Genomic DNA, 127,463 nt, shown 5'->3' with positions numbered 1-127,463 from the left:
ATCAGTGCTGCACGGTTGAAGTGGACAAAAACATTTCTTGGAAGAAAGGACGGGAGCGTTTCCAAAAAAGTGGAAAGGCGCATTGAGGACTCCAAACAAGGGACAAGCATAGACCACAATACCATGCCGAACGGTATAAAGTTTATCCGCTTTTTTATTTTTGACCTAATAATTATACCCTTTAGGGCAGTGCGTGGCGCCGACCTCGATGAAACAAAGAAATGCTTGTTCTTTTGGGGCTGCATCTGATAATTCGGGGTGGCTTTCACCAGCAGTTACTTAAAATAATATCTTTAAATCATCTGTGTTTTTAGCATAATATTATATGCATTGTTTTCAGTTGGAAAATTTTAACTGCTATTTATTGTTTCTCTGCATTTGTAACCATTTTTCTTAATTTTGAGTATAGTGTGGGAGGTAAAGACAGTTTTTGGAGCCAGACTGTCTGGGTCAGTTCCCATTTCTTCTACTTGCTAGATTTATGATCATGGGGTAAGTTGCTTAACTCTCTGTGCTCCAGTTTCCCCACTGTAAATTGAGGGTACTATTCAGTTGTATTAGACGAACTCATATACATGAAGCAGTTAGAATAGCGTCTCTAAGTGCAATACAAATAACTTGCTCTTATTCATTGATCAGCTAAGCATTAAAAAATCATCTCTTACATTAATAAGTTTTTAGCTTTCTAATTTATTAACCTAGACTTTTTTAAAAATTATTTTCTTCTTCTTCATTTCCAGAAGTTGATCTCATTTTTCTCATTTGAACTTCCTGGGACAAATACCTAGTTTTTTTTATTTGCCTTCACTCTGTTTGATCATGGAAAAAATTAATGCTATTATTTTACCTCTGAAATAGTGTTGCTGTTCATTCACTTTCCTCAATTATTTTATAACCAAAGATTTGCGTCTCTGGCTCGAGTCCTTCAGCAAAATACACTTTGTTTTCATTTTAATTTCTAAATGCTTGGTTTTTTTCTTGTTGCTAATTTATATCTTCTGAGATTAGTTTCTAGTTGTATTGCATGTGGTCCAAGAGTGTTGTCTTTATATTTTCTGCTTTGGGGAATGCATTAAATTTTCCTTGTGATCCAGAATATGGGTTATTTCTGTTAAAAATTCTTTGAGCATAAGGAAAAGAAGTTATACCCTATATAAATATAGATTTTTATACACATTAAGTTTGTTACTTATGTTATTTAAAACTTCTGTATCCTCACTGATTTTTTTTTTTTTAACTTGCTTGATCTGTCAAGAAATTAGAGAGGGGTGTTGTTATTTTCCATTACTTTTGTGATATTTCTCCTTGCTTTAAAGCTATGTTATTTGGCACATAGTTTCATGATGTCACATCTTCCTGTGAATTCTGCTTTAATGAATGTAAAACAATCCATTTGTCTCATTTAGTGTATTGTGATTTGAATTCCTCTGTTTAAAATACAGTTTTTAAACAGACACTTTCTTCTATGGTTTCCATTTGCTCTCCCCTTTTAAAATTACATTTTATTTCTTGACTAAATCATTTTAAGTAACCTTTTTCATGTGGAAATTTAACTCCTTATAATTAACTCTAACAATGACATATATCGTCCTATACTTGTCATGATTTTTATGATTTATTGTGATTTCCTTCATTGTTTTCTACATAAACTTTTTACTCTCCTTGGCCCTGGCCAGTTGGCTCAGTGGTAGAGCGTCTGCTTGGCATGCCGAAGTCCCGGGTTCCATTCCCAGCCAGGTCACACAGGAGAAGTGACCATCTATTTCTTCACCCCTCTCCCTTTTCTCTCTCTCTCTCTCTTCCCCTCACATAGCCATGGCTTGAAAGGTTGGAGCAAGTTGGCCCCAGGCACTGAGGATAGCTCCATGACATCACCTCAGGAGGTAAAATAGCTCAGTTGCGAAGCAACAGAGCAGTGGCCCCAGATGGGCAAAGCATTACCCTGTAGGGGGCTTACAGGGTGGATCCTGGTCGGGGCACATGCGAGAGTCTATCTTTCTGCCTCCTGCCTCTCGCTTAATAAAAAAAAACCAAAAAACTTTTTCCTCTCCACTTCTTTGGATCGAACATGTATGTTCTAAAATTACATCTTTGGTGATTTTTTTAATATGCCAGAAACATATTTGGGTTGATGTTCATCTCTCACACTTGACAATAAAACAAATTCTTTTGGCCTCCTCCCATGGAAAACAAGATAATTAGCATATGTGTGTGTGTCTCCTTTTCCTGCTTCTCATTTTTCCCACACTCATCAGATGCTAACCCTAAGTCTATATCTCCACTGATGCATATTTTCCCATCTACTCCCCCATCCTGAGCCATTCTTGTCAGAATCAGAAGTGGGAGAAAAGTGAATACAATCTGAGTCCTTTTCCGAAGGGCTCGAGTGATACTTTCTGTGAAAATAATTATTTTATATATACATTCGTTTCAAGGAATCTGTGATGCTTCTCTGACCGGTTTCATTACATCCTACCATTAAGTGTTTTGTGTTGTTTCCATGTATAGATATATCCCCAGCGAAAGAGATAATAAAAGCACTTTCAGTGTCTCATTATAAATCTTGTTGTCAGTTTAAGACTGTTATTCCAAATTTAATGGTGCGATAGAAATATGGGCTTTTCAGAAATCTGTTCTAAGACTCTCCCAGAGGCTGGCATGAAAGGGAGCTCTGCTCATCCTCTTGCTAGGAGCTCTATATTTAAATTTCAAATAACAGCAGTCAGAAAGCTATGGAGAACATGATATTCTCTTTCCTCTTAAAAGGAAAGAGAATTGCCTACTTTTGATTTAAAGGGAAAAAAGGACAATGAAGAGGCAGAAAGGCCAGTTCAAATTTCTCCTCTGACTGGTTAGAAATAGTTGAAGAAAGAGACTCTCAAAATTAAGGAGGCAAGCCCTGCGGGTGAAACTGACTTGAGCTTAATACAAGCAGGATGACTTACAAAGAACCCTTCCAATGAAAGCCTGGGGAGCCACTTAGAAAGAAATAATTTGATAAGAATAAAGGCTTTCTGCGAATGTTTTTGAATTTTGCCTAGAAATTTGTCTTTGAAAGGCATTTCCAGAGACTCTTTTCCTGGTCAACGATCCATTCATCTGTCTCTTCTAACAAAAGACTGTCCAGTCTATGTTGTAAAATAAGTCACACTGCGTGCAAAGTTTGGGCTGCAGAATGGGTTCCCCAAAAGCCAACTCTGAGAGCTTGGAATGTAGGGTGATTATTAGGTAGTGCTCTCATGATAAAGATGAGAAGGCAAGACAGCAGATTTGGTCCGACCGAGAGCTCAAACTATAATATTGTCTCAACAAAGCCCTCAGGCAGTCTCACAAATACCTGTGCAGCTAGCTAGGATAGCCTTTTTTAGTTTTCCTTAGTTGAGATGTAGTTGGGTGCCCTTCCGCAACAGGTTAAGGCCTTGGGCAAGGTGGCTCTCTTCAGCTGAGGGCAACTCCTGGACAGTGCTAATAGCTAAGACTGTTGGCCAACAGCTAAGGGACAAAGACTTTCAGTCCTGAAGGACCATCTACCTGGGCAGCACAGTTCCCATCATGGGCTCTGTCCTAGGCTGTATTTATACCATACTCGACAATCACACTCTGTGACTGTAAATACCATTCATATGCTGATAACTCCAAAAATCTTATCTTCAGCAGAGAGATTTCTTCTGGACTCAGATGCCAAAATTCAACTTTTCCCTTGACATCTTCTTTTGGATGGTTCAGAGACACTTACTTGAATCTTAACATGTCCCAAACTGCATGCACTCCTGGTCTGTCCCCTGAACCTGCCCCTCCTTCTGTGTGGCCGCCTCGGTGAACTGCGCCATCATCCATCCATTGCTGCAGCCAGATGACTGAGAACTATTGACAAGCTTCCTCACTCCTACCTCCAATCACCACAGCCTGATCATTCTCCCTCCCAAATCTCTCTCCAATCAGTCCAGCCCTGTCTCCATACCTCCCCCTTAGTCACCTCTCTCTAGATAGCATATTTCCTAACAACTGCGTTTTCCTTTCCATCAATCTATTTTTTTAGACCACCATCCAAGAAATCTCTGTACAATGAAATGCTGGTAATGTTACCTCCTTATCTAGAACTCTTCAGAGGCTTTTCTTTTTATTATTTTTTAAGATAAAGACCAAAATCTTAAACTTAACCTAGAAGAATCTTTATGACTTTGTCTCCCATCTACCCAATAAGCATCCCCTCCTACCCCTCTCCCCCTTCCCCGACCTCACACACACTGCTCCCCCAAACAGAGACTTTGCACACAAGGTTTCCTCTGAAGCTCCTGCTTCAGGGAGTGTTCTGTCCACTCCTTAATTTCTTAGGATCCTTCAGAGCCACTTAGATATGACTTCCTCAGAAGTCGCCCCAAAGACCCCAGACCACATTCAACTCCTCTTGTACATGTCCCTTCACTCTATTCTTCTATGTTGAAATACCTATCATTTTTAAAAATTACATGATTGTGGTTGAGTAAGAATTGGGACTAAGTTCTTGCAACTTAAATATTACCAACCAGAGGGTGGATGGGTAAATTCTGGTTTATCCGATACAATGAAATATTGCATTCAGTCATTAAACATGATGTCATAGACTATTGCACTTATATGGGAAATGTTCAAAATGTTGAGTAAAAAGAGGAATCAAATCATATATATATCCTATGTTAAAATATAAAGACAAAGATACTAAAATGTTTATAGGGGGTTTTTTTGGGCTCATTTTATGAGTGGTTTTCATCTTTTCTTAAAATTTGTTTTTAAATTAATAGGGAAAAACATTAATAATTTTCTACTAGAGAAAAAAATCTATTGAGTTCTAGAAAATAATGTTGTTATTTAAACAGTGGGTTTGTAAGAAACTAGTAAGCCACATGGTGAAAAGAGTTGAATGTAGTCAGTAAGGTCACTGAGCATTCATTCCACAATGCCCAGTGACCTTGCGGTAAATTCCTGTTATGGCCCTGAGGCCCTCTGATCCACCAGAGGATGAACAGACTGTAAAGATCTATTATTATTTTTCTTCCAGCTTTACTGAAGTATAATTAACAAATAAACGTTGTATATATTTAAGGTGTCAAATGTAATATTTTGATATATGTATGCAATGTGAAATGATCCCACAATTTAACCTATCCATCACTTCAGTTACCATGTGTGTATGTGGTAAAGTCATTTAAGATCTACTCTCTTAGCAAATCGCAAGCACAGATATGTTCCCAGACCAGTGGATGCCTGAAACTGCGGATAGTACTGAACCGTACATATACTATGTTTTTTCTTATACATACATACATACATATACATACCTTTTCACTTAAAGTACTTTACAGCATCTCGTTGGCATATTTGAACTGCTAGGATCACCATTCCTGAGCTTTGGGTCCATTATTAAGTAAAATAAGGGTTATATGAACACAAGCACTGTCATACGGTGACAGGTGATCTGATAACCAAGATGGAGGATTCATGTCCCGGGCAGGACGGAGCAGGGCAGCACGAGATTTCATCACACTACTCAAAATGGCACAGTGTTTAAAACTTATGAACTGTTTGTTTTTACAATTTTTTATTTCATATTTTTGGACCATGGTGGACTCTGGGTAACTGAAACCACAGGAAGAAAAGCCATGCATGAGGGGGACTAGTATACACACTACAGCGTTGTTCACTGTACTCACCATGGCGTATACCAGATCTCCGAAAGCAGTCATCCTGCAGAACTGACACTTTCTGCCCTTTGACCAGCATCTCCCCAATTTCCCTGCCCCAGGCCCTGGCAGCCACAATGCTACTCTCTGCTTCTGGGAGTTCAACATTTTTTGGACTCCACATATAAGTGAACGTATGCAGTACGTGTCTTTCTGTGCCTGGCTTATTCCACTTCACATAATGTCTGTCCTCCAGGTCCAACCACGTTGACACAAATGACAAAAATCTCCTACTTTTTAAGACTGAATAATATTCCTGAGTGTGCGCGCGCGTGTGTGTGTACGTGTGTGTTATATCTTCTTTATCCATTTATCCACCGACGGCCACTTTCGTTGATTCCACACTGTGGCTATTGTGAATCATGCTGCAGCAAACATGAGGCTCAGACATCTCTTTAAGACATGTCTTCATTTCCAGAAGCGGAAGAGCTGGGTTGTACGGCAGTTCCATTCTCAGTATTTTGAGGAACCTCTGCCTTATTTCCTCCAGTGGTGGTGTCCCTTCACATTCCCAACAGTACACAAGGGTCCTGTCCCTCCGCGTACACAAGGGTCCTGTCCCTCCGCATCCCCACCAGCGTCTCTCTTCTTCGTCTTCTGAGGACAGCCATGCTAACAGATGTGAGGTGAGAGCTCATTGTGGTTTTGATTTTCATTTTCCTGATGATTAGTTTCATATAATATTTTTCACATACCTGTTGTTCAAAATGCAACAAGGATGGAAGTGTCCCTCCCAGAAGGTGGACTGTGCGTCTTTGCCAAGGAAAGAGAACTTTAGTATTTGCAAATTCCCTGAGAAGTCCCTTTTTGTAGAGAAGTTTGACTTGCTAGAGTTTTTATACTTATATTAAAAGCTGGAGAAAAATCACCCCTCCCTGACTCATATAAGGTAAGAAGGCCCTTGCCTCCTTCCATTCATTCTCAAAATAGTTGCCCAAGTAGTTCTGTTAAATGCTCATCAGCTCATGTCAACCCTCTGCTCCAAACCCTCGGACAGCTGAAAACCATCAAACACTGAAGAAATCTGCGCCTGTTCCTCCCTCCCCTCCTGTCCACCGAGTCTCTGTCACTGCACGGGTCCTGTTCCTCCCCTCTGCCCCAGGGCCCTGGCCCCTATTCACCCGTTCCTGGGCCCTTTCTTCCTTCATACGTCCGCACGCCTGGCCTCCTCACTGCAGCTTCCATCTCAGGGTCACGCTCCCCGTGGACCCTGCCCATCACCTGCCCAATAACACTGCGGCCCTCAACACACCCTCCATTGCCTTGCTCTTTCTCCATAGTGCTTGTTTTCTAAACATACTGAATACTTTAGTTATTTTGTTTATTATCTGTCTTCCCCTGAAAACAGACATTTAATATGTTTTGTTCACTTCTGTCCTGTCAGTGCCTAAAATAGATAGAACCTGAACATAACACGTACTCAGTAAAGATGACAGGAGTGAATAAATGAGTGAATTAACGTCCTTCCCACTTGAACCTGATTCACACTATGCAGGAGACTGTGGCTGGACGACACCGCTCCACCATCTCTGCCTGGGGTCGTTAACTAACGGGTGGCTCCGCCTCCAGGACGGGTGTGCAGGCCGTGTTTAGTAACTTCACTACTTGGCATTACCTTTTGCTGGGATGGTTTCAGCTTTCAGTTGATCTTGGTCTCTTGATGTCCAGAAGAACTTCATGGTGATTTTAAAAAAATAAAAGGTTCGGCTTCTGGCATAGACTCAATTACACAACACAGACACCAAAATGACATGCTGAAACCCTGGGACTATGGACGCACCCACAGTCGGCTAGGTTATTTCCAGTTGTTTAAAAATTTTTCTAAACTTCACCAGATGACATAAATAGAGTCTGGTGAGCACACGTTAGGATCACAGAAAGACCGTCTTGACAACTGACAAGTAGATAGAGCCCTCTGAGCTCATACTGGGAACGCTTGCAGAAATATGGAGTCTCCCTCGTACTCAGAATCTTAGAAAGAACAGAACAGGTCAGATGGGGGAAAGCCAGGGGGCAGTGGGACAGGCCCTTCACTTAGGGGTCTGCAGACTAAGTGATGTCCTACTATAACTTGTCTAGGAGTATAAATGTTTCTATACGCACATTCAGATTTCTGAAAGCACAGAGATCAGGGGATGCATTTATTTATTAGCAAGAAAATTAAACAGATTAAGCAACTGGTTAATACACTTGTCATGAGGAAAAGTAGTATAATCTGGGCTCAAACTGCTTTATTCTCAGGAGTGTGAGTATTTCCTGACCTTTCACTTGACTGTTAGAAAGTGCAGAGTGACACAAAGGAGCCACATGGCAGTTAACACTATGCAGGAATTTCAGCAATGTCATATTACTGATAGAAGTCCAAACAGAGTGTATGCAACGTGATGTCCTCATTAGAAAACTAAACACCTAGATGAAAGTTTTAGGAAGACATATAATTGCAATAAAACTATATAAAAAGTAAAGAAATCACATGCACAGATTCAGTGTGACGGTTGTCGTGAGTAGGGAAGGCAGAGAGGGTTGGGTTGGAAGGTGTTAGACAATATGATTAGATGTAAGTTACTTTCAAGATATTGTCAGCAAAGAAAAGTTGCATTTGTTTATTATATTCTATTTAATAAAGCAGAGATTTAATACATTTTCACCAGAATTTTTTTTATTCATTTTAGAAAGGAGAGAGAGAGAGAAGGGGGGAGGAGCAGGAAGCATCAACTCCCATATGTGCCTTGACCAGGCAAGCCCAGGGTTTCGAACCGGTGACCTCAGCATTTCCAGGTTGACGCTTTATCCACTGCGCTACTACAGGTCAGGCTTCACCAGAAATTTTAAAATAAAAATTTAAAGCACCTATCTAGAACATTTATTTCTGTAGGACTCTTATTACTCCATGGTTCTAGAACAGTGAAATAGATTAAATTTGTATCCAGCATTAGACTCCTATTTTAAATCTAATAAAAATTGATGCATTTGATAAAACAGACTACTTTACCATGTCGAGTAGCAGTGTAGGTCACATAAATATAAACCTACACTGAAATGAGCATAAATCCTCATTCACTTTCACCACAACACTTTATGCAACATAAATTACAGGGTAAACAAATGTCTCATTTTCCAATGACATTTTATAAGCTAAAACTTGAAGCTTTCCCCAAGAATGCACACAGCACACCCCTGAGTTGCATGACCCTTCTGGTTAGGGCCCCGGACACTGCACGGCGGGCCAGGCATCGTGTCCTTCAACTGGAACCAGGAAGAGCTACTGCACAGTCACCGGAGAGCGCACTGCCACAAATCCTACACCGTTCTAGTCTCACAGCAATTAATGATAACTAGAGGAAGAAACAAAGCTGCGAACTATTTTACAGTCCCTACTGCTTGCTCTGTTTTCTGAGAATTCTGTATTATTGCCCCTCTGGACTGCCCCTGTGAGAGCGGTGAAGCAGCCCACCATCTCAAGGCCTCCCCGAAGGATGGCTGTCGACACTGTCACCACCCTGGAGAGACAGAGGGCCTTTCACCCCAAGGGGAAGAAGCAAAAAGTGCACGTGGGGCACGCTCACAGGCAACCCTCTTTTCGTCTTGCCCTCCGAGTGTCTCAGTTCCACCTAGGACTCTGGCACATGTCAGGGAGAGAGCCTGCGTCGCCAAGAAGCAGGAAAGCTGGTGCAGGTAACAGGTGGCTATTACTTAGTGCTGAGTAGAAAATAAAAGGACTTCACTAAAAAACACTTTGAATTATTTTCAGAGTTCTAAACCTCTCATTTCATTGTCTTTACAGTAAAGTATCTATTAATTAGAGCAGTGGTCCCCAACCATTTTTGGGCCAAAGACCGGTTTAATGTTAGAGAATATTTTCACGGACCAGCTTTTAGGGTGGGACGGATAAACGCACGAAATAAAATTATGCAACCGGTGTAAAAACTGTGGTATGTTTAAATATAATTGTCGAACTTATGAGACAAGCGTCAAGAGTGAGTCTTAGACGGATGTAACAGAGGGAATCTGGTCATTTTTAAAAAATAAAATATCGTTCAAATTTAAATATAAATAAATAAAATGGAAATAATGTAAGTTATTTATTCTTTCTCTGCGGACCGGTACCAAATGGCCCACGGACCGGTACCGGTCCACGGCCCGGGGGTTGGGGACCATTGGATTAGAGGCCTGGAAAGGAAAAGAATCTTTAATCTTTGCACAGAAAATTTCCTAAAATATTCCATATTATAATATAGAATTTGCATAAATTTACTACCTTTCCTTAGGATGAAAAGATGGCTTAAGTAACCATTTGTTTGAACACCCAAAATAAACTTTGCTGTGTAAATTGTAGGGTTTTATCATAAAATAATTGAGAAATTCAGAAAATGTGAGGAAGTCAAATATAATTTAATACAAGTTTCATTTAAAAATTACATCCAAATGAAGGAATGAATAAAACCACAGTTGCAGCCTCATTAATAAAAGGTAAAGTTGGCAATTTTAAATGTAAGCAAGTGTATTAATATGCTAATTTAAATTTCATGTATAAGTTTAACTTAAAAGAATGTGGATAAGTATTCATTCTGAGAATAATACTTGTGTGTGTATGATAGCAACATTCAATGAATAATGTTAACTTGCGAAGAAATACTATTATTAAAAAGGTAGTTTTCTATTCAATATGTAAGTCCCCAATCCAATGAAAAAAAACCCACCAAAATTAACAAATAATTATGATTCAATTTAAAGTTCTATCTTTCAACTCTTCATAATCTTCTTGGTAAACAGATCCTAAATAAAAAATAACAAAATTAAATCTTGTTAATACAAAACGTCATAATTAGTCACTGAAAAATCTGTAACATTTGCAAGACTGTAGAGAAACAGATACTTCCTCTATTTCCTGTTCTGATCATTTTTACGTTCTCTAGTTGACCATAAAAAGCTTCCGATGGACTTGGTGTTAATTCACATCTTTCTTCCCCACCCCAACGCCCACCAGTAACACTGGTGACTTCAACAGCCCCATTTGCAGGAAAGGGCACAAAACCACTGTAGCTCAGGCATTTATCCCCAAGCCACTTCGGTCACTCACAAGGTCACTGCTTGGTCAGTCATCGCTTGGGAACTCTGCTTTACTTCTAGGTGCTGAAACTCTTAAAATGTCCCTAGCTGCCATATTTCTATACTCCTATTTTCCATACCCTACACCCTCACTGAACGAGGTAACTGCCCTCCTCTGAACTGCCCATTCCTCGATCTCCTTCACGCTCATTTGAATCCCCCCCAGCCCCACAACCCCCCATCCCTCCTGACCTAGCCCCTCGACGCCCTCTTGGAGACTGAGAATCCCTCCTTTGCCCGGCGTTCTGTTCTCGGCCCTCCCCTCCCCTCCATCCGCACACTGAGGTTTGCACCTCCTGCTAGGCCTACATAGGCCCTGCGTGGAGTGTCGCTATCACACGATGTCCAACACGACACTCCAAGTGCTTGCTGGGAATTTCACTGGAGCACCTCACCATCGCCTACAATTCAGCACGCCCAATAGAACTCAGCAGCTTCACAAACCAGTGCTCTCTCTTGACTTTCCTATTTTTTATCTACTCATTCTCAAGACCAGTAGTATCCTTCTCACCCTCCCTCTTGACCATCCATCTCCTCTCCACCCCGTAGGCACTCTTATTTCAGTACTGTACAGTTAAGGGCGCTTCACTTTGTATGTGGACCACGATCACAGTGCCAGGTGTCTTTCACTTCCTGTCTTGAGGCTATTCCAGACATTTCCACAAAATGACATCAGATTATTTCTAACATGCAATGGATCTGATCAATCTACTGCTTTGAAATGTACCACCCGATGACGTACAAGATATGTGCACAGTCTCTATCTTTCCATAAAACACTTTCTAATCACAGAAAGAAAAATAGTAACCATATGTAGTGGGGAAATGGACAGCAACTTAACCAGTAGATGAAAGTTATCCTCATCAATAAGGAATAAATGAAGATCACGCAACTCCAAATGTGATACTCTAAGAAGGAAGCTTACATGATGTTTTCAGCCAAAATTACAAAATATGAATCAAATTATAAGAAGGTATTAGCAAGTACAGAGGGAAAAGTCTAAAAAATAATTGGTCCGTACTCTTCAAAAGTGTATCATAAAAGACAAAGAAAGGCTGTCACAGATTAAAGAAAACTGGAAGACAGGACACTAAACACAGTACATGATTCTGGACGATGCCTGGTACCAAAAAAAAATGGGGGGGGGGTAGAAACCATTAAAGATATTTTGGGGACAAGTGAAAAAAAACTAGAATGTAGACAACAGATTATACAAGAGTTTTAGATGAGTGGTAACTTTCCTGAACTTGATAGCGATAGTGTGGTTATATAAAGATGCCCTTGTTCTTAGGATATACGCGCTGAAGTATTAAGGGGCAATGCTTTATCCACATACGCAGACAGGGGAAGAAAGTGTGAAAATAATAAAGAAAATGTGGCAAGATGTTAAAAATAGGTCAAGCAATGTAAAGGTTATTCTGGAGTTCTTTGTATTATATTAGCAACTTTTCCGTACACTTGAAATCATCTAGAATAAAGGTTAGGACAACGCGTACCCTTCCTCACTGTGGCCGCATTCAACAGCTTTAATCCAGCCGCCCTCCTGAGCATGGAGGACATGCTCTCACTTGCTTCTGTCCATGTCTAAAATCCACTCCTCTCCCCCACATCCCACTTATAAAAGTCTATTTTCTCTTTTCCAGGGCCCATCTTACTTACCTTTTCTATTACTTTCCAAACCCCACCAAACTGGCTGTAATCCCTCCCTAAGAATTTAATGAGCCCAGATGATTAGTAAACCAGGGCACAGTTCAAAAGAAACAAAGAGTGACAATATGCTTAGTTTTAAACAGATGAAATTTAAAAGTAACTGTAGAATAGCCTCTCGAAATTCAGAAGTACATGACCAGAGGTCGGGGAGAATAGAGATTTAAGGGTCATACGCCCAGAAAGAGAAATAGAAGCTGTAATGATAGGTGAGTTATCTCAGGATAAATATGTAAAGAGGGAAGGAGTCCAACAATCACTCTGAGGACAGCATTTGTTATTAGACGGCAGCAAAAGGGACAGAAAGACAGAAGGAGAGACAGAAAGAGAACCACAACACAGCCTCCAGAGTATGGAGAGAGAAGAAAAGTTTGAAGGAGGGCTAGTAAGACACTATTAAATGTGACAGCGTGTTCATAGAGAAAAGAAAACTAAGCAGATACATGATCAGGAAAAAAAAAACCACGGGTCATTGAGAGTAGTTTCAATATCATTGCAAAGATGGGGCCCAATCAAGTTTATTCAACTTCAACAATCTGTAATGAGTGCCCACCATGTGCCAAACACCGGGTTTAAGAAAGAACACTGGCTAGAATTAGCAATGTATATACACGAAAGGTGGGGAAAAGTAGAATATAAAGGGAACATTTTTAAAAAGTCTATACTTTATAATTGTTATCAAAACAGATTCTTACCAAAGATGATAAAAAGATTCATCTTGTATAATCTGAACCTAGAAATAATATAATATATAAGGAAGATTAAAGTTGGCCTCTCAGAATGGTTTTTCCATTAATAAAAACATATAAGGGAATAAATAATACATTTAAAAAGCATGATCATTAGCTTTTGTGATCTGATTTAAAATTGTAATAAAAATAAGGAATTACAAGGATAACTTTTGTTTATAAGAGGTTATTTCTGAAAAACACAGCATATTAAGTTGTGAAACACCCTTACAAGTTTGTTCGATGGTTAATAGAAAGCCGCTTGCTGGGACACAAGAGAGCCCGACAAGCCCAAGGTTGTGGCCAGAGTGATGAGACATAGTCCAGTGCGTGTATTTAAGGAACTGGATCTGGAGGGACACTCAGAACGAGGTCAAGACTTTCTGCACACTGTTCTGCTTGTTCAAACATCCTTTGCACATGACAAACCACTGGCTACTTTTTCTTCCTAATCACCTTTCCTCCTCCTTAACTGGATAAGAAAAGTAAAATAGAGTGTCACTAATCTGAATGTTGGCTTATATGCTATTATTGCAAACAGTTTCTATTACTGATGTGATATTACATGAACAGTAATGAATTTCCAGTGTTACATTGATTACAAAACAGCATTTTGTTCTAATTATTGCTTAAAAATATTCTTCACAAAATAATTTCTCCAGGTTTCCTGTCAAAGTAGAAGTTGCCATCAAGTGACTGTACTAAGAACCGACAGAAGTACTCAGCATGATAACACGTGTATTAGGACATGCAGGTGAAAGAAAGAAAACAACAATTACGATTTACCAATTCATGTGGCATTACTGGTTACAGAGATTTGCTTGAGCATCCAGATCCTCCAATTACTTTAATAAATATACCAGATCACATCTCCTGCTGCTCTGGCCACAATGTAAACTCAATATTGATGCAGTCAGGAACATGGTTTAATTTGTGAGATGTTTTCCAGGAATGAAGTAAGGACATCAAGGCCACAACGCAAGGGCAGACTTTGTTAAATGCATTAAATTAGATAGCAGCATCGGCGTGACTACCTAAAGTGATATGTAATTTTATATTCCCGTTAAAATGTTTTTCTTCATCAATATGAATGAGCTTGGTCATCTGTATTAAAAGGCTGGCATTACAGTCCAGATTTAACAGATAAGCGTGTTCCCGTCGCTCAGGGAGCCCCAGTGAACGTGCTCCCTCTGCGGTCCTCGGCCGACGCAGACCCCTGCTGCCTACCCTCCCTCGCTGCTGCAGCCCACGCTCTACTCTTAGTTATGATGCTCAGCGGCTCTGTGGCGCCCTCGTTTCTATAGTTCTGCACATTGCATGTGACACTTGGGAACACTGCTGTTCTAATGTCATCCAAGAGTAGCTAAACAGTTATAGAAGCCAGTCCTTAAGTGCAATAAAAATTATAACTTACTTTCACTGGATAATTGTTGGCATTTCAGTCTGAGTCTGTATTTTTCATTTTCTTCGAGCATTCTAGAAATGACTTTGTGTACTTTTTTCCACGCTGAAACCTTAAAAAGATAAGCACAGTTAGGAAATAATGAGCAGAAAAGCAAGAATCCCTTTCGATTGGAAGCACATGGGAGCCGCTCACCTGTGTGGCCATCAATTGATATCATTGTTATAAAGCAGTCTGAGCATTTCAGAGGCCTAAAACTTACATGGTTTTCCCCTGATCACTGAATTCTGACTTCTTTTTCCAACCTCCCAGCATTTCTTCTCTGCAGTGTTTAAATTAACTGTCTGGGATGAGCTGCCCTTTTCAAGGCCATGTCTATAAAACGCTAGTACCTAAATGGTTCCAACACAGTTGGTTTTGTTTTGAAAAATAATAAAAACAATGAATTTCTACTCTTATGCCTAAGCCACTGGGCAATAATTTTATTTTTCATGTATTTTAGTCTAGATAAGAATTACACATTTCTGCTAGGACATACCAAAGCAAATTAACCCGAGAGCATGAGTGCACTAGAATAGAAAAAATGAGGACACGGGAGGCAAACACACAGACCTTGGCTCAAATTCTGGCTTCACCACTCGCCGGTGGCTTGACATTGGGCACATGTTTTAATCCCCGCTAGGAATAACTTCATACACCGCATTAGTAGAATGAATGAAAAATATTTGTAAAGCACTTCCCCATGTCTGGTATGCAAGAGTTAAAAGTTAATATTGGCTACTGCTCTTTGCACCTCACACAAGAGGGATGGGTTCTTCTTGGGAGAAATAATTCTTAGCGGGACGATTAGGTGCTCACTCAAAATATATTCGCTGTGAGGGCTAGTCACCTTGAATGCTAGTTTGTACTATATGTGAATTATAACTCAAACGGTAAGCTCAGAAAAATATAATTTTGTGTGTCATTATCAACTAACGATTTCTTTAAACTGAAGTGTAAAATATATGGTGGAAATCAAAGATTAGTAGAGCAACTAGTGTTGGACCAGAAGTAAAAGAGGTTCAGCGATCAAGGTTTGTCCTTGTCAGTTTTCCTGCTCGAGACTCAATGTACACCCCATGGTTTTAAAAGAGCAGTATGATACCAATACATAGATCATTCTTTTCTGGGAAATTCATGATTTTCTTCTTCCGTGACATTATCTATCAGAGTTTGTTATAGTCTATGGAACATACATTTTCATGCTGTGGAAAATCTCCCAGTGGGTTACATTTTGATTAAAATGTGTTTGATAACTTCAAACACTGCAAGGACTATTTTATGGTTAATACACATTTCCAAACCAAGCTCCATTTCTGCTAAGTTAATTTTTCTCACTTCAGTAAATTAAACTTTTCAAAAGATGAAACTAGTTTTACTGACCTGAGTATCTTCATACATTTTTTCCTCCTTTTCCAAGTGAGAGGAGGGGAGATAGAGAAACAGATTCCCACATGTGCCCTGACTGGGACCCACCTGGCAACCCCTTTCTGGGGTCAATGCTCTGCCCATGTTGGGCCATGCTCACAACTGAACTATTTTTAGTGCCTGAGGTGCTGGAGCATCAGCTCCCTGCCCAATTCACTAGAACCAATCGAGCCATGGCTACAGGGTAGAGGGCGAGGAGAAGAAAGAGAGGGAAGGGGGAGGGGGAGAAGTAGAGAAGCAAATGGCTACTTCTCCTGTGTGCTCTGCCTGGGAATTAGACCCGGGACATCCATGTGCCAGGCCGACGCTCTACCACTGAGCCAACCGGCGAGGGCCCACACATTTGTATTTAGTGACGTTAATCTAAAATTCAAATACAGTTCATTCTCCTTTTCTATAATATACCTTTTTCTTTTTCTTCATTATTTTGGAAGCTTCATTGAAAGGTATTGGAAAATCAAACGTTTTGGCTAAAGTCTTCTGGGTTAAACCTAATTTTTTTAAAAAAGAAAGGTGAAATATCAAGGTCAGCACATATTTTAAAGGAGTCACTATTCTGAGAACAGAGACAATGATAAAGGTTTCTTGAGCTCTCTTTGGTGTTTTTTTTTTTTACAATTATTGGTATATTTCTGATCACTAGGTAATACCTGTTTACCAATTAGCTAATATAATGGTGGGGGTGGGTGGGAGAAGAAAACTAGAGATAACTTTAGAAGTGCGTAGGAAATGTCTGATTTGAAAGGTGAGCCCTAAAAGGTCAGCAACATAACAAACACCAGAACCCACCCTGCCCCGTGTGCTTCTACGAGCACTTTTCTTTTACAACTTCAGGTGCTATGCTTCCGACTACACGAAACACCTGCGGTCCCTCAGCATGTCTTCTTCTTACCCCTCTCAGCCTTGTTGCGCTTGCTGTTCTATCTGGCTAGAACACTGCGTATGCATGCATGTGCGTGCACACGCACACGCACACGCACACACACGCACACCAGGCAAATTTCTATCTGCTCTTTAAGACTTGGCTCACATGTCACCTCCTCTTGAAAGCCTTCCTTCAAACACGCACAGTCCCGCACACAGCACTGGTTCCGGGAACACTTTATTCAGAGCACGCAGCAGGCTTTTACACCGTGTGTTTACACTGTGACTCCTCAGCTTGGCTGTGACCTAGAGGACAGTGGCCTTGTCTGCCTGACTCATCCTTCTGTCCACACTACCAGACACACAGGAGAGCCTAATAAAAGCTCATCAGAGTGAATAAACTTCCTGACTCAACTCACTGCACCATGCTGCCTTCCCAAATATTAACTGCTGGAGGAAAACCTAAGGGCTGTGTGTCCAAAGACAAAATCATAACCTTCCGCTGACAACCTACCGGGCTATAACTTAATATTGTTCTGCCTTTATTAGATTGTTTTTAATTAACTTCTATTTATGGCAAATGGTACATATTTTCCACAAGGTAATGATATAAAGTGTTCTAAAAAGAAATTTAGTCGAGAAGGAGAAATGCACTTATTCAAAATAAATATAAAAAGTAAGTGACAATATGGATGAGATGAGTATATGGTTTAAGGAAATAACTCAAGTCGGGAAGCTCTGCTCTTCATAGACACATATTTATCCTTCTAACCAAATGCCTGTGAAGCTTGGAATATTATATTTGCATCATTCCCAAATGTTTTCTGTTTGTAAGTCCTACCTAACCTGGACATATACTCCTCGAGCTCAGGATTGGAGTTATCGAGTCTATCTGTAATTAGATGAGGATCCAAAATATGTCAAGGAGTAATACAGAGAATGTGAAAAAGAAGAGAATACAAAATTATTTCTTCCACTTACTTTGTGTACCTGAGGCTGCTCCTGTATAAAGACTCTGATCAGATATGTTTCAAATCTGTTTCTAGCTCTCACTTTCTACACACTCAGACCCAGTGAAAATGTACCTCTAGTTCTTCCTAATCATTGGCTATCCCTGTTCTACACTCAGGGCTTTGTTCACACATTTCCCCCACCTCTGATTCCCTCCTGTCTCAGCAGCATGTGTAAATCTCATGGAGCATCCACCACCACGAAGCCCTCCCTGATTTCCTCTTTCCCAAATTATTCGCCACTTCCAAAGCATTTACTTGTACCTCCATAACATCACTCATCATCCTCTATTACATATAAATTATGAGTGTATCTCCCAAGTTCTGCAAGAAGAGGAGCCAGCCTGATTTATTAGCCTTGTTAGAGATGTTAGAAGAGTTGCCTGATTTGCCTGTCCCTGCACTTCTAAATTCCACTATATCTTACAAACAACTTACGAGTTTACCTTCCAGAAGTGTACCTCTCTCTGACAGTTTCACTTGACCATTCAAAAATATTTAGTGACTATAAAGTGACAGTCTCCGAGGCAGGGAAGAGAAAGGAGGGACACTAGAAAGATGACTGCAGGAGCATTGAAGCGACCAAAAGAATGACTAAATCCACACTAAATTTGAAGATACTAAAACATAACTGGGCACATCAGAGCGCAGACGACAGAGAAGGGATTGAAAGGGTTAGACATCACATAAAGTACCAAGTATGCAATTTAATGGGACCAAGTCAGTTTAAAGGACCAAACATGATTTAAAGAAATAGTCTTTCAATTGCATGGCTTCTGAGGGAGAAAAAGCAAAAAAAGACGGATCGTAAATTAGGTCCCAAAGGAAATATCCATAACATGCATAAAGTCAAAATGTTACAAACAACACTCTGATAACAATGCAATAAAACAAGAGTTTGCCAACAAAAACAAAAACAGAAAAGTCCTGGAAATTTAAAGAAAAAGTAAATCTATTAAGCAACTCCAGAGTCAGAGTAATACAAACTGAAATTACAGAATTTTTAAAAAGTGACAATAAAAACACTACATATTAGAATCTAATACATTTAAGGTAGTGATTAGAAGAAACATCATTGCATTAAAATCTTTTACCAATAAAAAGGAAGAATAAAAATAAATGAATGTTCTGTTCAAAAAAGTAAAAAGTAAACTAAAAGTGAGAACATTTAAGGAAGTAATAATTTTAGCTTTATTGTTTATCTTTGTTAATGAGAAAGAAATGTCTCAATATTTCAAAATCTTAGTTTATTAAAACAAAAACATAGACAAAATTGATCAAGAAAAAGGTAGAAAGCACACTTTAAAAAAATGACAAAGGGGAAATAATCCAGAAAATACAAAAAACTTTCAATGATCTTAAGACACTACTTTGCAGACTTTTATGCAAATAAAGTTGGAAACCTAGATGAAACAGATCACTTCCTAGGAAAACACAGATTACCAGACTTGACCCATGAGAGTTAGAAAATTTAAAAAGAGGCCAATTTTCATAGGAGATGCAAAGTGACGGCACAATGATCCTACAAAAATACTAGACCCAGACGGTTTCCCAGAAGAATTCTACCAAACCTTCAAACTCCAGATAGTCCCCATGTTCTATAAGGTAGTCCGGAGGAATGAAAAGTTTCTAACACATTTTATGAAGTATAACTCTGATGCCTAAGCCAGATAAAGAAATACAAAGAAAGAAAAACTACAACTCACTGTCTCTCACAAATATCAATGCAAAAATTCTAATCAAATTGTTGGCAGAGCCTGGCTTGTGGTGGTGCAGTGGGTGAATCCTCGGCCTGGAACGTTGAGGTTGCCAGTTCAAAGCCCTGGGCTTGTCCAATCAAGGTACATACGACAAGCAATCAATGAACAGCTCAAGTGAAGCAACTATGAATTGATACTTCTAGTGCTCCCCCACCCTCTGTCAAATCAATAAATACAATTTTTAAAAAAAATTGTTAGCAGAGCCCAACATTGCTTCATGAAAGAATACATCATAACCAAGTAGGATTCATTTTATAAATGCAAGGTTGGTTCAATATTAGGAAACCCACTTATGTCATATGCCTTGTTAATAAATCTAAAGAAAAAATGTTTCTCTCCATAGATCTGACAAAACCTCTGACTAAATTCAGCACTCACTCATGATAAAAAAACTCTGAAGAAAATAAAAATTTGGGAATGCTTTGTAATATATTAAATATAGATGCCTTAGTCTGAAAGCCAGGACCTTATTTAATGGCTAATACTGGAGGCATTACCCCTAAGATACAAAACGAGGCAAGGAAGCCTACAATCTCCACCTCTGTTCATCAGTCTTGTACTCGAGGCATTAGTCTACGCAAAACAGGTCTATTGCAGGCATAACCACACGTAAAAAAAAAAAAAAAAAAAAAAAATATATATATATATATATATATCTGTTTATAAATAATAGTATACCTGCAAACTCCTAAGTATCAACAATAAAACTAACTCTAATAATAAGAGAATTTGGTGAAGTACTAGAAACTAAAGTTAACATAAAGAGTCACTAGGCTAAGTGAAAGAAGCCAATCGAGAAAAGTCACATCTTATGTGAGTTGATTTATACAAAATGTCCAGAACAGGTAAATCTATGGAGACAGAAAGTAGTGTGGTGCTGGCTGGGGGCTCAGGAATGGGGGAGGGGAGGGCAGTGAGCCGGAACAGTGAGAGCTGAAGGGCCCAGGGCTTTCTCTGAGTGACAATGACAACGTCCCAAAATTGACTATGGTGATGGTTGCACAATTCTGTAAAAATCCAACGCAGTGCGCACTGGAAACGGGTAAGTTGAAATGGCTTGTGAATTATATCTCAACAAAGCTATTAAAAAAGAAAAGAAAAGCACAGGTGGAGGGGTGAGCCCTCCAAAGAGACGCAGGACTTTTTCTCCCTGTATTTTGCATGTTACTAGGATGTGTGTCACTTTGTCAAACCTCCTCAAAATGTATGCACGTCAATCCTAAATGAAGTTGATTCTTTTCTAAAGATCAAGAGGCGTCATAAGCACAAACGATAAACATTTAGGGGACGTCATGGAGGAGGAGCCCCCATTTACAACAGCAGAAAAGCTCAACTACTCAGGAGGAAATGGGACGAGACCCAGGCAGAGCCTACAGGAGGGAATTCCTTGAACAGGAAGCATTCCTGGAAGAAGACACAGAAGCAGCTGGAACCGATGAAAAGGCGGCCGGTTAGAAAGGAAGTGACTCCACACCTCAGACACGTCGGTTCTCCCTAAGGGAGTCTGTCAAGTCAGGGACTCCCACTAGGAGCCCAAGAAGCAAGCCCCTCGCTCTGGGGGGCTCGGGCCAGGGACCTGTCCTCCCGGATTTTGATCTCCCGCTCGTCTTAAATGACTTGCACGTGCACCTCAGCGCCCTTTGCGAGGCCCGCCTACAGCGAAGGACAGAACACTGGCAGGGGGGCAGGGCCTGCGCCACCGGCCCGAGTGGCCTACAAGCCGGGGACAGGCCGGGCTGAGCGAGGCTGCGGGGCTCACGGCGGCTGACCGCCCTGGGTCCGGCCGACGAGGGTGAAAGGGGCCTGACCCCGTCCCCGCCCGCCGGTCCCCTTCGCGCCACCTGCACCCGACGCCGACTGCCCGCCGCTCCGCGCGCTCGAGGCTCGCGCCGCTGAGGGGGCCGCAGGGACCTCGGGCTCGAACCCGGGGGGCAGCTCCCCACTGCCCGCTGCCCCCGCTGCCGCTCCCCGCGGCTCCTCCTGGCTGCCGCCGGCCTGGCCCTCCGCCCGGCGGCCGCTCAGCAGCAACACGCCGCCACGCTGGCGCGAACCAAAGCGGGGCACGTAGACCAAGCGCGCTCGTGCCCGCTCCCGCTTCCCTCCGACCGCCGCCATCGCAGCGTTCGGTCCGCGAACAGCACCGAGAGCCCAAGAGGGGGGCGTGGCACTGGGCGGGGAGGAGCGGACTGGGCGGGGCCACTGTGTATGTGGGGGGGCAGGGGGGAAATAACTGAGAGGAGGACCAATGTGAGGGGAGGAGCAAATGGGCTGGACCACTATGTGTGTGTATGGGGGGAGTAGCTGAGGGGAGGACCACTGTGAGAGGAGGAGCAGATGGGCTGGACCACTATGTGTGTGTGGGGGGAGTAGGTGAGGGGAGGACCACTGTGAGAGGAGGAGCAGATGGGCTGGACCACTATGTGTGTGGCGGGGGGGGGGGAATAACTGAGAGGAGGACCAATGTGAGGGGAGGAGCAGATGGGTTGGACCACTATATGTGTGTATGGGGGGAGTAGCTGAGGGGAGGACTACGGTGAGGGGAGGAGCAGACTGGGCGGGGCCACTATGTGTGTGGGGGGTGTAGCTGAGGGGAGGACCACTGTACCTGGAGGACAGAGTAAACTGGGGCTGGACCACTCTGTGGAGGGGTGGACGGGGTAGCTGAGAGGAAAGATTGGTGGAGGGTGGCCCTGGCCGGTTGGCTCAGTGGTAGAGCCTCGGTCTGGCATGCGGGGGACCCGGGTTCAATTTCTGGCCAGGGCACATAGGAGAAGCGCCCATTTGCTTCTCCACCCCCCCCCCCTTCTTCTCTGTCTCTCTCTTCCCCTCCCGCAGCCAAGGCTCCATTGGAGCAAAGATGGCCCGGGCGCTGGGGATGGTTCCTTGGCCTCTGCCCCAGGCGCTAGAGTGGCTCTGGTCGCGGCAGAGCGATGCCCCGGAGGGGCAGAGCATTGCCCCCTGGTGGGCAGAGCGTCGCCCCTGGTGGGCGTGCCGGGTGGATCCAGGTCGGGCGCATGCGGGAGTCTGTCTGACTGTCTCTCCCCGTTTCCAGCTTCAGAAAAATACAAAAAAAAAAAAAAAAAGGTTGGTGGAGGGAGACAGGGAGGAAATGAAGAACAGATCAGAGAGAGAGAGAGAGAGTGAGTGTGTGTGTGTGTGTGTGTGTGTGTGTATGTGTGTTGCTGTGGACTGTGGGGGTCGGGGTGGGGTTAGGGTTAGGGGAGCAGTGGAGGGCTGTCACTAGGGGGAGGAATGAGGGATGGGGAAGCTGTAGGGCAGTGAGAGAGGTTAGGGAGCCAGGTCACGCTGTGGGCAAAGGAAGAGGGACACCTGGGCATCTGGGAGGGCCAATCTGCAGGGAGAGGGGCAGCCCCAGGAGGCTGAAGGAAGGAGGAGCAGGAAGGCCACTTGGTTGGGGGGCTGGTGGATCACACATCTGGACAGTAGTGTTAAAAGTTTGGTGACCAGCTCGCTTGGAGTGGGCGGACCAGAGGGGCAGAGCCCTCTGAGGAAATGAGCTGAGTGAAGAGGAGGGTGGAAAAAGGGGACCCTGGCACTGGGGCACCCCTCCTGTGGCGGGAGTGGGGACGATTTAAGAGTGAGAAACTAACTCTGGACTTGACCAACCTGACGTGTCACCCAGATGAGTTGGGGCCCTGGGGTGGGGGAAAGGGACAGTGCCTTTGCCGCGGAGGGCTCCAGTGGGACCTTTAGCATATGTTGTTGGTGCTGGACCATGGTCCAGAAGATACCCTCCCTAGAGGAACATGGGCCCGGGGCCCATCCTGGTTGTCGCTGACCAGCTGGGTTATTTGGGCAAGCCGCTTTCCCTCTCTGAGTCTCCAATTTCCTCAGTGCAAATTCAGGATAATTGAGTTCTTAACTCAAAATAAGGCGTATCAAACATCGGGCACATAATAAGAGGTAGTTCCCTTAGACAATTTTAATTTCACAATTATTGAGTACATACCTTGTGAACTACACATGGTGATATTTTTATATTTATACTTTACACATAGGTTTCCCATAGACGATATTTTAAAATCTATGCATCTCTGACAGCAGAGAACTAGGGCTCCAAAATGTGGAGTGATTTCCCCCAAAGAAACAGGCAGTGACATACTTTCTTAAAATAAACATTAAGTTGAATTTTAAATATGTGCAGAAAAGCAAAGCAATCATCAGAGCACAGATGGATGAATTTCCACACAGGGAACATAGCCGTGTAACACCCGCTCGGGTGAAGAAATGGCGCACTGCTGAAGCACCTCGTGTCCTTAGCCAGAACCAATCCCTTTCTTCTTTCCTGGTTTCAACCCTCCGTTATGTTTGCCCAGTGGGTTTGACTTCTTTCACTCAAGTTATGTGTGTGAGCTCCATGCTATTGCCTGAGTTGTACACCGTGAAACAGACTTCCGTTTATTCATCCACTCCACTGTTGATGGATATTTGGTAGTTTCCACTTTGGGGTCATTGTTAATAGTGCTGCTAGGGCCCTGGTGGGGTGGCTTAGTGGGTAAAAGCGTTAACCCAGTACAGCAGAGAACAAGGGTTTGACTGCAGTCAGGGCACATATAAGAAGCAGTAAGTACACAATGAAGTGAAACAATGAGTTGATGCTTCTCTTCCCCCCCCCCCCCCTTTCTCAAACCAATGGGAAAAAAACAGCGCTTCTATAGATACCAGTTGGTGAACATAGGTTAGAAGGCATGCACCTCAGTGTGGAATCGCTTAGGCTGTTCACATGTTCAGCTTCAGTTTCTTCCGACAAACGGGGGCTGAAGTGGTTGTACCCCTTTACACTCCTACCAACAAAGGGTGAGAATCCCAGTTGTTGTTCACGTTCAAAACCATTTGGCTTCTCAGTCTTTCTCCTTTTAGCCATATTTGTCCCCCACCCCTGCCCCCCCCCCTGAGATTTTAAGGAACTGGCTCAAGCAATTGTGGAGGCTTGGCAAGTCCAAAATCTTCAGGATAGGCAAGCGCATTGGAGACCCTGGAAAGAGTTGATGCTGAAGTCCAAGTTGAAAGGCCATCTATTCCGCAGAATTCCCCTTTCTTCGAGGGAGGTCATTCTTTTTCCTATTAAAGGCTTGCAACGGATTGGATGAAGCCCACCCACATTCTGAAGAGTAATCTGCTTTACTCAGAGTCTCCTGATTTAAATATTAATATCATCTAAAATTAAAAAAAACACCTTCACAGAAATGTCTGAATAAGGTTTGACCAAACAGCTGGGTACTGTGGCCAAGCCAGTATGACATGTAAAATTAACCATGTGGTATTTCTTTCTTGTAATTTGCATTTCCCTAATGACACATGAAGTTGAGCTCATTGGCCATTTGAGTATCATCTTTGATGTTTTAACTTCTTCTCTATTTATATATGGGTTTCTCATTCATTAAGAGGCATTATTTATATATACTGTGCATTAGCTTAGTTGTATGTATTCCAAATTTTTCTTCTCATCTGTGGCTTACCTTATTTGAGCTAAACATTTATATGGAGTATGCACCCTAATTCTCAGGATCACCCTATTACCAACCAGATTTTACAGATAAGAAGTGAAGGAAGACACAGGAGAGGTTTAGTTGATCAGCCAAAGTCACAGCATGGAGAAGTCACAGGCTGTGGGGCTTCTGCATCCACGCCCTTAGCCCCTAATTCAAGACTGTCCCCGTCACATCTATCACACTGTGCAGTGATCGTCTCTCCCCTCCCCTTCACTGAGCCTTTCCTGCCAGGAACTACGGAACGGAAGAGTGAATAAATGAATAAATGAATAAATGCCCGATGCTGTAGGCGAGGCGCCATTTTACTTGCTCAGCTAATATCACCCACCAGGTGGCAGTCACAGCTGCCAGATAAAAATCGTCTCTCTTCTTCTACCCACCCCCCCACCTTAAAGAAAGAACTCGATTCTTATTAGCAAAGAGCAGCCTGAATTCCAACCACGATTCTTTAAGGTACTTGGAGAAAATGCATTTCTGAAACACATGCACCTGGGCTACGTGGCCCTGACTGCTGGTCCAGGGCACCTGAGAGGTACAGGGCACGCTTGGCTGGTGCATGGCGTCGGAAGACCAAGAACAACTGTGTAAGATGCCATTTCAGCCCACTAAAGACCTGATTTCCTCCTCCCTCCCCCACCCCTCATTAAGCAGCTGCAGGGACTGAGAGGAAAAACGAAGGATGCATATTCCTAGTCATGAATTCCATTGGGCCAGCCCCAGGCATGGACAGGGACATAGGGTTCTCAGAAGAGATAGCCATACATGACTGTCAGGAAATGGCCTTCCTACTTCACCTTCACTCTCCACTGGTTTGGCCACATGCTTCTGGCAGCTTCCACCACGTTCCTGAGGGTGGAAAGGGAGCCGGTTCCAAGGGGGCAGGGGCTGGAAAAGTCCTAGCTACTGAGCCGGCCTCAACTTTCCAGACACCGACTCCAGGACTTGTCCCACAAGGGAAAGGGCCCAGACTGATTCCATGATTGGGGAGGCAAGTAACAGAAGTCTATTTGTTTTAAATGAGGAAGTTGTGATGGATTTTAAACGCAGTTCTCTTTTGCAGATGGCCACCTGTGGCCGAGACAGTTCAGAATGAGAGGTTCTGTGAGTAATCATGCCTTATCTTTGTAAGGTATGATCTCTGAGCTCCTCCCAACAACTCCCTCTGTCGGGGGCGGGCATTACATTTCACTAGGGCTCAGAGAGCTGCATAACTCACCCAAATCACATTCGTGGGTGCACACACACTCACATACACACAATCTGAGGGCTCAGATCAGGGGTCGGGAAACTTTTTGGCTGAGAGAGCTATGAACGCCACATATTTTAAAATGTAATTCTGTGAGAGCCATACAACGACCTGTGTACCTTATGCATTATCCAATAAAAATTTGGTGTTGTCCTGGAGGACAGCTGTGATTGGCTCCAGCCACCCGCAACCATGAACATAAGCAGTAGGAAATGAATAGATTGTAATACATGAGAATGTTTTATATTTTTAATGTTATTATTTTTTTTATTAAAGATTTGTCTGCGAGCCAGATGTAGCCATCAAAAGAGCCACATCTGGCTCATGAGCCATAGGTTCCCGATCCCTGGCTCAGGATCCAAGTCCTCCTCCAGAATGTAAATGCCAAGAGGACAGAGTCTCTCTCTCTCTCTCTCTCTCTCTGTCTCTCTCTCTCTCTCTCTCATCCCCACAGTATCCTCAGGGCCTAATCTGTGCAAATATTTGAAGAAATGAATGACTAAGTGAATGAGCAAACTCTGAAGAGAATTCTCTCTCTGGGACTAAAGGAAAATTCTACAACAGTCGATTCCAGCCTCTTGCTCTGTCTGGTCTGCCGGGGTTTCAGAAAGACTCAGCTCTTTGCTCCTCACCTCCATGCTCCTGCGTCCTGGGTCCCAGCAGCTTCCAGTTTGGGAGGCAATGCCCACAACCCAGCCAGGCTCTGCTCTCAGGGTACCCACACTCACCCTGACCTTGACCCCAAGATTCAAAGATCAAGGCTTTCACAGGGACTCAGTTCTTGCTTCTCCCGTGTGGTCTGAGTGTTTTGCATTCCCCCAGGAGTCTGTTACAAATGCAGAGTCTCAGGTTCCCAACAGTGCTGAGTCACAACCCGCATCTGAACCATCTCCCCAGGTGAACTTGGTGCACTCGCGCCTCTGCGGGCTCCAGCGACTTTTATCAGGCATTCCGGTCTCTGTTTCTCCTGTGAAATACCTGCCCCCTGGGCCCTCCTCCTGGTGCACAGCCATGCCCTCAGTGGCAGTTCTGAGAGCAGGGCTGGGAAAGAGAACTAACCCCCAGATCCTGTGACTCACTCATTTAGCAAACATGTATTAAGCACTTACAATGTGCAAGGCACATGACAGGTCCTGAGGACGCAAGTATGAGTAAGACAATATTTGTGTCCGCCACCCTCCTACCCCCTCAAAAAAAAAACAGCTAAAGAAATTACATATAGTGATAATTGCATTGTAGCAAGTGCCACCCTGAAGGAGTGCTTCTGATAGCAAATCAATCAATTGTGATGATGGTCTGATGGCATGTCAGGGGGGCTTTGGAAAGGGTGATTCAGGAAGTCTTCCTGGAGGAGGTGATGTCTGAGCTAAGTGTCAAAGGCAGAGTGAGGAGCCAGCTCTGTTCTGGGTTGAGTTGGCGATGGGGGAGCAAGGGGGGTGAAGGGAGCAGGGCAGCAGGTCATTTTTCACCAAGGAAATAACAGGCAAGAAGACCCTGTCCCAGGAAGGAAGGCTCGCATTAGAGGAAAGGCGAGAGGTTCACCCTGGGTGGCGGGAGTGCAAGCTGCAGAGGGAGAGGAACAGGAGACAAGGTGGGGTGGGCCCAGGCCAGATCACGCAGGGCCAGCGGGCTTGGGACAACATGGGCAGTGGATGGAAGGTGTTAGCCAGGCAACAGCACAGCCAGGTTTCTGTTCCCCGTGAGCTGCAGCGGGGAGAGAAACTGCAGCGAGGTGCCGGCCAGGGGCTCTGCTCCCACCCTGCAGGGGAAGAGGCAGTCGCCTAACTTGATCCTGACCAGTGCTGGAAGCTGAGGACCATTGTCCCCTCCATAAGGAGATGGCGGGGTAAGGGTTGGGTGGTGTATGTAATAGCTCAAAGAGGGAAGAGACTCTCCCAGGGTCGTTGCGGCCAGTAATGGCCAGATCTGGGACAATAATGGCACTGATAATGGAAGTCTCTAATGTTTGTTTAAGTGCTTTTCACATGATTGCTTCATTCAATCCTTACCTCAGCCGGATGATGGAGAGATTATTATTTGCCCCTTCTGACCCATGAGACAACTGATACTCAGAGGTTACCTAATATGGTCAAAGTCACTCGGCCAGGAGTAGCAAAGGGACTGAAATCCCAGGCGTCTTACCCTAGAGCCATGTCCCTAAACCCAGAAATACTTGTGTTTGGGGTCGGAGCCCAACTTGGCCTGACCTGAAAACCCAGGTTGCCTGTACTTTGCAGGCACACCGCGCCTGGGCCCAGCTCTGCCTACATTTGCTGTTTAGAAGGGCCAAGGGGAAATAGTTGAGGAACTAAACATCCATTTATATTTCCTAAAAGGCATCATAATTGAGCTGTCAGCTGAGGGACTCAAGGCCTTATTTTCAGCTCCCATCCCATTCCTCTTTGCTCGCTTCTTTCCCCGCAGAGAAGGAGTCCTGGCTCCTCTCAGAGTCGCCTGAAAAGCTGTCCCAGGACAGTCCCCTGGGGAGGTTGGTCGCATGGGCAGCACGCCGCTGAGGATCCTCCAAAGTGTTGTGCCTGCTCTTCAAGTGGGAAGAGAGAAAGAAACCCGCAGGCACTGGGCTTTCTCCGTCACCATGGCAACTGGCGCAGGCCGAATGCGGCAGGAATCTCCACGAGAGAATCCGAATCCGTAGGAGCAAAATGCCATGTGGGAAAGCAGCACAGAGGGCTCCCTCTCCCTCTCCCCGCCCCCGCAGCACAGGGACCCTGCCGCCCACTCCTGCCCCCAACCCACCTCAGGAACTGGCACTCTGTAAGAAGAGCGATAGTAATTACAGTTCCCGCACAATGGTGCTGCTGCTGCTGCTACTGCTGCTGCTAACAGTTAATAGGCATGGAGGACTTCGGGCTAGACATGGCGCTCGCTGCTTCAGAAATAAAGTAAGGCTGGAGCAGACCACAACTTACGAAACTGAGGGGGCTCTACCCTCCATAGGTAGTTCAGAGGAAACACTGTTACAATATAGAGTAAGTGTAAGGAAAGCCACGAGTCCAGTTTTCCTCCCTCACGCTGACTACTGTGTCACTGTCTCACTCTGGGAGAGATGAGACCAAGACGTGTGTGTAAGGCTGTACCCTGGTTATAGTGTGTGTGTGTACGCGCGCACGCGTGTGAGAGAGAGAGAGAGAGAGAGATGTGAGGTGCTAGTGGCTTCTGGACACAGAATTGCATTTGATAATTGAATTCTCCTTCCCTTCTCTCCCCCCTAACCCACGCTCCCTCCCCACTCCAGCCCCCACCCCTGGAGGGGGTGCTGACCCTAACTTAAGTAGAACACCTTAGGGGACCAAGTCTGAGGCCCTATTTGCATCTCTTCCAATCTTAGAATTTCACATTTGGTCCTGGTTACTAGATTCTTTGGATGGCAAAGAGAAAGCTAGCTGCCGATGGCTCTTCTTTGGCTGTGGCCTTCATATCTCCCCCAGGAGGACGCTGCACTGCAAATCCTGGGTCAAACGTTCCAAGCTGGTTCTTCCCGGCTCCACGGCATCACATCTGCTCGGGAACAGCTGTTCTGCTACGGCAGAGATCAAAGCAGCGCATGCCAGGGCTCCGGTGCTCTAAAAATGGCAACGCTTCTTCTCTTTCTTTTTTTAAATATACATAAATAGTCAGGCGTATACATTCTCTGCAGATATCTATTTTAATGACTCTGACATCTCAGGCTGGAAGCTAAATATTCCAGCGTTGTCTTACAGTTCCCCAGGACACACAGGAAGACTGCCTCCCCACCCACCCAAAAAGGGCCTCCCCCTCCCTGGTTTTTCAGGACTATTTTTCTGAGATTACAGAGAGCAAGCTTGCAGGGATTTGAAGGCCGAGATGCGTGAGAGGATGCTTGATTTCTGCACAGGCTATGTTGCTCAATTCTAGTTCTATAGGAAGAAGTAAAACCTTTTCTTCTCAGTGGGGTTTTCCTTGAATATATATATTTTTTAAAAACCTGATGTATTTATGTATAGATGTATCTAAATCTATCTGCCTGCCTACTCATCCATACATCCATCCACCCATCCATCCGACTAGATACTTGTTCTTGGCACCCATGTGATTGCGGTTCTTAATCCTCTGACAATTTAGTGGATGACATGGGATATGTTAAATATTGTCAAAGACATCCCAGCCAAACAAAATCCTGTGGAGAGATGATGTCCCAGTGGGTTTGTGAAATGGTATGTATCCTTTCAGTATTACTTCTCCGTGCCTGTGTTTGAATCCTGGAGTTGCAGATGGGTTCGCCGCTCTGAATGTCGGTCACCGTGAAATGGGCACCTGACAGTACTCGTCTCCCAGGGATGTGGGAGGTTGGAAAGGAGAAGTGATGGCAGGGTGCCCTGGGCTCGGTAAGCACTCCCATGTGAGGGGTGGTGATGGTCCTTATTATCATCCTCCCTTCAAGAACTAATGGTTTCTGGAATTTGGGGGGTTCATCGTACTTGTTTTCTGCCCCAAACTGATGTCTTTCCCTGGTGGTGAAGTTGGAGAATGGATATGCACTTAGAAGTCTGTGGTTCCTCGCAGTGCACAGAAATGACATTTAAACTCCCTTGCACCTACTCCTAGAAATGTACCCTCAAGTCTGGTCACTGAACCACAGACACACATTTAAGGGACGCCAGTGATAAAGACAGGAACTGCAGAGCTGAACCGGAGCCCCCTAGGCCTGATAGGCCAAGGAGCCTCCATCTGGCCCCCTTCCTGGGCCTCCACTACCCAACTCCAGGACCTGGAGCACATCTGGAACCAAAAGTCAGTGCTGAGTCTCCTCATGCAAGGAATCGCAACCCACACTCACGTTCTTTAGCAAACAGTCTCATCATCCTAGCTCTAAAACTTCAAATATGGTATCTTGCCCCCAGGTTAGATTTAGAAATGAAACTCTGGTTTTAAAACAAGCCCGACTTAAAGAACAATAACCCGTCCGTTGCTAGTCCAGGGGCAGTGAGGTGGACAGGGGGAGACTCTGGGATTCGGGAGGTGGGGGCTGGAATCCAGGCTGCACTGCATAGCACGTGCGTACCTCCCAAGTCCCCCAGCTGCTCCTCAAATACTGTTTCTCCCACGCTGTTTCGTTACCATGTGGATGAGCTGCTGTAAGAATTCAGCTCTTATTTATATCAATGAGCCTATGGTAAAACTGGTTTCCTTATACATTGTTTTGCTTAAAATCACAGAACCTACAGGACATTTGCTTAATGTCCACAGAGGACATCGAGGACTCACTGTACCTTATGTACACAAGGGCCTGAGACACCAGCGATCAGCTATCAGAACCACAGCATCCCATCACTGCAGAGGCGGGAGAGCTGAGACCCCTGACAGGAGGCCACCACACCTCGCCGCGCAGGCCAAGCCCTCCACCAGCAGGTGAACACACGGGGGCTGCTCTGTTTCCCCTCCAATCAGAGCGGCGAAGTCCTCTGCAGTTCCTTCCAAAAAGGAGCCTCGGGTCTCTTGTGATCCTGCCTGAAACCCTTTGTCTGGTTTCCCAGACTTCTAGGGCCGCCAGCTCTCTTCTTGGGAAACTTGTTTCAGAACGAGTTTTCAACACCCTCTTGTCTTTAGTGGGTTCGAGGGGGTCTTTCTTGGGTATGTTTTTTTTCTTCTCTCTTTTGGTGTTGGGGAGGGGGTGGCAGAAGAGCTGAAAATAATCTCTGTAAAATGGTGACATTTGCTTGATCACAGTGACATTTCTCGGGTATCAGAAGCCTGCTTACCGAAATAGAATGCCAATGGGAAGGAGCACGAAGGCTCGGGCAGAGCTCCCGGCTCTCGCTCGCTCTGATTCACCCCCCCACCCCCACCCACAGGCAGTATGCTCTGACATTTAATCAGGTTATCAAAAGAGAAACCAGGAGCGCTCCGCACTCACTGCATTGGGACGCCGCTGTTTGTTCACTTTAAACTTCCTAGAGACAAAGTGTACTTTTCCAACTCTGATCACCCCACTGAATCACAATGAGACACTTTTTTTTTTCTCCTCCCCAGGCAGCGAACAATGGCACACACCCAATCTGACTAGAAAAAGATTCGAACTTAGAAAATATCCCGATGCAATGCAGGTGAGCTGAAACAAAATGCTCCCTAATAAGAAACCGGTTTGGGGCAGCTGGGTAGAGTTCGTGGTAGGGCACAGATGTTCCTTTTCTGAATTCTCAGAGGTTATTAGAAGCCTGTGGTCCCTAGTCTCAGAGCAGGGAGTCGGGGTGCTGGGGGGGCATTTGCAAAGAAAAATTTTGAAGGAGGGGAATGGTATGGATCATGAGAGAGAAAGCACATCGTGGAAGGGCAGAGTCCAAGCATAGGTTGTTTGTCTCAAAGTGCGTTTGCTTTGCTATTTCCAGGTAAATTCTGGCTATTGCCAACCAAAGCTTTTGTGACCTGGTCCTTCTGGGGACCCTAATCGCTGCTGGTTCAACCCTCAGGAACCCGCACAGCCGGAAGCGCTGCATATGGGGAATGACAGGACCAGAAGACCTCAAAGTCTCTGTCTCAGGACAGCTACTGTTCCTGCTATTCTAGTCTTAAGAACGCTATATTCAAGGTTAAAAAAAAAAGGCAGTATCAAATTTGAAAAAATGTGATCTCAGTGTGATATTTTGTTACAATAAATCTTCAAGTTAAAAGTTTGAAAACGCAGTTTGAAATATAAATATTAACACATTACAGTACACTCGGCCATCCGCAATTAATGAACCCAAACAAAGGTAAGATATGAACTCACATGCTCTAGAGAGGGTCATCCCCGAGGCCATGTCCTACGCGACCTTAGGATCTACGAAGGAACCGCAAGTCAAAGGAGACTTGTTAACCAAGAGCCTCTTGCCGGGTGGCCAGAAATCCGGCTCTTCACTGGCAAAGACCCAAAAGTAAACCTCCCAGGCACGAACCCTCTCTGTTAAATAACAACACCTGTTCCCTCATCTTTATGGATAGTTGGCCGTAAGCAGATGACCCGAGTCCCGGGCTAGGCCCGGAAAACATACTCCAGACCAAGGATGAGAAGACCTGGCTGCGTGGGCGGGGCCACGCACCGCTGACGTTTACGGGCTCCCACGAGCTAGGCACCCTCACAGTTTGCTCTCGTGTCACTGAACCTCCTGCGGCTTGTTCTGTCTTGGCCCAGGAATATAGTCTTAATATTATTTTCCCAAACCACAGAAGCGTAACCTACTTATGTTGAAAAGAAATAAGTATATTAAAAGAAAGCTGAGTTAAAAGTTTTATTCATTCAACATCTCACATTACAAATATTTAAAAATTATATGCATACTGGTATAAATAGTCATTTGCAAACTATTTAATAACATTAATTTTCCACTAGCACTTCAACAAATGAACTCTTTTAAAAAAGGAACTGTGTTATATAACTTAAGAGTAGAACATACAAAAATAGGAACTTAACGTGAAAATGACTTTAATAAAAAATGAATTACCCTTATTTAAAATGCTATAATAAATACTACAACCTCCCCATACACAGTAAAAACTATATGGAAATTCAGCCAAGTAGTACAATTAACTGACATACTTAAATAACTTTTCCTTCTGATATATGAGCAATACACTGGAAAAAAAAAACATTAGGGATTAGTAAAAACTAGACACCCACTTGCTAAAAGTTTCACTTCCAAAAAATATAACAAAAATCTGATGAAAATTATAAAAACTAATTATACTTTAAATTTTAAAAATATAAAAAATAAAACAGTTGAATACAATATTGTCCCAATTCTTACAATGCTATCAATCACAGTAGCTTTAAAATAAGATAATAAAATAAAGCAAATGACCAAAACCTCTTTTATTCCATTTTTAAAAATAATCTCAAATTTACATTAGTAGAAAGATTGATTTCTGATTCTTTTCTTTAGAAACACCAGCAAGAAAGAGGATTACTCTTAACAGTAGAAAATGACATTTTTAAATGTCCGCAATTAAAAACAAAGAACTACACTGCAAAGATCTTTCAAAAGTTTGAAATAAGTATTGCACATAACTTGAAGTTAACTTGCCACAATTCATCACATTCAAGTTTTAAATCACCTTTGAACAGAAGATTCAACTCTTCAAAACAAAAGGGGTGAAGTATCAAGTCTTTCCAACAGCACTCTCATAAAATGCTAGAGTCATTCACCGCAAGTTTTATTTTGCATTCTGCAGAGGTCTGTGTATGGAGAAGTATATATATTTTACCAAAGCGTGGGGACCAGAGGGGCAGGGCGAGGGTTCCTTTACATAGAAAATAATCAGAAACACTTTATTGTACATTGCAAAAATAACCATGTAATTACTCTGTAACTACATTGTAAGTACATGGCTGGTGCCATGCTAGTGCGCTAGAACTACATGCTTGGTACATTGAAGTGATACCCTAAAATCTGTAAACTAATTACATGTTAATTATGTTTTGAGTTACATGGTAACTCCCAACTACAATCCCATGTTATCTGAAGGACATGTAATCGATAAAGTTCAGAGTAATAGATAATAATTGTTTATGCCCTGTCAATTGAAGTGTAACCAAATAATCTGTAAACACACTTGTCACACAATCACAAGTAAATATTAGTAGAATAGCGATTTCTTACATTAGTCATGCATACTAACATTACACACCTGTCCCACGGCAGGCTGGTTTTTTTCCTTTATGTATAATTTAAAAGAGCAGACATCTCTGAATCAAACACTTAACATCAATTTATTAATATTACAAATGGCTAAACATTCACCAAAATGTCTGCGTTATGAATAATTTTAAAAACTTAGTAAGAAGCTGTAGACAATTTTGTTATTTTAAATTTCTACCCTATGCTTATGCATTTAATTTTTTTTTTTTAGGAACTACAGTGTTATCTGTCATTTTCATGCGAATTGTTTTCATTAATTTGTGACTTTACATAGACTATTTCTTTAATTCTAGGTACACCAATAGCTGGTGCTGGGGAAGGATGTTTAAGCAACATGCTTTCTCTTCTCTGCAGACTCTAAAATAGCATTACCAGTGCACAACATTCATAATTTAAAATGTATGCAGAGCACTGAAATGTATAAAAAGCAGAATATAAGAAAATAAAATTTATTAAAATTATTTATATTAAAAAATGAAGTATATGAAGATCTCTCAGTAATAAAAGTACAAAAAGCTACTCTTTGCAATATGAAAAATTGAGGTATTGCATAAAGAGATATCCCGTCAGTGAAAAATGTGCCTAAAAATGTTCACTGTTGGAAAAACAAGATATACAAAAGTAGTGCGTAACAAATATACATCATGTGCATGACAAAATAAGTTAGCTACAAAACACTGTACCGGAGTTCAGCAGGTCATGTACAAAGGGAAAATTATTATTCAAAGCTAGTTCTCAAACAGTGTTATTTCTTGTTAACTCATCACACCTGTTTACTGAGTAGGAACAGCACAATAGCACACCCCAAGCCACCTACAAGCGTTTAAAAGAAGAAAAAGAGGCAAATGAACATTCCACTTCGAATTATGGAGTTCAGGAGAAAAGAAAAAAAGTCCCTGACCAGCTACACAAGAGCACCCTCCATCCGCATGACTGCTTTCAGTATCTGCAGGGAATTCTTGAAAAGCAGCTCCGGTTCTAGGTTGGACTAGTAGGCAGCAAACGCCTCCATTTTGACCTTTGGAACTTAACAGGTATGTAGTATGTAGTTCATTAAAGCCCATCTTTAAAAATAAAGGACTGCTTTTCCTAAAGATAATCAGTAGGGGGCGTCAGCCAGGTGGTTCCACCGTAGTGCTGGGGCAAGTCTTTGGTTTTGAAGGATCCAAGATGGTACTGTTAGGTAGCACAACTAGCAAGATTGCCATTAGATCTTTTAAAATGTTTTGCACACTGATAATAATCCTTTTAATGGTGGATAGGGCATTTAATAAGATAAAGTCAATTAAAATAAAAGTTACTTCCATGACTTCTACTTCAAGAGACTATTTTAAGTTTACCCCTGAAGCATACTGTTCAACACATAATAACGCCTTTCAAAGCTAGAATTTTATTTATAATAAAGCATGCATTACTTGATGAAGTTGGCACTTCAAACACTGACTATGTCCCATGCTAAGTTCTGAAACTGTAATGTTATTTTATTTTATAGGAAGAGTAAGATAAACATACGTCTCTTTGCACAGATTTACACAGTTACTTAGTTCAACAGTGCAAAACACTTTGCAACTACTTAACATTTTTTAAACTGGTTTTTTTTTCTTTCATTTTCTATGTTACAACTAAATTACAGGATACCCAAAGTAACTTTAAATCTAAAAGTAAGCCAATCAGCAGCCAATTTGTGTACTGATTTTGTCTTCCAGATTTGGCTACGCTTGTACTACAACACCAAATCAGAAATGATCTTCTTGAGGTATCTCTAGATCTGGTTTGTTTTTAGCGTCAAAATGGAGAGCAAAGGCTGCCACCTGATGAGTGTTAGGAAGTTAGGATATAGAGTTTCTAGAAAACATCAAAAACAAAACGTATCCGTTTGTTCTTCAGGAGAGGGAATGCTAGTCTTCCCACCAGTTGTCGTTCATTCTAGCTTTGGTAGGTTTCCTGGGGCTGTGGCCAGATAGGTACGTTTAAAAATAAATAAGTGCACTCCCCTCAGTAGTAAATTCCCCCAGTTTTTACATTCTAAATTTTTTTAATTGGTTAAAAGAAAGCAACCCTAGCTCTGCCTGCTTGACTCTTTTGTTTCTGGTGCGGAATGGCTGAGACAGGATGAGATTCCGACTCAGCCTCTAAACCCTTAAAATGAGTGGTCGTGCTGCTTGGATCTTGCTCATGCATTCGCGTTTGCTTTAACATGCTCTTTCCTGTTAATAATTGTTAACTTCCTCCACTGCTGTTAAAAGAATAAAAAGGGGGCTGGAACAGAGAGAGGCAACAACGATGGAAGGAAAGAAAGAAGGCAGAAGCACTTCCCTGGGGGACAGACTGTGTCAGGATAGACTGATAGGGTTATTGTCGCATGGTTATTTTAATAAAAGTATTCTTATATGTTATATCATTAACAATAATTTAATTAAAAACCCAAAATACTCTATTGTTTCATTTCTCTCTTAATATTTCTCTCTCTCCTCTAAGAAAACGTTGCAAGAAGTTCGAACCCTCTCGCTCTCCAGCAAACAAGAGAAGGAAACTCCCAGCAATATGACGGCAATCTGAAAAAGGAGTTCAGACACACTGTTTTCAGTGACCCAAGAATCTACAAAACACCTATATCATAGGTCATCCTTTTCATTATGCTATTGTTAAGTTACAGACTGCTACAAAGGGCATGCCGCGTGAGAGGGCGAGGAAGGGCAGAAAGAACGGAGAGTGCACTTAGCGCGGGCTGCAAGTGAGCACTGCAGTTCTCCTTCAGTTCCAGCGGAATGAAATGTGCCGGGGACGGTCGCCGCCCTCCTTCACCAGGGGCTTGTGGAACTCCCTGCCGGCCCGGGAATGAATAGCAGCCCAGCAGTATTCACAGTAATACTGCAGACAGGTCACGTTAGCGCAGAAAAACGGAGCGAACTTTCCCCCGCAGCGGGCCCCCTGACACTCATCACACAGCTGGTCATCCAAGACATATGGCTTCACTTCCACCTGCAATCACAAACAGAAGACAGGGTTCCCGTTCCTCAGTGGCTGCACCAGGCTGCTCTTCCCTGCGTGCGTGGACACTCCCGCCGCTCTGAATGAGTCTGTCCCAACGGGCCCCTGAAGAAGGGTCAGGAAGTCTCCTACTGAAACTAAGAGTCCATCCTTTAGGAACCCAGTCAGGTTTCTACACCTGTCATTTTACACTGCTCTCTTATTAAATAAACACTTTTCAAAGGAAAAAAGGATTCCACCAGAAATCCAGTGGAGGCAAGCAAACATTATGGAATAAACCCACAGGAGAGCTTTCACAGACACAAACCAGCGTTTTGATGAGTAGACCTGGATGTTCATTATATGTGCAGTAGTAATTGAAACAAAACCAACCAACGGCTTCCCAGTTCTACAAAACAGCACTTGAGTGGTTCAATCAGAGGGAAGGTGCCTAACTGCGCCAAGAGCCTCTGCGAGGTAACAAAGCCAGGCCTGGTCTCTGCTTCCAGTGTGCCTGTCCTGGGTCACAATCACAAAGTGGGACCTCGGGGAGACAGACGCAGCTCTAGCACTCACCCTCAGAAACCCTGTGTTCTTTGTCAGTGAGCAGGGTGTACTGGAGTCTAAAAGTCAAAGGTACATTTATAAACCCAGGCCTGGTCCAGTGTTCAATAGGCCAACCTGTCATTTGAGCCTCTCAAGTATTAAAAATAACCTGGCGATGAATTCGCCAGTGAGAACAGAATTGGTTGTTTTGGTCGGGGAGAGACGCTTGGCTGAAACTCCCTTACACCAGACCATCAGCACCGCTGGGGCCATCGGTTCTGACAAGGAATCCTGACAAGGTGAGCTGGGACTGAAAGGAGAAGCGTGACGTGGGAGACAGAGGGGGGACATAACCAGAGCACTATTAGGCATTTGGCCCCGAGGCCATCCAGAATATCTACAGAGCGGCAAGCACAATGGTGGGAGAATCTCATCGGAGAGTAAAATCAAGGCTGAATGTCTAACGACTAACCTTACAGCTCTGAGACCTGTGTTGGAACAAAGCAGGGAAGCCAGAGAGACTGTACTCAGACGTGCATATTTTTTAGTGTAAATAAAACACAAATAGGCAGGTTACCATCCACGATGGCTAACACTGCTGCCTTCTTCCATGTTTACAACAGAACCTACACCTTTCTCTTTAACCTGTTCACAGTACAGCGTGATAACCACTATGTCCTTCAACTCTGTACTGCCACTGCCACGGAATATATAATACATGAAATAAAACACAGCGTTACATGTACACCGCTACTGACGCAATGGTTTCTATACAGTGACCAAGAACGTCCCAGTACGATCCATCCATCCTTTCTGAGCACGATGCTTCCAAATGCTGGATTTCTAAGTCAGTCCTAACGAAGTGCTCGTCTACCATGAAACAAGGAGCCGACACCAGAATGCACATCAACACGTTGTTTCCTTCATATCAAGGTCTTTCTATAAAAAAATAAAAGCCAGCTGAACTGAACATTGCTTCCGTTTGCAGCTGATTCCCAGGCTGGTGTAAATGCCTATCTCACCACAAATAGGAACGAACCGTTTGCTAGTGGCAGCCGGTTCCCAGACCACGCTCTAGCTACCAGACCATAAACTCATGAGGTCAGGGACTTCACGTCCTAGGCACGAAATCATCTGCTGAATTGATGGAATACAAAGATAAGAGATAAATCTGTGACTGCAAAGAAATAAGATGCATCCAATTCATTACAAACCAAGGAGAGGGTGCTCCTCGACACTTCCTCCAGCCCTTTACTTCAGAAGATCAAGCCCACAGGAGGAATCTTAGTGCTGGAAACAGCGCTGACCCATTCCTACCTGACTTCAGGTGGCAGGTTAGGCTACAAATGTAAAGATTCTGACTTCTACGTCCTCTGTTATAATGAAATGTTTCTAAGACATGCAGTCCTAGAGGTAAATTTATTCAACCATTTTTTACCCATTGGGATATAGGGCTTGTTGAGGTTTCAGAATGTCCCGGGACGGGGGAAAAAGGTCAGGAGACCTCAAGGGCATTCATGTTTGTAGTCCTTGATATAAAAGAGCAGAAAGAATCTGCTAAATACTGACAGACTGACTGACTAATAATGAATGTAGGTGACAGCTTAGGAAAAATTAAACTGACTCAAGTAAATGGATACAGTGTTCTGGCCAGGCTACTAAAAAACTAGGAGGTAGAAGAAATTATAGAAATTCCTGGATGTGATATAGAACATACATCTAATTGGTCCTATAGGCATAACTGTCAGCTGTCAGTTTACTGTCATATGAAATTCCCCCATTCCAACGTTGGTAATGACACACGCAGAGGGCCATCTCTAGAACTTTCCCAAATGCAGTGTGGGCCTTACCCGTTTATCTATCTCTCCGTGCTGCAGCTGAACAAAGCGGGCGCTGATAGCAGCTATGTAACTCTGCTGATTAGAGAATGCGACGCGCCCGGCTCCCTTCGGGTACTTCAGCTCAGGGTCCGTGTCGATCCCAGCGTAGCACACGCCTCCGTACAGCCGGTCCATGATCATGGCAAGCTCCACTACATCAGAAAGACGCAGAGGGTGTCTGACACCAGGAATACTCATTGGGCTCACCCAAGGTTTCAAGGAAGGCAGTTCATCTATACTCTGAGCTCACATCATTATAATAACTATTAAAATCAAACGTTATTACAACCAGTTGTCCAATTATCTTTTAACTAAGGGCAGGGCTCTACTGGGTATTTACTCATGTTCTCTTAGTTTTCACAGCAACCCTATGAAATAGGCAGTAATTTCTTGGGGAGACTGAGGCACAGAGAGGCTAGTCAACTTGTCACAGATGGCTGAGGGCAGTGCTGGATGGCATCATCACCCAGCAGATGATGCTGGCACCATCTGCTCTATGCTATGTCGCAGTCAGATATTTACCAGTTAACAAGGTATGGCTTAATATAAACAATCATTTGAACACTAGAAAACTGATTGGTAGGTTTTTTGTTTGGAGGTCCTTCTGGCTTATTTCCATCGAAATCTTGTTACCTTGTCTGACTGGTAGTGACAACTGGATAGAGCTCAACCTGGGACTCTGAGGTTCCAGGTTCAAAACCCCGAGACCACCGGCTTGAGCTCAGGCTCACCAGCTTGGGCACGGGGTCGCCAGCTTGAGCATGGGATCACTGACATGACCCCATGGTCGCTGGCTTGAGCCCAAAGGTCACTGGCTTGAGCAAGGGGTCACTGGCTCAAGTGGAGCCCCTCAGTCAAGGCATGTATGAGAAGCAAGCAATGAACAACTAAAGTGCTGCAACTATGAATTGATGCTTCTTTCCTCTGTCCCTTCCTGTCTCCCTGTCTCTCTCACAAAAAAAAGAGAATCTCCACAGTCTATAGCTATTTGCTGATTTTTCATATAAAAACTTGAATAAATGTGTCATCTCTATTATGTGTGATATACAATTCTGAAACTGCTGTCTTGTTCATTTTATGTTCTGTACCTTAGTTATTAAACCTCAAATTAGTAGACTGGGGATAAAATTTCTTCTGTAAATACTACACTAAAAACACAGTAACTGCTGAGAACCCTTTTATATTTCAGAGCTCAGCACACAGTTGATAAGCAAATGACGACGTGGAAAGGAAACATTAAACATCTCAATCCACAATGTGTCCCGATGATGATGATGAGTGGCGATCACAAGCACTAAGCACTTGGCATTAGTTATCTCATTAGCCCTCAAAACAACTCTGTACAGTACATACACTTATTATCCCATTAGACAGGTGAGGAGCTTGAGAATTAGAGAAATTAAGTTATTTATCCAACGTTACTCAATTATTAACTGAAAGCAAAGGCCATGAATTCAAACCAAGACACCTTGAGTCTCTCTCTTAGACATGAAGTCAAGTGTTTACGGAGAATGTGGCCTGAAAAACCTTTATATCTCTTATGCTAAAGCATAAAAAAGGTTTTTGTTTAATCATACCAGCTCGTAATGGTCGAGGAACTCCACCAACAAATATAGTTTTTCGTGGGTCAAGAGGCTGTGAACCATCCATCACGAAGTCACTGTCGCTGAGGTTCCAAGGCCGAATCTGCACCTAGGGAGTGTGCAAACCCAAATGTCTCATTCACGGTACAGGCAACTTATGGGGAAAGAAGTTGAAAATATTGCAGTCTTTTATATTCCTAAAAGCAATAATTCACACCATTACAAAGCAATAAAGCTAGAAAACTAGAAAAGATTTTAAAATAGTGTTGCCCCACCCTTCATTTCATTTCTAAGAGTAAACTGAACAAAGGAGGAAACTTAATTGCCTATTATAAGCTAAATCTATTCTTCAGAGGAAAGTCAGCTACTTCATCAAATGCGTTATTGAGTAAAGCCTTTTAATAGTAAGGATTTACCAATTTTTTAATTAACTGAAAATTCAATGTCAAAATAACATGCGCAAATGTACAGAAAGTCAATGTTAGGAGCCCTGACAACAATAACACCTTTATTTCTAGTCTACTTACAAAAGTGTCAATGAACAGAAACATCAGGTTGTCTGCAGATTTTTCAAACAGCGGAGATGGAGGCAAAGACCGCCCCGCCCCCTCCCCCCCCTCCCCCGGCGGCCCCGGAACGCACTTACAGGCTTGTCTTTGATGGTGGGGCTGGACACGCACAGGTAGAGCTTCCCGTCCTCCTCAATGCAGGCGTCGATGAGGGCCTGGACGGAGCTCTCGTCCTGGAACAGCAGGAACGCGTAGCCTGGGGGAAGGGGAGAAGGGCTTACAGGTTCTCCATACTTTGGTTTTTATTTTATTTTTTATAATTCTTCAAGAGAAAGGAAACATAAACTGAAACTAAGGAAGGGAAAAGGAGTTAAACAACTTTTTTAAAAGTAAAACTTACTATTCCTACCTAAAATTTAATATCAAGTTCAGTTTGATACCTTACCTTAAAACATCTTTGAGAGTAAAACTAAATTTGAATTGAAAGTATATATTACATAGAAATTTTAAAGACACATATGGAAAAAAAAGTTTAGCAATGAAAAATTTTACACCAAAGGTAAACATTCATGAAAATACTAAACATTAAACAATAAAGGGATCAACTGTACACGTATACTGAACCTTGAGAATTACCTTTAGGAGGAAAATAGGATTTGCTCTCTGCCTTATGAGGCCAATCCACAATTAAAGGGCCAAAGCGACGAAAGCTAGCTGTGATCTCATCTAATAAACAAGAAAGCAAAAACATAGATTTAATATTCTGTGATCAATTTGGGGAAGTAGTTTAGAAAACAGTTTCACATCTCATACTGACAGAACAGTAGTACAAAGACGCCCTCAGTCCTTCCTCCAGACCCCCTCCCTGTCACCACTGAGCCCTGCGCCTTGTCCCTCCTCTTCTGCAGGACTCGGGCTACCTACCTGACATCTCCTTCTGGCATGATGCTCTACAGCCCACAACACAGCTGTCGTTACCTGCTCAAACAAGGCCACCTCTTGCATACCACCACATAACCCTCCCAATCAAGAAGTCAATGCTGATTCAATGCCTAGTTCATAGCCTTTACCCAAATTTCAAATGATCCCAACAGCATCTCTCTTTTCCTCTCTGATCCGAAACATGTATTTAGATGTCGCCTCCCTAGGGCATCAGTCTTCTTCAACTTGGCCTGGCTCCTCAGTCCTTCCCGTCTAAAGGATGCAGGCCATCCATGTGCAGGGCGATGCTCCGCCCGGCCTGCCCTGTGTCCTCACGGCCGTGCTCGTGCTGAGCTTTCTGAACACGATGACCACCACAATAACGCTCTGTCATCCTGTCCTCACTGGGCCTGTGAAGCCTGATCACCTGGTTAAGCTGACCTCTGCCAACTTGGTGTTGTGTTACCACCAATATCCTGTTTCCTCACCAACCTTGGCACGCATTAGAGGCTCCTGCCTGCACCAGCCACCGCAATAATTGTCTACAGCTCTTTGGAAAATATGTAACTAAATTTGGCCAGGGCAGCACACATGGACAAAAATGCAGTTAGCACTTACATCTGCCCACAACAGATCCTTGAGAAGTTTTCCCAAGGAGGCTTCCTCTTTTCATTTCACTAGTTTTTTCAGCTAGTTCCTAAGTCCTGCCCTCCTTCCTTCTGTGAACTGATCTTATAAACAGGAAGATGCGGAAAGGGAACAAAGCAATCAAAACTGGATACCTGGAGCCAGAGAAGACTTGTTCTCAAAAGAGTCACCTCTACCTATGAGTTTCCTACTGTGTGTCACCCTTAATGCTTCTTTCTAAATATACCTTCATCGATGTCAGGAGGCAGTCCGCCCACAAACACCTTGCGAGAATAACGTTCCACTCTTTCTCCATTCTGGTGAGTGAAGCAGTGAGGTGAACCCAGGCCACTATGAAGAGGCTGATCCCCACGGCCATCATCCAAGAATCCATCTTCCATTGGAAACAGTGAAGACTGACCTGAAATAGAAAGCAGGAAAGAAAGCTAACAGAAAGGGCTCCTGGTCACAGGTTATCTTGCACAACAAACAAGGAAAGCAGCTGATGCAATACAACTGTGGCTTTTACTTTTCTCACTGAATAACAAGTAGGATCACTTAGACATGCTCCTGAGTTCCCATATTCCATCACCTTCAAGTCCCAACTGAGCCAGAGAGAAAGTACACAGTTAAATAGAGGGCTGCTCAGCCACCCCACTGGGGGGCAGAGAGGGCAGCAAGGTAGGTGGAAGGACAGCAGGAGAGAGTGCTCCTGTGAATGAAAGCAGTGGGCAGCGGACAGCACGTCCTGGGCAGGGCCCCACGGCCACCGGCAACCTGGACATGTACACTGAGCATTCGATTTGGCAGTCAGAGACGCTAGATTACAAAAACTTTTTAAAAACATCAAATAAAAGAGCCTGCACAATTTCCTCTAACAATGCCCTTAAAATGATCATGTCGATTTTTAAAGTGAACATGCACCATAGTTGACCTTCACTAAAGGGGATACAGCCAAAGCCCATAATCTATTGTTATCTAACTTCATTGTCTAGTCTTCTAAAATTTAAGGGTTTTAGGCATGCTAAAGACATATTTTCTCTCAGTTGAGTAATATCAGTTGCTCCAGTGCTAATTCTAAAAACTAAGCATTAAGTTGAATGTTTGAAAATCATATCCTCTACTATATAAGCAGAAAAGACAAGAAATGCCAAAGGAAGTTATAGTCTTCCCATCTTGACCTGACAGCAAAATTCAAACTTTTAAATCATAAGCAAACACAGAGCTACAAAGAACTGCAGAATCTCTCAGCACTGGCCGCTGCTCGGGCTGCCAGTTCACTTGTAGGCACTGCACGGGGAATGCGCTAACGGGTCGGGCAGAAACGCGTCCTACAAGCTCTTCCTTTATGGAAACAGTCCAGTTTCCTTCTGTTGGCACATTGAAACACAAATAACAATAGTATGTGTTGTGAATTTATCCTGTAAAACTACAACTCAAAAGAGTTATAGAATGAAGATTTTAAAAAATAACTATAAAATTGGAGGCCATTTCTTGAATGATCTTCAAAAATCATATTTTGAAGCTGGGCTATTTAAAACTGTCTTGTAAAAAGGCAAACTATTACAGACAGAAAATATAAGGTTTATTCAGGCACCTCTAGGAAATGACCCTTTAAAATTCTCTAAAGTTTCTAGAGCTTTCCCCCATGATTGAAATATATAGTATTAGCCATTTATTTAGCTAATCTCATTTAAAACCAAACATATAGTGACTTATCAAAAAAAAAAAAAAAAAAGAGACAAGTATAATTGAACTTCTAATAATCAGGCATTTTGAGATGATTTGGGCAGTATTTTCCTTTTTAAAGAGTTTTAATTTTTTTTCTCCTACAAAATTCCGTTCAGAAAGAAAAAAAGGAGACAAATCTTCAGATCTAAATAAGCTGAGTTTCTCATATAATATAGGGAAGTTATTTTGAGATCCAAATCCCACCATTCTTACTCCTTGAAATTAGAATGCCTATAACAATAACTACAATATATCAAGTATGTATGAATCAAATGTATGTTCCATGCCCCCCACCCTCCCCATGAGGGGCAGAAATTGAACAAACGTGGGTCCTCTCCAAATACAACTATACATTCAAGAGTTAGAAACAATAATGTTACCTCTCCTTCGCCCATATGTCCTTGCTGCATGTCAAATGAGAAAAAAAACAAAAACAAAAACAAAAAACAACCTTTCAAACATTGTCAGAAGAATCAATTGTGATTTCATCTACTAGCTTTTGAAATTTAAAAAATTTGGCTATATATAATTTTGTTTCAAAAACAAAGAATGTGGATGGTGAGAGGTCAACTTAAGACTTTCTTTTTTTAAGTTCTTGTAGGACACTTACTTGTTTTAAGAGAAGTTTTCTCCTGTAACTGTCACTCAAGGGCCAAACTAGTATGAAACTAAAGGAGTATGCCACGTGAGCTAAACCAACCACCATTAATCTCTTATGCTCTCAGAATTTCCTGCTAAATAACAATTAAGTAAATATTACAATATTTAATTCTTGACTTTTCACCACTTCAGGATAAACAGCAACTTTACACTATCTCCCAAATTAATCAATCCCTAATAATAGCACAACAAATACAATCTTTAGGTAATTTATAAATTTCCTTTTGGTCAAAGGTTTCTTGACCCTAATCGAATCTTCCACCATATCCCAAATATTGAAAAGTAAAAGGTTTGGCATTTTATCGCCAAGTAGGTTGCAGCCAAGAAGAGAAGTATATAAATATATTTATATAATTACATGTATTTCTCTGAATACTCAGGAAATGACCGCATAAATTTAAATCAGAACACTTTTAAGAAAATATGTTCCCTGAACAAACTGGTATTTCTAAGTCCAGCCTGTCCAATGCTTCAATTCTATTCAACAAACGTTTCTTGAATGCTCATCTTGCTAGGCACTGTGGATGGATACACCCAGCCCTGACTCCATGGACACATAATAATGACATAAAGCATGCCTATACTATAATAGTTTTGTGATAGGTGCAACAGAACACAGGAGGAGGAATAGCTGGTTTTTGACTAACAGGTCAGAGATAGAGGTATGTGGCATTTGAGATGGATCTTAGAAGAAAAACAGAGAAGGGGCATTGCAGGTGGCAATGCTACAGATAGGGGTGCTGTAATGTAAGGGAAAGGTCTCCGAACAGAAAAGCATATGGAACAAGTGGGGTCTGGGCTGGAGATTAGGTTTGAAGAGGAGGAAGCAGAGATAGTACAACTCAGTTATACAAGAGTTAGGTGAGACTCAGAGGTGCTGTGTGCATGTTTCCCCACTGGAGTCATGTCTTGTACCGAAATACATTTCTCCCATTACTAGGTAACACCGCATTTCACCAAAGTACCTGAGCAAATGGAGTAAAACAACATAGAATCTCCCTCAGCTGATAGGTTTTCCTTTACTAGGTCTGAAGTTTGGAGAAGGGAAAGGTATTCTTTTTTTTAGTCACCCTGACAGAGGTTAGGAAGACAAAGACACCACAAAAGCAGACGCTTGTTTAAAAATATTCTATTCATAAAACTAACTGCTCCAAAGACATGGCAGTTTGGGGAAACAAATAATTTGAAAGTTCTGGTTCTGTCGATCTTAAAAAGTTGACTGCTATTGCCTGGATTTCTGAGAAAACACTTGAAAAGAGTAGGCTTTTAAATGTTACAAAACACAAAAACCTCACAGCTTCCATTATTTAAAAAATAAATATAGTTTCAGGTACAACAAAGGCTACAAACCAAAAATGAAATTAATACTCAGTTTTCAAATGTGTACCTTCAAACTTTGATTTTGTACCACAAAATTAAGCTAGTTAATATAAAAGAATTCATGGCTGAATTCTGATAATAAATTCTAAACACTAGAAACATCTTCCCACATTAAGGGAAAACTGGTTGTAGGTATACATGCTGTTACACAGACTGCCCATTCAAATAGGGAAATTAACATAAACAAGTACCAAAAAACCCAAAACAAAACACAATGACAATCTAGAGCACAATGAGAATGTTTAAATGTTTTATTTACACTTATAATGCTGTGAACACTATATACTATTTTTAATGCAGACTTTGACACATGACATATGTGGGAAAGTACACAAATTGCAAGTACATAGTTCAGTAAAATTTCTATATTGTGAACACATATATGTAACCAGAACCCAGGTAGTAACAGAATGCTCAATGGATGAAAGATCTAAGTGCCTTTTCCTCACCAATTTCAGATTATACTCAGCACAACTACATTATGATGAAATACTTATAACACAAATCCTCGCCACTTTCCTGAGACATCTGTCTTGTCAGACAGATTTCCAATCTCGATTATCAGAGTTGCATAAATTTGATGTTTTTTAAACATCCAGAGAAGTTGCAAGTAAAAAAAAAAATTTATATTTAAAGAAATCTACATTTGGAAAATATCCAGTTAAGTAAGCTGAAATAAAACAGCTCAGAATTTTCCTTTAAATACCAGAGTATACTGTTAAAAGATTTCAAAAATGCATGCTGTTATTGAATAAAATCCTCTAGTCCCCATCAGGTTTAAAATGAATACTATTTATATGGTTATCTCCTTTCCTTTTTATTTCTTAGTTTCGATTTATAAAGTACTCAAAAATTTAATGTTTAGTACTAACATGATTCAAAAATGTTCTAAATGGGCTGGAAGAAATATGGCTGTAAGTTTTTATAACTCTGGATGCGTGTTATTAGATCTTTTAATAAATATTTCCAAAATGTCTTCGCAGGTTTGTTTATAAACGCCCTGTATCCATCATTCAATTCCCTCTAGTAAAATATCCCACTAATTTGGGATGCTATACTTACAAAGAAGGGTCAGAGACTTAGGTCTTTTTCAATATATTACATATATATTTCATTATATACAAATATACAATATGTAAATATATACTATATATAATTCATTATAAAAATGAAAATATCTCTTAAAATAGTAAATGCTAAAAACTAATAAAATATATTTTTTCTCATTTGTTATAGTCAAAAAAGCAAAGTATCTACAGTAGTGATACGTTCACAAGAAGCGATATGTAATAGTGGCCAGTAAGAAAATATGACCCGTATCTGCATGCAGATACTAAAGCGAAGATATAATTTGCATGAGGTACTTAAGTGTATACTGTATATTCTTATTGTGTAAATTCAAAAATAAAAATAGATGTGGAAATATGCATAAACCTTTTTTCTAAAAATACCTACACAGTCTTTGGGGAGAGAAACTGGGATGGGGAAAGCTAGAAGGATTTTCACTTATTTTATTCCTTTGTGTACTGTTTCAATTTATTATTATTGTGTGTACACTTTATTACTCTATTTATGAACCCATTTTGGTTTTCTACTTGGTACTTAGATTAAAAACTAATGATAAATTTGAGGAAAGCATTCTTTCTTACATGAGGAGACCTAGTCAAGTCTGTAAAGAGAGGACTCTAGGTCACGTGGGTGCACTAGTCCTGGGTGTGAGGGGCAATGGAAGGTGGTCCTGCACATATTGCTCTGGCCTCAGGGGCTCCCCCTCAACCTCTTGACCCCATGCTGAGAAGGTAGACAGCAGTGCTATCTGGAAAAACAAGGGAAAGGGCTCAGATGAAAAGACACTATCAAATAACTGATTTTTCCAGTAGGACTAAAAAAAAGCATGTGGGGAATTAGTCAAATTAGAAAATCAGTTACAAAGATGTAAATTAAAGGCTGGGAGCTAACAGAAGTTAGTATGTTAACAAAAGAATAAAGATGGTAGAACCAAAATGCAGACAATTATCACAAAGATTAGGGCACAGAATTCAACAAGGATGCAAAGCATCATTTTAAATGATTTATACATCAACCCCTAATTTAATGGACTCACTGTCACAAAATTATTTTGGATTTATGCTTAATAGTTCAAATTTCCTATGTCACATTGACTTTCGGTCATACTAGCTTGTTGGTACAATATTCACAGAATCTTGGTAAGATATAATAGATGTGAGACTACTATTTGTAAAATGCTATGTTAGAGAAGGGCAGAGACTTTAACTCTAGTTTCTGCATATTCGTAATCGTTTCTCATTTATAGAAATGGAGAGCTAATGAGAGAGTAAACAATATCGTGTATATATATACTTATATGATGGTTTAGTCAGATGCTCAGTAAATGATATCTCCATTCCTCAAAGGTAAACTCTCATATATATATATATATATATTTTTTTTTTTCTTAGGTTCATTACTCTTCTAAGACTAACAATTATAAAGCACTATTAGAATTTACAATATGTTTTCATATTATCTTATTCACGAAGGGATCTTTCAGCATGCTCCTTATTGTAGCAACTAGAACCATTTTATATACATTTTAAGTGACTATAATCTACATTTCTCCTGGGTAAATTACAACCTCCCTTTCCATAAATTTCTCCCTTCTGTTCCAACCCTTAACTGAACAATCTCCCTCTCCTTTCGTTCCATAGAACTGTAAGAGATGGTATTCTCTATGAACTTGAAAAAAATCTCTTATTAATCTCCTCTGAGACAAGCAAACATTTTAGTTGAGTCTCCTAAGTAAATGACATCCACAGAGGAAAGGAAATATGTATGTGAGCCTGGTAAAACCAAATATATTTTGCTGTTGTTATATAACTTTCCCTGTCGTAAGTTTCTTTCTTTTCTTTTGGCAAGTTTCATTTTTGAAGGGGCTAATCCTGAGGGCTAAAGCAGGGATGGAAGGTTGGAGGAAGAAGGACAAGGCAGAAGCACTTGACAGAGGTGGCGGTGGCTGCATGGCAGTTTTCTTAGTCAAAATAAAGCTTCAAGCTGGGCAAAGCAAATTAATGTTCTAATCTGTCTCCTTTCTGACTCAGCTGAGACATGGAGTAAATTTTAGGATTGCCTTTTTATTTGATTCGTTGTTTCACTTATTTACACATTCATAGGTTGATTCTTGCATGTGTCCTGACCGATGATTGAACCTGCAACCTTGGTGTACTGGGATGACGCTCTAACCAACTGAACCACCTGGCCAGGGCTCAGGCTGCTTTTTCTATTTTTGTGGCAGAGACAGAGAGAGTCACAGAGAGGGACAGATAGGGACAGACAGACAGGAAGGGAGAGAGATGAGAAACACCAATTCTTTGTTGCAGTTCCTTAGTTGTTCATTGATTGCTTTCTCATATGTGCCTTGACCCGGGGGACTACAGCAGACTGAGTGACCCCTTGCTCAAGCCAGCGACCCTGGGCTCAAGCTGGTAAGCCTTGCTCAAACCTGATGAGCCAGCGCTCAAGACGGCGACCTCGGGGTCTCGAACCTGGGTCCTCCGTTTCCCAGTCCAACACTCTATCCACTGCACCACCGCCTGGGTCAGGCTCAGGCTGCTTATATAAAATGGATGTTCTAACTTTGTTTCTATTACATTAGATTTAGGAAATCTTTTCCTATTACATAAGAAAAGGCACCTGTTATAGGATGAATGATTTCTCCTCAAAATTCCTTAAGCCTAAATTCTAACCCCTTTCCTCTGAATGTGACTGTATTTGGAGAAAGGGTCTTTATAGAGATAATTCAGAGTAAATAAGGTCAATGGGTTGGGGGCCCTGATCCAATGACTGGTATCTTTATAAGAGAAGATTAGGACAGCCATTCACAGAGGGAAATTCTGTAAACACACAGAATCCACAAACCAGCTGATTTCAGAAGAAATCAACTCAGACTTCAGGCTCTAGAGCTGAAAATACATTTCTGTTTAGGGCACCCAAGTCTGTGGTACTTGCTATGACAGCCTGTACCCCAAAAGTAGCTAGGAAGCTTGTTTTATATATATATATACACACATTTAGAAGCCAAGGTCTCCCCCTCAAAAACATCTCTACAACTAATAACCCAGTAATAAATTGAACACGTGACTAGAACGTGCACTACAGCATTCTTGGCATAGTTATCAATTACTACTTGTTGGCAATGTCTTTAAAAGACATGAGTAGTATATGAAGGTCCGTGCATAGTAGAAAACTGATGACTGAGAAGGGCCAACCCCAACAACAGTAATTTGACCCCTTGGGGGAGCAAGCCCTTTTTACCTATGTACATGCAAATTCCAACACCACTGTAATATAAATTGAAGCTGGCAGACTACCCTGAATCTTTTCTCTCTTTATTTACTTAGGATGTAAACCCCACGTTGCTTTGAGATTGCTTGAAAATTTCCAAAGAAGTTCTACAATTATCATAGTTGCATTTCAAATATTCATGCGGGAGAGAGAATAAACAGCTCTTCATCCATTTTATCCAAACAAAACAAGAAATGGCTTTCAACTCAAAAGAGGCTTGAAGAAAAAGCTCTAAGAGGCACAGCTGAAACAAACTAGAGTAGCTACTTATAACCACCTATTGAAAGTTTTTTAAGTCCTGAATAGACTATTTATGGTGGGCAGGGAGCTCCTCATAGTACCTTAAAGTCTTTAAATTAAATTATGAACATAAAGTGATACAATGTATTAGGCTTTTATTTTCAATTTTAAACTGAAAATGAATTAAGATGCAAAGGGACTGCTTTTAAGAGGGAAGACAGTTTTAGGTTACCTACTTTAATGGTAGATAAAGGAATCATGTCAGCTACAGACAATGTTTAGTCTTCTTAATCCCTTGTATTGTATTTTTCCCCTTGTAAGTCTTTAGCACTAATATTCCTAATCAAAAAATGACACTATTTTAATTTTACTATGTGCCAGGTGCTATGCTAAATGATTTACATGCATTTACTCTTTAGCCCAATCTTATGAGTTGAGTAGTACTTATGATTTTTGAGTTTACCTTCATTAAGCACAATATATTACACCAGATTTGTAATATAGGTACTACCAAAACCTGACTAAAATGAGAACAAAGCTCCCAAGAATCAATACATGAACAAGATCAATTTATCTACAGAAGCAATCCACTATAAAATGTTTCATAAATTTGACTGATGCGAATGGGCTATGCCTTTGCTTAAATCAAGGTGACTAAGAAACTGTCAACATCCTTCCACTCCCAATTTATTATAATTTCATAATTTTTTGTCAATCTTCCATTATAATCTACTTTGCTACTGAAGAAAGATAAGTCTATCAGTTAACTCCAACATTTGGTCTACCTAGAAGTTTTATTCTCCATTATAAATGCATACATTGGTATCTGGTCCAAGTTCGTTGGTTATTAGGAACTAACATTTCATTGAATCTAACAAAATCAAATTCTGAAGCCCTAGACCAAGAACACCAGATCTGAGACCACAGTCACTAACCTCACACTCTGGGGTCTAGCTGGAGCAGTCAGCAAGAACCTTTGACATTGCTTTGTTCTTTATATTCCTGTCTTTCAAGTTTAGGCAATGAGAGAACCTCAGCCAACATACCTTTATAATAAATACAATTTCCATGTATGCAGTGGTAAAAAAAAAAACATCTAAGCCCCCTTCTAGAGTCTACAGACCAGTAAAATTTCAAATCATAAATATTTGGGGGAAAATATTTAGACTTATTTTAGTCTTTGCTAAGTAAGGGTCATTAAAAAGTGATCTATTCATAAAATATTTATGGGGGTGAAGGAAGAAAAACAACCTCATAATAGATTTTTTTTTTTAATTAAGTGAATTTAGCTTTAAGGAAAACCTACTAGAGTGTTGATTTTTCTTACCTCAACAAAGATGGACCCCGGGGCAACTGATCTAATTTAGTGCCTTCATGAGGAAATTGGGACAAAGAAGAATTGATCCCTGTGTCTAAGACCACACAGAAGTATCTCAAACCTTGGTTCCCTGCAATTTCCATCACACAGACCTGACTGGAACTTGTCCCACAGGAAGAGGTACAAAGGCAACCCTTATATTATCCCCTTATCCTGATGCCACTGTCACCACCGGGTTTCGTTTTCAGTCTCCACATTTATGCTGAAATATTATATTTTGGCCTTATTTCTGGCAGTGGTAACATGAAAAGACCAAAGTCTGGTGAACAAGTAAGGTTTTGATACACTGCACCGTCTCCAGAGGATCTGATGCGCCCACAGGCTCCCTCACAAATCAGATCTCCGAACTAACCTTTCCTGGCGCACCAATCCTGCGTCCTACTGAACACTGATTTCACACACTAGCCAAAAAGAGGTCCAATCATAAAGGGAATTTTTAATTCCCCATTTATAATATACCACAGACAAGGAGTAGAAGGGTGTTTGTTTGTTTGTTTGTTTGTTTGAATTTTTGGATCGATGAGAATAAAGTTATTGAGTCAAGAATACTTCTTAGAAGTGGTGGGACTTAAAATGGGTTTTGGCAAATGGAAGGCAAAATGAACACACAGATTGGAAATCCACTCAACAGAAAATGAGTAGAAAAGAAGTAAACAAGACCCCTGTATTCCACCCAATTATTTTAACCTTTGTACTACCAAACAGACACGTTCTGATTCTTAAGTTCCTTCTGTGTGGAGATGTCTCCTTCCCTGTGAGATTCGATTGGCTGCAGCCTAAGCTTGTGAACATGGGACTCAACAGCTCAGTGGTAACATTCAGAACAGGCAGGGAGAAGATACTGCAAAGGCCTATAAAACTGCCTTTTTCTTGTTTTCATTAGACAGCAAACAGTGAGTGACCTTGTCCTTTGCAATGTCAACCCCTGTGGTCTTAGGCTGCTTTTTGTGGTTTCAGATCTCTGATTACCCAGGAACATTTTTCCAACTACATGGAAATGGTTTTTCTGTTGACATTTCAAAGGTCACTCTACAGAAGCTAAAGTTAGATTAAGCCATCCTTTCTGTATGATTATGTAATTCTCCTTGTGACCAATTTCAAGACAGGAAATTGGTTGGCTCTCAAAGTTTAGAAAATTCTTGCTACAATTTGGAGGAAAAATAATTATTAAAAAATATGTTAGATTAATAGCAACTTTCAGTTGTCAGTACAGAATAAACTCAAACCATTTTTCCACTTGTTGAAGCATAACTACTATATTTTCACACCTACACTAACTTGTTTCAACATGTGAACTTCACTAGGGTAAATCGATTATCACTTACCATTAATAAGCAGAGAGCTATCGGATCCTGGATATGAATAGTTTAGACGACCTGAAGGTAAAAGAAGGCCGTTACTAAATTTATTTTTTTCATTGATAGTTTAAGTGTATTCAATAACAAAACTGAAGTACTCATTCTAATAAGTAAAGTATTTTAAAAGGTATGTTATGGGATAAACCTTTGTTGTGCTAATAAACAAAATCAATCAGCATGTTCACAAACATTCAAAAAGGGGAAGTTTGAAAGTAGGAAAGTAAAATATCCCTCCTATTTAACTATTCAATCATTCTAATTTCTAACTCTCTATCCAAAGTAATTTTCTTTATACCATTATGTTCTAATACCAATTCACAATAACAACCTTCACATTTTTTTGGCCCGTAAGTATAAAAAAAAATTTTCAAATGTAAATTTTTTTTGTTGCTTTTTATAAGTATGTAATTAGCGGTAATATTTTTCTATGATTTAGAACAAAAATGCTGGGCTTATGCCTACATGTACAGACATGCTAATGGGTTTAAGTTTATATTTTGCAGAATCAGTACAGAAGGCAGAGAAAACATATCATTGTATTTACACATGGCAGAAAATATTAATGCACATTGCACAATGCCCAGAGCACAGCAGGCATCTAAAAGATGCTGAGTTAGTTTCCCTTGAATTTTTAAGTGGTTCAAAATTAGATCTTGAACCTAAAATGGACACTCATGATGTCCATCAGAAAAGAATTTGTAAAGGTATTAAATTTGGGGGAGGATGTGCCAACTTCTAGATCAGCGGTTCTCAACCTGTGGGTTGCGACCCCAGCGGGGTCGCCTAAAGCTATCGGAAAATACATAATGCATATCAGGTATTTACATTCCGAACCATAACTGTAGCAAAATTACAGTTATGAAGTAGCCACCAAAATTATTTTTTGGTTTGAGGTCACTGCAACATGAGGAACCCTACTGCGGGGTCACAGCATTAGAAAGGTTGAGAACCACTGTTCTAGATTGATAATCACAAATAAAAAAGGAGAAACAGTACTGGAAATGGTTTCTCCATTTATAACAAATTATATTTGTGTTTGAAAAGGCCTTCTACATGTAAGTTAAGGCAGCTAGATTACAAATCCTTCCTGAATACATACCATGTACCTAATTCTATGCTATTGATTTTTATTTTTTTATTTTTTCCAAGTGAGGGGAGGGGAGATAGACTCCCACATGTGTACCAATTGGGATCCACCTCGTGACTCCTCATCTGGGGCCAATGCTCTGCCCACCTGGGGCCATGTTTGCAACCCAGCTATTTTTAGCACCTCAGGCAGAGGCTTGATGGAGCCATCCTCAGCGCACTGGAACCAATTGAGCCATGGCTGCAAGAGGGGAAGAAAGAGAGAGAAAAGGAGGAGGGGGAGGGGTAGAGAAGCAGATGGTCGCTTCTCCTGTGTGCCCTGACCAAGAATCGTCCCCCAGAACATCCACACCTGGGGCCAACACTACCTCTGAGCCAACTAGCCAAGGCCTATGCTATAAATTCTAATAGTCATTATGGCAACATTTTAAAGTCTCCAAATTCCACATGCCTATCTATACCCACCTTCACATGAATAGTGGGGGGCCCTCGACAAAGTCTTGCTCAATTAAGAAATGGATCCAATAGCGGAACTTGACTGTTAAGTAGCTTCCATATCCCAGCATTGTACACAGTGAGAGTAGTGTGAGAATTTAAAATTGACTCAGAATTACAACTGTTCCATGGGAAACAGCAGTCTGAACTCCGACCCTACAGAACCATAGTAGACCCTCCAAGGCTATGAAAAAGTGGGTGAGCAGAGGTTCTCACGTGCCTTGAGGCAGGTGGGGCAAGCCTTCCTAGACGCCAGGAAGACTCTACCTGGTTCCGCTGAGCACCACGGGAACCAGAGCTAACATGCGGGCCTATCAATTCAATAGCCATACAGTTAGAACTTCAGAAAGGAACGTTAAGCTTCAAATAGTCTTCAATCTCTCAGAATCTGCTTCTTTGAAATAGTATTCACAGAAATGAACTCATCCTGTGAAAAGAGAACATTGTTCTCTAGTGCTAACAGCTTTAGTTCATCCATAACCAAAACTTGGGGATTCTAATATGAAACAGAATCTGAACTTAGTAATTTTCCTGAAATTTAAAATCAAATACAAAGATTGTTTTTTATTCTTATTAAGTTGTTAATTGCTCTAAAATTTCAGCTTGTTCCCATTAAGGGAGTGGAGATGAGGGAGAAGGAGGTACAAATTAAAATTGGCTGTTATTTAATGCTTATATACACATAGCCCAGTATCAAACGACACTGGAGTCCCATCTGAACTGTTTTAACTACAGCCCAGATTGATCTGTCACAAGTGTGCTTTCTCTTAAAAAAAAATTTTTTTTTTAATTTATTGATTTTAGAGTGAGAGGAAGGGAGAACGATCTGTTCCTGAATGTGCCCTGACTGGTGTGCTTTTTTAAAGGCACAGACTTGAGATGTTGGAACAAGAAGATGACCCTTAACTGTTCAAAACTTGGGGAGGGAGTAGTCCTGTTTCACTTGTAACAGCAGCTGACTTTCTGTAACGGAGCACAGCACACATTCTCTAACTGCAGACCCTCCGGTAGTGAACTAACGGGTCATCACACATACCATTTGTACTGACCATAACACATTTTTTAAAAAGACAATGTAAGTCAGTAGAGAACCAAATTTGTGAAAGCGCATTAGCTGAAGAGAAAATGTTTTTGTTATTTTGAAAAGGATATTCAGATATTCCAATAATTTTAATACTAACATTGCAGTTGAAATCATGGCTGTTTTCTGTGAACTAGAATACCTCTCCTTTGATGCCAAGGGAGGGTGACTAACAATGACTGAAGACAAATGACCAAACAGGCCGGCCCAGTTTAAGAAGTTCTACTTCAGCAGAAACGCACCTCTTGGGTAACTTTCAAGGAGAGGGAGAGGGATGTCTCAGCCTGATGGGCACCAAATCCTCCATTCTCCCAGCACGCCGCCCAGGGAGAGCCACCCCTCCACTCCCGAGGCAGGTGACCTTTAATATTTTTCCTTCTCTTTAGACTTCTGAATACAGTCATTCTAGTCTTCAGCTAACACAATAAGGCACTGAAGAATCGTTGGCCAGGTCCAGAGTTGAACTCTGAAAGGTGATACTTGTTTTTAATTTTTGACCTGGCCTCATGAGTCCTGCCAGGTTGGAGTCAATTCTGACCTCTGAGTAGCAAATACATCTGTGGCATTTTGTTCAACAGTAAGTGATGCTTTCTACTTCAATTTTAAAATGTAAGCAGTGACATTTAAAAAAAAAATCTTTTTTATTTTAACTTTTTAAAATGCTTCCCTAATCTGCCTTACTTATCCTTCCATAAATTCTTTCTATAATTAAAATATCTAGAATCATCCATTCATGACAACTATCACAGATGACACTTTCTTCCTGGAGTCTTCCAAAAGCTCCCATTTGCAGTGTCCCACAGCCTTTCACACGTGTCCCGTAGGCCCTCCGATCCTGCCCAGCGCCCTCTCTGCGCTGAGGCTGCGGACCGACCCTGGCGTGTCCACACTTCCTGTTGTACCGCGAGGTTACTGCCAGTGCTCTCCTCCGGCGGGACAGTTCTCAGACCTTTTTCCCCTTTCAGATTCACCTTTTTCAGGGCACTATTCCCAAAAAGGAAATCCCTTTTTTAGTTCAATTCACCAAATTTATTTCTAGCTATGTTGCACGGGCCACCCTTAGGTAATTATTTCAGCTACTGGCTAATTTTCTCATCTCTCTTACATAATAATCCCTTTAAGAACTAGACGTTTTTTTCTTTTTAACTAGTACCTGACTTTCCTGTTTGGGCACCAGATAAGCATTCAGTGAGTTTATTCCACTGAACTTAGAACACCAGCATTTCACAAATGAATAAATTGAAGTAAAATAAAAATAACTGATCTATCCAACTATCAATATAACCCAGTGTGTCTGGTTTTTGTTTTGTTGGTTTGCGGTAACTCATCCTAGCTATAAACGTAACCCAGGTTCTGGCACATTGAGGATTTAATTCCTTGGGGGAGAAGAATGACATTAGGAGTCCAGGCAAGTGAACCTATTTGGTAAAGAAAACTCAAACTGTGAGTCCTCCTGGTATTGACTGTGTTACATTGTAAAGAAATGCTGCCTGATCAGCCGTCCTGATCTTAAGGGATGCTCTGACAGAAAGCAGCAGTCTCTGAAGGCCAGCTGGGGCACTTGGAGGCAGAAGCCTGGCATACATCATGCAGGAGGCACAGACTATATTTGGTGACATGACTCAACCCAGCCAAATAAAGGCAACCGATACAGTGCGACTCTGGGGAACCACACTACTGAATTCTACAGCCTTGAAAAGATCCGCGCTCCAACTAGGCAATTCTATGCTAGGCATTTGTAAGCTGGGAGAGAACCAATATTTACCAACCAGATTGACTAAGAATTGCTGGGGGGAGGGGGGAGGAGGTTCTCAAAAGAACAGTCTGTGCTACCATGTTCTTTTAAGACATTAAAGAAACCTACTCAGTGAGACAAAAGGAGAAAAGACTAGAAGGAAATTAATACATTATCAGTATATGTACGTATTACTTTCTAAAAAGTAACCCAGATATTATTGCTACTGATGATTCAGGAGGAAATGATAAAATACAGGCTGTGATTTCAAACACGGAAACGCTGAAAAATATCAAATGCTCTCCAGGGCCATTAGCTGTGACCTTCTCTTTTCCAGAGTTATGCCAGCATTGGTGGTGACATGGTGTAGGCCAAAGAATGACAATGCAGGATAGCTCTACCAGACTGTCTAAAATACAGATAGATAGCCATGCAGGGCTAGAAAGTCACAAGTAGCGTTAAATTCTAAGTTAATTTTTTAATTGACTCATATTGTAAAAACTTATATACTCCAAGAACATCTAATGATGTTCCTCAGTGAACGTCATTAGAAATTTCTAATAGGGAAAGGGTAAGTACGGGATCAGGCCCATTTCTAAGGCAAATCCAAGATTTCTGCACACAACACGCACAGGTGTACATACATGTATTTGTTGATACTGTCTAATGAGAGATGCTCCTACTACCTTGCTCCTGCTGATTTAGTTTAGTTCATGCTAAATATGTCAAAGGCGTACAGCAGTAATTTTTAAAGGCAGTGCTCCACCTGCCTTCCCACATCTATTTTTACCAAACTCTGCCAGAGACTTGCAGCAAGATGGCGCTGTGGGGACCAAGACAATGAATGCATAGCAAGGCTCAAGAAATGTGTCATCAAGTCAGCTTTTGAATACCAACTTTCTGCTTATACAAATGCAGAACACATACCACTATGAATTAACAAAAATGTATTCAATATGTCCTACCACTGATATAAAGATAACTATTTTTAATAATTTATTCTATTAATCTAAAAATAACTCCTCAAATCAAAATCTGTAATCTTATTTTTCCCTCCTGACCTATATGTGATACAGCCAAATTCCAGTGAAGACGTCAGCATGCACCATCACAGGGGGGGACTGGCTAGGACTGGCATCGACTCGAGGTCTGCGACTGCCACACTGCCCCGCCAAAAGAGCCATTTAAATTAATAAACAGAGTTTAGGCTAGGCTAAATAAAACCATGCTATGGAATAGAACTGACTTTCAGTGTAAAAGCCAGGGCATGTAAAAATACTGCACTGCCTCGCCTCTCTCTCCACACTGTCATTTCCCTTCCCCAGTAGCTACCTCAGACCTTTGGAACTACTGGCCCATTAGTGTTGACTTCTGCATTCCTCCCTGTCTACAGTGCCCCTCCCTTTCTACCTCGTATCTCCACCACGCAAGCCCGACCTTTCTGCTCTGCTGGCATCTCTCTTAGGCCTCACCTCCTAAGGTTAGTCTTCCCTATTGCAAGCTACTCACTCTAGTTCAGATAATCCATGTGCTGCACACAACACCTGTGAGGCTTATTACATTGTATTTAAATCACCTATTTTTAAACTCTCTTTCTCTAGGCCCTAGGACAATAGTCAGCAAATTCATTAGTCAACAGAGCCAAATATCAACAGTACAACGATTAAAATTTCTTTTGAGAGCCAAATTTTTTAAACTTAAAACTATATAGGTAGGTATATTCCTTATCAAGGTAGCGTCTGCATGTGGTGTTTTGTAGAAGAGCCATACTTATGGGGCCAAAGAGCCGCATGGGCCCTAGGGCAACAACATCTTTGAGGACAGGTTTTGGGGTCTTACATCCCAGAGCTCAGAGCAGAAAACGGAGCTCCATAATGGTTGCTGAATAAATGAATGAAGCCAAGCAGCAGTGGGTGGTCCTTCTGCAATGGAACATGCAATGACCAGGGTGGAGGGTCAGACCCATCCCACCTTGTGACCTGGGTCAAATTTCTTAGCTTCTTTGAATCTCAGTAAAGCATGGACGTTTCCATTCACTTCTTTTTCTTTTATAATTTTAGTCAGTGAGAGGAGGGGAGGCAGAAAAACAGACTCCCGCATGGGCCCTGACTGGGATCCACCCAGCAAGCCCACTGGGGGCAATGCTCTGCTCATTTGGGGCACTGTTCTGTTGCTCAGCAACTGAACTCTTCTTAGCACCTGAGGGGAAGGCCATGGAGCCACCCTTAGCGCCCAGGGCCAACTTGCTCCAACTGAGCTATGGCTAGAGGAGGAGAAGGGAGGGAGGGAGGGAGGGAGGGAGGGAGGGAGGGAGGGAGAGAGAGAGGGAGGGAGGGGAAGGGGAGGAGGAGGATAGAAAAGCAGATGGTCACTTCTCTTGTGTGCCCTGACAGGTAATCAAACCCAGGACATCCACACGCCAGGTCACCAGCCAGGGCCATTTCCATTTACTTCACAAAGCTGTTGTGAGAAAGTCATGAGACAATTTTTACAGAATGCCCAGAAAAATCCTCAGTGTAGAGGAGGTGCTCAATTGATATTAATTCCTTTTTCCTCCCCAATTATTAAGCCAGAAATAACCAAGTTTCCACTTGAGAGACACAAGAGACAGGAAAGAATCCTTTAAGCCAGGGGTCCCCAAACTTTTTACACAGGGGGCCAGTTCACTGTCCCTCAGACCATTGGAGGGCCAGACTATAAAAAAAACTATGAACAAATCCCTATGCACACTGCACATATCTTATTTTAAAGTAAAAAAACAAAACGGAAACAAATACAATATTTAAAATAAAGAACAAGTAAATTTAAATCAACAAACTGACCAGTATTTCAATGGGAACTCTGCTCCTCTCACTGACCACCAATGAAAGAGGTGCCCCTTCCAGAAGAGCGTCGGGGGGGGGGGGGGATAAATGGCCTCAGGGGGCCGCATGCAGCCCGCAGGCCGTTGTTTGGGGACCCCTGCTTTAAGCCAATGAAGACCCAAACTGGAACCTGGGAGAAGGGAGTGGCCATCTGGAGGATTTTCAGTGTAGGGGATTTGAGACTTTGCTAATGTTCTTGGTTACAAACAGGAATGTAATTCTATCCTGCAGGAGAGAAAATTTTAAAAAGTCCTACCTCCTTACTTTTATAATAGCCAAATTGGCAAAGCAGCAAAAGTATTTTAGGAAATAAAAACTTCAAAAATTCAACTTAAAATTTTTCCTCTTACTGAAACCTGGGAATATCTTCCTTTTGTACCAAAAGCTCGCATTTAATTTTTCAATGGGATATGACAGTTAAAACACAGATTGTGATAGTGGCAAAAGAAAATAACATTTATCTGCAAGATAAGTAAAGTCAACGGGATGGGTTTCTGCAGATCATGGAAGGCTTCCTGTAAAAGAAGGACTGTTTTTACTCTAACTCAGGACAGGTGCAGAGTTGCGAAACCTAAAAGCATCTCAGAATTTCAGGCAGAAGGGAATGTCTAGAGAGAGACCAGCAAAGGGCTGACCTAATTAAGGAATTCAAAAGATTTCCTACTGCCAGTAAGCCCAACAACAGACCAGCAAGCAGGAAAGCTATTTTTATCCCTGCCAGAGGACTTCTGACTCTAGATGCTACATTTAGAGGACACAGCAACAAGATAACTTGCCTTAAGAGGATGTTATGATACAGTGATTAATGGCAATTCTTTTAGCTTAAAAAAAAAAATGAGGCATAGTTTTTTGTCCAAACTAAACCAGCCAAAGCCAGTTTTTTGTTTTGTTTTGAAGGATAATTGGGGGAAGTGAAGAAACAGACCAAAGGGTAGTAGAAAAGCTTCAAGTAATCTAGAAAAAAAGTTAAATTAAAATTCTCCCACCTTGCAAAAAGGTTGATTAGAACCAGCATGTGTTACAAGAGACATGTTCTAAAACAATCAGTGAATGAACATTAAAAATTGTGTAAGTGGCTCCTAGGTAGGAATGGTTTTGAGAAATGGCTCTCTGTACTGACATGAGCACAAATAAAAAATCAAGACAAACTTATGAAATACCTAGGGACCAGAGGCTAAGTTCTGCAAGTGATTGAGAACATTAGAGAGAGAGATAAGCCACTCTTAAAACTGGTTACTAGAGTCCAAACCCCAAAAGGCAATGTGCAAAGTCACTAGTTGGCTTTCTACATGCAAACCTATTATCAACTCTAATCACGTTTCATACAGATTCTGGTGGCTTTATGGAACCTTAGTGCTTGAATTTCACACCTGATCTAAGTTTACCTTGAGTTATTTCTCACAAGGCCCAGTTCCTATTTTCTCCTGCTGATATTCAAGGCACTGAGGACTGAGTCTTCCTCTTATTTAGTTGCTTTCAAAAGCAAATAACATGCTGTTCAAAGATTATTTGGAGGATAAACTGCATGAGGCAGGAGTCTTTGTTTTTTATCCCCTAATCTATGCCAACAGCCTAACATAGTGCCTAACACAGAGTAGAGGCCCTGTGTTTCTGTTGTGGGGATGGCCTCCCACCGCTTCGGACTTTACATATGGTCCCAAAGTGAAGGGAACCAAGGGGGGCGGGGGTGGGGGCGGGCAGCACCTCTGAGTCACTTTAGAGCACACCCGCTTAAGTCTCATGGCAGACCTGGTGAATCACAACCAAGGAAAGAATAAGCCAGCCTGGAAAAGTTTCCTCAGTGACTCTGCTCCGACCTCCACCCCCAATAAGGCACCCGTCTCTAAGAACCCAGCAGGCATGAGATCTGAATCTTTTACAGAAGGTTATGATAAAATGCAGCTCTTAAATTCAGTACCCAGTCTCCTAACTAGAAATCCAGACACTTTAATGCCTACTCTCTGTCTAAAGCATGCTGAGACAAAAATGTTTTAAGTTTCTTGTATTTGTTTCCCTCTTAGATGCCATACAATAAATACCTAGGCTGTGGACCCAGGAGTAAGAGGCAGTGTGTTCCTACCTCGATCCTCCGGTTACCAGTTAGTCAGTCAGCTTTACAGAAGCTGTTGTATCTGAGCTTCAATTTACTTCAACTGTAAAATGGAGATCACAAAACTCACTGTAAGGATTTAAGTTAGAGATAATTGTCAGAAAAGGCAGAGATTAAAAACCAGAAGCAAGTGCCCTTTCACTTGGAACTGCTTCCTGTACAGAATATCCAGGTCTACCTCAAAAATAAGAGAAATGGAGACAGCGCCAAGTGTGTCCTGTAATCTACCACCTGGCACATGGGACATGTGTTTGTGGGACTGGAACACAAGCAGCACTAAGATGTAGGATAGCTCCACAAACCAAGTGGCTCAATGAAGGCTGGCTCCCCTCCTCACGTTACCCAACTCCTGGTACACCCCTCTCGTCACATGCTACCCGTCTCCTGCATTGTGCCAGATGTTGCCTAAAGAGCCTCAAAGGCACAATGATAGCTTCAGACATCAGAGACAATGTTCCAAAATTCTACTTGGCGGAGATAATAATCTAGGCTGGGGGAAGTGACCTCCTCATTATTACTTTTCCTCCTCCTCACTGCTGGAAGGAGGTTAAAGCAGAACAATGAGAAAAGTCCTCTGGAGCCGAGTTTCACCACCTTTTACAATTACTAATACCCACTTTGGTCGAAATATTTCAGAGACTCCCTACCATAACAACTGAAGACTCCAACCCCCACTCCAGTGACTACCACAAGTCAAGCAACAAGAACAAACCTTAATAACAAAAGGTTACTATGAATTCAGCAGCACCTTTCAATGTATTTTAACTCATCACGTCAGCATCCACGTGCTTTTGGAAGATAATCATGCAGACACAGAGGATGTATCTATCACGGAACTGAAATGCCTGGTCCTAAGGGATTCACAGGCCCGTCACATAATCCCCATGGCTGAAGAGACCTGTGGTCCACAAACCAAGAACAGAAACATTTCGCGAGGATAAGTTTAACCACTGCTTCTTCCTAAACATAATATATTCAGGCTTATCTCAAAAAGGAAAGATGCAGGAGAGAAGCAAAGCCTTCCCTCAGCCAACTACCTTTTGATGTCTGCTGAGATCCCTTCTAAAAGCTGCTGAATATTAAATACTGCCACACCCAGACCCACATGAAATTTATACACTATTTCAGTCCTTAAACTTTCAAAATCTTCAATTTTGTCTCTTAAGAATAGCAAGCCAGAGAGACTGTATGGATTGCCGATGATAATTTAAAGATGATTAAGTTCAATACCACCACCACCCCCCACACACCCTTTCATAGGTGAGGAAACCAACCCGTGAAGAGAAGTGACCAGCCTGAGACCATAGCTGCTCATGGCAGAGCCATCTTTGAACACAATCCTAAATGCTTCTCCTTTTCTTTCTTACAATTTGGGAAAGTCTGTCTGTTTATAAGCTAACAATTTATAATCATTTACAATGATGAGACCAACTGGCTGATTCAAACATATCTAATTAACCACACCAGACATTTATTATTTGAAATCTTATAGCCAGTAGAAGTCAGATTATTATTTTTTTTGTTCTTTGTACTTCATTTAATCATGGCTATTTTTCTGAATTAAGATTTACACTTGATTGTTGGTTTCTCAAGAATTAAAAATGGGTCTCTAACTGGTTGATTCCTTTCTGTTTCCCAATGCATGGCAAATGGCATCCACTCAACTGGATTCCGAAGAGATTATTGGAACCGCTTTTCCTTCCAAGTTCTGCTAACGTTCCTCACGGACTGGTTACCAGGTAGTACCCAGAAGAACACAAAGCCTTGCTTTTAGAACGGCGAGCACTGGTGTAGGCTAATTCTGAATCAGTCAGTCAGACAAAATAGCAAAGCCCAGAGGAAGCCTGGCTATCTGACTATCTGTTCAAAAAGTAGTAACTACTTCAAAACCAGTTAAACTTTGTGAGGATAGTGACCACACGGGGGGGGGGGGGGGGGGATAGCAGAGAAATTCACAAACCAAGTGTGTACAGATGATAAATGAATCAATTGCATACAATATTCGGGTAGGAATTCCAGGCATAGCAGGAAGAAATAATTTTGTGCACAACTGTATAACTGTTCCACCCTTCCTGTTGCTAAATTGAAGGCAAAGAGAATGTTTATTTCTTAATCTTGGATATTTTTATGACAGCAATGAATGCCCTCACAGTCAGCAAAGAGCATATCCCAGGATCACATACCAGGACTGAGGAAAGTCTTAAGACCATGACAACTTCCTCTTGCATTACTCCATAATCAAAAGGACTTTCATTATATAGATACTAGTATACTGGGATATGGAGCATGAACAAAACAGAGCTCTACCAATGTCTTGGGGCTCCTTCATTCTTTGATACTGCAGGTAGGTCCCTAATATTGAGCACTGACAAAGTGCTGACCAAGTCTGGAAACCTTACTATTTCAATGTCACTCAGGTTTCATTTCCCAATGGAAAATAATATTATTGATTTCTGTCCTTATGGTAATACCTAGCTTATTAGGTTATACACAATACTTAATGTGAAATGTGAAACACTTCAGAAAATAATTTAATTTGCCACCTGATTGCTGCTTTTCTGATGTTAGTTCTAAGTGTTAACTGTCACATATAGTTGATTCTTTTACCAATCACTGCCCTGAATGTATGTCAAACAAACAAGTCACAACAGCCATAAAATATGTTCACCTTAATACAATGGTAAAAAGGAATAAAGTTATAAAAATCTTTTAAAGAAATATGTAGGATCTTTAACCCTTCTAATAACAGGAAATGTTTACTGTCACTTTCTGCCCTGCCCCCCTGGGCCCTCACCTCTCAGGTAAAATCAGAGCTGCAACAAAGTCTGAAGACGACTACTCAATTACCAGGGAGGTTGTGTTCAGTGTTCAGGATTAAGATAAGGGGACTGCTCAGGTAATCATGGTCCTACATCATGGATGACAAGACAAATTCCCCTTTGTGACAACCGCTTATAGGATTTTCAGAACAAATCAAAACAAGGGTCAATAATCTCTCACAAACGTGTGGAGGACAGGAGATCACTACTTCCTACTTAGCAGTTAGCGCTGTGGAACTAAATCGGGCGCACGAGGCTCTGGACAAGGCACAGGAGCACCAGTACGAACCGAGCTGGTTCCAGTTCAGAGGTCGGAACAAGGAAGACTTCAGCCCCATGCTATGAGCACAGCGGTGTTCACAAACATCACATTTTGTTCTCCCAGGCATTTCCCTTTCCCCTCCTCCCCTTAAAAAACAAAACAAAACAAAACAAACAAAGCCTACACGAACACCAACCCCCAATCTGAAAAGTGTAGTCACACTGTTCAAAATCCACACTTTCGTAAACTCTGCCTCTACAGCGCTGTGAGGAACTGACCAAGTTCGGATCGACAGCAACCAGGAAGGAGCCCGTGGTTCTAAATTCCGAATACACTCTGCCCAGTCCGACCAAGACAAGCACGCCCCACTCCTCTGCCCTCTTCTTTTTCACAAAGGAAGTTACCTCAACACAGAAGCCAGGTTCCATTCTGAGGCACAACCGAGCCAGGCAAAAGAGAAAGACTGTTCAGGATTGTTCCATTTCAGCCGTCTGGAGTGGGGGAGTGCCGGCCGGGAGGAAATCACGACCTTTCTGAACATCCACACACAAAGTTCACTGTAACCGAGTTTAAATTGTCTTCTTTGCTATGTGCCCTTCTCCATTACTCATGAGGCTTCTAGAAGTAGGGAAATTTTCCATCCCAGAGATCTCAGCGATTCCCCCCCTCTACCACTGTGAATCACTTGGTATCATCCAAACACAGCCAGAAAGAACCAGTGAGCTCAGGAAAGCTCCAGCCCGGCTCCAGGCAGCTGCCTGGCTGACCCTGAGTCTTCAAGGCTTGTAATATTTAAAGATCGCCCAATTTGCCAGAAGACATCTGACACCAAGTAATGGTAATTTACTTGGAAAGAGATTTTGATTATGAATCCAAGTAAAATTAGCTGTTTGGCATTATCCATTTCTCCCTCACTGTGCGCTGTATTCTGCCCTATTAAACCTTCCGTAAAGGAAAATGTCATCTGGTCCGTGGAAAAGGTGATGGGGACTGGGGTGTGAAGTGCTTAGTAGTCTCTTCTCAAATCACTCCAGTACAACTGATCTAACTAGAAGTAGGTCAAATAATGTAAGAAATGGTACTCACCACCACTATTTGAAATAAATCATTTTAATATTATAGCAACAGAACTTATTTTAGTAAGGATGCCTGCCTTTCCCTTTAGAAAATTTTATTTATTCTGAAATTAAAATTTATAATTCAATGACATAAAAGTTAGTCCTATTTTCTGCAACTCTCATAGAAGGTTTTTAGAGCTATCTCAGTCTTCATAAAGTCGGTATGCATTATCTGTTCGCAAACATCTGTATCAGTATGCAACATCTGTTCTTTAAAACAGAGCCATACAGAGCTACGTGACTGCAATTTGGAATATAGGAATGCTAAGAGAGTTGTGTTCCTGGTTATTTATGGTATCCTTCTAAAGTAGCACCACTTCATCCCTCTCCCCACTGTAAAGATACAGAATTTAAATAACTACCCCAAGAGTCACTTTTGCAGTGATATAAAAAAAATCTTATATAAAATTAATGAAACAGGCTTTGTGTACGAAACTTTCAACTGAGTTTCATGCTTTTCTTCTGTAGAGAGATTATTATAAATTCCTTTGCTTAGCAACAAAGAAAAGAGGCACAGATGGAATCATCACTTGCCCACTCGTTTATGCATCAATTTCAAACCCACAGCAATGGAAAGTAGGGGGGAAGGGCCCCCAAATTTAATGAGCAAATAAAGAAAGAAAAAGCTATCAGAAGTATTTTTAAATGCAAGGTCACAATACCTTCGGCAGTGGGAATTAAATACATAGCATATTTGAAGTAGATCCAGCTCTTAAATTCTTATTAAGTGAACGCATGGAGCAAGGGAGGCAGTAATGTCTAATGAAATAATACACTCCCTGCTTACTCTACACAGGCCATAGGTTTCCTGGGCGTCCTGGGGATGTGTAAAAGACTGGCACTTTAAACAACCTGCTCGTCTGAATGCAGTCATTATTGCTTCTATTCAAATTGAGTATTTAAAACGTCTGACACTCAGAGGGGTTTGGTTGGATGTGCCCAGTTACTCCTTCCAAAAACAGAAAGCAAGATATATTCTAAAACAATATGAAGAGAAAAAGACACTAATTTCACAATATTCTGGGAGAAAATAAGGTGATATTCTGACTCATAGTTTAGTTACTTAATATGTGAAGAACTATAATGTTTTGACAATGTATAGATTGCCTTTGTTCTTGCAATAATTTTGCTGCCTCATTTGGCTTTCTAGTGAATTGAAGCAAATTGGATATGAAATTGTTTTCATATATGGGCTATAAAATACTCAAACACTATTATTGAAGGGTGGATTGTTCTACTCTGTCTGACATCTAATAATTTGCAAGCGCTATTTTTTGTCCCTTTAACCCAGTGCTGTCCCCTTTGCTTCCAGTGCCCAAACTACTACTTGTTGGTTTATATGCATACTCCTTTATTCCCTTCGCACCAGGAAAGACAAAAGGGTTCCTTGGCATTCAGAGCACTCTCCTACTATGCACCGAATGTAACACGGCTTCAGGAATCTTTATTTTACTGTGTCCAGCCTATTTTTCAGAAGGCGGAAAACAGATGTGCTCACAGGTGGTTTTAATCTAGTTCACGCCGCTCTACTTCTAAACAATAAGTACAAATTTTACAGACGAGAAAAAAACAAAAATAACAGTAAGATGCAATATTCCCCAAATAATCATCTGAACATCAACAACAGTAAAAGATTTTCTGTTCAGATGAAGGAAAGTACCAGATAAGCCTAATAATATCAGAGCAATACACAAGCTGCCATTGGGAGATCAACATTCAAAGTCGGTCTGTCTATAGCTCAGGCGCTTAGCTTATAAGAGCCCGCGTGTGCAGGAACAGACCTGAAATCATCTCTAGGGCAGAGAGCTTCTGTGGACTGCCACTGGCTCTAGCTGTGGAGAAGGCAGTGCACAATTTCGAGGATAAAAATAACATCTAGACGTGCTAGCTGATGGGAGCAAGGCCGTAGAGATAAGGTAGAGGTCAGACCCTTTTCCTCCCAAAGAGCTAAACCTCTGTACGTGGAGAAAGTGATAGGAGCCTGAAAATTCTTAGAAATGCTATTTATAAATAAACTGTAAAGAAAAAAAAAACACATACAAATTATGGCATGAAGGCTAGGTATTCCTTTTGTACGTCTCCTAAAATGTTAAAAAAGAAAAAAGATAAAAGGTTTTCAACAAGCGAGTTGCAATCAATAACACATTCATAAAGAAATTCAGAAACTGTTATCGGAAGATTCTCGGGCATAGTAAGCATTTTGCCATATCTTGAAGTGAAAAATAACAATTTTTAACCCCACTCTATTAAGGGAGATTTTCTTTCCCCGAAAAGGGAAAGGCAAATTCAGTTTTCTGTTTGATTGTAATTTAACCAAGATAGCTGTACTAATTCATTCACCTTGTAGTTCTTGTACCAAAGTTTGGTTTTATTATTTAACCACTTACACACAAACCACATTTCTACAAGGATGAGAGAAATGAAAGAAAAACAAATGAGGTCAATTATAATATATCTTATGAAATTATTTTTTAGATAAAATACACCTTCGTATAAAATTTGCATCCATATGATGGAGTCTTTTAAAAAACAATTTGCAAATTAATTCTTCTACTTGAACTTTTATAATGTTTTCCTGAGAGGCATATCATCCCCCACTAGTCTCATAGAATTGATGAGCATGTACTGTTTTCTCTGTTTCTCAGGAAGCAGAGCACATGGAGAGGCTATTTATTTTTAAAGTGAATTATATATACTTGTTTTAAAGGACAATGTGTTATTTTTTTAAAGATATTCACCTTTTAGTATTGCCTTTAAAAAAAGCTAACAAGACAAACAAATCACTATCAAAAGAGAGCACAGTTTTCCCAACAGGTATCTACATCAGTCAAGAGAGTGACAAGACATAAAGTGCTCCCCCAAGCAAACCTACATTTTGGTAATGATAGACTACAGTAATATAAAATTCATCAACTTGGTTAAAAAATACATATGTCAAACATGACTATAATCTGGCATTTTAGGACCATCAACCCATCTGTGAATTCTTCATTGCTCTTTGAAGGAAATAATACACAAAGTTCACTTAATATACATAAGTTACCTTGGCACTTCAACTTAAATCGAAACTAGCTTTCTCATTTGATAAGCCCCAGAACAGACTTCATAGATGGTTAGTAATAATCAATACATTTATTGAGTGTCTTCTATAAACTAGGCAGCATGCTGGATTTTACAGACACCTCATACCACTTAACCCTTACAAACTGGCAGCAGAATGCCATTTAGACCAGACCTATCTGAGTCCATTCTGCCATACTTCTTCTTATACAGCATAGTTTACAAGACCTTGATGTTCCCAAAATAGGTCAATGGGATGTATTTTTTTCTGTCATCAGACTTAACTTTTAATTATCCCTACATAATCAGCTGAAATAAACTTATTTAGGTAAAAACTGGTTAGAGGATAGTGAAAAGGAAATATAGAATAAAGGCAGAACTTTACACAAAAATTCAGCAATAAGAAGAAATAACACTAGAGAGATGTCTGGCTATATCTGATAAAACAAGAAAATGCTACTGTTAATCCTATTAGAACAATGTGTGCAAACTTTTTTATCTAACCTGAATATTAGGCAGAGACTTGCTTCTTAGAGCATCAATAAATTGTTTCTATCTGCTGCTGTTTGTAAACTCTGTTTTCTCTAATAAAATAGGCACTTATCATAAAAATGAGTTCTAATTATTTATTATCCCTAGTATCTAGAACCTAAGAGGCTCTCCAAAACAGCTGCTGCAGGCATTGAACACATTAAGAATAAACAAATATCCTTCAGCTACTTTTTCTGTACTTAATTTTTATTTAAAATAATCATAGATTTATAGCAAGTAGCAAATTGTGAAACAGAGAGATCCATTGTGGCCTAATGGTGACATCTTACATAACTATAGAACAAAACCAGGAAACTGACATTGGTACAATTCACAGACCTTATTCAGATTTCTCCTTTAGCTGGTGTTTAAGAGTGTGCAGTTTTCTAGTCTAGAAAGGACCTTAGATTCTCGTTTTTCTGATGAGAAAATGAGAAGACGGGTCAAAGAGGCTGAAGGACTATTCAAAGTCAGAGTGCTAAGAAGAGGCGAATATAAAGCCAATTCTGAGTGAGAGATCATCTTTCCTCAGAAACAGTATGGCTCAGGTTAGAAACAGGATCCATCAGAATTCCATGAGGACATCAGGAATGACCTTCAAGTTACCTCATCTGATGGATACCTACTTTTTTATATATTATTTTTCTTCTCTCCAGACTTCAAAAGGCTTTCCTCATTAAAAAAAAAAATTGCCATTATTCATTTGTTGAAAAATACTTAGTTTTACTGCATCGGTAATATGACAAACCAAACTAAAAAAACACACAAAAAAACCTGGTCCAGCCTGGTCACCACTTGAAGCAACAGGCTGCTTTGCCACCTCTGACCCCAGTGTAAGCTGCGTTTGGCGCAAAGCAGGCTTGTAAACATTGAATGAATGAACGAACGAACAAACAAACAAACAAACAACTTAAGCGGGATGACCAAACATACCAAACAACCTGAATTTTTTTAAAAAGTGCTTTCAAGTAAAATAGATTTTTGTGCAGAAAAAGAATTTATTTTGTGGGGTAGTTTTCACAAAATCAAAGCTGGAAGGGCCTCTGGAAAACATCTATTCTGGTCACTCTCAACCCTGGCTACTCGCAAGCATCCGCTGGGACATTAAGAAATAAATGTCAAGCCCCACCCACACATGGGATGGCCCAGGTGTCTGTCTGTTGTTTCTAAAGCTCCCCACTGTAAGTTTCTTATTGTAATGGTGATTAGAAATCTCTTGTTACAAAGATGAAACTAAAGTCTACTCAAACTTAAATGTCTTATTCAAGATAACACAGAAAGCTAGAAATACCGTAGAATTGAGACCAGAATCCAAATAAGAATTATGTTTTTTCTTAACATAATCCACAGAAAACATTTCAAGAACAACAAAACATCATTTTAACTTTGATGCTGTTGACCATTTTTAAAAATGTGAAACTAGGCTAATATATTTACCAACATTTGAACTCTTCCTAGACTATAGTCACTGTTATGGGTGGACGGACATATAGGTTTAAGGCACTGAATAGTTTTTGCCTGAGATATAAAACTATCATGTCTTTCCAGTTAACTGCCACCCTAGGCAATTAGCAGTCTGGTCGTTCTCGTATTTAATATCATGATGGGCCTGCAGTGGCTGGCTATCAAATATTTAACAATAAGTCCAATGTGCATATAATTGATAGACATGACTATATAGAATATATGAATCCAAAATATTTGCCATATGTTGATCAGATTCCATAGACAGTATAAATTTTAAAGTATTAAAATCAAATAGTTACATTATAAAAATTACCTTTAATCGAGTCATTTTCAGCTCTCATTATGTCAATGAGTGAACTCTCCAGGGAGTGCATGTCAAATGTCCTGGGGCGATCCTGTAACACAGACAGACATAGGCCACTTTTAAAATAGCATTTAATTATAAGAGGACAATAAGCTGCATTGGACAGGACACAGATCAAAAAGTGGCGATTTTACTCTCTCTCTGTGTAACATATGCTATTACTACATATTATTTTGAACACTTACAAAACATCAAAGCCACAAAAGTTAAATACTCCAGGTTCAGCAGAGTGATTTGATGTCTAATAATAATTTCAATATATGCATTACTTTTGCTAATAAAGTAGAAACAATTAAAACTGGTTAAGAACATTCAATAACTGTAAAAATAAAATTTGTAATCTTTCTCTGTGACTTAAGATTGCAATGCCATGGCAAAGCTGTCCAAACTGGCCCCGGCAGTTACTAAATTGGCATCTACACATGCTATTCAAATAGCTTTATTTTCTTCCAAGCCAAGGTTTTAAAATAGTCATCAAGTGTCCGCAACACCACTGAGAGACAAAGTGTTCTTGATTTTGCTGCCATTAAAATTAAAGGGAAGGAAGGGTGTGGAGAAGACTGCTGGTCTAAACCCCAGCTTAACAAAACGCACCACAGGAGTGGGTGAGGGGTCTTAAAATACACACCGACCCAACTGCTCTGGCATTCTTCTGCAGAAGTCCTAGAGATAACTAAAACTAAAGCTTAGCTTGGTAAGTGAAAAGTAGGAGATGAAAACACTTTCAAATTCAGCTCAGAAAGGAGGCTGTAATAGACACATCTGACCCACCTTACGCATAAGCACACACATGCAAAGACCACAGCCAGAGTATTAAAGAAAAAAGGAGTTTGACAAGCAGGACACCATAACCTTCTCTTAAGTGATGTTTCCTCTTACATTATTTTTTAACTCAAAGATCCTCAGAGATGCACTGAGAAAGGTTTTTAGGCTCTGTATGAATTCAGAAGGAAAGTCTCAGCAGATGGCTGACGCTGACCAAGAGCAAGGGACAAGACTCAAAGGTACAAGTACCACATCCTTGCCATCCTGGCCTTATATGTACTCCTCCAGCATCCAACTCTACGGCCAATTATAGTTATTATAAACTACATTTGCCTAACATTTTATTACTTATCATGCTTTGGTAATTCAAAGAGTTCAAAAGCCACATATTTTGTCAAATATTCTGTTCTCAGAGAGGGTCTCAAGTTTATCATTCTTGATTTACACTCTCTCACTGATCTATTCTGTCCATTTTTAAGCTTTAATTAAAAAATAATAATAAGAGCGTGGGCCTGGCGTGCAGAAGTCCCGGGTTCGATTCCCGGCCAGGGCACACAGGAGAAGCATCCATCTGCTTCTCCACCCTCTCCTTCCTCTCTCTCTCTCTCTTCCCCTCCCGCAGCGAGGCTCCATTGGAGCAAAGATGGCCCGGGCGCTGGGGATGGCTCCTTGGCCTCTGCCCCAGGCGCTGGAGTGGCTCTGGTCGCAACAGAGCGACACCCTGGAGGGGCAGAGCGTCGCCCCCTGGTGGCCGTGCCGGGTGGATACCGGTCGGGCGCATGCGGGAGTCTGTCTGACTGTCTCTCCCCGTTTCCAGCTTCAGAAAAATACAAAAAAAAAAAAAAAAAAAAGCAACCACTGCAAGTTGATGTTTCCCGTTCCTCCTCCACCCCCTGCCTTTCTCTCTTCTCTCTCTAAAATCAATAAAATCTTTAAAAAAAACCCTAAACTAAAATGTGTCTGTGCCATTAGGAAGTAGGTGAAGGAGTAGACAATAATTCAATCCAAGTAGTAAGAACAGCACAAAGTCGGTTTTCCTACCCAACAATGCAATTTCAAATCAAGAGTGCTTTGATTTTCAAAGTTCATTCTTCGATTTTGTCTTTTTTGATTGCAAGTTGGGCCAAGTATCATAACCACTGATCTATGGTCTATGATCTACTTTCCAGAAAGTAAACAACTATAAAATGGAAGCCTTGTTAAGTGACAGCTCTCCTTGACTGCACTTGAACTGATGACCAAAACACGGACATCAGCATAAATCAATGGCATGAGCTCAGACACTATCAAGTCCCAACTCCACCACTGGCGTGTCATGTGAACTTGGGCACTTTGATCCTCGACCTCTTTCCTGGTCTAAAATAGCAAAGAGTTTGATTAGATCTATGATGTCCCTTCCTAGGTCCAAAATATATTTTATTCTAGCTCTCCGATGATGTCCTTAGGTTGTGTTCTTCCAAGACTCACAGTTGTAAATTATGAAGATGATGATGGCAGGAACCAAAAATGTGAATGAGAATTACTAATCAAAGTTTCTCACTTTTGCCCACAAAAAATGTGTGTGGGGGGTGTCAATAAATGGTGGGGGTCAAGAACAGATTAATGCAAAATAACAAGATTTAAATAAATAGATTTAAAACAATTCACTGAGGGGGATGTCCTGATTTAAAAAAAAAAAAAAAAGGTTAAAGAATTTATTATGAAACAAAAACACCGGCAACTATAAATATTTGCTTCAACCCACCATTACCAGTTTCCCTAGCAACCTCCAGGGAGAAAAGGTAGAAAAGCAATACCACCCTTTACGGGATATCTAGTAAGAACCTACCTTATTTTAGGTACCTTATTAATACTGTCTTAATTAATCCACAAACCTCCTTATAAGTTAGGTTGTATTACCATTTTAATAATAAAAACGAAGACTAGAGGAAAGCCAGCTTATTGCACAGATAGGTCATTACATAGCTCAGCAGTGTAGTCAGGATTCAAGTCCAGATCTCACTCCCAGAAGGCAATGCTTCCTTGGGTAAGGCAATGGTCATGGTAGTCAAAGGACCACACTAATTAAGGCATACATTTGAATAAATGAGATGCTCTGCCATAGGGCCCAGGGTGCAGGAATGTGCTGGCTAGTGCCCAACAAACAGGAGGCACTCAAACATTACTCATGAAATGAAAGAACAAAATGTATGTATAAGAGTAATAGAGGATATCAGAAATACTGAAAACATAAGAAGAGAAAGAGAGGCCTTATCTTCCTTCTGCCTGTTGAGATGACAGACAGATGTGGTGCACAAATTAGTGACCTGTCACGTGCACAAATTAGTGACCTATCACAAATGCATCTCTAGGTTATCTACTGCCAACCACAGGAGTAGAAGTGTAGTAACAGTAATGAAAATAACAATATCAACAGCCAGCATTTATGTAGTTCTAATGATTTACATGTCTAGTCTTATTTATTACTTACAAAAATCCTATACAATTAGGTATGTTCAGTTATCATTTCATTTCACAGAGAAACTGAAGCTTAAAGTGATTAATAACTTTATCAGTATCAGGAAAGTGGAAGAGGCAGAATCTGAAGGAGGAACCAGGCCTGTGATATTAGAACATGTAGCTTTAATAATCATGAATGAAAATAAAAGAGCACCAATTATTTTCAAGGCTCAGCAGAGCAAACTTGCTTACAATGCTGAGAACTCATTTTAATTTGTGATCTTGTTATATTTAATATATTAAATTGTATGTCAGTAACTGATGGCTTTCAGTTTCTGTCATCTCTACTTCACAGGACAATTCCTAAAGGAAAAGTCCCACAAGTCCCTATGAAAATCAAAGCTGATAAAAATAACTTTCTGAGCCCTGGCCGGGTGGCTCAGTGGTAGAGCGTTGGCCTGGCGTGCAGAAGTCCCAGGTTCGATTCCCGGCCAGGGCACACAGGAGAAGCGCCCATCTGCTTCTCCACCCCTCCCCCTCTCCTTCCTCTCTGTCTCTCTCTTCCCCTCCCACAGCCGAGGCTCCATTGGAGCAAAGATGGCCCGGGCGCTGGGGATGGCTCCTTGGCCTCTGCCCCAGGCGCTAGAGTGGCTCTGGTCGCAACAGAGCAATGCCCCCTGGTGGGAGTGCCGGGTGGATCCCAGTTGGGCGCATGCAGGAGTCTGTCTGACTGTCTCTCCTGGTTTCTAGCTTCAGAAAAATACAAAATAAATAAATAAATAAATAAATAAATAACTTTCTGAAAAAAACAAATTAGTGTTTCAAAGAGCAGGCAGAACCTTTTCTTTTATTATATACACCTGAATAGCCTTGTCATGGCAAAACAGGAAGGCCTACATCAGCATGTAACTGATGACATGACATGGCTTTTCACAACATTCCAGAAGCAACCACAAGAAGCACATGAACCTCTTGGTCTACTACTGTCAGAAAGAACAACTAGATTTCTATTAGGCCACAAACCAAAATCCTCATTCGTGGTTTTGGGTTTTGTTGTTGTTGTTAACATTCAGATGGCTAATCTAAGCCAGTGTTTCTCATACTTGAGAGAACATTAGAATCATCTGGAGTTCTTGTGAAAACATGGGTCACTGGGTCAACATCAAGTTTCTCTTTCAGTAGCTCTGGGTTGGGTCCATGAAGTCACATTTCTAACAAGTTTTCAAGTAAAGCTAAGGACCACCACACTTTGAGGACCACTGAGTTAGGCAATTCCACTCAACAGGTTAACTTCATTAGGTACTTGGAAGTGTGATTTGTAGCTTACATCCTGGTTGACTAGTCATGATACAGTTGAACTTAATTATTCCATCCAAACCATTTTAAGGTTTCTATATGAAGAGAAGGGCTTTGCTCTCAAAACCCAAAACAAAGCCCTCTGTTCCAAGTTCTAAGGTCATAACTTGGGGAAAAAAAATTATAATAAATTCAATTTCAACAAATCAACCACCATAACCATTCTATTTCTGACTCTTGTCCTTTCATACTTGAATAATATGCTTTAGCATACTAGACAGGGTCTAAAACACAAAATATAATTAACTTAATATAACCACATCATTAAGAACTGAAGCCAAAATTCGGCTTCTCCCATTACTCATTCCGTTCCTATAGAGACATTCTGTGATTGGCGCTTTTCAGAGTGCCACGTATCTGTATCAGCCTATGCAAGGTTCTCTTTCTGGCTTAAATTTTCCCTGGTGAAGAAGGGAAAGGAAAATATTTTGTTTTGAAAGTAAAGGCACCTCTATGCCAGTGTGTCAAAGAGGTGCCTAAATAAATAGGAAGTTTGAGATGCCAGCAGAGCCTATAATTAATCAAAGGTAACTATGGGAGTTTTGATCCAAGATTTTCCAAAATGTAGATATTCTTCTTGAATTAAATATTTAAGTCCACAGACATCAAAAGTTGACTACATGGTCAACTTTCAAGATTCTACTTCAAGATGACCCACACATTCTTGTGCAGGCACAAATGCCCTTTTCCCGTGTCCCCCTAGCATGCTGACATCTTACATGACATCGACCAGCTCTCTTCCAGCTATCCCCCACTGGACTGCACGCTCTATGCATCCCTGTGGTCACAGATTGTAGCACGTGTGTGGCATACAGTAAATCCATTACCACTGCCATCACCAATGTAAAAGTGGCTAACGTGTACTTCCTGGGCATCTAACGAGTTTTGTATAATTTACATAAGTTAATTCTGCATGACCATCATATGAAGTGGATACTATTATCATACCCATTTTTAGCTGTTTTATTTATTTATTTTTTATTTGAGAGAGAGGAGATAAATTTTGTTGTCCCACTTATTTATCATTTATTGGTTGATTCTTGTATGTGCTGTGACAGGGAATTGAACCTGCAACCTTGGCATATTGGGATGATGCTCTAACCAACTGAGCTACCTGGTCAGGGCCTCATCCCATTTTAGGCAAGGGAAGCTGTGAGTTAACTAATTGCCCTCAGAAATGACATAGTAAACAGTAGAGTCTCACTTCAGGGCAGAAGCTCAGATAAGTAGTCCACTTAAATAAGCCTTGCCTAACCTAGGAATTTCAACCTATTAACACTTGCAAGACATGGAAATCCTTCACTGTACTCAGGGCCTGAATTCCCAGAACAAGTGTCAGAGGCTCAAGCCAGAGGTAAGATTTTGCACATTTAGCAGCATCTCATATTTCTTAGCAGTTTCCCTCTTCAGTCAGAACTGTCTCATTATGACCATTTTATAATGAAGGCAAAGATCTTATAGATTTTTGGTGACCAAAAGCTTCTTAATAGAATAATAAACTATAACCAAATAAATGAATGTCTTCGGTTTATTGCCCTGACTGGATCAATAGCTCCATTAGCTCCTATGTGAACTGACAAATCAGATCTCTCCAGAAAGCCTTTGAGAAAATTTTCTTACATTCCACCTTCAATAAAGAAACCACATTCACTTTGAGCATTAGAAATTCTTAAAGTGGTAAGTAAACATTTCTTGTCACCACTTAATTGTATTAAAAAAACAAAGTGGCATTCTAGGCTTGATTATTCAGTTCCTGGATCCATAGTCCCCTTCTTCTTGTTGACTGTTTATTCATTCTCACCTTGCCTGGCAGAGAGAAATAATTAAATCTATTCTAAGACCTGCGTTTAAATCACCACTGCCTAGACAAGTGATCCTGATACTGTGGCATCTCCAAAACTTGATTTCATCAGCAAAATAAGGATCTCACCTTCTTTATAAAATTGTAGTAAGGAGAGAAAGTAGGTAAGGTATGTGACAACCTGTGTGCAATGCCCAGCAGTTAGCAGAACTTTTCTATGGATAAACAGAGATTTATCATGGATAAGTATTCTCTCTGCCCCTTCTCTCTGATGCAATGGCAAAGAGCCTGAAACTAATATTTTAAATTCAGTATTGTTTATATCTGAATAATTCAACTGTTCTGTGATATTTCCTGTGGTCCATTTTCATAGAGATCAGCAAAGTGAGCCAAAACCTATAAAGACAAAAATATCAGTATACAATTTATGCTACCTAATAAGCTCTTCAGGGCAAGAGGTCAGTAAAGGAAGTAGGTAAATACAGTACTACTAAAATTCATCCCTAAGAACTGAAGTAATGAGCACCATTCTGGCTATTCCTCTATCTTTGGCTGGCTACTGGCTGTCAGAGCTCCTCTGTTCTATGTGGACTGGGCCTGATCATGGCCTAGAGTCAGCAGAGAGAATGGTCACCCTCATGCACACTCTGTATCATAAGTTGAAGTTTGTGCCTTCCAGGGCTTGTAAGCCATGTCATCTCTTCTCTTTTCTGAGTCATGGTTCGGCTGAGTCTCCTAAACAAAAGGTACTTCTCAAACTCAGGCACAAAGCAAGAGGTCACCCACCAGATCACACACTTCATAAGGAGAAAGTGCACGCTTGCCTTGGTCACGCACTCCCTCCCATGGACCACTGGAAGCATCAAACGTTCGTGGGTTGAAAGAAAGCAAGAGATGAAAAGGTTTGATGTAGTCCAAAAGCCCGTAAAAGACCTTCAACCTCTAAATTCCTCTTAAAAAACAAAAACAGTCAGTTGGCCAAAAGCTCTCAGTCCTGTCCTGTTGAGTCTCCTTTCACAGACCATGCACAGCCCACGGAAGACTGGGCCACAGGGGAGGCTGAGGCTGCGGGAGGAAACAGGTTGATCTCCTCCCAAGGGTTCAGTCACCAGCTGATGTTGGGTGCTCCTGCTGGGTCCCTCTTTCTGTAATGCCCATGTGATCACCAGCATCCTTCTCAGACCAGGTGGTTTCCTTAGAGATCAGCACCAGGCTGAGTGGTGAAACAGGCCGAGTAGATAGAACAGAAATGTGACCTTGCTTCAGCTTCTCTCTTTCTTTTGAAAACAACTAATGAAAAACATTTTGTTTTGTTTTTAAGGGAGAAAAAAAATCCTTATCTTTTAGAAACACAGACTAAACCATTTACAAATGACATTATACATATCTGGGAACTTCTTCAAAATAGCATGAAAGGGAGGGAGAGGGTTAGGAAGACAGTTGGAGGAGGACTGTCCAGGACCCGTGCACTGGTGAAGCCAGCTGACATGGACACAGGGTTTGCTCAGTTTTGTCTACTACTGAATATGCTTAAATTTTTCCATAACAAATATAAAAGATATGAGGGAAACTTTAATCCAAGAGAAAAAAAAATTGGTCTCTAAATTTTTCAGTATGAAAGCATTATTTAGGTGGATCCCCATTATATTTAATTAGTGACTTTATTTTAAAAAATTATAATTCACAAAATTTTTCTTTAAAATTTAGCTCACATTACCACACACCCATTATACAATGGTTTTCACATTTGAAGAAACTGGGCTATTTGCAAGATTTTGAATTAATATTTCTATTGGATGATTTGCTTTCTTATAACAGAATCTCTTGGAAGCTAAATATTAGACATATATTTCATTTTATCATGTTGAAAACCAAAAAGAAATGAGAAAACAAAGGATCAGGAAGGATGAGCAGCATGCCCTCGGTCACACAGCTAGGAAGCAGCAGAGTCATATTTGGAACCAGGTTCTGACTTCCACACTGTGATTAGATTATTCTGAGTAGCAATGCTCGTATGTTGGGTTTTGTTTTGTTTTTTTAACTTTTTTACAGACAGTAAGATGACAGCAGCTATTTCACTGACTAGCAGTTGATGCAATCTTCAAAAACAACTGGAAGAACTATTATTAAAAGTATGTTACATAATACTTAAATATAAATATGACTTTAAAATATATAATACTGAGGGATTATGATTGGGATATACCTGGTAAATATTCAGCAAATAGAAATTGCCTATTCTAATTATTCTACAATATGAAAAGTACTTGCACAGCTTAAGGCTTTGAATCTTAATCATTCAATCTGTAAACAAGAGAGAGGACCTGTAGGTGGCTGGTGGAGTTTTTCTGTGACAGGTAATGGGACCTCATTCTGTTACCCATAGGTGAAAGTCTGCCTTTTGTGGTTTACTCACCAAACTTAAATAAGTATATCTATATACAAGGAAGCTTATATACGTGTATATTTATAAATGTGACCATTAATAAAATATGCATAAATGCCATTTACACATTGTTTCTGTTATACTAAAGTTGAATCTGTTAGTCTACCTTCAAGTTTAAATAGCTTGTGGATCAAAAGGAAACTATTTAGGCTCGTTGCTAATTTGTTTATAATGAGAAAAAAATGTATGTTTGGTATCACTCAAAGATTAGCACAGATCAGAAATACATTGAATAAACCAAGTCAAAACAGTTTTTATGAGATATCTAGTCCTATCCTTATACTATAATATAGCAGGTGCTCAATAAATATGTGATAAACTGAAATATGAAAAACAAAACTTAATTCAACAATAAAAGCTAAAACATACCCAATTTAAGTCTATGGTACCTTTTCCTACCTCTTAGCAAAGATCACAAATTCTCCACTAAATTATCATCATCTTTAATATATACAAATGTTTCAAATTTCTTTTTTTGTGTGTGACAGAGAGAGAGACAGAGAGAGGGACAGACAGACAGGAAGGGAGAGAGATGAGAAGCATCAATTCTCAATTGTGGCTCCTTAATTGTTCACTGATTGCTTTCTCATATGTGCCTTAAGGGGGTGGGCTACAACAGAGCAAGTGACCCCTTGCTCAAGCCATTCACCTTAGGCTCGAGCCAGCGACCTTGGGCTTCAAGCCTGTGACCTTTGGGCTCAAGTCAACGACCATGGCATCATGTCTATGATCCCATGTTCAAGCCAGCGACCCTACACTCAACCAGATGAACCCTACACTCAACCAGATGAGCCCGTGCTCAAGCCAGGCACCTCAGAGTTTCAAACCTGGGTCCTCTGTGTTCCAGTCTGATGCTCTATCCACTGCGCCACTGCCTAGTCAGGCTCAAATTTCTTAAAATAACAACTATAGGCAAAATATTTCAAAATACTTAGGTCATGAGTTTATGCTTTTGAAAATAATCCTTGCTGGTGTTCAGAAGAAAGAAATAAAAATGGCCCTGGCCGGTTGGCTCAGCGGTAGAGCGTCGGCCTAGCGTGCGGAGGACCCGGGTTCGATTCCCGGCCAGGGCACATAGGAGAAGCGCCCATTTGCTTCTCCACCCCTCCGCCGCGCCTTCCTCTCTGTCTCTCTCTTCCCCTCCCGCAGCCAGGGCTCCATTGGAGCAAAGATGGCCCGGGCGCTGGGGATGGCTCTGTGGCCTCTGCCTCAGGCGCTAGAGTGGCTCTGGTCGCAACATGGCGAAGCCCAGGATGGGCTGAGCATCGCCCCCTGGTGGGCAGAGCATCGACCCTGGTGGGCGTGCCGGGTGGATCCCGGTCGGGCGCATGCGGGAGTCTGTCTGACTGTCTCTCCCTGTTTCCAGCTTCAAAAAATGCAAAAAAAAAAAAAAAAAAAAAAGAAAGAAATAAAAATGTAGTCTTACCATTAACATGTCTACTTTGAATTTTAAAGTCTAAATTACTTTTCTTGGGACTCAAAGTTCCACCATCACATTTTTTTCAGTGCTCTATTATTGTATGTTGGTTTTTGGTCCCATCACAGAGAGGATAATGAGTGTAATGTGTTTCTCTTTAAGGCAGGGAGCCTATAACTCTTACATTTATTTTGATTTTTCTTGACAAAACTCATTTTATATTTAATTGTTCAAAGAAAATCATTCTTACAGAAATTAAAGTATATTTTACCATGATAAATTCATAGCAATATATAATATTTTAACTTCAAATTTAGTGTTGAGCCTCAGCACATTTTATATTATTGAAACAGAAGAAGTTCCACTTTCAGGTTTTCAGCAAATCCTCAGTAGATAGAAAGATAAAGGTGTAGGTCCCATTTTTAATCAGCTTCTGAAGGTGAAAGTTGAGTAATTACTGAGAAAGGCTACTTTGTGCATCCAGGAATGGAGAGTGAAGCACAGGCTCTGGGTCCAGAGTTAAGTTTGACTCTGTACCCTTAGCTCTGTGACCTTGAGCAACTTACTGAAATACAGGAAGACAGCCCCTCACCAAGATAATGATACCTGACAGTGAAGGGCTATTGTGAGGTATCCTGAGTGTGTGGCCATGTTAGGTAGCTTAATTAAAAAAAAAAATTAAACTATGGGTCTCTAATATTAATAAAATCATGAAATTAAAATAATTACAAATGTAGCGTGGGCATCTGTGAATGGTCCCAACAGTCTTTAGTATTGCTTATCTTATCACATGTTTTACTTCTCAGAGTACTCCTTTTGAATAAGCTAGATGCAACCCAAGACAGATAAAACCTTCAGCAGAATTACTAATGTTCTAGAGAAGCTTTATAGTTCTATGTCTCCCTATCAATCAGGTTTTAATATTGTCTTTGTGACAGATCTTGTCTCTGCTTTTTTTTTGTCTGCCTACTTCCTGGTTCTTAGCTAATGGTGGTGGGAACATAACTGAGCAGAAGATAAGAGGGTATCAGAATAGATACTACACAATTCCCCTTTACTTTCCCGTAAGGACAGAAGATCTAGGCATCCCTCCAAAAAAATGCTATATTCAAATATAACTCCAGTATTGGCCGGTGCCCCAGCCTACTATTTGGTTTGGACATCAGAATTCCAGGATGTGCTTGGCAGGATGGGGCGGATTTTTTCCCCTTAATGTAAAGGTCAAATCATGTCTTTAGTCACATGAATATGGACCTTATTTCTTCATTTTGAAGTTGGGACAATAAAACCAGACCTTACAGGGCTGAGAAATCTTACATAGGAAGTGAAATAACATGTGGAAGCACCTAGCTCAGTGCCTGGTATGTAATAGGTACTAATAACAAAGAAAAAAATATTGACTTGAATACTAAGTTTAACATTTAGAAGGTGATAAATACATTCTATTATTTTCTACTTTCAAAATGTTATGTAGAGTCTAAAATGTTTCCTCCTGTCTTACATGCTTCTGGGAGGTGTTTCCTCCCCTCCCTCCACACCACCTGTATTATAGCTATGTGAAGAGGCACTGTAGTACAACACTTAACAGCCAAATCTTGTGTGCGAATAGTAATAATAACAATAATAATTTCTACCTTCTATGACTGTTGTATGAAATAAATGAGTAAATACATGTAAAGTATTTAGAATATCATAGGCATGTTAGTTATTATTAAATATATATTAGTTTAGTTGTATCTGAAAACTGGATTTGAGGTATGTTATCTGAATTCACATAATGAAGGCTTTAAGTGAAGCAAAAATAACTTAGGGACAAATTTCATTAATAAAATCCCAAAATATAATGCCTTGTCATATCGGTTACTTAGAGGATTATTCACATATCTGTAATCTTTTCCTGCTCCATAAATCTGGATAAAAGAGGTTAAGATTGGTCAAAAGGAAAAAAAACTAATTAAATTTTAATTTACTGTATGTATCCACACTTGCATTAAACATAAAAACCATTCTGATTCATTTCAAATTAAAATAAACACTATACCTAGTATTAGTTACATTTCAGGTAAATTATTTCCTTTTAATACAACAATACCATGCTAGCCTTTGATTGAATACCAATATTATAAAGTAGATATGTAAACTCTATTCTGTAATGTCTATGGTAAACTTAAAAATCTCTTTTACACCTAAGAAATTTTTTTCCCAATAGCAATTGAAATTGAATTACTAATATGTATAAAATTTCTTTCCTTAAATTAACAGTGCTCAAGGTAATAAATTTAAATAAAATATCAGTCTTTTTTTAAAAAGAGTAGATTGTGGTAATAGTTTAAATTTCACAGTAGCTTGCTTTCGGATCAAAGTAACTTAGGAATCACCTAGGTCATCCCCCACATTTTATTAAAAAACTGAGTCCCCCCAGTGCTATGATACTGTTAGGGCCAAGATCCCAACCTAGGTCTTCTGGCTCCCAGTCAAATAAACATTCCTTCAAGTTTTTCATATCAAATTTAAGCAACTCAAAATGATTTTTCATTTCATATCAAGTGAATCAACTCAAAATGATTGTGCCAAATAGTTCAAAAGAATTATTGTTCTCTCTCTCTCTCTCTCTCTCACACACACACACACACACACACACGCACACACACACAAATGAATTCATTCAAGTAAGCACGCAGCAATCAGTTTACTAACTTCTTATATTTTCAAAACCCAATTGGGGATTTCTTGTTTTAAAGATTTTTTCCCAATCACTTGTTTTTATTGTGGCTTTCAAATCACCCCAATGCTAGAGCCTGTGTACGGATGCATGTTCTCTCTCTCTCTCTCTGTTTCTCAATCTCTTTAAAAAACTGGGACAGGGAGCAGAGAGCTGCAACTTACTTTCTCATCCTACCACATTTGAGCCAGGTATATTGACTCATCCTTTCCTTCAACCTCAGGACAAGAGATAATTCTAAGGAAGAGTTAATTTCCAACAATATATTTTATCAATCTTAGTCTATTTTATTATTGTCATAAACCAGCTTAATCTCTAAAAAGCTATCTAATCGAAAAGATTTCACTTATAAAACACATTCCATTAGCCCTATAAAAGTGTATCAGTCATATGCAAACGCGTATAGTTTATTCATTTTCTAAAATTTTCATTTTTCCCAAAGTCAGTAAACTGAGAATAGAAAATTAGCCATGAGGTCATTCAACAGTGTAGAGTAGAGAAAAAAAGAGAACCCCCCCACACACAGTATATTCAATATTCAATTCTGAGCCAATCTTAATCCAGTTAAAATGTACAAAATACCATCTTAGATTTTTAGAATTAGCATTATATAAGTAATTCATAAAAGTTACCTTTGCATTAAATGGTCTCTTAAATTTATGTTCAAAGAAACATCAAAAGCAACTTTTTAAAAATAGACTTCATGGGATTGCCAGTGTCTTAAACAGCCTTTTACCTGACCACTAAAACACAACAATTGCTCCCTTCAGTTTGAGGAAAATCCCTTTCTCAAAACAGCTTTTGATACTTGGGCAAAAAATTCTTTTTTAAAAATATAAAACTAAATTTAACTGAATATTTTAAGATACATCCTAACCATTACACCTGAATCCTTATTAGAGAGGAGATATTTAATTCCTTGGAATGACACAGTGTTTTCTGAGCAAACTTCCCCACCACTAAGTGAATCATTACTTAAAACATAGGATTCTGCATAATGTTTTTAGCCCTTGCAAAAAGATCTCTAAAATAACAGCCTAGCTATAGCATATGTGTGTGTGTATGTACACATGTATGCATACAAATATATTTTAATCCTTGTTTTTTCAACCTAGAGCTTGGACTCTTATGAGCTGTGTCCTCTTGGGAAAGTTATTATATCTTTCTGATAGTCAATTTTCTCATCTGTAAAATGGCATAATAACTGAACTTACCTTGTGAGGCTGTTTGTAAGGACTGATTCATTAGCTTATTATCTCATACATATTTCCTAAACATATATAAATGACCATATCCCCAAAATATACAAATTTAGCGGGGCAGCTGATGTTCAATTAACTATGAAATTTCTTTTACCTCATATCTATCAACTACACTGGCTGCTCATTAATCCAAAAACTTCAAACAATGTGACTCTTGTAGATGAAGGATAAATGATGGCAAGAAAGACAAGTGATCTTGGCCTGGATCTATTTTTAGGCATGGTTTAATTATCTACACCATTCGTGTTAACACTGGAAAATAAACAGATGGGTGAAAGGCATCATAAAAGAGTCACTCTGAGATCCACAGTTTCCTAGTATTCAAAAATAAATGGACATGAAGAAAACACTTAGATCATTTCTCTAGCACTCTTTGCTGACACAAGGCCAGAAAATGCATAGAGGTTTAAAAAAGAAATTAATGAGTTCAGACTGTTCAGACTGCATGGTTCAGAGAGGTTCCAGATCTAAAATATAAGCAGTGAGAACACCACAAATTAAGAGTTGGTTTTCAGTGACCACTTCAGTGAAGAAAAATGAAGTTTTTTTGGTTACATAGTTACTGCATATGGGTAGAAAATGCTCATCAATTTGCACAGTGAAATATATATCACTATATTATTTACCCTCATGTAAGTAAGACCGGAAAAACCAACCCTGATTCTCTTGTCTTGAAAGGTACTATAGTTAATTATGACATCACTAGCTATCTGGTATCAATTATGCCGAATCACACAATTACCTACAGGAAGATTACAATGAGAAATTTATCAAAATAACAGCTGAATATTTTGTTCCAAATGACACTTCTCTCTCGCCTGGTAGATAGGATGCCTGGTAACTCACATTCTAGGAAGGGTTCTGATATGGACACGGCCAATTCAAGCTCTCTCAGTTAGATACTACACCATGCCATTTCCTTATTCATCTTAATCTATTAGCGGAACATAATCTTACCGGAAAAGGAAAAATGTTGTCAGCCCTGTTCAAGCTATCTTCCATCCAAGACTTAGGAGCAAAGGCAGAGCTGGGGCGAGCGTACTTCTGGAGCTGAATATGATTGCTTGCAAAATTCTTCTTCAAAGGTGAGATGGAGTTCAGGGGCGTTATTCCTCCGTTCAGCCCCCTGCGGTGGTCGCGGCTTTGGGAGCCTCCCCAGCCACCATACCCGCCACCTCCGGGGCTCCAGGAAGAAGAAGGTGTAGGAGAGGGGCTCTGGTAGCTGCTCCATGGAGAGGGGGGCTTATTAAGATTATTCGCCAAGTGAGGCAGCTGGTTAAAAGCAGCATTTCTATGTGTGAACGGCGGGGGGTGGGGACTAGCAGGAGACCTCCGCTGCTGCTGATGCTGGCTGTGATGGTGCTGGAAGTGAGGGTGATGAGGGTGGTGCTGAGACAGAGGCCCGATCTGAGGGGAGAAGCTGCCTCCGAAGCCAGGGCTGACGTGATGGGGGAAATTTTGAAACAACAGAGCACCGTTATTAGCCGAAGCGGCTGGGACCCCTCCCTGGTGAAAGAAACTGGCATCCTCGTTGATGATTGTAGAGGAGGAGGGCGCGATCGCTGCTGACCAGTTACTGAAACCAGTGAGAGACGACGCACTGGACGTCAAGGGCTGGGTGGAAGTACCTAGCCCCGCGGCCTCTTGATAATCAAACCCTGTCAACACTGGTGATTCGATTCTGATTTTCTCCTTCCCATTGCCATTCTCTGAAGAGGTGTCCCCTTGGTTTTCTTCTGCTTTTGCCTTCTCAGTTTCAGGCAGTATTCCAGCTTCCTGGCCTGGGCTGGGGGAGAGCTGCTGCTTTTCCAAAGGGTCTTGCTGTTCCTGTTGCTGACTTTTTGCTTTTTCTGACCCCAAGATCTCATCCTGAATGTTGTGGGTCGCCGGAGCAGGAAAGAGCCAGGCTGACCCCGCACTGCCGCCACTGGCAGCTGTGTTATTATTTATAAAAGCAGCAGGGCTGGGGGTGGCATTTTGGTGATGGTGCGGAGGCTGCAGATGTGGGTGGAATCGGACTGGAAAAGCAGATTTATTCCCAGTATTGCTCTGCACTAGCACTCCAAACCCGTAATCCCCCATTTATTATTTTTAGGAGCAGAATCTTACAAGGAAAAAAAAAAACCAAAACAACAAACGAACAAGACGACAACCTGATGTCTCACGTTTCTGTATCTGCTACCCAAATTCTGTTTGCTTGAAATGTCTTATTTATAGCTAGCTCAAAGATCGCAGCGTCTCACCCTCAACAGTTCTGATTTGGAATTCTGGTCTCTGAAAGGGAGGAAAAAAATACCTAGAAAACCCAAATCTCTTAAAACATTGACACGAATCCAACGGGGCTTATTTCTAGGAGGGAATAAAAAACGAAGAGGGTAAAAATCAAGTCTTTGGTTAGTAAAATAGGCGCTTTCTTTTTCCAAAGGAAAACGTACATGAAGGACAAAAACACAGCTTCTCAAGCATCTATGGATGTAGAAGAATAAGCATTGCGCGGCGTAAAAATATATATATGTGTGTGTGTGTATATATATATATATATAATTTAACAATCACATAGGGTCTTCCTCAGCAGTTTAGATTCACTCACATAAAAATTAGAACAGGGCTAAAGGGGGGGGGAGAATATGTTCTCTTCTTGGCAGCTTGGTTAAAAAAAAATCAGGAATAACTTAAGAACATTATATATTATATATTTATATATATATAGATAGATAGATTATATTAGGTTATCTGGGGGGTGGGAGGTGAATTCCTGGTTGCGGGAGGGGGAAATCAGCCTTGACGAATGGAGAGACGGTCGCAGGGAGGTCTCTGCTGTTCCCGGTCCCGTTTCTGCTCTTTCACGGGCCGCCGTCTGGGCCTCGGGGGCTGTTCCTGCGGCTCTGGGTGCAGATCTTGCTGCGGTCGCGGGTCCTGGGCTCCCCCCCCGGCCTCCTCTCCCCCATGAAATGGGTCGGAAACCCCCGTTTTCTCCCTCTCGGGGGGTCGCGATCGGGAGGGGTTAGCGAGACTCGACGAGGACGAGCCGGCGGCCCCGGGGTGCGGGGACCAAGGGGGCGACCTGGAAGGTCCTGCGGGTTCGGCCTCTTCCCCTCTCGGCGGCTCCGGGGTGTGTTTCCCTCATGGGACCCAGGGGCGGTTTGTTCAGTCCTCTCTCAGTTCGATTCTCCGCAGGGGGGGCGGGGGAGGGGGAAAGAAAGGAAAAACCCACTAGCGTAGTGATCCTAAAACAGACGGGCCTCCCCCTTTTGCGCTCTCTTTCTTTTTGCCCCAAGATTTTTTTTTTTTTTAACTATAATTTAGAAGGCTTTTGTTTCTCCTCACGGTTGCTGGGCCGTCCTCGTCGTCTCCGCAGCCGTCGTCGTTTTACCCCGGTCCCGCAGTCCCCGCTGTCGTCGGTGCCGATTCTGCCTGGCTCTTCTTCTTCTCTCCTTCTTCCTCCTCTGCTGTCGCCGCCGCCACCGCCGCCGCCACTGCCTCCCGGCGCCCGGGTCCCGCAGCCGCGGCTGAGTCCTTCTCCTCAGGACCGAGCCGAGTGAAATGACAACCAGCTGGAAAGACCGAGAGACACTTCCGGTTCGAAAAGGGAGGGGTAGAGAGGGGTATCACTGACACCCCGCCCACCTTCCTAGAGACCAATCATCTGTTAGTATTTAGGCGAAGCCACGCCCCTCCACTTAGATTCCCCTCCCAGGAAGGTCGAAAAGTTAACCTCGAGAGACGCCCCTTCCGTCTGCGCCTGGAGCCCGCTCCCCCACCCAGAGTGAGCGCAGCACGTCGCCATCTTTGATGTGGGCAAGGGCCTCCTTCGCTGTTTATCTCGCCTAAAGACCCTTTGCAGGAGGATCACGTAGAGACGCGCGGAAGAGAAGAGGTTCCTTGAGCCCCAAGAAAAGAATCAAGGTGTTGGAGATCGGAGTGGCGACCCTTGAAAACGCGGGTGAACGGAAGGACTGCCCACAGTAAAGGTGGTTCCCCAGGCGTCACGTGCTATGGACCAGCTCCGCCCCAGAGGGAGTCTCCCCAGCAGCTGTGTGGTGCCTAGAAGTACGTGCGTCCCCTGTCCTGAATGTAGACCTCACACCGGGCATTCCCTTCACCTTCGGCTCCCCTCTCCCCGCGCTTGGCTTAGGTCTGGTGCAGCCTCTCAGGAACAAAGATGTAGCTGCTGTAGGCGCCCATGGCCGAGCTGTCTGTCCTCTCCATCCCATTGCAGTTCCCTTATGCGCTGTAACAGAGACATTTTCAAAACGAAAATCGGGTGCTCCTCACCTGCTCAGATCTCTTGTATGGCTGCCCGTTACCTCGCCCAAGTTTGGTATTCAAGGCCTTTCCACTTTTGCGGACAGTAAATCTCAACATGTCATCTCCTTCCAAACGCCCCCACATCAAGCTGCTTCAAACATACCATATTCTCGGTGCTTTTTTACGTTCCCTTCATCTCTTATCCACCTGCTAAAGCCCTATGTAGTTTTAGGAATCTGTTCAAAAGCTACCCACTCTGTCTTCTGAATTCTCTCTGAGCATCCATGGCCCAACGTACATCTAACGCTTGTTTATTATAATACAATAGATTGTAATGGTTGCTTATGTCTGCCGGACCTGTGCTCAACTGTGGGCTCTTTGAGGAGAGGACCTTGTCGGTAGAAGGCGTCAGTGAATGAATGCTGAAGAAGTGAGTGAACAAACCTGCAAGGATAAAGCCTTTCCTTTCCAAGTCCAACTTGGAGCTCACATCTCTCAAACTTTCTCAATTAGGTTATTCATTCGAAGATCAAGGGGATGTCTTAGTCATCTTTGTACATTCCCACTACTATGACCACCATCGGGGCATAGGTTAATGCCTTGCTCTCAGCACAAGCTCTAAAGATGAATAAGTGAGTGTTTTCTTTTAGTAGGAAATTAGAAATGAAAAATATCAGAGTAGAGCTAGAAATAACTGTGGCAGGAGTAGGGAAAAAAGAGAGATCAAAGACTTTTAAGAAGACTCTTTATGAACAGAGGTGGCTTCTACTTCATGTCTGTAACCTTCCCTCCATGGCTCCAACTTCTGCTCCCTTGGGTTTTTAATCCATGTAGAAAACCTGTCTTAGGGATTTTATTCTCTTTCATTGTATCACAAATATGAATCTTATCTCTGCAACTCTATGCCAAGTTGTCTGGAGCATAGGGGTTGGGTCTTGCTCTGTTTATACCTTGGACATACCTTGAGACTTAGCTAGCTCAGTTAGGTGTCATTTTCTCCAAATTAGTCCCCTGACTGCCTGTCTCTAGCATCTTATAGGTTCCCCCTTTTTAGTTACTATTTGTCAGTGGGTTAGTTTCTTGTGGGCAAAGTTGTGTCTAGTTTATCTTTGTGTCTCTGGCAGCCAGCAGAAGGTATGGCATAGAGCAGGCTCAGGACGTATTTATTAGCTAAAAGAATGACTGTTTAGCGCCCAGGAGATGGTTGAGAGTCTTTTGGAGCTAGCAATTCTCAGTGGTTAAAATGGCAGCCATGACTTGGAGCAAAGAGGACTGACTATCTTTGGAATCTACCAACCTGAATTTGAATCCCAGTCCTGCCACTTCCTGTTATACAACCCCAGACATCACCTCTACAAGCCCCTAGTTCCTCCTAGACAAAATGTGAATAATATTTCCTCCGGCACTAGGTTGGTAAATTACATACCATACCTGTGAAGTGCTGGGTTCATAGGAGGTTTTACAAAATGTGAGTTCCTTATTAATATATTAAATGCAGAAAACTGCTTCACAGATGTCTTTTGCCTGGAAGCAGCTGCGTGCATGAGTGAATCCAGAAACCAGTGTTGGTTTGTAGAGGGAGGAGGCACCCCCAAGCCACAGTCAGGGTGCTGTTAGGGCAGCCTGATCTTTTAAGATTTCAACAAGTGTGGGCAGTAGGGTTGAGCTCAGCTGAAGCTAGAATGATCAGTGTAGATACCAGGCTTCCGGTTAGGGACTAGGAGCATGGGAAAAGGAAGGGGAAGCAGTTCTCTTCGCTCAGTCAACTATTCGGAAACCCAGGATACCCAGCTCAGGGCTGCCCTCCTTGAATACATTCAGGCCTCAGAAACTGTCCCAGGTAACCATGACAACAAATTCAGCAGCTCCACTTAGGATCTCCAAAGGGATCTAGTGTTGCTGACTTGAACACTCTGCTGGCAGATGAGGGCCCCTCCCATGCAGTGTGCTCACTGGGAAGTTTTTGGGTTACAGAGAAAGCAGCGTCTGCCCAAACATTAAGCTGTTACTAGATTGAAAAAAAAAAAAAAAGGAAAAAACAAAACCGATCCTCCCTCCCTGTCTAACAAGGGCTGACACACCGTCAGAGAACCTGTAGGGTATTGAATGCATGTGCCCTGATGGCTCTTGTACACTCTGGGGTTTGAGGTCAACCACACCCCAAAACCAGAGCCTCCCAGGAAGCAAGGCCTTAATATCTCCTTCACTGGCCTCTCCTCTTAAAGCTTGGTAGGTGATAGACATCTCACCCCGTAATCACAGAGTGAACTGTGCCCCATTCCGGCTCTGATGTCCTCCACCATCGCACTGTCAGCCCTTTCCCAACAGCACACACCCAAACTCTCCAGGGGCCGGTCTGATGACTTTAGCAATCGGGCCACCACCCAACATGGCCCAGGTTGTGCGCACTGTGCGAATCCAGAAGGCTCCAAAGACTAGATGATGTGGCTGCCAGCCCCTGGGGTTGGACAGTGCACTGGCCCTGCTTCAGCTCATTTCCATAAAACACAGAGACACATTGTGCAATTATGACACCCGCACTAAAAAGAATCCCCCAGGTACTATCATAAATTACATAAGCACATGCTCATTGCATGCAGAGATATTTAAAGCGATGGGTCCTTTTAGAGTTGGTGGCCTGGGAGCGCTCTGTAATGGCACTGAAGGACACGGCATCCTTGGTGTTGTTTTGGGTAATGAGCGCAGCGAGAAGACAAGTCTGGGCAGGTATATGGTTCAGTCCCCGAAGAGATTAATACCCAGCAGCATTTGCCGTGGGGCGTTAGTAGCATTCTAATGTGGTAATGTGGTGGTGGAATAGAGCTTTCAGTGAAACTAAAAAAAAGATGTAATAATGTTCAGAAAGGCAGGTTCTGTGAAGGTAGGGGAAAAGAGAAGAGTGGTAGTGAGTACCTGGGAGCTCACTACCAGGGACAGAAACAAAACCAAGTCCCCAAAGCAGGTTTCGGTAAACCCCACCTCTGATCATCACCCTGTTTCAATATTGGAAAGTGCACATGTTTACTTAGAAAGCGCCATTGTTTTTTTTAACAGTGAATTGTTGGGTTACATTTTCTCTTTTGGTTCGTTGTTTTATAACCCTCTGCATTTTAAACAGTGTTTTCCTCCTGCGTTCCCATTGAAGGTGTGATCATTAACATAGAGTCCATAGTTAACAAGCCACTCTGATGGGGAGGGGTGAAGCCAGTTCCTCCGACGCATCGTCACTGAATAAATGGTTTGTGAAGGTCTGGGACACAGACGTTCTTCACTTGAAATCGCTGTATCCTGGCAAAGATTTAGGTAAGCTGGAACAGGGGGCTGACCTTCCTGTGACACTCATCATATGGCATGACTTGGATCCTTTTGTGGCTCCAACCACCTCCATGGATGGGCTGCTGCCCCGCATTATGCCTTGCTGCTTTGATTGGACACACTTCACTTCCCTGCATCAAAACCGTGGCCACGCTGTGGAACAGCTGTCATCTCACACCCTGTGGCTAGGCTAGAGGATTGTCACCTGCGATGCTGGACAGCAAAGCTTTTCAGAGCTCACAGGGATGACACAGGGTCCAGGGCCAGAGAGCTGGGAGTCAGAGACCAAAATGGTGGCCCCCACATAGCCATTGGCTCAGTCCCCAGTCCTGTTTGTCCAGTTTGGTTATTTTTCTTTTTTGGCTGATGTTTACAACCAAAGGAGTTTCACATCAGAACCTTTAGCAATAAAGCTTCAAAGAAAGTCATCTATATTAAAATAAAAAAACTCTAAAGCTGGTCCTTCCTTTTTATGTCCGAATTGTTTGCTCCCCGCTCTTGCAGTATGCATATTACTAAAGAACAATTAATTATAAGAGTTGATTCATAAGCATCCAACCTCAAACTTTAGTGTGCATTACTCTCCAAGGGAGCCCATCCATCGCATATTCCCAGGCCCTGCCCCCTAGAATTCTAATTAAGCTTTCCCATAGTATTTTCTTATAAAATTATAAGGTACAAGCGGTTTTCTCATAATAATGTGAAAGCACAGAAAAACCAACATAAGGATGCTAAAACAGAAAAGTTCCCTCCTCACATAAAAGAAGATGAGAGCGGGAGCATAGGGCTGGTGGGGCGGTTTCCGGAAGTCATCGGAAACCAGGTTTCTTCTGGCCCACTGTTTTTTCCACCTCAAAATGTGACTTCTGCCTTTTTATCTAAGATAGCTGATCAAGCTTCTGCCCTCACATCTGTATTCCAGACAGAGGCAGGAAGAAAAGATAAAAAAAGGACATAAGCCTTCTCTTTGAGAAAGCTTTTCAGAGGACATACAGGTCCCTTTCCTTCTCCCATTGGCCAGAACTTGACCATGTGGTCACCGCTTTAGGCCAAGAGGTTGGGAACTATGGCCTTTATTTCATGTTCATGTGTTTAGTTAAAAGTTGTTATTCTATTGCCAAAGAAGAAAAAGGAGGTAAATATCAGAGGGTGGGGTATTTAGACCCAGAGATATTTCATAACTCACCTGAGGTCTTAGAGCCAAGTCAATGCCCTAATTTTACAGCTGAGGAAACTGAGGTGCAGGGAAGGGCCTTGTCTAAAATAACTCAGTTTTCTTATACAGGCATCTTGACTCAGAACTCATTCCTCTACCCAGTGGTCCTCAAGTTTTAGTGCATAGGAATCATCTGAAGGACGGGTTGAAACAGACCCACATTTCTGACTGAACAGGTTATGGGATCCAAGACCTCGCGCCTCTAACAAGCTCTCCAATGCTGCTGATACCGCTGGTGTGATGAACACACTTTGGGAGCCAGTGGTCCACAGGCCACCCCCATCTGGGTTCAATGGGGGACCTTCAGTTCAGTGGGGCCAGCTGAACCGCCACCTCCCTCCCAGCCTCTGCCCCCCTCCTGTTTTCCCTAGCTCAGCCAATGGTGCCATGACTCAGTCTCAGAGTTGTCCGTAGGAGCCAAATGTGGGAGTCATCCTGAACTCCTCCCTCTCCTTCTCTGTCATCTAATTGCACCCAGCTTTCCTTCATATTCTTTCCTCAGCATCTCCTCTTTCTCTCCATCTCTGCTTTGGTCCAAGCCTGATCATTCCTCACCTGGATGATGGATCATTTACAAAAGCCATCTTCAGATTTAATTCCTGGCCTCGCTCACTGAATTTTTCTAAATGGAGAGTCTAATTACACGAATCCATTGCTTAAACACTTTCAGTGGCTTCCTGATGTATTCATTGCTGACGCAGTTTTCAAACTTAAGTGATTATCCATCCACTCCAGCATCCCGGTTTTCGCCATATTGGTGTAGCTCCTGCCCTAGTGTTTATTTCATATTTTTCTATAAGCTGGCTTACCTTTTAAAGAAAAAAAGAGTAAATACACATTCGAGGCAACTTGATTCAGCACCCAAAGTGAAGAAACTAGTATCGCTGGCTATAACCAAAAGGCAATTATCACATTTAAAATGACGAAAACAAAATAACTTTCTGAATTTTTCCTGGATTGCCTAGGCATATCTAGCGCCCTCAGTCTGAGGCCTTTCATCCCTTCGTTCACGAGGAAGATGACTAAGGTTACTGAGCTGACCCAGACTAGCTACCAATCTGGGAAGGTCTTCTTTGTATCATTAGAAGGACTGAAAGAGAATGTAAAAGGAACTACATTTCTTTCTTTTTTTTAATGTAAAAAATTGATTTTTATAAAAATTTTAATGGGGTGACACTAATAAACCAGGGTACATATGTTCAGAGAAAACATCTCCAGGTTATTGAGACATTTAATTATGTTGCATACCCATCGCCCAAAGTCAAATTGTCTTCTGTCACCTTCTATCTGGTTTTCTTTGTGCCCGTCCCCTACCCCTACCCCCTCCCTCTCTCACCACCACCCCCGTAACCACCACACTCTCGTCCATATCTCTTAGTCTCATTTTTATGTCCCACCTATGTATGGAATCATATAATTCTTAGTTTTTTCTGATTTACTTATTGCACTCAGTATAATGTTATCAAGGTCCATCCATGTTGTTGTAAATGATCCGATGTCATCATTTCTTATGGCTGAGTAGTATTCCATAGTATATATGTACCACATCTTCTTTATCCAGTCATCTATTGAAGGGGTTTTTGGTTATTTCCATGTCCTGGCCACTGTGAACAATGCTGCAATAAACATGGGGCTGCATGTGTCTTTATGTACCAATGTTTTTGAGTTCTGGGGGCATATACCCAGTAGAGGGATTGCTGGGTCATATGGTAAGGAACTACATTCCTCATTGTTTGATTCAAGGTCATGTACCGTCCTGTCTGTCATGCTCTGCACCAGGAAAGGCCCCATTCTCCGAAAAGCACTGCCACACCGCTCACATGGCACCCCCATGCACTTGCCGGCCCAGGGCCTATAAGCCAGTTCAATGTCACCTCTTGCAACTCTCCGAGAGCATTGTTCCAAACATCCTGAAACACCGGAGGTTTCAGGAACTTTGGCTCGATCGTGAATACCATTTGCTCGGTGTCACCAACTGCAAGAGTAAGAGTGAACTGAACAATAGCAGGTTATTTGTCTCAGACATCAAGAAGTCTAGAGGTGGCCGAGGCTGGCTGCCCAATGATTCAGGCTCTAGGTGGGAATCTCTGCATATTCTCAGCCTTCCCTGCAGGGTCTTAAGATGCCTCCTACAGCAGCAGTCATCACGCATGGCATTTACAAGTAAGAAGCTGAGGGCTTCAAAGAGCTGGGGAGTTTCTGGTCATGAGCTTTCCTGTGACCAGGGTGGATCCTAAGAGCCCTCCCCTCCAACACACTTCCTCTTAAACCATTTTGGTCAGAACTGGGTCACATGCCTTGATCTAGATCAGACTTCAGCTCCTCTTCTCTGAGATCAAAGGATCCCAACATGAAACGTAAATCAAAATCAGGATTCAGCTAGAAAGGAGAGAGGGGCGTCTTTGGAGGTGTCAACAAAAGTCATCACTGCTCCCCACACAGACCCTCCCCTGCGGGTCTGATTGACAAGAACACCGTGTGTTTGTCAGAGGGGCTCCTTCCGCCCAAGTGCCCTTGCTGGCTGCCCTGGACCCCAAGCAGAGGTGGGTATCTTCTAAGTTGGCACAGACACTTGGCCACATAATTGACTATTATCTAATTGACCCTTTGGATCCCATCAGGGTTACTGCTCCAGGTCAGGCTCTCTTTTCTTTGTCTTTTGTATTCCCTGGACCTGGCATTGTGCCCAGCACATGGTAGGCATTTAATGAGTGTTTGTTGAATTACGGTTTGAATTAATATTTTCTTCCTTATATCCAAGTCACAAGTAAGTCTAAAAGTAATAAATGTTACATTGTACTTAGCTAGCAAGCATACTTTGTAAAATCTTACAGAGTTCTCTAGATTGTATTGTTGGTGTTACAGGGGAAACCCAGCAGTCTCTTATAGTGTACATCAAGATACCGGTGGCATCGAACTTGTGCCACTAGCTGTTGATGTTCCAGCAAAACAGTCACTCTAAAACCTAGAGAGTGGTTGTATAAACTTAGGATAAACCATTTCAATCTTGTGTAAGACACATTAAACAGGGTAATAGCTTCCTCTGACTGAGTCATCTGAGGTCCAGTTCCACGAATGCATTAACCTAGTCTTTATTGATATACCCTTAATATTAAACAGCTCCTTAATGAAGTGGAGTGCCTCAGAACGATCGGATAATGCCTGCGGACACACACACATGCACACAAGCACACAAACACAACAAGCACACACACACACACACACACAAAGTCATCACCACCCCAAAAACAACTGCAGAGGCAGTAATCATCTAATGTTAACGGGCACTATCGCATGCAACTCAATGTGCCAGTTTCTAACGCAGCTGAGTTAATTCTCAGTAATGGCTTCTTTGAAATAACCTGGCCCCCACAGAGGTACCTCCAGGTTCAATGGCCCGTGTAAAATATGATAAATGCATACATAATTTAGCAAGGGAAATAGGTAGCATTATGGCCACACTTCTGCGCCGCTGTTATTTAAAAGCCTGGCAGCTTGGTAGTTAGAAGCCGCTATGTCCAGGGGTGCTGTAATTCACCATTTGCTCAGAGTGGAAAATGGGGCGGAGGAGCGCTCCGGGCCCCGAGCTCATTTTTTATTTACAGCCCATTTTTTTTTAATCCACTCGGCCATTTATGTTCCAAAAATAGAAGGAGGAAAAAAAATAAACACGCTACAAATTTAGAAGTTTAGAGGCTGGTTGGAGTCCTGTTAAGCGAGGTCTGAGATGCATTTTTTAAAGCAACTTTCGACAAACTTATAAATGCCCGGTGAGAGTTTAAAAATTAGTTTCATTGTGTGTGTGTGTGTGTGTGTGTGTGTGTGTGTGTGTTTCTTTTTAATCCACATGTGGCCGTTTATGAGGCAGTGTTTCTTCAAATCCTAGCCTCTTCTGTGTCCTCAGACACATCATGTTTGCCCTACAGTTGTATGGTTACCTGTCTCATTCATGATTCTCACCCAACATTATTTGTAAATGGACCCACCTTTTAGAAAGTAACTAAATAAGCTTAAATGGAAAAATTTTGGAAACTAATGTAAATAGGGAAATGAATATGTTGCGCCATAAGACAGAGGTTGTCATTCTTCTCCCCAAAACACACCGAAATAACTCCATACTGAGTCAAATGCCCGGTAATTAAAGTACGAGCGCCTCTGCGGCCTCACTCAGAGCATGGCAGGGACCGGCAGCCCTGCTGAGGAGCACTGGCTTACCGGTTAAGAACACTGGCCTTTTGAATCAGGTAAGATCGGTTCAAGTCCCACCTCTGCCATGTGCCGGCTGAATGACTCACGAGCAGGTCTTTTAGTCTGTCCGAGCCTCAGTTTTCTGCATCTGGAAAATGGGGGAAATTGTCAAGCAGTCAGTTGAGAGGTTTATATGAGGTAATACATGTTAATCTCTCAGCACGGTACCTACTCCTTAGCAAGTGTCCAAGAAATGTCAGCTATGATTACTATTAACAACAAATTAGTTGTTACCAATATGATTATCATTGGAAGGTAGGGGTCAGCACAGAGAGCCAACCACCAATGAGTTCAGTTCAGAACAAACACTATGTACTAGGCGTCTACCACATGACAGGTTCCGTGGCAGGCCCCGGTGACACGGAGACAGGTCTCGAAGTGACAGACTTGTAAAGAGCTAATGGCAGCAGTCCACGGGAAGAGATGTATGTGCCTAGGTTTGGATGGCAGTCCAGAGGAGGACATGACGGAAGTCGGCATCAGGGAAGAAACTATTGCAGATCTGTACACCAGGCCTTTCCTGATGACTGTGGCGACACAGGTCAGTGCTGGAAGGGACCAAGTAAATTGGATTTCTGCTGGGAATAGCAGACGCATGAAATTCAAACGGACACGCACCAACGTACACGTACAAGTGTGGCGTTGGGACATCACCTGAGCGATGTTTGTGGACTGCCGCTCACCATTGAGATCCTGGGACCATCTAGTGTCACAGGAGGGATGACTGATTTCCAAACTGCAACAAGGATAACAATACACGAGGGTGCCACGGGGACACGGAAGAGAGGCTTCCTTACTCAGCTTGGGCTCCAGGGAGGCCTTCCAAGAAGAGGTGACATTTGAGCACCGTCTCGAAAGCTGAGCTGGGGTTGGCAGGTGGGGAGAGGACTCGGGTGTCGGGATGAGGCCCCTCGAGGGTGTGGCTGGCCGGGGATGGGGTGGGGGGAGCACCTAACCCACATTCATTGGCTGTGTCCTCTGTTTCAGGGTCACACAGGGTCCTCAGAAGACAGAGACGGGTGGGTGGGCTAAGGGCTGAATACACGGACAGACCTTTGGGTGCCATCTTACCTAAGAGAATGCTTCAGAACCATGTCCTAACAAGCTTAAATCCAAGCAAGTCTTAAATATCCCTAATAAAAGTAGTGTAAAATGCCCCTTACCATCTGACAGTATCCATTAAAATTAAAAAAAAAAAAAATGTGCACATCCCATAACCTGGAAATTCTATCTCTTGATTTCTACTATAGAAAAAAAAAGCTTGTTCAAATCACTTGCTTGTGTAAAAGGGTGTGCATTGCAGCACTGTTTGCAAAAAGGTGGGGAAAAAATTGGGACGAACCCAGATATTTATGCACAGATGAATGGCTGTCAGAACTGGTCTATATCTGCACCATGGGAATGTATGGGAGGCTAGAAAGGGTGATAGATTTATAGATACATAGTCAAGGTTCCAAGACAGACAAGATGATCAACTATTCATGTAAAAAGTATCAACACAGAAAGTTACCACATTTTCTATACTTACAGAGATATGTAAGTTTTTTATTAGCTCATAGATATAAATCTCATATAAATATACAGAGAGTTAATTAAATGTTAGTTCTCTTGTACTTTTGCTGAACTGAAAACCATGGCTACCTCTGAAGGGCTCAGAGATTGCAGAAGGTGGGGAAAAAAAAGATTTAGGCCTTAACTTTTAAAATCTTTTACAAGGAGCGTGCATTCTGTGAATTGCCTCTGCAATTAAAGATTAATCAAAGCAACGAGAATGCTCTTGCTTTCAGAGTAAATCAGAACCCCCCTATTTAGAAACAAATTGAGCAACAAGAAACAAGACACTGCAATGTTCCTGCCCTGCGACCCAGTAATTTTCCTTTTTTAGGAGTTCATCCAACAGAAATAACCCCGGAGAGGCGCCAAGATTTTCATGTAAAGATGTTCAATGCAGTATTGTTTATCATTGTGGAAAAAAAGAAACGAGTGACCTGAAACGGTCAATAATGGGCAAAAGCTGAGACGGTCAGTTTACATAATGGCATGTTGAGTACCCATCAGAACCTCCTGGCAGACGCATTTCTACTGAGGGGTAAAAATCTTAACAAAATCATATTGTCAGAATACAAACAACATGAGGGTAGTATGGTCTCGAACATAATGCAAGCACAAATACGCTTACACAAGACCCATGGGGGTGGGGCAGGGGACCCAGGACAGCCTCGTGTTCACCAGAGGTCTCATATTTAGACTTTGGCATGATCGTTCAACGCAACTATAGAAATAATCCCAGGGAGACCCTGCACAGTTACACGTAGACGCGCTCTTGCCATTCACGGGACTCCAGTTGCTGCACGTAAACATTTAAGATACAGCTCCATTGCTTCCCATCCTGCTTCGGAAATAGAGGGAGCCCAGCCTGCTCCCGCTAGCTGAGAGCGCCTCTTCGCAGCCAGCCAGCCGACACAAAGGGTCAGCGGGACGTCCCCCGAGTGTATGTTGGGGGTTGCGTACCAGTGCTCCTGCTGGTGGGCTTATAGATTTTTTTCTTTAATGAATTGTTTTCTGCTTTTTCTAAATTCTCTACAATCAGCATGTATCTTGCTTTCATAATTTACACATAGCTTCTAGAGTAAAATGCAAAAACAATAAAACAGAAGAGGAAATGCCCTCTTTTGAAACACAAAAAAAAGCAGAGCCCTGCTCTAGAATGTGCCACATCAGGCGTCCCCAGGCGGAGACCTGGGCAGGCTGGCACCAGGGCCGGACAGAAAGAATGCAGCTGGACCCTGCTCCAGTGTCACGGAGAGGCCAGCGGGGACTCCTGCCCCGCCCTGCCCTGCCCCGCCCTGCACCTCATTCTCATTCTCGGTGAGGCCAGAGGGGCAAGATGATTCTGTTTCAAAGCAGGATCTGATGGTGGGAGGGGGTGGGGAGGTAATCCAGGCTCTGGCTCAGCCAGGTGGACCTGGGGCCTGGTGTCCTCGCTCCAAATCAGAGTGTGAGAGCCCCAGTGAGGAGAAGCCGCTCACTGGCAGGAACAAAGTGAGCAAGCAGGTCGACCTGACAGATAAATAAATCCCTTTATCAGGGGACTTCGGAGCAGAGGATTTATTAGCAGGGCAGACAAGCTGCGCGTGGGGTGGCAGGTCCAATAGAACGAGAGAAGACAAGAAAGGCTTGATTACAGAGGATCTCATTAATGGATCTGGGTCCTACTCTCGGCCGGTTCCGTGCGTGTGTGTGTGTGTGTGTGTGTGTGTGTGTGTGTGTCTCCGTCCGTCCTATAGTGAGCATTCCTTCCCAGCACCCCCCTTCCACCCCCTCTTCCACCCCCGTGCCTCAAGCTTTTTCTTCCTACTAACAAAGCGGGTGGAACTGGTTTTATCAGCAGAACAAACACAAGGCACCCAGGTTTTTCCCCCAGTGAGGAAACTGCAGGACCACAGGACCACGTGCACACACAGGTCAGGGAACAAGCAGGGTGTCTGGTGGCAACCAGCTGGGCCCAGCAGCCAGCACCCTCACTGCAGGAAGCCGTTCCTCTTCCCGGCCTGCCTCTATTCAGTGGATGCTGTCATTATAAACACAGTGCGTTTTTGCATATTAACTAAATTAAAACAATAATACGTTCTTGCCTTTCATGTGCTATCCTGATAAATCCCGATTTACGATCGAAGCATGCTGATGAATTGGTTAAAAATTAATTAGTCCCAGAATGTGTTTCTGCGTTGGCGACTGTGAATGCCAGCGGATACCTCTTATCCGGTCCTCAGCCACAGGGTCTCCTAAGGGAAGATACTTATCAGAGGCGTTCAGGAGAGACAAATGACGGAGCTGCCCGGTTTTCGTTTTCTTTTTCATGGTGTGGGGTGATATTCGGATGTTATTTCGTGCTGATCAAGCTGGGTCACTTTAGAAATATGATTCCAAGCAATAACTGTGACACTTGACTGAGCCCTAATGTTCAGCTTGTCCAGAGACAAAGTTGCTCTCTGCAGCTCCTGGAGGGGACCTTCCCACTCTCTGTGGAGCCGTGGTTCCTGGGGCCTAGAGGTTAATCACAGAAAGACCAGCGCCGTGGAGAACCATCCACAAGACCAGAGTGGGGCCTATTAGATTGCCACTGTGTTCCCACAGCTGGGAAAATCAGTCTTGAGATTCGGGCAAAATCTGGGTGCTTCGGCCACTGAGCATCAGAAGGTTCTAGACACTCCAAGGACAAAGAGGCATTAAGGATGACCTCCAAGGTCCTTTACCCAAAGGCCCGCTGACCAGTCCTAACCTGGGAGGTCGCACGCAGCCCGGTTGCACTTTGCCAGGACATTGAATTCTCCGGCTGGCACTGCATTGTATATTGTAAAAAGCCACCCTTGAAAACGTCGCTCCCTTGCCTAGCGGATGTGTGTGGCACAGTCAGCTTGTTTGGCTTCCCTTGCCGGACCCGACCGCTGTCTCTGTGATTGAGCCTCACCGGAAGGACAGGCTGGCATTCAGTCTATTTGCATGGAAGCCACACGGAGTGCACAGAGACGCTTCGGCCACGAGAGGCCTGCGGGGACAGAGAGGAGCAGGGGGGACTTGTAGGTCGAGCCTTCTCTCCCACAGTTCCTCCAAGGCGCAGGCCATTGAGCATTAGAATAAGAAAAATGGCCCGTTTGCTTAAAATGCCATTGTTTTCCAAGTGTGTGCAGTGGATGGAATTCACAAAAGTTAAACAGTCCTTACCCTTCTTGAGGGTCGGGTAGGGTCGGGGCTAAGAGAATGGGATCTGGTATCAGGCAGACCTGGCTGTCCAAACTGTTCTCTTACTTCTCGGAGTGTATCCTTCTTTCATTGTGTGTATCTGTAACTTCGGGATGATAATCACTAATCCACCACTTCCTCTGTGCCAGGGACTGTTCTTTATATACACACATATAGCTGCACTCCGCTAGTCTTCGCAGTTTATCCGCCTCCTACAGGGGGAGGCTGGAACAATATAGTCTGTGTACAGGCCCAGCATCTGGTTGACCCTGATAAATGGTAGGAGCTGGCTTATTGCCATGCTGCTGCTCTTCTAGCTCATCCCTGTGATTCCCCCATCTCACTGCCTCCGTGTCATTCACTCAACAAACATCTCCTGCCCACTCTGGGCCGCTAAGGGGTCAGAGACAAAGAGGTCGCCATAGTTCCCCTAATGGACTCTCTCCGGCTCTCTCCTGATTGCTCCCTCAGCCCAAAGTCATCCCCTTACCCCCTTGAAGTGGTCTGCCCAATGAATATGCCCTCACCCCTCATCACAGGTATCACCTCCTCCATGAAGCCCCCCCTCCCTAAGTCCACTATGTGCTGATATTCACCCAATTTGATGGAAAGTCTGGAATCTGTTCTGAGGGGTTAGGCAACCAGGCTGGCGGATCTGTCAGTACCAGGAGTAAAGGATCTCGAAGAAGCCCTCTGATCTCTCCTGCCACTCCCACAGCACCCTGGGTGGGCTCTATCTCTACTCTGTTACCCTGTATTTTCACTGTTGGCTTTCCTCTCCTGTCACCCAACCTGACTGTGAGCCTGGCAGGCGGGTTTGAATATCAGTTATCTCCAGCTGCCTCAGGTTGGCCACTAGAAGGTAGCAATAATGGAGAGAGAGGGGGAAGGAAAGAGCAAGATGCGGGGTGGGGGATGAGAAATGTGGGGGAACTGAGAGCTGGTGTATTTTTGGCCCATGCTCTGATCACCATGAGGAAGTGGCTACAGGCTATAAAGCTGTCGGCATAGACACCTCCCCCAGCCATCTGCCCCCAAAACTCTGGCACAAGAAATCTCTACCTTTCCTATAAAAATTTCAGCTCATATGCAAATTGTACATAAGCGTTGAGAATGATCTGCATTTTGCATTTGGAAAGAAAAACAAATCTTTTGCCCCTGCCCATGTCTGTTTTATTATTGTCCAGCCCTTTGAGGCTCTGGTCTGTGAGTGTCTGTGCCAGTGTGGGTGGCAGAGAATGGGCGCTTTATTTGCAAAGGAAGCAAGGTCTTTCTTTGGCTGTTCTCCGAACCCAGCTGCCAGTCACAGGGCTGGCTGCTTCGATCTGCTTCAAGAAAGTCTCTCGCCTGTACTGAGGAGACCGCTGCCCTTCCAGCTGGGGCTGCAGGACAGCCCTTGGATCAGGAGTGCCAGGGCCCCAGTGCCAGGCAGCACAGGGCAAAGGCACAGAGCCCTCCTGCGCTGTCCTCCTCAGAAGCTGTGTGCTGCAGTAGAAAGGAGCCAGGTGCAAATCTGGCTCTCTGTGTCCAGCTGTGTGACCTTGTGTGTTGAGCTTTTTGACCTCTCTGGGCCTCAATTTCCTCATCAGAAAAATGGGGAGAGCAGAATTCCCCCCTCATAGCGTTGCTGTCAGGAATAGGTGGGACGATGCCCTTGATCACATTCTGTGCATGGAAAGGTCAGATGCACATGTCGACTTATTACTAATGTAACAGGCAGTTGAAGTGTTCCCGGAGGCACCAAGGTAGGGCAGCGGCTGTGTTCCGCACTGTGGAGTGGGGAGGGTCAAGGCCAGTGAAGTGCAGAAGTTATAGAAGAAAATTTCAAAAAACAATCGCACACTTCTCAAAGCTCTTCATCACCTTGGAGGGTAGAAAAGGGTTGGGTTGTTAAAACGCAGGGAAGATTCCATGATGCCTCCTTTGGGAAAGGCATCTGGGCCCCCTCCCTCTGCCTCAGTGCCTGGGGATCTCAGAGAGCTTGTTCTGTGCGCCCTGCAGTTGGGGATATGGTGGCTCTCGGTCTGACTCACGCTCGAGGAAGCCACAGTGGCTGGTGGCAGCAGCGGAGGGAAGTGGAGACACGGCCCGATGATGGCAGGTCAGAGGTAGGTGAATCAGTAATTGTCACCACAGCTGGGCCAGCAGGGGCATCTCCAGAAAACTTGAAACATCAGAGAGTCTAAAGCCAGCCTTTGACTGTATCAAGCAAGAACTTTCCCATCCTCCTGACCTTCCTTCTCGATCCTCACCCCCACCCCCACCCCGAACATGATCCTGGGAGGGACCAGAAAATAGGGTAGCAAGCTAGTGGAGGAACAGATACAGCAAATCCACAGGGTCCTCCTGGCAACAGGCCCTGGTGGCACGAGGGAAGATGTCAGTAATGAATCGAGGCAGAGCCCCTCATTTAAAGAGACCACAGGACCTTTGATTACCTAACAGGGACTAGGAAACTCATGGTCTCTCATATTCTCATTCTAGAGCACAGGACAGAATGCACGCGATGAACAGGTTTTAAGGGAAACGGGGGACAAAAATAAAGTTGCTTCTGGGTAAGAGCCCTGCATGTCCATGTATTGGATACATTATCATTACTGACCCAGCATTAACCATGTGCTGAGCACGAGGCACTTTATATTTTTTAAGTTACCCATGGAGATAGGTGCCCTTATAATGCCCATTTTGCAAAGGGAGAAACTGAGGTCAAGAACAGTTGGATGGCCCCTGCCACAGGTTGCAGGATGGGTGGGAGGGAGCCAGGCCTGCAGGCTCCAGGGTGCCATCCCACCTCGCCACCTTGGTGTCTTGGTGGGCAGATCAGAGAAGGACAAATGTCGTCCCTCACGCCTCCAAGTGCACTCAGCTAAAAATACATCAAGAGTACACAGGAATTTTCACCAATTCCCTTGGGGAAGGACTTCAGGGAGACACGCTGTTTTGGTTAGAAGGACTTTGTTTTAAATATCAAGGCCCACCGAAGCTAGCTTACGGAGAAAGGAGGGGAACGGTCTCATAGGATCCAGGGATGTATTCTGGAAGTTTGTCCAGACGCTCTCTGCCTCCAGCCCCCTCCCCTTTCTGCTTCTCAGTCCTCCTCCTTTTTCCTCCACACGTTTCTCAATGCCTTTTGCAAGATGTGGCTGCCTCAGCTCCTGGGTGAGGGGCACCACAGTGTCCGCCTGAGAGCAGTTGGCTGAATCCCATTTCAAAGCACAGAGGAAGATTAGCTCACCACTGAGTACCTACTACACATCAGGCACATTGGGATATAGCAGCGCACAAAACAGGAAACAACAAAACAAAACAACCTTGTCCGGCAGGGGCGTCCCTTCTGATTGGTCTACCTTGGGTCAGCTGACCTCTGCCCCCGGCCCAATCAAAGCACTCGGGGTTGGGGGTCACACAGTAAGGGGAGGGGGGGGGCTAGGACTGAGGTAGATGTGGAATCCAAGACTGCCTGTCCCTGAAGCCATCAGGCCAGAAGATCTCAACCTATAGCTTCAGTCTTCCACGGTGGCCGCTGCCCGCTGCTACGTCCTGTTGCTCTTCTCCCTCAGGAGGGCCCCTACCTCATCCGGCGTGTCCCCGGTCTCTTGCATGCTGGGTTAGACACACATTGTCCTTTACCTGGCCAGGTCTTATTTTCCTGTTGCTTTCCATCCTTCTCGCTGGCCAGAGGGGAGCGAACGCCTTTCAGGGGGAAACGGGGCCGTCTCCCCCTGCCCTGGTGCGGGCAGCAAGCGGAGGACGAGCCGGGGGATGACAGCACAGACGGAGCGGACGGACTATACTGGGACTCTTGTCCCCCCAGATGGTCTCCGCCGAGACAGTGACACTGCTTTGCACAGCCGGCCTGGCTGTGGGGGTCTGGCTGAACGGGGCCTTGTCAGAGTGCCTCGGCCCTCCATTGTCCAGCAGGCAGGGCTGGGGATGACCTGCACAGTGCGGGTCCTCCCTGCTTCCTGTTTGATGGCCGTTGGGATCAGCCTCGGTAATGCCAGCTGCCGCGTTTCAATTGGCCTGGGTCTGGGCCTCCCACCTTCCCAGCATTTCAACAGCCTTTTCTCTTTCCTTCTTTCCTTTTTCTGTCTTTATTTTTTTTTAACACGAGCTACTGCGCATTCAGTAATGGAATGGATTACGTCAGAGGCTGCACTTGCCAGCCGCGGTGCTAAGCTAGACTCCTCGCTGCTGCGGCAGAGGGGGCCAACCCGGCGTGTGTGTCCTGGGATAGGCCTCCCGGTGCAGAACTCCCCCCAACCCCCAGGTTTCTGCGGGATCCCCGGGTTTCGTCATTTGAGAAGTCTGGTGGGTGAGAACGTGAATGCCTGAGTCGGGGGGAGGGGGATCAGCATTCAAATCCTGCCAGAGCCACTCACTATACTGGTCCTTTGCATGCCACTGAACCCTCGATGCCCCAGTTTCCTCATGTAGAATGAGGTTGACCATGGCTTCCTCACTGCACACTGTGAGCTGAAATCAGGATAATGTAGGTAAGGTGCTTAGCATGGTCCCCGGAACATAGGAACGACCCAGCACGTGGCAGCCATTGCTAATATATTTATTATACCCCTTCTTGAACTCTGTCCCCTAACATAATCTGCAGGGCTACAGAAGGGGGCTGGAACCAGGCATTGGAGACAGACATACCTGCAAAGTCGTGACAATCACATTTACCTCCAGGATTGCTATGAGTGTTAAATGAGATAATGTGTATAATGATAATAAATCTGTCTGAGTGTTTTGTGCACCTGACTCATTTAATTCTCACAGCAACTTTGTAAGAGGGAGGTACAATTATTACACACCTTTTACACATGGGGAAACTGAGGTGTTAACCGGGGCCTTAGTAACTGATTCAAGGGCGTGAGCTGGTACGTGGGTAAGGCAGGAAGTGGGTAGCATAAGAATGTCTACAGTGTCAACCCCACTGTCTACCACATGGTCTGACATGTCTGGCACCTACTGGGAATTCAAAAATGTAAATAACGCCTCCACACATCGCAGATGTATAAATGACAAGGAGACAGGGCAGAATGGACGGTTGGAACCGTGTGAGTCGTTAAGGAATAAGGTGAAGGCAGTGGCGTGACCACAAAGGGTTAAGGGCACCTACAGCACGCCAGGTGTTCTCCTGAGGGCTTGGCTGGTGGAACTGTGAATTCTAGGAATCGCCACGTGTGGTAGATGAATGGACCTTGGTGGTTCGTGTGAATTCTGTCCACACACGCATCTGAGGTTGTGATCTCAGACTGGGCCCAGACACCACTTTGCCTTAGAACTGGGGGGGGGGGGGAATGATTCTGGGCTGTCCCCAAATGACCAGCAAACAGCATGTGCCAAGACTTGGAAGAACATGACTCTCGTAGCCAAATTTCCAGCCTCGTTTCCCACTGGTCCAGAAACATATATGCACGGAGTGCAGCAGCGTCCGGGCTGAGGACCTGAATGAAGGTGTCAGTCGGAGGAGGCCGGCAGGAAACAGATGGCACCCACAAAGGAGGTGATTTCAGGAGAGTTCGGGAAAGGAGCTATTTACAAAGGGGTGGGGGAGCCAGAGGGAGAGGCCCGTTCCCCGGGGCTGAAATAGCTCAGTGCTGTCACCTCCCCTAGGCCGGAAGGGAGAAGGGGTGGACTGCTGACCTGAACCCTGAGACAGAGTACTGGGTCCCTCTGGCAGGAGAAGGGGACTTTGGTAAGGGGCTCAGCCAACTCCACTGCTCCAGCGAAGGGAATGTCGGGGAATAAACAGCCCAACGTCACACTCCCCCTCTGCTTCCAGACTTCTGCCAGGTCCCACGTTGTTTGAGCCCAACCAGGAACCAGAGGGCAAAGGAATGCCATTGATTCAGTCCACAAAGATCAGACTCCCGAGGGCACAGAGCAAGGTGGAAGAGGGTGGCGGGTCTGGACAGGCAAAGGGAAGATCTCTGGAATACTAGCTCTTAACTGGAACCACGGAGACCGTCGCCCCCCGGGGGGGCTGGAGATTTGAAGGTTTGGGATCTCAGTGATGCGGGTCTGTTTCTGGATCGTGGAGCGGAATGCCTAGAGCACAATGGGACCTGTGCTGGCCAGGCTGGGAGTCTGACGTCACCTCTGTCCCTCTACACTTTGGAAGGGGTCTCTTAGCCAACTGTAATTGAATCAAGGAATTGAGTCTCACTTTGGCTCGATGGCTACTCTCTCCAAAGCCAGAAACAAACAGCTAACAAGGACTTCGCAAGCTCAGGGGTGTTCTGACTGCAAACTCATTCATGTCCTTCAAATCCGGCATCAATTTCTCTTCTTCTGGGATGTCTTTCCTGACACTTGTATATATGTCTGTCCCGCTGTCCAAAATATAGACCCCAGAATGGCACGGTCCATTCACCTCCGTCCACCCAGAACCTGACGCAGGCGTCTGACATACTGTAGGAGCCCAATAAATATTCGTTACATCTTTATGTCTCTGTAGTCCGAAACAGATTCCAATTTAAACAGCATTGATTAAGCCCCCTACTACTCCCAGGCATTGTGTCCAGTCATTTTTGTATTAGTTTTCTGATTTAGATAGTCCCAACAGCCCTGGTTATTATCCCTATTTTTATAAATCAGGAAACTGAGGTTCAGAGAGATGGAAGATTAGAAGAGTTCCACTTCTCTGGTCTAATAATGCTCTTTCCTTGCCTGCTCAGAAAGTGCCTATTGATTGGCCATTGAGCAAGTTACTTCATGCATATGCATAAGCTGAGTATATGAGTGAGTCCCAAGGGAGTCTGCGTGTGCGCATGTCCAGACATCTCTGTGCGCACGCACGTGCGTGCACACACTTTGTGGAGCATCACCGACAGCGCTGACCTGCCCACAGCGCTCATCTTGTTTTGATGGGTGCTGCCAACGAAAATGCTCATAAATACCCTCCCTGTCAAGTTGGCCTCGAACCCACCAGCAACATAAGCATGAGATGAGCTCCGACGGATGCTGCCCTTGAACTCGGCTCCAAACTGGATGCAGAAACCCTGGCTGTCCCGCACTTGGCTTGCTCCCATTGATTCAGAGCACACGCGTTTCTGACAGTTTCCTCGGGCGAACAGTGGAAACATAAACTTGTCCGGTACCTACCCTTTACCGATTCTGCCGAGGAGCTGCCAAAATTCTAATCGGCCAATAAAATCCACCTGCCTCAGAAGAGCCCCAAGCATGTCCCCACTTAACAAAAAGGGGGCAGAAGCCAAAATTTGCATATATATATATTCCATGTGCCCTGAACTTGCACATAGTCCTCTCAGTCTCCATAACGGCCCTGAAGAGAAGAACTGTGGTTAGCTGTATTTTATAAGTGATGGACCCGAGGTGCTGGGACACTGTGTTCCAAGTCACACAGCTAGAAAGTGGCAGAGCGCGGCCTCGGGGCAGACCTGGACTCCTAGCTCTTGCCCACAGATGGGATCAGCCCGAAGCTTTCTACTGCTGCTAAACCCTCTGGCCTCAATCACGGGTGGTGTTGCCTGGATTCCTTCTCATTACCTTCTGCCCTGTTTTACCAAGGATTCAGGGCACCATCGGATCTGGCCTAGAAAAACATCTCTCTGACCCCTGAGAGAGAGAGAGAGAGAGAGAGAGAGAGGGCACGCAGAGACAGGAATGTGTTTTCTAGGCTGTTCTATAGAACTTAAGGCACTTTTACGACAAACCTTTCTCCTTCCCGTGAATCCTCAGGACACCTGATCTGCCCCTTCCCAGAGCCCCGTCTCAGTCTGCCTTACTGCAGCCCTATCCCCCTTCTTCTTGGCAGAGGGGACTTCAGGGGCAGGGTCTGTGTCTCATCCGTCAGTCACCTATAGCACCCAAAGCCCCATTGTCCGTCAACAGTCACTGAGCGCCAACCATGCACCAAAGTCCGTATCAGACACTTGGACAGCTGTGACCGCGTTTCTTCTTTGTGGCTGTTCAGGTGGAGTACACAGTAGCATTAGCCCACTTTATAGATGAGGATACTTAGGCTGGGAGGGGTGAAACAACTTGCTCAAGGTCACAGAGCTAGTAGAGGGCGGAGCTGGGCTTTGAGCACCAGCCAACCAGTCCCACCGCTGGTGGCCCTTCTGCAACACAGCAGCTTTTGAACAAGTTCTCCATTCGTATTGGCTCACATCAAAGGAAGGAAGCAAGGGAGGAGGAGAAGGAGGAATATTGAAAACTGTTCCAAGTCAGCACAATAAAGAGAAATAACAGACTATTTCAAAGCAGTAAATTGGTGGAACATTAGAAAAATGGGTCTAGGCCCTAGACGAGGGTCTAACTTCCTTTCTTCTAAGGTCGTGAAAAGGGAAGCACACGCCTCAAACAGAAGCAGCGTGGAAGCAGCTGGAATCGTACCTTCAGAGTGGACCTTTCACTGGGCTTCCCGGGGGCGGGAGACACGCCGACGGCAGTCACAACATGGGCTCTGACCTTCTTTCCACTGCACTCGAGCAATTTATCTACACGGTGTACATGCATGTACATATGTAGTGCGGTGAGAGAAGCCACTGCTCTTGGAGTTAAGTGACCAAGGTTCATATCCCAGGTGTGTCCTTTCCTAGCTGCCCAGCCTTAGGTAAAACCTCTCATGTCTCTTCACCTCAGTTTTCCTATCTGTGAAATGGCATGACAAGACTCCTCCTTTCGCAGGGGTTTAGGAAATCAGATTAAGTAGTGAATTGAAGCCCCCAGCAGGGGCTTAGTGTTTCCCACGTCGTTCTAGCTAATTATATTGTTTTAAAACACGACCCCAAGCTGCCAGCTCCAAGCCTCCACCTGGAGACATCTCAGAGGAGTGGACGTGTCCGGGGACTGTGGAGCCAGACTGTCGGGTTTAAACCTGGCTTTTCCTATTCCCAGCTGGTGACCTGGACGACTTCCTTAGCCTCCTGTGGCCTCAGTTTTCTCACCTGTAAAGTGGGAATAATTCTAAGACTTCCGTCTTATAGTTCTTAAGGAGAGTATGCTCCCTGGGCACCCTGCTTGACACATAGCAAGTAGTCAGAAAATGTCAGTTACGACAAGACTGTCATTATTATCATGTCCTGAGTGCTTTTTCTTATATCTGTGCTTCAGCTCTTGTACTGCCTCCTCCTCCACTCCCCCCATATTCCAACTGAGGAGCTGGGAGCTGGAGGACCCAGATCTGCAGGGCCGTGGGGCATCACTTAAGAGCGGAAAGAGCCTCGTCATCTTTCAGTGATGTCAAGAGGGTTCGTTATCAATAATTGAGCAGTTTTCCAGGAACCCAATCTAGAGAGTGCAGCGCCCTGGCTGCAGTGGGGCCAGCCAGCTGGGGCTCCTGCAAGGCCCTGGGCACAGGGGGGACTGTTATCTGTCTGCTCTGGGGGTGGGGAGCAGAGGGGTCTGGCTGCTGCCGGGGCTCCGGGTGCAGGGTGGGACTCAAGACTCAAGCATCTGCACAGGGCCCTGGTCTTTCCCAGGCCCCGCCCTCACAGTCCTGTTGCCAGAGCCCCAGAACAGAAGGCACTGTTCTTTCCCAGGTGTGCCGGAGCCTGGCGCCTGGAAGTCATTCTGAGCACCGCCCCCTCCCTCGCTGCTCATTTTTAAGCCGCCCAGAAGCTCAGATGATTTTGTTTTTAAACATGACCCAAATCTGCCTCTTTCTTCCTTCCATTCTTATTTCCACCGCTCTGGAGCAGGCATGCTGGGACCTCCACAGTGGCCTCCCTGATTGACACCTGCAGCTGCCATCCTCCTCCCCCAAAGACACACACACACACACACACACACACACACACACACACACACACACACACAGAGCAGCTAAGAGAAATCTTTCTAAAATGCCAATCTGGTCCTGTCACCCCCATGCCCAAACCCTGTGGTGTTTCTCTGCATTGCTCTTAGGAAAACATTCAGCGCCTCACACATGTCCTCAAGGGCTGTGGCTAACCTGTGTCCAACTCCACCCCGAGCCATTCTTGCCTTCATTTATGACCTTCTAGCCACACTCCCCTTGTATCAGTCCTTGTCATCCAGACTTCATACCTCCAGGTCCTCACCCGTCTTGTTTTCTCCCCCCGTATCTGCCTCCTGCCTATCAAGCAGCTCTCAGATAACATCACCTCCACCGAGGAGTCTTCCTTGCCCTCCTGTCTGAAACAGTGACCCCACACCCTCAGCCCTCTTCCCCCCACGGCCCCTGCATATTTGCACCATGAGACTCATCCCAACCAGAATGATTCCACCCATCTATCAGCTTCCTTATCTGTAGTCTATCTTTCCCTCTAGGAGGTGAGCTCAGAGAGTAACAGATTCTGTCTGTCCTGCTCACAGCGATATCCTTCAGACCACCAGCCCCTGGTGTTTGAAAGACAGACAGTAAATATGTATTCAGTGGATGGCTGGAAGCTGGGAGGTTGTGAGGTCGACTCGAGTCCTACCTTTGAGTCCCAGCTCTATGACCTGCTGTCTATGGGCATTAAAAGACTGTCATTGTAAGAATTATATAGATTCAAATTATTTACCTTAGGCTTTGATAATAAAAAACAAGTTGTTTAAATATGTTTTTAGATGATATCTGTAAAAGGGAGACACCTCTAAGAAGACTACAGTTTCTACTTGAGTGTTAAATCCACACATAGTATTATGTTTTTATTATTTCGTTACACTTACTTACTAACAATGAAAACATCACAAAATTCTTAAGTAAATACCCAAAGCTGATTTCTTCAACAATGCCCGCATACAGCATATAATCAGTTTGGTAAATAAAGTAAAATGTGCTTAAAAAAAAAAGACTGTCATTGTATCTTTTGAAGGTACAATGTACCCCAGTGCTCCCTTCACCGAGTTTCCCTTTGGGAAGGGGCTTCTGAGAGAGACCTGGGACCCTCAGCCACAGGCTTTTCTCCTGCAGGGTGAGCGTCCATTATGTGAACTGGGTAGAACCCAGTAGATAATTTACGGCACACATGTGACCGTACAGGGTCCCCTAAAGGGAATCACAAGGGTGAGAAGGGAAAGGCTTTGAAGTTGTAACCTTGGCTTTGAGAAACTTTCCCATAAGACCAGCTGGAAAAGACAATAAAGAGGATTAAAAAAATACATCAGATGCTTTGCACCAATGTCGGAGCTGGTGGCCATAAGGGGGGGGGGGGCGGCACGTCACCTGACGCTGCAGGAGGTGACCTCCCAACTTCAGAAACACCTTTACTGCTTTGTCTCCTGTAGGAAAAATTATTTCTGTTCTTGTGACTTTAAAGCTCCCTAGTCCAGCCCCTCACACTCTTTTTTTTTTATTCTCCCATTGAAATAATTTATTTTATCACCAGGACCTTGAACTCGGGGTTACGCTGGCGTGGAAGCCAGCGAGGACCACCGGTGCTTAGCAGACATGCTTCCCCTGCTTGCCAGCTTGCATTTCTTTGTGTGTAAGGCACTTAACTCGGTACTTGGTATAGTGTAAGCACCCTGTCCACATGAGCTGTTATTAGTCCCCCTCCTATTTTATTAATAGTAATGGAGATAAATGCACTTTACAGTAAACAGCCTCGGATTCTTCCTCTTCCTCTTCTTCTTCCTCCTTTTCCTCCTCCTCCCCCTCCTCCTCTTCTTCCTCCTCCTCTTCTTCTTCCTCTTCTTCTTTTTCTTCCTCCTCCTTCTTCTTCTTTTGGAATGAAGTAAACAGTAAAGAAATTCTGGGAGTCTAGAGTAAGTATGTCCTGACTGCCTGGTTGGAGTGCATTTGGTTCCAGTGCCTGGGGACCCTTCACGCGGCCACCCTATATCCATCAGGTGATGCCTGGCGTCTCACTCCTAATGCTGGTTCAGAGGAGAAGGCTCCCTGGGATGGGAGGAGGGAACCCACACTTGGTAAGCACCTACCAAGTACCTCCAAATACCTTATCGCGGTTAACCCTCATAGCAGCCTTGGAGGGAGGGTTCTCCCCCCACCGTACAGGTAGAGAAACTGAGGTTCACTGCAATGCAGTAACTCACCGGAGGAATATAGCTAAGAAAGCAGACAGGCTAGATTTGAACCCAAATCTTTATGAGTCCAAAAGTCTGCATCCCTCCACTGTCTGGAGTCCATTCTTAGGTCTTGGCTCCTTCTTTATGAGCCTGTAACAAGTTTGAGCTTGCCAAGTTTGCATTTGTTTGGAAAAAAAATGGCACTCTAAGTTGCAACTTGGTTTTTAGCATCTATTCCCCACTTTGCGGGCGGCCCTGTGCCAGACCTCTGACTTCTCCGCCTTAGCGGGTCAGGCCTCTCTCTCATCTGTAACCCAAACCCTGATCCTAGCAGAATCCTGTCAAAGTAAGTTATCGGCTGTCAGGCCTGCTTAAATATTTCATGGTGGCCTGGATCGAGGCAGAGGACAGATCAGTCTGCTCTGGGGGCCGCTGAGGCAGCTAATGGATCAACTGTGGGCACCAGATGTCCAGGGCTGGGATAGATGGCCCATCAGACGAGGCGAGCAGATGACGGAGACTTCGGGTTAAGCTTCTTGCTAAGGACAAGGTTGCATGTGTATAAGAGGCCACATGTTTAAATGCCTGATTTAGATGGATCCTCAAGCCTAGACTTTTTTATTATTATTATTATTATTCATTTTAGAAAGAAGAGAGAGAGAGAGAGAGAATGGGGGAGGAGCAGGAAGCATCAACTCCCATATGTGCCTTGACCAGGCAAGCCCAGGGTTTCGAACCGGCGACCTCAGCATTTCCAGGTCGACGCTTTATCCACTGCGCCACCACAGGTCAGGCCAAGCCTAGATTTTGAGGAGAAGCTGCTTTCGTGTTTTTATGTCTCCTGAGTGATCTTCTAAGATACATACGCAGGTGCATGTGTATACACACACACACACACACACACACACCATGAGGAGGCTGGCTGAGCACCCCAATCAGCAGAGGGGTCAGTTGAGGCTCACAGAATTGAAATAACGGGCTTGCTCTAGGTGACCCTGGAGGTGACCGCAACTCTGCGGTCCGAGCCCAGTTTTCTGTCTCCGTCTAAGAGCGGTAACAAGTGACTGAAATGATCCTGGAAATCTGGAGAGAGCGGGCACCTGGGTTCTCTTCCCCTGACTGCCTGTGGCTGGATGACTTCCCCTCTCTGAGCTGCCTTTCCACCATCTGAGGGGTTACGGGGACCCCTGATGCCATGGCCAGCACGGCCATTTCCCCAGCGGCAGAGGAGGCAGGGGGCGCTGGCTGAGAAGGCAGGGAGATGGCCCGGAAGGATGAAAAAGGCCGTTCCAGTTCGGTGCCCAGGATCTCCGCCTAGAGAACATGGTCCTCCATCCTGGGCGGAGACATGAAACGCAGGCCAGGAAGGTGCTTACGTGGCGGCCGTCTGATTTTTAAGAGTTCCAGTGCAATGAGAGGATGCCGATGGTTCAGGGAGAGGCCGGGGAGGTCTGCCGGCTGGCCGCTGCCTCTGCGAGCTACGGAGCCGGTGCTCTGGGGAAGCAAGGGGCCCGAACCCAAGAGGAGGGAGGCGAAGGGCTCTGAGCATGGGGTCTAGCGAGCAGGCAGGGGTCCTTCGGGGTAGAGGGCCAGCTCTCCATTTCTCATACGCCCAGAAATGATTTAGCGAGTGCCTCCTCTGTGCCAGGCTCTGCGCTGGGTCCTGGGGACGGGGAGATAAGAGGGACAGACAGGGCTCCGCCCTCTTGGAGCCGGTGCGGGGAAGGAGGGCCGCCCCGCCCCGTGGGACGTTTAAGGGGTCCACGTGGTTCTGCAGGAAGGGATGGGCGGGCTGGCAGGAGGCATGTCCAGCAGGGAGGTGACTGGGATGACCTGAGAGCTGGACGTGAAGGATGAGGAGGAGCAGGGTGGAGGGGGGGTGTGGGGGAGGGTCAGGCACGAGGGAAAGGCCGTGTATATAAACGGGGGCCCTGCGGCTGAGAGGTACAGCAAACCAAACTCAAGGTGGCTTACACGATAAGGACATTTCTGACCTCCCTGACTGGGCAGTTCTCCTGCAGAAGGGACTCTCGTGTGCGGGGACACGCCAGTGCTTCCGCTATGTTATCAGGGCCTGGGGACCTTCCACGTGTCACTGCTCTGTCAGACCCAGCATCTCAAGGCTGATGATCCCCTCATGGTGCTAGGGTGGCTGCTTGTAGTTCCAGGCTCACTCAGGCCTGACTGTGTCCAGGGGAAGGAAAGGAAATTTCTCATGTGTCTTTTTTTTTTAAAAAAAAAAGAGAGGGAGAGACAGCATAGTATTCCTTAGACCAGAAATGGCTTGCTAGATGACCAACCCCAACCAATCACAAGTGAGAGACAAAGGTGTTATCCATGATTAAATTGGGGCATCTAATTGGGATGGGATAGCATAACTCCCCACCCCCAATGGGGTGGACACATCTATCAAATCAGGGTTCTGTTAGCCAGGAAGGAGAGGGGGAGAGAGCGTCACCAAGGCAACCAACAATACCCCGTATTAATAGAAACAAGCTGTTGGTTAGAAATGGGGGGAAATGGCTTACATAGCAAGAGCAAGGTGTCCTGGGAAGAGGTGAGGTCAGGGGCATGGGCAGGAGACCCCTGACAGACTTGAGAACAGGCTGCTATTCCACAAGCAAAGGGGATGATGTAAGTGCATTTCATAAATGTAAGAAGCCAAGAGGCGTAAGGCACGCCATTATTTCTTGAACCACTGAGAAAGATTAAGCACATCAGTTGTAAATTATGCTCTAATTTCTGAGATGCTAGAATGTGAAGAAAAAAAAATGTGAGTTAGACTCATTGAAATATGGAGGCAGAGCTGGGATTTAAACTCAGACCCCGTTTTCACTCCTAGGTTGTTGTCTGGTTTCTGGTTTTCTGCCAGAGTGGTGACAAAGCTTAGGTGGGGGCTGTTATGACTGGACCTTAAGAGCAGGGCCGACGTGTTTGACTCAAGGCCGGGTGCAAAACGCACATGGCGTAGAGTGAAAACATCCTACGTCTGAATTCCTTTTGGGCCACTCAGCTGGGAAGGGGAGACTTGGGACAGAACCTGGCCTTCCCTGAAGATGTTCCCTCTTCTGCCTCTCTGGATGCTTGGAGGATTCGCAGCAGCGACGGGCAGGGGCCTGCTAGCCCATCACCCAACACAGCTGTGGGCACCCCGTCAGCCCCCGGACCCTCTCTCTTACGACTGCGGAAAGATACGGATGTGGTTCCTCAGAGGAAGAACCTTTCATCTCAACTCCCCTTCCAAACCCACTGGTCCTAATGAAGCCCCCATCTTACATTTTGCCTTTGAGTCAACGGTCCCTAGAAGTGGGTGGACACCACGTTGGACTACTGGAGACAGCTGCCGCATCAGCCCTGTCCCTCCAGCCACGTGCCATCAAACACACCTGCTATTTCAGGCACAGTCACTAAGCGCTTCCATCCAACCCTCTCGAGACGACAGGGTACCAAATGTTTTGAATTAATTGGCTTCTATTTTCCTTCCCCGTACATGCACCTTGATGCCTTTTTAGGGCAAGATCGACTTAGAGGAATCCTGCCTGAATTCTGGCAGCCCTGATTTGCCTCGGAGTTAATTATCTCTAATATGCCGAACAATTCCCTCTGTACCTTTTATGACATGGAGTGGAGGCATAATTTATCCAGGTCTATCATCTGAGACTCTTTCTTGCAGAAAGAAATGTGTGCGAGTGCCTGATAAAAACATTCATTTAGTCTGTTATTGTTTATTCGCGAGATGTTTATCAAAGACACACCCCTGGGTCAAGCATTGCGCTAGATCGCTTAGGATACATTCCGAGGCTAGCTTCTCACAACCTATCAGGTCAGTACTCTTCTCCCCATTTGGCAGAGGAAAAAAAATAAGTTCCCTCGTGCTCATCACTGCATGCCTCCTCATCCCTTGTCCCCTAACCACAGGCAGTGAATGGCCCTTTCTCCAGCCAACTCAGTCACGAGAGATAATCTATGGTGGCCTTAAGGCACTAAGTTTGGGGATGGTTTGTTTCGCAGCATCAGATGACTGAAACATAAGGTGATACATCCTTTGCCATACTGTAGCTTAGAAACTAACTACTGGTGACTGCAGGTGCTGCTCTATACCGTTTTTATACGTTTATTCTCTGTGTAAATAGACTAGAGTTCTGATTGCAGTAGGAACCCTGATGGACAGAGCCACAGAAGGGGTTTGTGCTAATAAGGGGTGTCAGGATGAGTTTGCATTTGGGGGTAATCTGGAGAAGGACTGGGCGAGAGAGACACTGGAGGCAGGGAGGCCAGTTTGGAGGCCATTGGGGATAGTGAGGATATGGACACTATACGTCTTGGGGGGACAGAGGATAGGAGAGGTAGGAAGTTAGGAGGATGTCCAAGTTTCTGCCTTGATCAACCGGGTGGAGGGAGGTGCCCATTGCAGAGACCGAGAATCCTGGAGAAGGAAGGTAAATATGTAGCTTCTTTCTTCCTTAGTAGGCAATAGTCCTGAGCAGCTATTGGGTGCAAATCCACATGCCAATCTGTCCTCCACCCTTAGGAGAGCTGAGCCTGAGCCATCATTCCAAGAGGCACATGTGATGACGTCGCACAGCTCTTTAAGACCCTTCATGCCGTCTCTATTTGTCCAGGAATAACTGACAGTCCTCACCGACCGACTCTGTATGCCTCCAGCCTCTTCTCTAACCTTCCCCGTGAGTTCCAGAAACAGCCGGTCCCACTGTGAGCCGTGCACGCGCTTGCCCGTGTCCAGGCCTTGGCTCCCACGACTCCTTCCACCTGGATCATCTTTCTCCCTTCCACCATAACGGCCTGTTTATGTGTCTGGCTCTCCCGCCGGACAGCCGGAGAGCTCCCTGAGTATTTGTGTCCTCAGAGCTGGCGCAGAGCTGGGCAAGGGCTTTTCCCACGCATTACCTCATTTCTGAGCGGCACTCTTGTCAGCATTTTTTTTTTTTTTACTACTGTGGTGGCTTCTCCTTTGGTAACGCTTTCTCCCAGGGCAACCCTGTCCACATGAGTTCATAAACGTATTGAAGAAAAAACAAACCCGTTTCAGGATGGAAAAGCCAAGTAAAGAAACAGACCCAGTGTTTATCTTCCGTGACATCCATGGGTAGCGGTTGAAGCAAGAGGACCGTGAGTCCGCAGGTAGTGTTTCTTACAAGTACAACAAGTCCCGGAGGACAGACGGAGGCGCTGAGGAGTGTGAGGTCGCACAGGAAAACTGGGGGACTTCAGCCCAAGCCAGACTCTGGGAAGTAGAGCAGCCTGACTTGTCCCAACCTCCTCAGTCCCAGACCCTTTACCCAAAATACTTGCAGATTCGAGGTCCACCCCCCTCCCCCCACTCCCAGGGGTGTGCCACACATGGTGGCATTTGTGGCTCCTATTACATTTCTATTAGAAAGTACCATTTCAGATTGTGCACCGTGCACACAGACGGTGGACCGCGGAGGCTCCGCTTAAACGGCCGTGGGCCTGTGTCTGGAAACTGTGCAGACTCCTTCCCCAGGCCTGTCCTCCCAGAGACAGAGCAAGCTGCCCGGAGCAAACTTCAGGGCCCAGTGGAGCCCACAGGGCAGCTGGTGCTGGGGAGAGGGAGCCAATGATGGGGCTTGGATGTGGCTGAGGGAGGCCTCAAGGCCCGCCTCCGTGCAGCGCAGAGACTCAGGTGCGGGTGAGGGCCAGGCTCGGGGCTCGGGGCCATCTCACCTCTGTCGCCAGACTGAGGCCCAGCGTTCCGAGGCATCTGCAATTTCTAAATTTCACCTTGGCCTTCCAGATCATGAGATAGACATACCTGTCAAGGAATGTGGATAGGACCTATTTTATTTAACAGTTTGTTAGCCTGTCCTATAACTTCTACTATTTATTAGATATATGATCCGTGGGGCTCGGTTTCCTACTCTTGCCCATGGTGAGTAAGGTCGTTACCGCACAGCATCATAGGGGCTGTGATTCGACGTCCACGGTGCGGTGGGAGCCCAGAGGAGGGGCACAGCGGTCTTTGAACAACACTGAACTCCAGAGGAAAGGGTCAGAGCAGAGGGAACACAAGGCAGTGGGAAGAAGGGAAACCCATTTGTCTTACCTGCAGAGAGGCAGGAAGAACATCCAGGCACCTAGCTGCTGGCTGGGGGGGAGGGGGAGGTCCTGGTGAGCAACTCGCCAGCCTGCTGGCTGGGCCTCCCCCCACCTCCTCCCGTTTGCAACCCTGGAGCATCTGATCACGGCACGTCCATCTGCTTCTCAGGATAAACACAAGATGATTAAATACTGCGAGGGCCAGGCTGGGCCGCAGCACTCTAAGCCCACGCTGGACGCAGGGCTGCGGGGGACTGGATTCCGGGTCCCTCTCTGCCTGGGTCTCCGTTTCCACATCAGTAAAATGGGCTCGGTGATACTAACACCTTATGAGAGTTCTAAGGAAGAGGAATTGAGACGCTATCTACACACAGTGCCGGGCTCGGCGTAAGCGCCATACAAACACCTGTTCTCACTCCCTCCAGCTTACGGACGGACGGGCCACAGAGGGAGGCGAGGTCATCTTGTTTCAGAACGACTCGTAGTTTAGTGACCAAGCCGAGGTTCGAGCCCAGTTTTCCTTTCGTCCAAACCCCGAGCTCTTTCTGTGCTGTCACGCTGCCTGCCACGTGCAAGCATTTCTCAACCCACCGAGATAAACTGGCCTCCCCTCACACGTGGGTGCATTCTCCGAGCTGGAGAGCAAGGGCTAAAAATACCTCGGGGTGTAAATCTGACCCAGTGGAAGGGGCGAGCCTCGTCCGGGCCGAGCAGAGAAGGAAAGGCCCAGCTCCCGGCTCCTCTGCAATGTTTCCATCTAAGGCCTTTGGTCTGAGCGTGCACCTGAGCTGAGCCTGGGATGAGCCTCCGAAAGCAGGGTGGCCAGCTGCCCTCTGTGCCCCAGCCCCACAGAGCGCGTTTCCACCCCAAGCCAAGCCAAGCGGTGCCCTCTTCCAGGGCTCGTGTGTATTCCCAGCCCCAGAGCTTCCCCGGGCTGGCTGCTGGCTTCCATGTCCAAATCAAGGTGTCCTTCTCCGCCCAGCTACCTTGCCAAATGTGGCCTCTGACCCCTCTCCACTCCCTCCAGCACGGCGGCCCTTGTCATCTACACCACAGCACTCAGCATGGTCTGGAATCAACTTGTCTGTTGATGTGTTCATCTGCCCCCTCCCCCAATGTGAGCGGTTACCCTGGTTCCTGCAACATGCGTGATGCCTGTTCACCTTCAAAAATAGCTTTTGAATAAATAAAATATGCGCTTGGAGGGATGAACGAACAAAAGAACGAAGCCTCAATTTTGGTCTTGATAGTGCCGCTCGCTTGCTGTGTGACCTCAGGAAAGTCCCTTTACTTCTCTGGGTCTCATTGTTCTCAGTTACTGAATCGAGGGGGTTGCACTGGATTAGGAAGTTTCGACTTTGGCTTTGCGGGTAACATGTAGGAGAGTCACGTGCTTATATTTTCATTAAAAACAAAAAGAAAAGCGCTCTGGGATCCAGGAGAAAGTGCATGGAAGGTGGCCATGCTGGGGTCCAGGGAGTAGCCAGGAGGCTGTGACAGCTGTACCGGCTAGAGAGAAATGAGTCACCCAGGCTTATCAGAAGACAGCAGATAAAGCTCACAAGCTATCTTAGGTGACAAACTGTCACCAGGGACCCAAGCCAACTATAGAGAGATATATACTGTGGTTGAAGCCTCTCTCTCTCTCTCTCTCTCTCTCTCTCTCTCTCTCACACACACACACACACACACACACACACACACACACATATACTCATTGCCTCCCCCATCACCTGGGTTTCCCAGATTAGGAGATTATGGCAGGTAAAAAAAAAAAAAAAAGAGCCTGACCTGCGGTGGTGCAGTGGATAAAGTGTCAACCTGGAAATGCTGAGGTTGCCAGTTCAAAACCCTGGGCTTGCCTGGTCAAGGCACATATGGGAGTTGATGCTTCCTGCTCCTCCTTCCCCCTTCTCTCTCTCTCACTCTCTCTCCTCTCTAAAAAGTATTAAAAAGAAAGAAAAAAAAGAAAATTAACATTTTGATAAATCATCTTCCCAAAGACTGTCTGTAACCCCTTTCTATGGCTTATAATAATACATATAATATTATGTATGGGCAATAATAGAATATAATACAATAAAATAGAAAATTATAAATAAACTAGAGAGCAAATCAAGATTAGGGAAAGATAGAATTAATAGATCAAGACCAGGAAGCAAGTTAGAACAACATAAAATACAAAGGAAGGATTAATCCTAGGCTTTAATTAAAGTTGAGTGATAACTTTGGCTTTGAGCTGCCTAGCAGCCAGAACCGAAAGGATCACATGACTGGCTAGATTGTTTGCATCATATAAGGAGAAAGTGTACTGACATATCTGAGGAGAGAGACTTTCTATTCTGGTAGATGGCACTGCTGCATGAACTGGGGGTTGCAGGGTGCCAAGTCTGCAAGAGCGAGGAGCAATGATTAGGAGACTACTGTACTGCCCGTATCTAGACAAGAGATGGGGGTGGTTTGCAAGAGGGTGGCAGTAGCAGCTCTGGAGTTGACTCCAGGACTGTGTTTCTGGTCATCTGTAAGTAGGGAGTAAATGAGTTCTCTAGCTGTAAGCACAGCTTGGCTTCTTATCTATGTGGATAAGGAAGTAGAACACCAGATGACCAAAAATGGAGTAACACACACCGTGGGCTCATGTAGAAGACCAGATAGCAAGCTCTTTCCTACACCAGATCAGGCCACCAAATATTGCCCTCCCTGGCACCTTGGATTTCAAAGAAAACGCACCCCATAGAACAGGGGTCTCAAACTCAACTCAGCATGTGGGCTGCAGAGCAAGATCACAGCTGTTCGGCGGGCCGCACTAGGTCTACAAAAGGCAACTGTTACACAACACTTTTCTCACTGCAGTTGAAAACAAAAAAAAATCAGTCAACAAGCACAATCGTACATGCAGTTTACTCAGTGTCACAAAACGACCAGAAACTGTAGTTCGCATCACAACTGCTGTTAACTAAGCTAATATCTAGCTAGGATGCTAGAGAAATGAAAAATACAAGTAGGCCCCTAGGCTTACTTAATTTTATCCAAAATATTTTGAACTTCGTGGATTAGTCTGCGGGCTGCACAAAATTGTTCGGAGGGCCGCATGCGGTCCACGGGCCGCGAGTTTGAGACCCCTGCCATAGAGCAAGGATGTACCATTAAGCCCAAAGCAGGCTCAAG

The 127,463-nt window shown here is 43.4% G+C and overlaps 2 protein-coding genes across 5 annotated transcripts; both read right to left on the bottom strand.

Moving 5' to 3' along the window:
• Positions 1-10,100: 10,100 nt before the first annotated feature.
• C4H5orf47 (chromosome 4 C5orf47 homolog) lies at positions 10,101-21,888 on the bottom strand. The gene is made up of 5 exons (XM_066277619.1): positions 21,609-21,888; positions 16,539-16,624; positions 14,679-14,778; positions 13,232-13,269; positions 10,101-10,496 (listed from the first exon to the last, which is right to left on the bottom strand). Exons 1-4 carry the CDS (start codon positions 21,880-21,882, stop codon positions 13,250-13,252), a joined length of 480 nt encoding a protein of 159 aa, XP_066133716.1. The 5' UTR covers positions 21,883-21,888; the 3' UTR covers positions 10,101-10,496; positions 13,232-13,249.
• A 12,451-nt stretch (positions 21,889-34,339) lies between these two features.
• Positions 34,340-92,031, bottom strand: CPEB4 (cytoplasmic polyadenylation element binding protein 4). 4 transcript variants are annotated; one of them, XM_066273310.1, is made up of 11 exons: positions 91,832-92,031; positions 89,462-91,673; positions 74,246-74,327; positions 55,272-55,322; positions 46,328-46,351; positions 44,464-44,637; positions 43,305-43,394; positions 42,806-42,924; positions 42,154-42,268; positions 40,547-40,728; positions 34,340-38,162 (listed from the first exon to the last, which is right to left on the bottom strand). In XM_066273310.1, exons 2-11 carry the CDS (start codon positions 90,584-90,586, stop codon positions 37,935-37,937), a joined length of 2,190 nt encoding a protein of 729 aa, XP_066129407.1. In that variant the 5' UTR covers positions 90,587-91,673; positions 91,832-92,031; the 3' UTR covers positions 34,340-37,934. The 4 variants fall into 4 exon arrangements, with proteins under 4 accessions (XP_066129407.1, XP_066129410.1, XP_066129408.1 ...); XM_066273313.1 differs by lacking the exon at positions 89,462-91,673 and having other exon boundaries at positions 91,832-92,027; XM_066273311.1 differs by lacking the exon at positions 46,328-46,351 and having other exon boundaries at positions 89,462-92,030.
• Positions 92,032-127,463: the final 35,432 nt, after the last annotated feature.

This window comes from Saccopteryx bilineata, chromosome 4 (genome assembly GCF_036850765.1).
Source record: "Saccopteryx bilineata isolate mSacBil1 chromosome 4, mSacBil1_pri_phased_curated, whole genome shotgun sequence".
Classification (NCBI taxonomy): domain Eukaryota; kingdom Metazoa; phylum Chordata; class Mammalia; order Chiroptera; family Emballonuridae; genus Saccopteryx; species Saccopteryx bilineata.
The sequence above is the reverse complement of the archived record's forward strand: the minus strand, read 5'-3'. Positions and strand labels throughout refer to the sequence as shown.

Coding starts and splice junctions, on each gene's coding strand:
- C4H5orf47 (XM_066277619.1), bottom strand. CDS start 21,882: ATGGCGGCGGTCGGAGGGAAGCGGGAGCGGGCACGAGCGCGCTTGGTC. Junction 14,779..16,538: donor TAATGAAGAAAAAGAAAAAG/GTATATTATAGA, acceptor TATCTTTTTAAG/GTTTCAGCGTGGAAAAAAGT. Junction 13,270..14,678: donor CCAACAATTATCCAGTGAAA/GTAAGTTATAAT, acceptor TATTATTTCTAG/GTTCAGATTATACAAGATGA.
- CPEB4 (XM_066273310.1), bottom strand. CDS start 90,586: ATGGGGGATTACGGGTTTGGAGTGCTAGTGCAGAGCAATACTGGGAAT. Junction 44,638..46,327: donor GACATATGGGCGAAGGAGAG/GTAACATTATTG, acceptor TTTCTATTTCAG/GTCAGTCTTCACTGTTTCCA. Junction 42,925..43,304: donor ATCCTATTTTCCTCCTAAAG/GTAATTCTCAAG, acceptor CCCTTCCCCCAG/GCTACGCGTTCCTGCTGTTC.